This window comes from Oryza brachyantha, chromosome 1 (assembly GCF_000231095.2).
Source record: "Oryza brachyantha chromosome 1, ObraRS2, whole genome shotgun sequence".
Taxonomy (NCBI): Eukaryota; Viridiplantae; Streptophyta; class Magnoliopsida; order Poales; family Poaceae; genus Oryza; species Oryza brachyantha.
This window is the reverse complement of record NC_023163.2, coordinates 29,794,421-29,929,089: the sequence shown is the minus strand read 5'-3', so window position 1 is coordinate 29,929,089 and position 134,669 is coordinate 29,794,421. Positions and strand designations below refer to the sequence as shown.

Genomic DNA, 134,669 nt, shown 5'->3' with positions numbered 1-134,669 from the left:
CAGGCGTCGAGGCAGGTGAGGTTGGAGGTGTCGAACGGTATCAGCTTGCCCACTCCGGCGAGGCTCCCGGAGCACGAGTCGCTCGACTGAGACCTCGCCACCGAGCTCAGGCAGCACCACACCACCGCCAGGATCACTGCCACCGCCGGCGCCCCATGATTCACGGAGCAGCTCGATCTCGGCTTCATCGCCCTTAATCTCTCGCCTTAAAATTTTCTTCTCGTTCTTGGTTACCGTGGGCGAGCTAGTCTGCAGGGAAGAAGAAAACTAGGGATGGCGCATGTTGCGGCTTGCAACGTGAAGGTATTTATCGAATGCTTTCGAAGACTTCTGAAAAAAATTTCTCTCTGAATAATCAAACCCCGTAGTACGTAGCAGATGGCCGGTGCCAATTGACCAAAACAATTTAATCTCGCATTGAGTTATTGATCTAAAAAAGAGGTTAATTTAATCTCGCATTGAGTTATTGATCTAAAAAAGAGGTTAATTTTGTGCATTGGATTAATCATCTGGTACTTTATTCAGGCTTAGGTTGCTTATTATTACTAGCACGTAGAGGATTGTCAGTTTGTCACATGTCAGAACACCAGTTGATGGTATTTTTATTGCAAACAGCACTTGGCTGGTGAACGAGGCAGGCTGACAGTGAACGCGTAATGCAACCAGCTCGTGATCCTTGATGATGGTATGAGCACTCTAGAGACATTCTGAATTCGTGGATCGTAAACTGCCTCTGTCGTCATGGCCTCACGGACAAAGTAGCAACAAAAAAATGCAGTAATTTGCACTTAAATTATCTGCATTATGGCCTTGAATTTACTACCAGAGTCTATCCCCCACTTGGCAAGTTTTTTGGGCAGAGAGCACGGCAGGAAACTTGCAAGCCTTTTCTTCTCTCTACTAAACACCAAGTGGCACGCATAAACGCAGCGTTTGCTGCTACAAATCTACAATGATCGCAGCAGCGAGGTGCAAGTTGAGTAGCAGAATATTACTAACACCGTCCTGATGACCGTGCGATGTTCATGGTCAGAAACCGGGAAGACGAGATGGACGTGTTCGTTTCAGATTTAATCAACTCGCACTTGATTAGTCGTGATCATCGGTAGCTCGTACGCTGTCCGCGTAGGCCCGGTGTACAACCACTGCAGTCAGCATCTGAGCATCCTCTCAGGCTGCTTTGAGGTGGCTTGGTTGGTTCCTTTCCGGTTTTTAGATTAAAAAAATAATGGTTATTTGTTTTTCTATAGCTATTTAGTATTGTAACTTTTAGAAAATATTTTAGAAAGTTAAGATGCTGAACTTTTATATAAAAACATTTTGCAAAAAAATATACCACTTATTACTTTGAAAAATGTGTATGCAAATTCCGAGAAAAAATCTGAACAAAATAGAGCAAATAACGCAGCCTATAGACTATACATTATGATTTGTTGTTGGTACCTTTTTCTCAAATTTCTAAATGATATATTTCGTGTAAAATATTTCTATATAAAATACCGTCATCAGATCTTCCAAAACAATATAAATATTTTGCTGGTTATTCAGTTGTTTATATCCTCAATTAACTGTTATAAAAACAAGATAATATAAAAATTCAGAATCAAAATGACCCTTTCAGTTCTGCCCCTTCATATGCTTGAGTTTTTTTTTGTGACAACTCATGTGCTTGAGTTCTTCAGGATTCAGACAAACATGCGCACTTTTACAGAGAGAGGTAGGGTAGTTCATTCTACTACCAAATCAAAATGTCCAATTCTGAAAGACAATGTAACAGGTAATAGTACTCCACTGGTCATAACAAGATGCTTTGGAAATAATTCGACTCACACTCACACTGCTCTAAAACTGAATCTTTTTTGTTTCAGAGCTCGAGACCAATTCCATGATCCCTACTCCAACCAATCCATCCATCCATTCAGAATTCCTGTGACAACCTCGCAATTCGTACAGTGCTGCTTAGTACTACATACAGCTAGGTAGCAGCATTAGGATCATCATCAATGGAGGAGGCAGAAGCAAAACAACCTCGCAAACCTTTCTCCTGAATTGAAAAACCCTAACCCTGGAAGGTTCCAGGCCATGCAATATTAAAAACCCCAGGTTGATTATTTCTATATTGTCATCTGCAGCTGCCCGTTGAGGAAGCTGCTGCGGCATTGGCGGTGCGTGTACGCGAGGTGCTATCCGGGACGGACAACGACGACCACGAACCTGACCGCGATTCACGCCTAGTGTTCTCGCTTTTCCCTATATTTATAAACTAAAACTTGTTTTTTAACCAATAAATTTAAAGTTAATTTTGACTTTTTCTATTAAAATATATTTTTCAGCGTCACTTTTAGATAAAAAAAAGTATATAAAATTTTATTTATAAATTGTTTTTCGTTTGCAACCAAGATATCGCGAAAAGGCAACTTCCACGCGCTTGAACGCGAAGAACCGGATTCGGAGGGTGGTAAGGTAAACGCAAGTGGGCAGCACGCTCTCGCTCGCCGGTGCGCTTTTGTCGGCGGCGCGTGTGGTGGCCACGCGCCTCTGCGCGGCCGCTCGCTGCGGCCAATGGCGGATCGCCGGGTGGTGGTTCGTCGAAGCTAGCTGTGCTCTGCTGACGACGACTCGGCTGGTCTGAAACGTTCCCGGCGAAAAAGATCGATCGCCATGGTGCATGTATGGTGATGGCGATGATCTGTGTGATGACTCATGGAGTCATGGTTGTCAAAAACCATGTGAAGAGAACAAGAAAAGGTACTAGAAGCATAGTGTTCACAGCTGTTTGTAAGCATGTAATTGGACTGACCCGTGAGTCCACATATGTAGATTATTTTAAACGGGCTAACAATGAAATATATGCGGGTTAATTTGCACGTAAGCACCCTTGAATTCTTAGCTGTTTGGTTCGGTTTGGTGAGTTTGTTGTAAATTTTTGTGTAGTCGTAAAATGTGGTACTTCTGTACTAGTGCTTATGCAACTCCTCATGCAAGTTCGTGGATGCAATCTTGGAAGTTATTTTGGACTCTGGTCGGCAACACGATTGGACTATCAAAATACCCAGCGCATCTTATTGCACTCCAAATACCCAGATTAAATCTAGAAAAAGAGGGTTTCCAGGCCGTGCAATATTAAAATCCTCATGTATAACATATTTATCAATCAAGATAGCTCTTCTTCCTCATCCTGGGCGAAGTTTCTCACCACCTTTGAAAGATGCCCGGTGACCATCCGAACTGTTGCACGGTCAAGAAATCTCTGAAGCCCTGAAGTCTCTGAACCTGATCGTGCATGAGTCATCTGCTACTAACAGACAAACTGACCGTGAGTAGGCCATGTTTAGTTCCTAAATTTTTTTTCCAAAAACATCACATCGAATTTTTGGACACCTAAATAAAGCATTAAACATAGATGAATCAAAAAACTAATTGCGCAGTTATGAAAGAAATCTTGAGACGAATCTTTTGAGCCTAATTAGCCTATGATTAGCCATAAGTGCTACCGTAACCAATATATACAAATGATAAATTAATTAGGCTCAAAAGATTCGTCTCGCGGTTTCTAGGCTAGCCGTGAAATTCGTTTTTTCATTCGTTCCGAAAACCCCTTTCGACATCCGGTCAAACATTTAACGTGACACTTCTCCTAAAATTTTTCTCAATCTAAACACCACCTGAGTTCAAGTTGGCGATGGAACTTTTTTCTTAAAAAAAAACAGAGAAAGCTTGGGCGATGAATCTTTCTTCTTCTTCTCCACAAGGAACCAAAAGCCAAGCAATGTAGCTGCCAAGTGGTGGCTCCCACGGCCACGCGCTCTTCCTTCTCCGTCTCCATTCCATCTCCTCTGATCGCGACATGAACACACTTGAATACTGACGTCGGCGGGCGTGTGGAGGCCACGCGCCTTTCACCTCAGGCTAGCTAATTGACCGGCCAACAATGGCGACCTCTGCAATCTCTTCCTGCTGCATTCGGATAGATCCTGCGTTTGACGTGCAAGACATGCCTGACCAAACCGATCGATCTACTCAACTTAACATCCCGGAAAAGGATCGCCATGTTCGTCGTCAGTAAACCATGCATGCATGTGATCAAGAATTCAAGACTATCACTCAGTACTCCAGGTTTTACTCTGCACTGCCATCGTCACAAATACGACCTTGCAATCAAGGTTTCCTCGACGTGATTATCTGAAATTATTCGCTTGATTCGCGGCCGTGGCCGGCCGTGGATGCATGACCGGCAAGCAGGCTAGCTACTTCGTACAATCGTACGCAATGACATCACAAAAGGAGGCTTGATTAATTCTGAAGTCTTACACAGTGACGACGCGGCCAGTTCAGAGCTTCAGACACGCATATCTATCAGTTGCTGCCAATTCAACAGCGACATCAGAGACGACTCCCATGCCGGTCATTCCTGGCAAAAAATGCTTGCTGTTCACCGAAAGGTAAGCATCAAGCACAAGCAGCAGCGAACCAAACCCAGTGACCTGTTGCAATTTATAGCTAGCTGTAGGCCACCAATGCCCACAGATAAAATACATCTCACTAGTGCTTTATGAACACATACAAAGATCCAGAATCTCTGAATTCGCTGGAAAAAGAAGCAATCGAGGGGCAGTTCGACGATCATAGTGCTCTGTATACTTATCTTCAGCTTTCAGGCAGCTTCAGACTTTCAGAGACCTTCAGGCAATCTGCCCCGGCGCCGTTGTTTTGCGCCCGCGGTTTTGATCAACTTGTAATTTTTTTGCTCGGCTTGATACCGGCCGACTACCGAACGGGCGCCATGTGACGCTATGAACTTAGTTTATCCTGCTCATGGCACAGGTATCTTTGTGTGATTTGGTGGTTTGACATGAACGACTGAACGGGGCTAAAGACATGCTTCTCCCGTTTTCCTTCTTCAGATTACCGACTCTTTCAGACCAGTAACATGTTTTCAGTTAACTAATTAGGCAAGGAACAGTTCTTGTTATCGGATTTTTCGTACAAAGTGGTACTTTATCCGTTTCATAATAAGGTTATTTTTTCTATTTCTTATTTAGAACGGAGAAGGCAAGTAGTATGGTTGATAGTACGAGGGGTGTTTGGTTAGTTGCTTCACTTTGCTACGCCACCCTTTAGTCATGGCACAGTTTTTTTAGACGTGTGTTTGTTTCAATCCCACAGTTGTGTTATGTCACACTTTCCTATTTTTAGGTTCCACATGTCATACCTAAATAACTAGAGCTAACATTGTCACACTTATAGCTAACTATTTTTTGGTCATATTTTTGTCACATGTCATAGCTTATCTAAGCTTAGTTATGACAACCTCTAAATAAAATTTGTTGACGAAAGCCTAAAAATATGGCGGTTAAAGGTTTACGAAGGTTGAGGTAGACGCGTTCTTGAATTTTGGCATGAAAAATGACCGGTTGGTGTTGTCATTTCTGCAATCAGATCGATGGCTGAAAAGTGGTCAAAGGCTCGAAGCTGAAAGCGCCCAGCTAGTTGTAATTAACACGACAGTTAACCTGAGCCTTTTGTATAAATTTCACCCGTACGGTTGAATCAACCACTCTCCATTTGGCCACCTGTCCATTTGATTCATTCACTCACCGAAAATGGTTGACCAAATTACAGTTCGTTCTCCGTACGGAGACATTTCATGGTGGGGTGGTGTCATGCATGTACTTAAGATTAATTAATGCTCTTTTTTTTTTGTTGCGTGAGGAGGCCACGCGCATGCATGTTACTCACCAGCGAGAGTAAACCACCTAATGCATTTTCTTTTGTGGCAGCACATGCAGTACTGTGCAGCACACTTGTCCACACCTGATCGAAAATTTAATTAGCTAGCTCATGCTTTCCAGTTAGTTTAATCATCTTAATTAGAGGCTAATGTTGTAAAATAAACCTATTGGTTGGGTCTCGTAGAGTAGTTTGGAGAGACTTTTACAACTTAAATAGCATGTCGTTTCATGTTTCATGTGCTTTATTCAAATATATGTGAAAAGCTTTGGAAGAATTATATATACCCCCTCAGTATCAAATATCAAAATATGAGATGTATTTTATTTTGTTAGGATAAGAATTTGATCAATAATTGCAATACTGATATATCATTTACTTGATATCAAAGTATAATCATGAGAAAATATGTTAGTTGTGATATGAATATAATGTTATCAATTTTGCGTCATAAATTTACATTTCAATAGAGTGATGGTTGTTCAAAACCTTATCCTAATGTAATAAATTACTCATATACCTTATATTTTTATATGAAGGGAGTACTGTAGATAATGATATCATATTTGGCATTGTGCAGATGTACAAGGCCAAGTACGTTTAATGTACACGTAAAGAGGAAAATAAATATCAGTGTGTGCACTATCTTACGGTAATCGTATTTGGGTTTTGTTTCACTCCATATAAAGCCCATATTTAACTTTATGTTCTGGAGTGATAGATGTACGCTAATCTATGTTATCCAGCTGTTTCAGAAGTTTTTTAAAATAACTACCGGCAGATTTCATTTAAAAAGAATATAACAAAGACATTTCTTTGATACGTGTAATTCTTTTCCTATGCAAAAGGTGTAAGATAAGTTTGGCTTGATCCAACTTATTCTGAACAGCATGTGTGTGCCTCTAAATTTTAGCCGACAACATCGACAACCATAACATTTGAATCTTCACATAACTGCAGAACTACACATCCGGCCATTCCGATCAAACTTCTTTTCTAGGGTTATATGATCATGGGCATATGAGTTATATGTTCCTTCCTTAGTTACCTTCGAAGAATACTATATGTTATATGTTAATGCACGGTCTTGCTTGTTTGACTAATTCATGTTGCTTTATCACAAGTAATAGGCACAGATTAAAATTATGATACGACTAACTTACATGATAGAATGTGTCCATTTGGTTGGTTAATGGACATAAGCCGCGTTTTTACGTAGGTTTAGTAACCGATGCGTAAAATATGCTAGTGGATTAGCATATGGTTAATTAATTATTAGCTACAAAAATTTTAAAAAATGGACTAATATGATTTTTTAAATAAACTGTCATATATAAAAGTTTTCACAAAAAACATACCGGTTAGTGGTCTGAAAAACATGACAGCGAAAAACGAGAAAATCTAAGTTAGTTACCTTCGGCCTTTGATATTTCAACTGTCAACTCTTAGGATTCTTATCTCGAGACGAGAAGATCTATCTACCAATGTCTGGCGAAATTGTGTGGGTGGTGTTCAGTTTATAACCGGTTGGAACGCAATAACCTCGTTGTTTAATGTGACATTATATATATGTTGTTCAATAAAGTTTTAAAATATACCTAAAACAGAAAGCATATATAGATCGTGCACGCACACAATCCGACGAATACTAAAAAAATGCGAGTGCAAAAATAAGGCAAGACATGTATAGTAATATGATAATAATATACATAACTACACAAATAGAATGAATACATCGTAAACAATACGCTCGTCGTCGTATACCTAAAATCGAACAAATGGTGTAGAAATGGTACACGTCAGCTGGCGCTAATCACAACGAAAGCAAAGCAAAACTGCACTGCACATCGCGTGCCGGCCGGTCACGCCGCCGTCGCCGGCGGCGGCAGCGGCGACGGAAGCGGCGGCTCAATGCCTGCGCCTCCACTCCTCGAGGACGAGGTACGCGACGGCGCAAACGCCGACGAAGATGCCGTAGACGTAGCTCCACTCCTGCCCTTCCTTGGCCAGCGACAGGCCGTAGAAGATGTTGCCGACGCCGAGGACGACGGCGGCGCGGCCGACGTAGTGGTGGTACCAGTTCCAGTACTTGCGCACCTTGGACTCCTTGATCGGCCTCGCCAGCACCGCCATCACCTGCAGGCAGGCGCAGACGAGGACGGCGATGCCGATCGCCTTGTGGGCAGCGACCTCGTCTTCGTCGTCGAGCCTGAACCCGGCGACGATGGCCACCGCGCCGACCACGAACCCGAGACCCTGGACGATGGCGTGCGCGTAGAACCAGAGCGGGTCGAACCGCTTCAGGAAGCGCGCCATCGCCACGCCGGCGGGGATCATCGCGCCCCAGCTGATCACCGCGAGCACGCCGTGCCGCCGCTTCGAGTTGAGGCCGCCGCCGCCGCCGCTCGCTGCTGAGCTGGACGCCGAGGACCTTGTTCCGCCTTTCCCTTCGTCGCCGTCGCCGTCTCCTGAGTGCTTGCTGTTACTCTTGCCCTTCCCTTCGCCGCCCTCCTTGCCATCGTCGCCTGCAGATGATGACGACGGTTAGCACCACCCAAGAACGAAGCAGGCACAGATCCTGAGAGTGTAACTGGCGTACGTACCGCCGCCGCCGCCGCCGCTAGATGTGCTCCCGCCGCCACCGCCGCCGCTGGTGCCGGCGGGGAGGGTGATGGTGCCGCTCGTCATGTCCTGGTGCTGCGGGAGCAGCCCGTTGGAGCCCGGCAGGCTGCCGCTGGGGCCGACGGCGTAGACGAGGTCGGTGAGCGGCTGGCCGGAGAACTGGAACGCGAGGTAGAGCCTCGAGCCCTGCGACACGATGGTCGGTCCCGCGGCGCGCGACAGCGCCAGCTTCCCCTGGCCCGACGGGCACGACCGGGAGCTCGTCCCGCCGAGGTAGTACTGCGCCGCCGTGCCCGCGCCGGAGGACGTCATCCAGCCGGCCACCGCGCTGCTCCCCACCATCCGCCCGTTCGGCGAGAACCCGACGGAGATGTACCCGCCGCTGTCCGGCGCCGACAGCACGAAGTTCCACACGCTGCTCCCCGACGCGTCCTTCCCGAACTGCAACCACCACCACCCGTCACCTCCACCGCCATTGACGACGTCGAGCGAATGCAGCCAACAAAGAACACGCGATCGATCACCGATCTCGAACCCAGCTTACCCTGAGGACGAAGTCCTGCGTCGTCCATGCCTGGAAGCAGTCGAGGCCGGTGGTGTTGAAGGGGAGGCCGCCGACGCTGAGCGCGGCAGCGCACGAGTCCGTCGACGTCTGCGACCTCACCAGCAGCGAGCTCGAGCTGACGAAGCAGAGCACCACCAGCAACACGGACGGCGCCATGATTCTGTCCATGGTGGTCGTCGAATTCGAAACCGTGGGTGCAACGACGAGAGAAAAAATGGCGCGCACTTAAATAGGGCGCAAGTGGCTCGCGCGCCCCGCTCTGGATAGGAGGGTTTGTTTATGCGCGCCGCGTGGGGTTGGTGATTTGGTACGTGCAGAGGCAATACAATATGGTGGCTTCTAGTTCTCCTGGAAATTTGTTGCCTTTCCTGTCGATTTCATCAAATCGAAACCAAACACATTTTTGTGCGTGAGAAAGTCTGTACAAATGACACCGAATTTGTACTGCTTCCAGATGGTTGAGATTCAGATGGAGTACTAATTACATATATTTTTTTATAAGAGTAGGTTTCATGAAATTGTAACCACTGTGTAGAAACTATCCGTTTGCTATGGTTGTAGTTGTGTATTTTCATCAGACTGCAACGAGAGCTGACGATTTTATCAAATAACGGTAAATGTTGTTTGTTTGGTAAGTTAGGCCCACTTTGTTATACACATAGAAGGGATAAAGTTGTTTCTATTCTAACAAATCAATTCATTATTGTTGTAGTAGTTTTGTGAAATATACCGTTAAACTTATAGCAATGTGACAATTTCAATATGACAGTTGGGATTTACACAATCTGAAACTACATCACCGTGCTTTGGTCACAAGTTAGAGCATCAGTAACATTCACTTAATTTGGATTATTCAAATAGCCATATAGCTACCACAGTGGGTGCTCACTCCAACAACCTTCTTATTAGCCTCTCCAAAATGATAGTGTGCTAATATGTTAGCCTCTACTCTTACTTCTCTTTCCTTTCTTCACTATCCAACGGAGGCATAGGGAGGAGAGTTCGAGGCAATAACATGCAAGAGATAGTTGGCAGAGATGACGACAAAGCTCAGGCAGGATAACAGTGTTGATGCCAATAGGGAGATGGACATGGAAAAGGCCTATGGTAACTAGGGATAGAATAGTCATGCCAGCGCGACTAGTTTTGAGGAGAAGGGGTGACGACATCTATAGAGATGACGACTGGGGAGGAAAGAGTGGTAGGGAGGACGTTGTAGCAGTAGGCGACAAAAACAATATAGTTGGAGGGAGATGTTGCTTAGGCTGGGTCAGAACAATAAAATGTTGCTGCCACAGTTGGATGTGTCGCCCATCGTACCTTGCCGCCGTTGATGGTAGAACGAGGTAGCGGCAACGAATAAACGACGGTATCGGCGAGTGGATGTGCGTGGGCGATAGGTGGACAGTACAAGGAGGAGGCGACGACAACGACGTCTCATTACTAGGGAGGGGGTGGTGATGGCAATGAATGCAATGGAGGTTTGATGATGAAGTAATGATCTCCCCTTGATTCACATAGTTCGGGGGAGAGAGAGGACAAAGGACGAGGATTCCTTATGGGATCTACTTTTGGCCAACGCCTTGCCAACTTTGGCTAATAAGGGAAGGATTTTGGTAACCCAATTGATTTAGTAGCTAAGATGAAGAAATTCTTGTAGTGTGATTTTATGGACCAAAATTTACCTTGAAGAGGATGTGATAGATGCTCTTAGCTAGGGGGCGGTCTAATGCCCGCGCGCGAAATAGCCTTTCCTCTTAGCTAGTCCTCTCGCATGCAAGTTAAATTCAGCTAAATTTGGGCCGATTTACTTTTGCCTAGGGAAGTATGGCCCAAGTTGGGTTCATCTAGTTTCTGGTGAAGAGCAAAACGGGCCTAATTGGGCCCATACGCTTCCGCCGTTCCGTCTCCGCCCGCACCAATCTCAAAGCCTGGGCCCGACCCGAGATCGCTTTCTATGCTCATCTCTTCTCTTCTCTTCTCCACACGAAGAGATAGAGCGAAAATTAACCAAGAGAGGAAAGAAAAAGGGAGAATTATTTCCCACTTTTCTCTCCTCCGTGCCGGAGCCGCGCGCCGCCCCGCCCCGCCCGCACGAATCGATGGAGATTAGGGCGCCGCCGACGAGCCTGAGGCTCGCGCCGCCGCCGGCGGCGGCCTCGGCCAGCTTCCGCCGGGTCGCGCTCAGGACCTCCTTCCTCAACGGCAGCGGTGCGTTTCTCTCGTTTCGTTTCCTAGGTATGGTGGTTTTAGTGGTGTATTGGTGGTCGCGGATGCTCGGTGGCGAAATTGGTGGTTTGGCGTGGGCATAGCTGGATTGTGGAGATTACGGGCATGGTTTGATTATGGAGATTACTGCCTCTGTTAGCATTTAGTGGATAATATGCCGATTTAGTTACTTACGACACCTACCGATGCGAACCCTACACTATTTCGTTGCACACATGTTAGCAAAAATGAGACTGCAGCAGTTATTTTTGTTCAGCTCACTGCTTATAAGAATATTTTCACTGTTTAATGAGAAACATAGCAAATTGCTTGATGTTCATACAGTACTAAATGATTCCTAGCAATTTCCCAGCTAAAAAACATCTTCCTACCAACTCATTGCACCTTGGGTAGCCATAGAAATCAGTTTTTGTTATTATTTTTTGGGTGAGTTGGTCAAAGTAACTAGAGAATGCTTGTTCCATTATCAACAATACTATTATATAGAGCACGATTGATGGTTAATGCTCCTTTTCACATTGCCTTTTTCTGAAACATCCTGTACTGTAAACCGAGCAATCGGGATTGGCATCTGAAAACACATACGTCATGTTCATAGTTGCCTCTTGAAATCATGGTTTCAATAGGGATCTAATGTTATGCTACTGATTTGATTTTCCAACATGAAACCAACTTTATAGTGTTACAGAACTTTCTGTTTACTTTTGATTCATGTCATGTTCATTAATGTGCATGCTCTTGCATTCTGTCAGATGTGAATGGACATGCAGTTTCATTGATGTTGCCATGCTGGTAATATCAATTATTATCAGCAGAGTGCATTGTAAAGTGCAAAATATAGTAATTTTATCATGAACCAACAGCCATATTAGTGACCTAACCTCTAATATATTTCACCCGTGCAGTTTCACTTAAAATCATTCAAGTACGCCAATCAAATGTCAACAGGTTTAAGTGCAATGGCATAAGAAGTAACCTCATTGATAGACTATCTAGGGTTGTCAAGGTGAGTATCGTTGTTTCATCATTGTTCCATTCACAGTTTTTTATTTTATTTTTTGTTTATGATAACTAAAATATTTGGCCTTCTGGTTGTCTAGTCCTATGCAAATGCAGTTTTAAGTTCATTTGAAGACCCTGAAAAGATCTTAGATCAGGCTGTTTTGGAAATGAATGATGATTTGACAAAGATGCGGCAAGCCACTGCACAGGTATGTTGTAATTTTAGTCAAAATTTAATAAATTCACACCGCATGTTCTTTTCATTATTGCCAACAAGGCTTCATTTGGGAAAAATGTTTTTCCGTTGTCTTAAGCTCCCCTGAATACTTTCTGGTATTCTTATTAGTTTGGCCACTTGATTCTATATTTCCATATCGTTGCATATTTTTTAGAACTCTCTGAATACATTTGTAAAATGGAAGTGCACATCTATTTTACACTTCTATTAAGTTCTACCTGCTAACATGTTATTTTTTTCTCAAAGGTTTTGGCTTCTCAAAAGCGGCTTGAGAACAAGTACAAAGCTGCCGAACAAGCATCTGATGATTGGTAATGCTATGGTAACTGCAAGCTCACTTTGTGCTCTGTCATCTGTTTATTTTACAGAGGATGTCCATTTTTCTTAAAATTATAGGTATCGGAGGGCTCAACTTGCTCTTCAGAAGGGCGATGAGGATCTTGCTCGTGAAGCCCTTAAGCGGCGTAAATCATATGCTGTAGGTATCATGTAAATCTACAGTTCTGGATCAAGGATCTGCCCATACCATGCTGAATAACTACAAAATTTGTTTTAAAATTGCTTACTCTTCCGTCTGCTGTGTAATACATTATTCAATTGGTGGCCTTTTTACACTTCGACTTAAATGATTATGTATGTAGTGTAGAAGTCTTATATGTAACATATACTAGTTTGATATGTTAAACTGTTGTAATAGTTTTGTTATTTTTCTGTTTGTGTTCATAGGACAATGCAAGCTCCTTAAGGGAGCAACTTGATCAGCAGAAGGGCGTTGTTGAGAACCTGATATCAAATACTCGGGTGAGTTTATTAGCTTCAAGTACCTGTTGAGAACCTGATATCAAATCTATATTTAGTTGGGCTCATACGTGTCATATAGTGCAAAGTACCTGTTTAGTGTTCAACTAATTGCTCCTGTGTGGAATATGCCATCCTGTAGATTCTTGAGAGCAAGATAGCAGAGGCAAAGCAGAAAAAGGATACCTTAAAAGCCCGTGCTCAATCAGCCAAGTATGCATCTTTTAATTGATTATTCTTCAGCTACCTTTTACTTTGGATGCTTTGAGCCTCTGACACTTCACACTTGGACATTCTTTTCCTTTAAGGACTTCAACAAAAGTGAGCGAAATGTTGGGGAATGTAAATACAAGTAGTGCCCTTTCAGCATTTGAGAAAATGGAGGAAAAAGGTGCTCATTTTATTTCATCAATTTTCTCTTTCTGGTGTTACTTATTGTGTTAGTTAAAGTACATTTGTTACTGTATCACTTGTTCGCACAGTGGTTTCTATGTCCGCCACTTAATATAAGTCAACGACTCAACGTGGGATCCACATGATGAAACTTTTGCAAATAATTATGTAAATATAGAGATTAAGACCTTGAAATAACAGTAGATATGTCTTAATTTTTTAAAATATCTGACTGTAGTATATTAGATATAAGGTGACGAACGATTTATGTTAGTTTCTTAAAAAAGACTTAAATTTAAAACCCTGAAAAGTAAAACAATGACCCATATTTATTGATGAATTATAATATAGTGATTAGCTTATACCTGGGACATGCTCTACGTTTAACATAGATATCTTAAACCTTCAGAGTCGATTCAATATGCAGCTAAAGCTTGTGTAATTATTGTTTGTTGGGCACAAAGCTTCCAGAATGTAAACTTTCAAAGTACATCAAGTAGTCAAATTGTTACAATAGTGAGCTAGCTGTTGACCACTAGGCCCATGTATGAAAATATTGTTGAACTGTCAGGAACTTGATACTTGAAATGCACCTGGGTCAGTATATTGTGAAAAGTTTAGATGATTGGTATATTGTGGTTACTTTTACCTTTGCATTTGAGTTGTTGTGAGGTATGACTTATGAGTGATCTTGCCAAAGTATCTCCTTGTCTTCTTAGCATCCAGTGATGCTTCAAGTTATGCTAAATCGTCTGAACGTTTAATATTTATAATACTTACTGTTGATTGTTGCTGTCAGTTATGGCAATGGAATCACAAGCAGAGGCACTCGGTCAGTTGGCAACTGATGATCTTGAAGGAAAGGTAAGTTTGACATTGTGGGCTAAATATTAATGAATGCCATTGTGGTAATTAGATCTGATCATCGTTATTTCTTTTTTGTGCACAGTTTGCATTGCTCGAGACATCATCTGTTGATGACGATCTCGCACAGATGAAAAAAGAACTGTCTGGAAGTGCTTCGGTATGTATTGATGCTCAAACTATGAGAAAATAATAAGCTCCATTTAACATTAAAGACACTACAACTGATATTTGTGTGAACAAAACCAGACACACTTAGCAGCACAACCCTTTCCGCTTAAAGTCATATGCATGGATTTGCCGTTCACTAAATGCTAATTAGACTTGCAATTTCCTATCACCTACAGAAAGGGGTTCTTCCTCCAGGTAGAACAGCAGTCAGCAATTCAGGCGCAGCACGCCCTTTCCGAGACATCGAGATTGAGAATGAGCTAAATGAGCTGCGGAATAAGGCCAATGAGTATTAGATCATGCAGTCCCTTTGCTCATGACAGGTGAATCCTTTTTGACTGAAGAACGCCGGGAAGATACGATGGCAGGATGGCCTTCAGGTTTCTCCAGTGTGCCTTTGAAATCTCTAGCGCAACCTTCTTTTCTCCAAAGAGTGAAAAATCTCTGCATTTTGCCCTGTGATTGGCATTGACTGTACAGTTAGGTACAAAGTAATGTAAATCATTACATATTTTAGCTGAAAGCCTAAGATTTCCATCCTCGTGATTCATTCTGTTGCCCTCTCGTTTTTGTCATAACATGTGCTAAAGACTTCAAGACCTGAATGTCTGACCTAGAAAAAAATTCCACGGTGGCGGTCGATACAACCAAAGTCATTGCACGACGCATATTGGTTTTTACGTTCGCAATGATTGGTTCTGAGTGCTCATACACTGCACGCATGCAACTATTCAAGTCAAGGTTCAAACCGGACCTCGGTTGTAACGGTATTTCAAGCTCATCGTTATAAGTTCACGAAAATTTTTGGGCTGGGTGTCATATCCTATGTTTGACTGGATGTTGAAAGACTATTTCGGTGACTAATTAAAAAACTAACTACATAGGGTGTTAGAAAACCACGGGATAAAATTTTAAGCTTAATTAATCTGTTATTAGCACTATAGTAGTTATGACTAATCATGGAGTTTGTCTCTTAAATTCCTTTCGAAACGTAAAATTAGTTATTTTTTAACCATATTTCATGCTCTATATATGTGTCTAAAATTCTATGTGACAGGTGAACGTGAATTTTTTTATGAACTAAACAGGGCCCATTACACCTCTGAATTCGTAGCATGCCAATGCCAAGTATTGACTTCCGACACTTGAACAATGCATTTTTTTTCTTTTTTCATGTCGCTTGCCAAGGAAACAAACAATGCTCTCTTCCTGCGTATTTCCTCTGTTCAAAAATATATCATCTCTATGGTTTAAATTTGAAATAGAAAAGTTGAACTTATTTTACGTTCTATTTCATTTCTACCACGAACAAAGTCAAATTTGAGGCTTTTTCCTAGAAACGCATGATTATATTAAACGTGTGCTAATATTATTCTGATAGGTCCAGTGTGTGCATGCTACGCCTTCATGTAATCGCAAAAAAAGTGGGTTACATTGGAGAAATCTATACAATATCCTTTTCTCTTAAACCTTTTTACTCTATCCCTTTTTTAATAATTTAGAAATTTGATTTTTAATTGCTCTGAAATTATTAGACCAAAGTGAACAACATTTTGATGCTTATATATTAATTCTAGTGCTGTATTCCCTCCATCAAAAAAACCAATTTCTAAGTTGATTCAAACATAAAATTGCGAACGGGCCTGTAGCTAATTACATAAGGTCTTAGTAGCACCTGAGGTTCTGGGTTTGACTCTATGTTCTCATTAAAAAAAGATTCAAACATAAAATTCCATTTTTTTAGATTCAAACATAAAATTCCATTTTTTTTTCTCTACAACAGATAGTAAACATGTAGAAAAAGGACGAGTGGTCAAAGTTCAATAATAGTGAGTAATATCCTGTGTCAATTATTAAGAAACAGCTGTATCACTTAATTGCATCATAATGACGTGAATAGCCAACCCATTCACATGCAAGAAAGAAAACCCTAAAAGAAGTAGATCAGCATGACCGGCAAGTCCATCACCAGCACCACTGTCGTGTCGACTCATCCGATCAGTCGCGGCCTACCTGCGACCTGCGAGCGAATCCATTCGTTTTGACGCTGATGCCGTGGACACGGTGAAACTTAATTTTTTTAATTTTTAATTTAGAGTTAATTTGAGTTTTTCATCATAATTTGTCTCTTAGCAATGACTTTTAAGTCACTAAAAATACATATATAAAAATTTTATTTATAAATTCTTTTTTATTTATAAACATATCGTTTAATTTTTTTCCTGAAAAAGCCAAAAAAATCACCCCCTTTTCATCAGGGATGCCGGCGGCCGGCCAACCGGTCTGAAGCTTAGGGCCTGTTTGGGGGAGCTTCTTCCGGCTGCAGCTTTTCCCAAAAGCTGCTTCCGCCAGAAGCTGCTACAAACGGTCCACAGCTTTTGAGTTACAGATTTTGGACAATAAACTAAGAATACAGTTTAGAAGCTAGGTTTATGAGCTTTTTTAGATTTTCAGTAGCTATGTACCAAACAGCTACTTCTCAGAATTTAAAACTCCCTAAACAGAACATCAGCGACCTCTGCACCAACCTCTTCATCACATTTTCAAACAACCCAAAAGGCCGGTGCACCAACCTCTCCCCTCTGCACCACTGCACCTGAAAGGGAACACGAGAAAGATCACCTGAAACTGGACTGAAAATGTCTATGCCCGTGTGAGACCCAGACCTCGGCGTGCTTGGCTCAGATTGCGCTGGTTGGTCGCCGCCGTGATCTCGTCAAAAGAGTGTGCAGGTCAAGCTACAGCTTGGCCGCCACCTCGTTCAGTTTGTTCACTTGTTTGCGCCAAGATTGTCAATCTCTTGACCATTTCCTGCTGCCCAGCAAGCAAACGCTAATTACAGGGACAGGGTCAGCAGTGTTCAGTTAATGCTTGTTGCATGGTCATATCTCGCGTTTCTTGACCATTTCGAGTGCGATTTTTTCCATCCTGTTTGGCTGCGAAGAGTAGGCTAAGGCTTCGTCTCTCTCTATGTGTATATATATATATATATGCGTGCCAGGTAGCTAGCCTAGCCATTCCATTGGCATGTACATAGTACACACGGTTGCACTGAGACAACTACACTAGCTGCTTCGCGTTTCAGAGTTTCAGTCTTTCAGAGAAAAGAGACCATGGCATCTCACCTGCGCCAAGTCTTGGCCGTCGTCGTCGTCGTCGCTCTCGTGGCCGTGGCGATCACCGCCGGGTGCGCCGAAGCGGCGAGGCCCGCGCCGGCGAGCCCGGCACTGTCATCGCCGGCGGCGTTGGAGGCGGCCAGGGCGGCGGTGTCGACGCTGATGGAGATGCTGCCGTCGGGGCCGAGTGCCGGAGGCGCAGGACACTGACCAACTCGTCGCCGGCAAGCCCGTGCTTCGTAACTGGCAAGCAGGCGCAGGCGAGATGAGGCTACGCGATTTTTGTAGCTATTTTTTCTTCTTAATTATTCCCGGTACCATTCTTTACTTAGATTTCTGCTAATCGATCCGTATCTCTGAAGATTTGTGTACATAAAGATGAACACAACGTGAGAAAGCTACTGCTGATCAGTGCATCTGTTCTGAAGTGAATAATCTAAAAAAATATCCATAGTTAAATTTATGAAATATTAATCTCAATATTGTTTAATAGAAGAGATATTATGGAACCCTCCAAGAGTAGAAACCTTATAAAAATCAACGGATGAAGCAACCAGCACGATTTAATGAGAGTCGTGAAGAGCGCGTAGGAAGAAGAAGGGCTTCGCCTACGGCCCATAGAAATCTCAGCTCAACTAAAAAGCCCACCAATATTTACCATGATAATACACGGCCCATTTAAGCGGCCCAAACAAGATCGCGCGAACGAGGCTTCGCCTTCGTCTTCGTCTTCGCGTAGATAGTTTTGGATTTGCGTTTTATGGCTCCTGTTCTCCCGAGCTGAGAGCGCAGGGCGAGCCGCATCCATGGCGTCAGCTGCGACACTCCCGAAGCTTCGGTTGGTGCCAAGATGCCGCAGCCACTTCCAGGTCCCATCCCCCATTCCTGAACCTGCAACCTTCATGGAATCATGGAAAGATGCAAGATTTAGTAACTTTGTGTTAGCCAGTAATCTCTCTGATCTGCCCTAATTACTTCACTCTCCATGTGTCTCCTGTTCTGTCCCCAGGCGATCGATCCGGTCCATGCCCATGTCAAGAACTGCAATGCTTGCAAGTGTCAGATACCTACCCATGGGTTGTAAATAATTAACCTGAACTTAGCGGTTTCTTGTTTCTTCCGGCCTTCAGTTTGCCGTCAGGTGGACATGGCTAATTATCTTTTTTTTTTTTCGATCTCTCTCACCTCAGGTTGCTTGTTTCCAGCGCGAGAAGAAGTCGTCCTGTCCTGCCGGTGTCGGCAGTTGGATCAGGTTCGTTGCAACTTGCAAAATTCTGTCTTGAATGTTAAACCAAAGTACAGGTCCATCCTGAGTTCTTGGCAAGGATGGGATTTGGGATATGATGCCAAGCCTTCAGAGTTGCAGAGTTCAGAATGCAAAGCGTGCTAAAGGTTTTCAGGAAATGCAGGCCGGGACTCATCGGTTGCTGAAGGCGAGAGAAAGAGTGACCTGTCTCTGCAGAACGTCAAGACATCGGTTGTGTCACGCGACGATGAAGAGATCAATGTGAGCTTGTGAAACCCAGACTGAAGGCATGTTAAAAAAGTTTGTCCAATTAAGTTCTTTGATTTTGTCCGGTCACATCAATTTATGGAGCATAAAAGCCTCTACTCTCCATGATTCTTTAGGCCATACTTCTCTTCAACTTCAGTGACAGGACACACACTGGAATAGTGAAATGAAACATTTTTGAGTTCTTAATTGGTTACTAATCAAGTAACCGGTAAGTCCTTTTTTGATCATTTGACTGTTAATGCACATCTGCAGGTAAGAGTGGATTTGCCTGGAAAGGTGACACAAAAGGTGTTTGATGAAGCCTTGACAAGCTTGGCTCGTGATGCACCGCCAGTTCCAGGTTTTAGGAAGTCCAAAGGAGGTATTAAACTACTAAATTATCCTCATATCGATGCAATCACCTCAGTTTTCTGCTCCATTTTCTTGCAAGAATCATGCTACTTATTGCTTTGCCATAAATTAGTTCAACTTTCTTACAATTTTTCTTCCTTTTTCTTCATGGAAATCTGTTGGATGTTTGAAGGGAGAACATCAAATGTAAGTGCCCACGAGACTTCCAATTTTTTTTCTGCTGTACTTGCCAGTTTTAATTGCACGGAATCCTTTTCTTTCACGCATCCTCTGCTTGGAAGTTCTTTTTCATTTCCAAATCAAATTATTCTTCAACTCTTCCATGTTCATATGTACTAGCATAAAAGCATGCACAAATTTGTTTGGAAGGAACATGAGTACGGATAACTGTTAGCAGTTGAATTTTCAACCACTAGTGTTGGCTACTAATTGGCAAGCTACATTAATTAAGTTTGAGCTGCAGAAATAATTGCTTTCCTAATCCTCAATTAACAATTGAGAACTAACCACTGCTTCTGATGCTGTTATTTAGATACCAAGCAGCATTCTCCTGCAAATGCTTGGCAAAAGCCGGGTTACCAAGTTCGTTCTTCAGGAAATACTCAGCATAACTGTTGGTGATTTTGTGAAGAAGGTTAATGCAATTTCACCTTAACATCAGGCTACATATGCCATTTTATACGGGTACTGACTAGCTGTTGATCCAGGAAAACCTGAAGGTGAACCCTGAAATCAAGACAACTCAGTCAGAAGAAGAGCTCGAGTCATCGTTTATACCGGGTTCAGCATTCAGTTTCAATGTCACTCTGCAGCTTGAGAAGCCTGAGTCTGGTGAAGCTTCTGAGAAGTCTGAATCTGATGAGGCTTCTGAGAAGTCTGAATCTGACGAGGCTTCTGAGGAGTCTTCTTAGTAGTTCAGACTTCAGAGAAGAATGCATTTGTAATTTTGTATCATTCCTATTCTCTGGAGAATGTACATCAAAAGAAGAGCAAGAGAACAATTTCAGATGAGACATTACAGTTGATATGCAGGTTTCAAGTGACACATACATGAAGATTTGTGTACTTTGTGCTGATGACCACTTAACAAAACAGTCATACATAACCACATAAGTTTCAGAACTTGATGCAAGATTTGGCAAACTATGCATGAGGAAACCTGAACCACAGTCATGCCACTGCAGCCCCTGAATGTCACTATAATGAAATCTTATCCACTTTGTCTGGAGTATTATCCATTGACAACTTGGCTTCCAACTACCAATCAATCATACATTCATATGGGGTCCTCACTTCCCAAGGTTCACACTCCCAAGTCCCAAACACAACCAGTGACCTACCACCTACAAATATTCCATGCAAGAAAATTAATATACACCAGGAAATAAAAGCTTAATTTTTAAAGATTTTTCATTCTATTCTCTATAAGAGTTTCCTGAATATGAAAGTGTTTGAAGTTAAAGTTTTTTTTTACCATCCTTAAAAAAAAATACTTTGACGTACCAAAATATTTAGTGCAAAAGTCTGGTACCTCAAGTCTCAAGATACTAAATTTTTATATAAAAAATATAAATAGCTTGAATTACTTTTTTAAGGAGGTTAAAAAAGCCCTCGAAGCTATCATTGCAGTCCTGAACCGTGAACGATCACGACGAAAGCAAATTAGTTTGTGCATGATAGCAGCACATCGTTACACCTGAAACGAACCATTTCACTCATAGACTCGATTAAACTAAGGATTTGGGATGATTTTGACCTCCACTTTACTCCCTATTTTAGTGACACCATCAGTGGTAGCTTCTTAGAAGCGCTCTTCAATACTGAATTAACAACAGAAGTTACAGAACCAAAGAATTTTTTTTATGTGTTCACCTCTTCATAGGATAAACCAAGCATGTATCCCCTTTCCATTTTAGTCTAAGCAATGTTCAGAGGCAAACCAACCAGATGTTAGCAATCAATAGAGCACTCTTGGGAGAATTTGATTGCATAAAATTCTGCTTATTCTGAAGTGATTCTGACAAACTAGATTCTCATTCTCCTAATATATGCTCACTACCGTTTACTTTATCATGTTTCTTGCTAGCATTGAGAAGATTCCAGATGAATAATTAGATAATTCAAAACTTTCAGAAAACAAAGTAATTAGATAATTTAACAGACAAACCAGCCGAAAGTCGGATTAGGTGCCATCTATTATCTATCATCATGGGTCTCAGACGATTGAATACCCAAGTGGCTACATCATTGTGAACCGAAATATCTGCACAAAATGTGACATGCAAGCTGGCTTAAAATTAATGATAATAATGTTTAGTTGCAGAGGGTGACCAGTCGCACTCCAAAAAGGTACTGAAATCTCTCGTTGAAATCGAACGCATTCGGTAGTTTAACCACTCCAATAAATAAAAAATGACAATATTTAGCTACTGTTTGATTTTCTGGAGGCAATTATTTCAATAGTTAAATATGTCTCCAAGGGTGATTGATGGCACATTTAGGACGATTGGACTACATTTTGGACAACAACAAAAAAAAGACAGTAAGCAACAACTGCACTTTATTCGTTGTTTGTACTGTATGTGCAACTCAAATGTCTTAAGCAGTTAGCACAATATTGATGGTTAACAGCAAGTACAATTTATTGTATCATGTAACTTGCTACCGTGTTTCACAAGCATTTGAACTGGGCATATAATTACAATTTAATCCAACCTTTTCAGCAAAGCCTCATGATTAATATAACAAACCTTTTGCTTTCTGTAATTAATTTAACAGATTATTATAAACAAAGCAACATTGAACCCTCCCTAGTCTACCACCTAACCACAAAGATCCAACCATAAAATCAGCACGAAAAGTAAACAGCAGAGCAGAAAAGGTGGAACAAACAGGACAACCTTGACATCATCAAAAACATAACTAATGCATTTTAATTACACCCCCTAATTCTGTCAAAATCCACACAAATATCCTGTCACCTAGTTAAAAAAATACTTCTATTGTTAGACAACAGGAGAAGAAGAGTTTGCAAGGAAAAAAAAAGCTAAAAAAATAATGATGCTAAATTAACACACACATTTAGATATAAAGTAATTAGAAAGATGCATGTTGTGTCATTGTCATCATCCACAGTGCCCACTAGCTGAAGTGGAAGTTACCCATTGTCCACTAAACCCCACAAACCCAATCACTCACTCATCATTGGTGGAGGCCATAAATAAGCAAACTGCAAACAACTTTGGAGTAAAAACTGCAGTTGCATGCCTCTCAAAAAGAAAAAAAAAAGAGAAGGGAACAAAAAAAAACAAGTGCAGCTGCAGCTACAGAAGATGATACTCCCAAAATTCTTTCTTTAGAGAAGGAAGGAGGAGAGAAATTCTACTATCAAAGAACAGAATAAAAAACAAGAGGGAGAGGAGAGGAGAGGAGAGGAGAGGAGAGGAGGGTGCTGCCGCTGTGCTTAAGCATTCTTCTCCTCTCTCCCCCGGCCTCGTTCTTGGAGTAGGTGTCCTGGACGCTAAAAAAGGCCGCGCCTTTTGGCTCGTTCTTGAGACCGGAGAGAGAGAGGGAGCGAGAGAGATGGCGCGCACCGAGAAGGTTGCCGGCGATGGCTGCTCCGGTGGTGGTGGTGGTGGTGAAGGGCAGGTGGAGGTGGAGGTCGGGTTGGGGGTGGGGGTGGACGGGAAGGGGATGACGGAGTGCCGGATATGCCAGGAGGAGGGGGAGGAGGACGCCATGGACTCCCCCTGCGCCTGCACGGGCACACTCAAGGTGAACTCTCTCTCTCTCTCTCTCCCTTTCTCTCTCTCTACCTCTCTCCGATTTTTCTTGTTTCCTTTCTTGGATGTTGAGGACTGAGGAACAAAGGTGAGTGTTATTGTAAAATCAGAGTGGTAATCCGAAGTTCTTTTGGTTGTTTTCTTCAGAGAGATGAGCAAATGTCAAGATTTTCTTTCTCAGTTCCACCGGTTTTCTTCTTGTTATTTCTGCTGCAATTTCTGATTTTTACTCCTCTCTTTTCTCCTATCTTTGTAGCGTTATCTGTTAGGTACCTTACATCTCGTTTCCTTCTTCTTTTTGGTGAAATTCATGTAGATTCTGGGTACTGTTAGTATTAATCGTGCGACCAGTCATTCATCTGTATTAGGCTCTAGCTTGGTAGTTAAACTGGACAGAGAATGTTCTATTAAGTGATTGCAAGTATTCAGTTTCAGGGGGAAAAAAGTGACTTCAAGTGACCCTTTTTAATTCTGAACTCAATTGACGAATCAACGAGTTGAATTTGATCTGCTCTTTCTACCCTCTTCTTGTGAGTTGGCTGGAAGTCTGAAACTACCAAATGAGTGCCCTCAGGATCAAATGGATTCTCTAAAGAATGTGTTTGGTGATGTAGTGGTACATTGTTGTTTCGCAGAAATGAACAGTCATGGCTTTTTTTGTAAATGAACAGTCCACGTTTATCCAATTATCCCTTCCTCATTCAGTCATAAAATAATTGTTTTTTCACGCTGTTTTACACCTGTCCTTGGCTTAAGAAAATGCTAATGGCATGTTAGTCAACTGATGTTGGTTGGATGCAGTTCGCCCACAGGAAATGCATACAAAGATGGTGTGACAAGAAGGGGAACATCACATGTGAAATCTGCAACCAGGTGGGCGTTTGTTTTATCATAGGGTAACTACATTTTCATTTCAAGGTGCTTGATGTAGGTAGATGTAGTTTGTCTATGCGCAATACATTTTCAGGCCAAATGCATTCCATTTACAATGGGGAAGAACGGGAAGTATTTTTTAATGGAGCCAATCAGATTTAATTTTTAATTCTTTAATGCTTACAGGTTTACTCTCCAAATTATGTCCTTCCTCCAACCAAGTGTTGTTCCGATGAAATGGACATGGACCTCAGGTACTACACATACGATTCTTTATGCTTTAACGAAATTGTGGAAATAAGCTATATTCGGGAGTATTTCAGTAGCAGCTCCACTGTTGTCTCAATTTTTCTATAGCAATACAATTGTTGATACTCCAGTTTCTGTATATCCTGTAGTGACGACTTTCTGTTTATAACCAGGCAAAGTTGGGTTGGACGAATTGATCCCCATGATTCCCATTTTCTTGCCATTGCCATTGCAGAGCAGCAGCTGCTGCAAGCTGAATTTGATGATTGTGTATCCTCAAATTCAAGTGGTGCCACATGCTGCCGAACTATTATTTTAATTGTAAGTTTAAGAATCTTTTCTATTTGAAACCTATTTTTACTAGTGCTGACTGCTGAAGGGGGTGCCCAGTACACTAACAATGTTTTTTAAATTTTTTTAATGCAGTTGATGTTACTTTTGCTTGTGCGCCATGTAGTCGTGTTTGTGAGAGATGTTAGCATGCTGCAGGATGCAACGGTGTTGTTCAGCGTGAGTTCAACAGATCTAGTTTTGCATCTCATTTATGCTTTACTTGCCCTGCTGAAATGGGATGATCTGCTCTGTGTTGGGGTGTCCCAATGCCTAAAACAAATAATTGCTGAAAAAAAAGCCAAATGCACCATTGGTTGCAAAAGGCACACCAAAAACTTGAATGTATTTTCATTGTTCAGAATGTAGAACCAAAGAACAAAACCCTGGTTCAAATTTGTTTTTTTTTTTATTGGAAGTTTGAATTGATGAAGCTCAATTTGACCCAACGAGTTTTTCTAATTTCTTTGTTTATTTGCTCAATCTGTTTAGGATGTGAAGAACTGAAACATATTATTTTATTTCATCTTGCACTTCATGAGGACGCAAATCTTTCTTTCATTTCAGGCAACTCTTCAGTTCGCAGGATTCTTTCTTCCTTGTTATGTTATAGCCCGTTCTTGCTATGCCTTTCAACACCGGAGGCGAAGACAGGTATATTTCCTTTTTATTATATCACTGTTTTGTGATTCTGCGTTTATATGTCTTATGAATGAATTGTTGGGTGGGGGTAGGAGATTTCCTAGTCCTAAATTTGAACCACATTACTTTGTATGGCATGCGACACCTTATATTTGTAAATGAAATAGTCTAGTAGGCAGTAGCAAGAACAAGCCACCAAGAACAGTAACATTGTATATAATGAAACACATGGTTAAGCTGTTCCTTACATTGACATTGGCATAATGCTGCATTTACCTGTTTGGTTTGGTACCCATGAGAGCCAAACTTTGCCCTTACCAGCATTTTCCTTCGTTCTTTCGAAACCAATTTGGCCACCTTGACTTGGTAGGGCCATCTGGCGTTCTGGACACTGCTGAAATGCTCACTTGCTAAGTGTAGCCACATCATTTTGAGTCTTTTTTATCCACTACTACTCTTCAGTCATCTTTCTGCTGTGTGCATTTGCACATGTGAAATTTACTTATCCAGAAGAAAAATGGCTTAACTGTCAGGATGGTTCTTCTCTGCAGGTTTAGGGGCTCCACCTGAACCTGGCTGGACCTGGAAGCATACTCAACACAACTGAAACAACCTCACTGCAGAGAGAGGAGACGAAGATGAAGCTTGTGAAGTTAACTCCACCCTTTGCTTGGAGCATCTGCGAAAGATTTGGCCAAGATGTAGTAGCCGATTTAGATGATGGGCCCTCGTGAAGCTCAACTGTACATAGGAGAGCGACCCCTTTCGGCAAACATTTATGTCCTCAAAATTGAATTTTAGAGAAAAGAACAAGTGGATTTAAAAATTTCAGTGTCTTTCCAGCTGTTAAATTTTTTTTTCTGAAGAAATGTGATCGATAGCAAAATATCGAGCATGATGATTGCATATGGTTCCAGTCATTATTGAGGTAAAAAATATTGCCTCATGGAAGCATATGTAAGAATCCTGAAGTACACTGATTAGGTTTTGGTGACTCTACTGAATACAAAACACACGCCATACAACAGCCTCTCTTGTGGAAACTGGAAAAGGTCGATGTGTTCAGTGTTTCTACACATGCTATTCAGAATTTGGAGCAGATCAGCATGGGCATTGGACAGCCGAGTTTTCGCTAGCAGATAACTAAACACCATTGGAAATACCTTCTTGGGCTCAGGGCATTTGCTCAGCTGTCTGACTTCGCTGGCTTCACCTTCTCTTTGAGAAATTGCCGAATGTGCTCCCTTTTCCAGTTGTCGATCCTGCAAGTTCGATCGGCTTTTAGTTTGTCGATCGATGAATGAATGGAAACACTGGTTCCCTTTTACCATAACAGATCACATCCAGCGCAAAGGAAAGAAAAATCGAATTATAAGAGTGAAACCAATGAATACATCGTGTATGCGTTGGAAACTTTAGTAATGAACTAGTGCTCAGTGTGCTACTGCAGCTTCAACATAGTACTCCTAACAGTGCACTAGCCTGTTTTATGTCCATATAACTACCTTCAAATCCCAACCAAGCTGTATGCATGCACAGATAAACCAAACTTATAAGGCTTTGCCTAGTGCATCAGTAATTAGGTAAACTATGCCACAATAGTGAAGACGACAGTCTGCCAGTAATTAGGTTCGGATAGAAATATGTATTCTTCTCTTAGATAACAGGAAATTTATTTCTGTCAGCTCTATAAGTTACCTTATAGTCTCCTTCTGGTCGCCCTTGTCATCAAGCATAATGAGCTTTGGTGGAGAGCCATAGACATAACGAGTTTCCACATAAGGGAAGTCGTCTTTATCCTCTTCGAGGAAGCCCACGACTTCTGGATAAAACACAAGCTTTCTCATGCACACCTCAATAACTGCACCAGAGAATGTGTGCTGCAATAGAAAATAGAGGCAGATGTTATATGTATATCCAATGGAACAAGCTACTATGCGGTAAGACTGAAGTTCAGCACTTCAGCCTGGAAACACCAGCCTTATAAGTTAGATGCTGGATAAATGACTTGTAGCAAGAAGTCAACAATATGCCATGAACATAAACATGCTAGCATTTGGTACCTCCAACGTACAAGTTCAATGATCCAAATGTTATTCACTTAAATCAAATGTGTCAGTAAGTAGAAACAAATGCTTCCTAAACCCACAAAGAAAAAAGAAGTTCTGATTGCATATTATGAGTTTAGGATCACTTCATCACCCTTAATAAGTTAGTCGTGGAGCTTCATGATTCATACCTTACTGATAGAATCATCTGAATCCTCTGTACAACATTTACGGCAGTCTTCCACCAGCTCTGCAACCAAACAAGCAATGAGGCATAACTAGTTGAAATGTTGAATCTGCATGTAGTTGACTGAGTCCTAAGTCCTAACAGAGCTGCTTAAAACCATGATCCTAACAAAGCAAGCAGATGAACAAACGAATTCATATCAGAGAAACAACTCCCATATCTGATAAAAGTGTAATAACGCAAATCTCGAGCTGAGTCGGAGAAGGAATCAGCTTTCTGATTCAGCTAGCTTCAGAATGCTACTGGACAGACTAATTGAAACAACACTACAACACAGACAAGCAGTACAAAAAAAAGGAAGTTCCACAATTAACACCACCCAACCCTGATATACAGCTGCAGACCAAAGGGCAATCCTAAACTTTTCCAGTCCAACCAGCACGAGATGAGCTCTCCAATCCACAACATCCCAATGACAAAACTAAACAGTTTTCGGAGATTGATCTGAGACTCAATTACAGAGCGGCGATTCGGTGAACCCTTTCCCCCCATCCCCCAAGATTGCCTAAGGAAGTCATTCATCATCGGAGAAGCACAAATCGACCAACATAGTTATGGGTTCTAAAATTATGTTCTTCCACTCTAATTATGCATCTAAGCTTCGTTAGATTAGTGAGGGAGTCGCAGTGAACATTTCTACCAAGATCACACCTAACAGATTCACGAAAATCAATTCAATGCGACGAAGAAAAATCATCGCATCCGAATGGCTCGCCCCCCTACGCCTTCCCGGTTCAGATCGCAAATACTATCAGTAGCTACATGCGAGGAATCCATCCACGGGCCCCGTACCTTGGTCCTTGACGAACTCCGCGAGGGCGTTGCAGTCGGAGCAGAGCGCGAGGCCGGTGAACCCCAGCTCCTCGCACTCCCTCGCCCCGAGCCGCTCCCCGCCGAGGCAGACCCCGGAGCAGCACATGAGCGCCAGGGCGACGGCCGCCGCCACGCAAACAGATCGACCCATCCCTACCTCCTATACCCCTCCACCTCCCCGCGACCAGCGTGCGGTTCCGAGCTCGGCGGCGGCGACGGCGACCAGCGGCAGTCACCTTCCCGGCGTCGTCCCCCCGCGACCTTTCCAATCTTCCAAATAGGCCCCTGAACGACCGAAATATTGCACTCTTTGGGCCGCTTCATGGGCCCAAAATGCAGAATTGGGCCGTAAGGGAAATACTCGCAGCCCATGCCAATCGGCCCAACTACGAATCATATTTGGTGTTTTTTATTTTGTTTTTTGTTTTTATTTTTGCAAACATGGGATGTTCATTTTTGCACCGCATCTTTTCACTCATGCTTGTAAGACAAAATTTAAATTTTTAACCTTAAAATTAAAAATAATTTTGAGGCTTTTTACCAATTTTTTCTAGTGTTAGCTTTTAGATCACTAAGAATCATGTATAAAAATTTTATTTATAAATTATTTTCGTTTACAAATATGTCGTTTGGTTTTTTCATAAAAAAACAAAACAATCACCCCCTTACGATTTAAAATTGGAAAATTTACAAACGTGTTATTATAATTTTGCAAAGTTAGAAATATGTCATTGGTATCCAATAACATGTGGGCCCGCACGAGTCAATGGCGTAGGTCAGGATGACATATCTCTAATTTTATAAAATTATAATGACATCTTTGCAATTTTACCAATAAAATTTGCGTATGCTGCTCTTTGTAGTCAGATTTTTTTGCTCCGTTGGATAAAAATTTGGTCTCATATTTGAAGGCACGTTATGTTACTGACAATTTTAAATTTGTTAAGTGAATTGTTCTAGAAAAATCTGAGATAAAAACTAGCAGCAACAAGTCCCTGAAAACGGCTGCCGATGCATGCGGATTCAGAATTCAGACCCCCTGAAAATTGCAGACTTCGCCGGTTCTACGAAACCAGTGGAAGAATCTGTCGGTGGTTTTCGCATGATTTAGTGGTCACCCACCCAGGTAGATCTGTGCATGCATGTCGGCTAAACAATAGATTAATACCAGCTTTTGCATCTGATTGTGCTCTGAATTGATGAGGCCACTCAAGAACAGCTGAGATTGAGCTCGCAGCTGGTTATGTTTAATGTTTCTCGGACTTTCTTCCTCTCTCTTTCTGCACTTCTTTAATTTTTTTTTCTCTGAAACCTTTGCAAGTGAAGTGAAGTCAGAATTGGCGTCTCAACTGAAAACTGCGGCCACTTCACATAACGAGATTATGTTTGGATCGTGCTGTATAATTTGATGCTATTTTCTGAACTGTCGCAGGCTCATGCCGTGGCCCGTGAGGTCAAACTGAAAACAACATCACTTCCCTGTTCCCTTAGCTGAAATCACATACAGGGAATTCAGAAATGGATCGTGAAAAGTATAGTAGAAGCAAGTCAGAGCACGCTTTGGTGCCTTGATTATTACAGGACGAACTGTCCATGATCCAGAAGAAGATAAGAGCATTCTGAGACTAGCTAGACTCTTGTGCCCCAACGGTGTTGCAATCGGGGCATTGGTTGGTTTAAGTTGTCGCTGTCTCAAACACAGTAACGAAGCAGATAATAGCTTCTGAAAACTGAACATATTAAGGCATCGTTTGAAGGTTGAAACAATAGAATTTTCGCGAGAATCTCACCGAGCTCAAGAATTCCAAACAGGATAAGACCTTCATGTTTGGCTAAAGCTTAAATCAGAGGGGATAAAATGGAACTGATGGCTGGCCGGCTTCCTTCGTGGAAAAAGCAAAAGCTGAAAAATAATATGATGAAAAAACTTCAAATTATAAGGTTGAAAATTTAATTTTTGGCTCATAAGCAGAAAAATGAAAAGATAAGGCTACGAAAAGCATCAGTGATAGGGTTCAAACTCTTGACTCTGAAGTCCAGATGGGATAAGCTCCTGCAGAATCCATCCCATCCCATCCCGGTATCTTTTCGATGCACCGGCGACGACGAACCGATGACACCAAGAAAGCCAAGATAGCAAGCAACTCTAATCACCAATGATCAGCTTATCCAGCTGCTGCTGAACTGCGTACGAATCGAACATTTCGGTTCGATATGCTTTCCAAACTAGCATGCCAGTTCCATGCTGCCTGCCATCCCTGATCAGATAGGAATGCGATGAAAGATCGGCCAAGAACAATGGATCCATCCGGTCAAAGTTGCATCCCTCTTTGCCAGGGCAGGGAATACGCACGAGCTGCTGCATTATCTGTGCCTGAAATTATTCTTTCAGAACATTATAATTCAGGTAATAATAACGGGCAGTTGCATTTCTCTGTAGTTCAGCCTTGTCAGCATCAGCATCAGCATGATTACAAATTGCCACCAAAATTAAATCACAGAATTCGCTGAAATAATAATGGTGTCAAGAACAAAGACAGTTTTCTTTCCCTTTCTCTCAGAATCTCATATTTAATGCAAGGTGCCCGAATCAATGGCTAATAAAACATTTGTATATACCGGGGCAATCTTCTCCTGATGCTCCAGAAGGAAAAAGTGGTCCAAATCAAAGGACGAACAAACCAAGAACATTACAAGAACAAAGTACATAAATATTCAGGAAAACATCAAATCAAACGCGAATCCGATGTAAAAAAAGGGGCAACTGGCATAAACAAATTAACAAACACATGAGGAAGAACATTCCAAAGACCCACTTGCCTTTTCAGTTCGTTGGCGCGATCATCCATACACAGTTCAGGGTCGTCGGTTGTTTTTCTAATAGAAAAAATAAAAAATAATTCGTAAATAATACTTATATATATATATATATATTCTTAGCGATAAAAAAATCTAAATACTAACTCTAAATTAAGAATTAAAAATTTAAAATTTTAACCTATAAACATAATCACATGGAAATGAAAAGGGGCAAAAACGATGACACAAAGCAATGGCAAAAAAACAATGTGTACTTTTTTCCGTGGGTGCGGGAGGCCGTGTGCGCGTAGCCCGGCCTGGAATCTCCGGTGCGCCCATGACACGTGGGCCCAAGGGAATTGACGTGACGAGGCCATACTGCGTCGCCGTCGGTGGGCCGCGATGCTTTTCTACCTGGGGCCCACTCGTCGGTGACATGCTGGGCCCAGCTGGGTGACGGCTGTTTGCTGTGGTTTGCTTTCGGCCTGCTGGTGCTCAGCCGTCGATCTTGAACCATGCAGAGGTCACCGTAGACTGAAATGCTATCACACCTATCACGGATCTGTTTGGAGCAGCTGTATTTTTCTTTTTCTAAAAACTATTTTTGTCACCGGAACAACTTTTGAGAATATATGATTTCTGAAAATGAACTAAAAAATCAGAAACTGAACAAGTTAGGTTTCAAAGCTTTTTCAGATTTTTAGAAGCCGACTACCAAACAGCTGTTTCAACTTCTCCAAATATGGTGTGGCTTGTGATTGATTCATGTTTATATTCCTTGCTGGTGGCATAGCAGAATTTATGTCAATATATTTGAGATAATATATTGATTTTCGATTGATAAAAAAACTAATTCGTGCACGCTAACACAAGTGTACCTTATATGTGTAACAGATGGAGGGTCAATCGAAGTCTTCAACTTTGACGACATATTACTTTTTTGACACACTTGTTACTTTTTCGTCACCCAACAAAAGAAGCTAAAAAAGTCGAAAGAAAACCAGATTGCTTATTAGCAACAACCAACAATGCTTGAAAGCTAATCCATTGGACATGAAAACACAAAATTTGACCAATGATAAAGAGACAAAAATGATTATGAATTAGTCTAGCCTAAACAATAAAGCAGATCTGATATAAGAATCAGCCAAGATTGTTTAATCTTTATGTCACAAATTGTCAAACTAATATATTGTACATAAAGATACTAACACTTTCAGTTTATGGAAAATAGGCTGGTATTATTCAACTAATGTGACCTACCGTCATAGCACACAAACTAAATTTACCGTCCATTTCAGAAGAAGAATGTGACTTATTGCAGCCGAATAAAATGCCACAGTTGGCCTCTCTTCCAACCATTTGACTCATACAACAAACCCAACAAAAAAATATATTTTTAATTAAAAAGTAATATGAAAAATCATTATCGTTCATTTTTAGGGTGAGTTTAACCGTGAATGAAGTAGAACAAGAAGAAAATCAGCAGAACGAGATATCTCATTAGTACTAAAAGATAACTTAATTTTTGCTATTGCAAACTTAAAAATGATTAATATATTTTTTAAAATTAACTTTTATATAGAACTTTCTTAATAGAGTATACACAATTTAGCATATTACAAAGCGCTCTCGTATAAAAGGGGTATTCTTTATTATCCCCTAATAACGAACGCAGTCTTAATTAGAACTTTATATTCATTTTTGCTTATACTTACAAGCTATTTGAAATTTTAACCTTAAATTTAAAGTAGATTTTGGGTTTTTTCATATTAGTTTATTTTTCAGCCTTAACTTTTAAATTAGTAAGAACATATATAAAATTTTTATTTACAAGTTTTTTTTATAAATATGTCATTTGATTTTTTTAAAATATGATAAACAATCACCCTAAAAGTATATATGAGATTTAGCGCACACACCCAAATGGTTAAAGGATTCCCACAACATGCAATCTACATAGTAGTATTTCCTAAGAGCATCCCTAATAGCTCATCCATCATATCCTCCATCTTAGAAATAGAGAATGCAAAGTAAAACTTGAGCTCCAGCAGAACATCTATCTTATCATCTATTTTTGAATATTATCCATATTAGAAAAGAGAAACTCTATATTTAGATGTTCTCTCTGATCCTTCAAATATATATAGAGGATGCCATAAAGGATGCCATAAATAGATGATCTACTGAAGTACAAAGGGATATAAAGGATAAAAGTGTTTTAGATGATCATGCAAATGAAGATATGAATAACTAAATTTAGATGAGCGGTTGGAAATGCTCTAAAAGCTAAAAAAATGGAAATTCAGATTACCCTTCCATGGTTGCATTCCATGTCAAGAAATGATTTCGGGGTGGTTGTTTGCAATGAAATATAATTCTTAACGATTAAAAGCTAACGTCGAAAAATAAAGTTTAATCAGAATTAATTTTATAATTTTAAATTTAAATTTTAACATATCAGTATATTATAAGCGAAAAGATGCATCATCGCCCATCGCGCCCGAGGAAGAAGCCGACTGCAGCCTCTCTCTCCTATATAATAGCCCCGGCCTCGCCAGCCGCCACCTCACCCCAAGAAAATTCCCCACCACGCGGACGCACCGCTCTCTTTCTCTCTCCCTCTCTCTCTGCCCGTCTCGTGTTCGCGCGCGCGCGTGTGGGGGTGGCAATGGCGGGGCGGAGCGAGCTGGTGGTGAGCTTCGGGGAGATGCTGATAGACTTCGTGCCGACGGTGGCCGGGGTGTCGCTGGCGGAGGCGCCGGCGTTCGTCAAGGCGCCCGGGGGCGCGCCCGCCAACGTCGCCATCGCGGTGGCGCGGCTCGGCGGCGGGGCCGCGTTCGTGGGGAAGCTGGGCGACGACGAGTTCGGCCGGATGCTCGCGGCCATCCTCCGCGACAACGGCGTCGACGACGGCGGCGTCGTGTTCGACGCCGGGGCGCGCACGGCGCTCGCCTTCGTCACGCTCCGCGCCGACGGGGAGCGCGAGTTCATGTTCTACCGCAACCCCAGCGCCGACATGCTCCTCACCCACGCCGAGCTCAACGCCGAGCTCATCAAGAGGGTAAAAAAAAAAAATCCTCCCTCCCCATCCTCTCTCCCGGGTTCTTCTCGTCTCCGTGATCCGCGGAGGCAGTTCAATCCGATCCCCCATCGTGCGCGATAGAACCAAACCCTTTCCGTTTCTCGATCTCATTCCTTGGATCTGGGCGCTTTCGTGCTAGGTTTCTTGCGTCGATTTCGTGCGCTTTAGGTTGCGGCGGCCGTCCCAAATTAGTTTTTCTTGTTTATTAAGCCTAAAGGCGTCCTTTTCCTTTCGCGTAATTAGGGCGCTTTGCTGTTGAATCTTCCAGAGGAATCCAAAGATTCCTTGGCAAAAGAGGCGCCTTTCGTGCTGGTTTTGGTCGGATCTTGTTGTGCGTTCTAGTTGGCTACTTGTTCTTTTCCCGGATCTGGTCATGTGGCTTCTGTGATTCATCCCAAACATGCACAATTTTTGGGGAAACAAATATGTAATCCAAAGCAGAGCCGTTGTGGAACATCTCAAACATGCACTTTTCTTGGATCCATCGGCATGAGCTGGCCACTGTAGAGATCTTTAGTGCATAGTAGTAGTTTGTTTCTTTGTGGAGCACAATAATTGAGCATGCCAACTGATGTCACATAGTTCAGCTCCTGGCTGCCATGATTAATGGAGATGTTGGGAAACGTTTGCAACGTGAGGTTAAATCGTGTTATTAGGGAATGGGTCTGGTAGAAAACTTATTCCATTTGTACCTCTCTATGTGGAATTAAATCGTGATACATAGTTACTGCATATCAAAATGCTGCTGGATGGTTCAATTCTTCACGCCTTTCAGTAAAAATGGTTAAACATGTGCCTTTATGTGTAGAGTCTATTAGAAATTGCATGTGGTTCTTATGATATGCTACATTGTAACCAGGCTGCCGTATTCCATTATGGATCAATAAGCTTGATTGCTGAGCCCTGCCGGTCAGCACATTTGCGTGCCATGGAGATTGCCAAAGAAGCTGGTGCGCTGCTGTCTTATGACCCGAATCTTAGGGAGGCATTGTGGCCGTCCCGTGAGGAGGCTCGCACCCAGATCTTAAGCATCTGGGACCAGGCAGACATTGTCAAGGTCAGTGAGGTCGAGCTTGAGTTCTTGACTGGCATCGACTCGGTGGAGGATGATGTTGTCATGAAGCTGTGGCGGCCTACCATGAAGCTCCTCCTTGTTACTCTTGGAGATCAAGGGTGCAAGTACTATGCCAGGGTAAGCTGTTTCCTAATAAAGTTGCTGTTTTACAGTTGACTGCCTTTTCTTTTTGTTCAAAGAGGAACTTCACTAGGTTCTGGCTTCTACAAATATGCATTACTCTTAAGCTCGCATAGTTACCACTTACCAGCCAGTCTTTTTAAGGATTATGCTTTACTAGAGACCTGAAGTTACTGTGATTATAGGATTTCCGTGGAGCTGTCCCATCCTACAAGGTACAGCAAGTTGATACAACAGGTGCAGGTGATGCGTTTGTTGGTGCTCTGCTCCGAAAAATTGTCCAAGATCCATCATCATTGCAAGTAAGTTACTGACAAGTACTTTCATTGGTATGACTGCTACAGAAAATAGCGGTGAGTTCACTAATCTGATGTTTTGATGCTGTGCAGGATCAGAAGAGGCTTGAGGCAGCAATTAAATTTGCCAATGCATGTGGAGCAATCACCACCACAAAGAAAGGGGCAATCCCATCACTGCCCTCTGAAGTTGAGGTCTTGCAGCTGATGGAGAGTGCTTAGATCAATCAGTAGCATTATGGTTCACTACCTTCCAACTTCTGCAGATTGTATTGTATGCTGATCTGGATCCAGGAGCAGGGGTTACTCCAAGATACCTACCTTTTTGTTGCCCAGCTTCCCTTTCTGAAAGGGGGTTTTGATTTGGAACTCTAATTTGAATAAGCAGAGCCGTTCTATGCCACAGTGTCTACTATATGATTAAATAATCGGTCCTTAACTGTAGTGCATCATTCTTTTTATAACTGAATCCTTGTTCCTTGCTGTATGATCTTCTTTGGGTTTCATATGTATGGTGATCTTGCCCTGAAGAGTAGTGTTTGCTCCAAAATTTTGGCAGTCGAAACACGATATTTATCTGGTCACACCGAATGCTGGAAGTATTATGATGCTCCTGTAGGGGATATTCTTTTCATTCATGGCTATTCAATTGTCTTGGTAGAATGGTAGATGAGATATGAAATTCACTGCTATAGCTATTTCTGAAATACTACTGGCTCATGGATTGTACTGGATGGCTGTCAGACTATATCAGTGTATACATGTGGGGCTTCATTTATTGGCTTGTCTGTATGATGCAAAACTTTCGTACACCCTTGTTTCTTTTGCTTCTGCTTATATTTATCAAATAGAAATTTTCACCTTAAATTTAGAGTTAATTTTAAGGTTTTTCTATTATAGTTTATTTTTCAGTCTTTGTTTTTAGATTGCTAAGAACACCTATATAAAAGTTTTATTTATAAATATGTCATTTGATTTTTCTTTGAAAAAGACAAATAATGAGCCCCTAGTGTTTGGTGTAGCCTTGTTGAAATTGTTGTTGGCATGGATCACATGGTGACGAGGATACACAATGATCTGCAATGCTGTTTCATATGGGTTATTGTTGGAGGAGACAGAACTCTCCCATGTTCTATTTTTGGTGCCTTATCATACATAACTGTTATTAGTTCTTTATGACTGAATTCCTAAACTAGCTGCTGAAAGACTGTTACGAACTAGGCTGCTGCTGCTGCTGCTGTTTTCAGGTATTGATTTCGACCAATACTTTAGCTACTATAATCATTTGACTTGCTATTTCTCCTTGCTCTCTTTATTCCAAAGTATATACACAACTATACTAAATAATACTAATTTACAAAAGTGTGATATGAAGGTTCAAATCAAACTTGACATTCTCCAGCTCCTCCATTCGCTCGCATATCACCTCGGACAGCTACCGTTAATTATTCACAAAGGCAAACCAAAAGTATCCGTAGAGAAACGAACGAACCGAAACTGTCGCTGTCGCTGTCATAAGAATGATTAAACATACTGGATCAATCGAAACAGTAATGAGAAGAGAGAGAAAGTCGTAAAAGAAGTTTGTTCTTGCTCTCACTGTGCTGACACCCCTGCTGCCGTGGCTTGGACCATATTATTTTGGCTTTTGCTTATGGGTTAAAATTTAAATTTTTAACTTTAAATTTAAAATTGATTTTGAGATTTTTTAGTAATATTCTAAACACATATATAAAAATATTTATAAATTATTTTCCTTTTTAGTGTTTTCTTTTCCTTTTAAAGATCGAAAAGATGACCCGTTGGGCCACAATGATTTGACCGATTCGGATCGATCCACCGGCGCCGTGCAAACACACAAACGCGCACATGACCCATTGCAGCATCCGGTTCTCCAGCTCACGGCGTCTTTTTGGGACCGAACCGAGAGAGCTTTGACACGAGTCTCTCGTGCTTGTGCACAACAGTACGATGCTAACTAAAATTTAAATTTTAGAACTTAATTTTAAACTTAATTTTGTGATTTTTTCATCATGGTTTATTTTACACATTTTGTTTTTGAGTGACTATGAACACGTATATAAAATTTTTAGCTACAAATAGTTTTTTATTTAAAAAACATGTTTTTGCTTATTCTTCCAAAAAACGAAACGATGGGAGGCTCACGTTCGTAGGCAGAAATAAACATCTAGGAAGGAAGGTGATCGAGCTCGTGCCACAGATGAGAAATACGCTACTGGTTCGCGAAAATACTCGTCTGATCTTCTCCCGTACGTGCTAATCTCAGGGAAAGGCAGGATTCTCGAGGCTCCTAGTCGTCGATGCCTCGATGGCGATGGTTTCTGAAATTCACCGTGATGTTTGGAGAGATCCGCTGTCAAGGGTCTATTTGGCACGGCTCTAGCTTTAGTTTTTGAAGCTGAGTCCAAATAAACGGTTTTAACTCCATAAAAAATAGGAGTGAAACAAGAGTGATACAGAAAAAAAATGAAATAGAGAGGTGAAGTTAGGTTCGAGCAGCAGCTACATTTCAGACTTTATTCCTAAAGTTAAATTAGAAGATCGAGCTCAACTAAACATGCTGTAATTTTTATATTTATCTTTTTTTTCTACTTACGCTTTTATTTACAATTTAAATTTTTATCTTAAATTTAGAGTTTATTTTTAGAGTATTTTTAATGTAAATTATTTTTTTAGCATTTAGTTTCATATTGCTAACCGTAGTATATAAAAGTTTTATTTATAAATTATTTTTTTAAATACGACAGTCACCCCCATTTGAACGTTTCCGGTCACTGGAAAATAATACGACGGCACACCTGCATGGTGTAGTTTATGTGTGTATGGACGGAACCTGGCATGGCTATTCTGCCATCGTTCTATCGTACCGTCAAAAGAGGACCTTGTTTTCTCCACCATGTCCATGACTCTGCAGGATTGCCACAGGGCTGTCATTATTCCTTGAGACATGTTCCAGAGGAAAACAAACCCTACCATGACTCTGCACAAACTATGTCAATTTCCATTTCTCAGATGGAATTCGAGAAAGATGGAAAATAGTACATCACTACAGTTATTTCATTCTTCAGAAGGGCATGTGTAAAGGAAAGACAAGATCAAAAATGGAGTTTTATTCTTAAAATTAAAAGTACATAGCAGTAGCTTTTTCTCCTCAAGACTACACAATTGCTTGTCCTAACTGTTATTAATCCTGAAGAATAGCCGTGTGCCGTCTTCAATTTTCAATTATGTGCAGCAAGATGTTAACATCATTTTTAAGCGTGTCACACCATCAACCAAATCTGCTCCTACAGCTACCAGATTCACAGGGCACACCTGCGTACTGCCGAATATTGCCAATCTAACATCTTCACTTGAGTTACAGAAGCTTCATTTCCAGCGTCCTTGAAAGTTGGCAGCAATGAGACAATGCTGCCAGAAGCAGGTCTGCAACAGCTAAAGTGACGAAGTTTTGTAGACAGCAAACGCTATGAGCCCTGGAATGAAGAAGAAATGTACTGGCGAGTGGATTACAGGGTTCATTACATAAGCCTTAACAAGAGCTCTGCAATGCTGCACGATGCAAAAATGCATCAGAACTATTTTCAAACTAGACGTACCTGTAAATACAGAAATTAACATGGATTAAAAGTGCATACCTTCCAATGTTTCCAAAGAACTGCCATGCATAAAACAAAAAGAAATTTCCTTATCCAACGACTGTTCCAAAAATTATCATGTTCTTTTTGTCTCCTGCTCTTTTGGTAGTAATCATCTTTCTTCTTTCCTGATCGAGAAAGATAATGTTCTCGATATGCTGTTCTCTCAGCAGCCATGGCAGCTAAAATCAATATTGTGGGTAATATCACAAAACAAAGGTGAGGGAGAACAATGACCAAGACATCTGGAGTACCGGCATGAAAAACTTCATTGCCACTATCGGATTGTCCAAGAACCCAGCCTCTAAATGTCATGGATGTGAGGTTACTATCCTCAGTTATAGGGTGACCAAACAACCAAGGGAAGACCAACAAATAGATCATATACACCAACAGCAAGGACCAAACAATAATCACCCTGGACAGCTCAACAAAAAGCCAGAAGAAACCACCAACCAAATGCTTCAACAATATCCACTTATTACCATTTGGACACAGATATTTGTATGTGAATCGATCTTTAAACAACAAAACTGAAGCTCGTGGTACAAGAAGCAATGAGAAAATCAGAGCAAAAACACACCACAGTGCAGGATGATATACCACAGCCCATTGGATGCCCATCACAATGAACTCCTTCCATGTCCAGCTAACTTTTGAAGCAAAGCCATTAACAGAGAATGGCCTCAACTGGCTGACACTAGTGTCACCTGTTATATCCATTACTTCAATTTGGAGCCAATATCTGTTTGGAGAGGGATCTGCAAATGCTCTCCAGTTCCACGGAATTAAGTACATATCTCCTCTACTTTCACTATTGTTTACCCTTTTCATTTCTGAGTCAAATACTACATCAAGGTGTCCTGGTCTTGAGTCATATATCTTTACAGAAACAGATACTAACTCATGTCGAGAGAATACAAGAGCCCTCACTGTGTCAAAAGTAGAAGCTCCCATGACCTGACATTTGAAGTCATGAGCAGCAGAGGCTCTCTGCATGAATCTTGAGTCAAGAGGAAAGGTGGGTAGTATGATTATACTCTTTGAGCCTAAACTAAAATCAATGTCAGTGTAGGAGACATAACCGTCATCAATTGCTAATACCCTCATACTTCTACTTTTTCTCCAATCACCCATCTCCCACTCCCAAAACTCTTCGTCAGCATGCACAGCCTCTTTAGAACAACTCTCCTTGTCACCATGGATTTCATATCCTTGGTGCATGTTAAATTGGTAGTAATGTTCTGACAGTGGTGATTCCTCAGTTGCTCGATGATAGTAACGCTTCAAATTCTTCCCAAACCTTGTATGAAGATGGCCACACAAGTATGCCGCTAATGAGTGCTTTAGAAACACATCCTTCATACTTTTTCCTGACTCTGTTAATGCTGAGAAAGACATTGGAAAATGCCCAAATGCGATCTTTGTCACCTGAGCCTTGTTGAAGTCAGTGTCCCACTGAGACAGTGACTGATCCAATTCGATAAGCTGCTTATCAGTTGGATGCCCAAATAGATTGGTCGGTCCTCTAAGACCAATCTCCATTGTACTATCAAAGCCAACAAACAGATGCTTCCGGCCACTACTCTGCAGGTACATTTATAAGTATCTCCATATATTACGTCAACATTATTAAAAAATGACCGCAATCAGAATTCAGAGCTAGAAGTTTAACTAGAGGATTATATATAAATAATAAGAACACAACTTTCCTATACATAACAAGTTGAAGACATTCAATCATGCATAACTTAAGCACTGACCTCCAAAGTGATGCTTTGTACACGGCCCTGTCGGCTTAGTTTGGCATTGATACTATACTTCTGATAGAAATCATAAACCCCCCCAGGGGAAGGTACACCAAAGCTATCATGGTTTCCTCTCAGATCATAGAAAATGCTTCTCGGAAGCTTGCTACTTTCAATTACATCTTTTATCGTCCTTCTATATTCTATCCACTCCACCTCATTTTGCTTCATAGTTAGTAGATCTTTGCTTTTCCCATCTGAACAAAAATGAATATATTAACATTTGAATATCTATCAAGTCGTGTTGAATAAAAAAAAATCAGCTTGTTCAAATGTTTGTTTAATATTACATAACTGTCAGTTCTGGAAGCATACTTCAAATAATAGTTCATTAAGAAATAAAGAGTGAAATTGCCAACAGTTTGTGCCTTAAATACCTATGATGTTAAATGTGCATGTCACAGTTTGTGTTTGTTCTATAATCTATCTTGGTGTAGCAGTGGAATTAATCATTTAGTGGTCAAAGTTACTGGTGGGCAAACTGACAGTAATTGGCCTCTTGCCACCAGAATTAGTGGTTGCAACTGGTTCATAATGCATTATACTTGTGAATTAAACACTGAATTTTTCCAGATTGCCATTTCAGCACAATCCATATGGTTTCCGCGAGTCCCATAACATTGAAATTCAACAGCTACATCCCACACAACATTGTCAATTCTTCATCTCACCGCATCAAGCGTACCTACCCACAGAAATTCAGCTCAATTCTAGCACATCTCGCATTGTACCAAGAAATTATTGCTTCTCATCCTCGGGAAAAAAAAAAGCTTCTCAGAACCATGCATCCTCCATTGCAGCGCATCAACGAATCATCCACACACCGCATTTTCTTAAAGTTATAATCTCTAAAACCTCTATCAGCACACATCAATGATATTACTAAACATTTCAGGCATCAGTTCGACTAAGCCAGATCGGATCACCCTCACCCCCACTGAAAAAAAAAGCTGCAAAAGGTAAGGACTAATGAGCCGGAAGAGGAGCACTCCTACCGGTGAGGTCTCCAGTGATGAGGACGAGCGCGGGGTTGACCATGGCGAGCGCCGGGCCGACGTATCGGCGGAAGTCGTAGGCGCGCTCCGGATGGTGGACGCTGAAGTGGAGATCCGACAGCTGGACCGCCCATACCACCCCCTCCGGCGCGCCGGATACCTCCCGTACCGCCCGCTCGTCAGCAGCGGCGGCGTACCACGGCGCTGCCGCCGCGGCGGAGAGGATGGCGAAGAGGAGGGGGAGGAGCCGGCTCCGGTGCACCTCCATGGCAAAGGCGGCAGTCGCCGGCGGCGAGGAGGCAAGCAGAAAGAAATGGGATGGGACCATTTTACGCTTTCGATGGCCGATGGAGATGTGGAATACGCTTTCAGGCTTCGGTAGCGTACTCGAGTCCCTTGTGCCTGTGAGGTGATTGCTACGGGAGAAAAATGATTTTTTGGGTTAATTAGATTCGTGCCACTTGTTAGTTTTGAAATATACCATTATATTTCGTTTAATTGTAAGGATGATATTATGATTTTAGAACTATTTCAAATATGTCATTCTTAGACCATATTGCCCTTTGCACATATTAAGGGTGCAGTGAATAGTATAGGGGCATTATGGTCTAATTTTTTTAGAAAAAAATATATTGAAGGGATATGGAGTAGCATATTTTGAATAGTTCTAAATTATAATGGTATTCTTATAATTAGTTAAATAGTAATGATATATTTTCAAACTAGCAAATTTATAATAATATGTTCTAATTAACCCTTTTTTTTATCAAAATCAAATGGCCAAAATGGAGTTCAGTCATTACGATATTGGTGAAGTTTGAGTGATTTTTGTCGGGCATAACTGTTCTCTAGAAGAAACTGGGAAAGCCATGTATCATAATTGATACTTCGTCCGTTCTAAAATATAGCTCTTTTACTAAAAAATTAGAATTAACTGTATTTCAAAATTGAGGGAGTAGTATTATTTCATCCGAATCCCAATTGTTATTTGGCTTTCTTTAGCTACCGAGTTGGTGTGCCCATTTTTAGCTAACAAGTTGTTGTTCAGCTATTATTTCGTAACGTTGTATGAAGTACATATAAATAGTTCTAGACTGTTTAGCAAAGACTATAATGTGGTAGAAGATCCTTTTTAGTCACTTCAGTGATTAATTTTTATATTTTGAATTGATTAAATCCCTTTCCCACCACTTGGCTGGCTTATTGTGATTGGAATCATGTAATCGGCTCTCTTGCTTCTTAACTTAAATTTATTTAATTCCAATTAAAACCTATGTTTATAGAAAATTCTCGAATATTCCTTACTTCATATAGAAGTTAAATTACATGATCACATTACTATATAAAATTTAAATTCTAAAAATACTTATATTTTAAAACAAAGTGATTTGCCTATGATATTTGGTCAACCTACAAAACTTTGAACCGGCTTTTGAATTCTGAATTGATATACTCACTACCTTTAGGAGGCTTAGGACTCCACCATGGCTACACCTAGTAGGCGACGCGAGTTCGAGAAATTTGACTTATAACAAACTAAGCTGAGTTATATATGAAACATAGAGAATATAATTAATTGAACTAGCTCGTCCTCGAGGACAACCAGCTTGGTGGGTCTCCCTCGCAACCATTGATCTGGTGTATTCCCGTGCCTCGTAGCCATGGGCTGATCGACATCCTTGGTGGGGAGTACTAGCTCTTGTACGCTGAGAGCATATTAGGGGCAAAAATATAATTTATGTTAAAAACTTTTATATGGCTTCTTAGCGACTTAAAGGCTGGCATTAAAAAAAAACAAAATCAATTCTAAAATCAAAGCTTTTTTTACCTTCACTTAAATGGTGCCTTGAGGTACCGTATTTTCTATTATAAAAAACTTAATACCATTGGATATATTAGATTACACTAAAAATTTGGTATATATACGTTTTTTCAAATACTGTAAAGTTTCTCCTAAATTAAGTTTTATAATTTAAATTTTAGCAACCGTATATATGCCATAGAACAATGAGACCCCTACTCGGCTATTCCATCAGATCTTACAAGATTATCCGGAGGACAAAGTTGGCATCATCCGTACGTAGTTTGGTACTCTCTTACACAGAAATGGATCGACTCGCGCAGTGGCAGCTTAATCGGCTCTCACGTTAGTCAACACCAAACAAACCTAGGAGGCTAACATGGCCGGAACCAACTAGAATCCAACGTTTTTATTACTTAATTTTTCGCAAAGAGAACTAGAAGCCACTATATTCTATTTACAAGGTCAGCTGATCACGCGCCAACCAACCTATGCATAAACTCATCTTCCGTACAGCGGAGCACCCGCCAATTTGCCTATTTAAACTCGGCAATCTTTCTCCTCGATCGAATAATAGCATCAACTAGCTCGATCGATCGATCCACCAACCATTTGCGTCGGCGCAATCTTGGATGCGGTTTGGTAGAGTGGCAATGGATGGATCCATGGTGAGGTCACGATGGTGCCCTCTGCTGGTGGTGCTCTGCTTCGTCAGCTCGAGCTCGCTGCTGGTGAGGTCGCAGACGTCGTCGGACTCGTGCGCCGCCGCGCTCAGCGTCGGCAGCCTCCTGCCCTTCAACACCACCGGCCTCAAGTGCCTCCAGGCATGGCCGTCGCAGGACTTCGTCCTCAGGGTAAGCTAGCTGGGTTCGAGATCGGTGTTCGATCGTGTGTTCTTGATTCTTGTTAGCTAGCTGCATGCATTGGTGGTTTCGCTCGACGTCGTCAATGGCGGTGGAGGTGACGGGTGAGTGGGTGGTGGTGGTTGCAGTTCGGGAAGGACGCGTCGGGGAGCAACGTGTGGAACTTCGTGCTGTCGGCGCCGGACACCGGCGGGTACATCGCCGTCGGGTTCTCGCCGAGCGGGAAGATGGTGGGGAGCAGCGCCGTGGCCGGCTGGGTGCCGGCCGGCAAGGCCGGCACGGCGAGGCAGTACTACCTCGGCGGGATGAGCTCCTCGTCGTGCCCGCCGGACCAGGGGAAGCTGACGCTGTCGCGCGGCCCCGCGGCGCCGGCCATCGTGTCCAAGAGCTCCAGGCTCTACCTCGCGTTCCAGTTTTCCGGCCAGCCGCTCACGAAGGTCATCTACGCCGTCGGCCCCAAGGGCACGCTGCCGGACTCCAACGGCCTGCTCGCGGTGCACCTGGCCATGGCGACCGGCTCCATCTCCCTCTCCGGCGGCGCTGCCGGCACCCCCGCTACCGGCAGCAGTGGTAACTTGCAAAATCACACCCACCGTCTCAGCTTCGTTCTTGGTCACGCACGCTCTAGCTGTTGCCACCATTGCTCACGTGTGTGTGACCATCTGCAGGTGAGGGCGACGAGGGCAGCGAGGGGAGCGAGGGCGGAGAAGGGAAGGGCAAGAGCGATCATTCCGGAGCCGCCGGCGAGAGCGGCAGCGACGGGAAAGCGACGACGACGACGACGGCCTCGGCGACCAGCTCAAGCGCGGGAGTTCCCCGCGCCCAATGGACAAAATGCGGCCAATTCGTTCAGATTTTGACGTATTTCGCGTTCTTCTCGGTCAAAATTTTATTTTAAATGTTTTCTTTTGTCATGATTCATTGATTCGCTCCGTTGGTCATTTTGTGATTCCTTCGTATACGTAATACGTTAGTGATGATGATCTCTCACTGTTCATTGCATGTCGTGGATTTAGGATCTGATTTGTCTTGTAATCTCGGAGAATATGGAGTTCTTTTTGACTGAAATAAACTATTTTTAGCAATTGATCGGACAGAGTATGATCTCAACCGAAACAGTAGAGTCAAAACACCATGTATTCCATCTATAAATAAGCCCGATCTCGCTCAGAAGGAACGCCGCCTCGTTCGCGTGGAAATTTTTTCACGTCGTCTCACGAGAGACCTGTACTGCGGCGGAAGCCATGACCCGTGTGACGGAGGACGGCGATGGCAGGGCGGTCGTTGGCAATCCGCTGCTGGTCCAATGCGGCGGCGGGGCGCAGTCGGCCGTCGCCGGCTACCCGCTGCCGAAGGAGCCGCCGCCGCTGCGGTCGTCGACGCGGCGGGGACGAACTTACCGGCGGCGACGCCCCTCCGCCCTCGCGTCCTGCAGGGTGTTTGCAATGGTACAGAAACACTTCCTTACCGATCGATTCTTGGGGGCGATTGTTGGCTTTTTCACCGACCAATATATTTACGATCGAAAAATAATTTACGAATAAAATTTTATACGTATCTTTTTAGCGACTAAAAGTCAACGTTGAAAAATAAACTTCGATTAACCTCCAAAATCACTTTAAATTTAAAGTTAAAAATTTAAATTTTAACTTACAAATATAAGATAAGCGAAAAGATAGAAGTGCAGATATATGTTAAAAAGTCATTGAGATAACCAAAGTATATGAAACATTGTAGCATTTCTTTGGGATTTTTTTAAGGTACCCTTAAGCCGTCCGTTATTTTGGATCCAACGGATTTGATTTTTTTATACTACACAGCTAGTTTAGTAAAAATTTTATGGAGATAAAATTAAAACTAAAATATATAACATTAAAATAAACTTGTGTTACAATTATGTATAATATTTATATTTAATATTAAAATAGATGGATTGCTAAATATATCTTATCAAAGTTAAATAAAATATTTAATATACTTATAAAATATATTGTTAGATTTAAATTTTAATACACTGCTACCCTTCCCACTTCTACTTCTAAGGTACCGTAACAAAGTAGGAGAAAGTCTGACCAAGTCTGGTCGAGAGCGCCACATATATGCGATCAGATAGAGTATAAGCTGCCATTGTTGTACGGAATATCATACCATATTACCATGTGATTTTGCTGTTTGACTCGACTGACTCTTATTGCCGATGCAGGCCTTTCTGGTTGTCATGGCGCTCGCATTGGTGACAGAATTCTTCCTCGTTGTGTTTCACGACACATTTCTAAGTCCCTTCAGCGTGTTGCTATTCTTGCCTATAACTGCCCTGCTGATCGCCGCATGCTACGCCGGCGGGCTCGCGTTGATCGTTTGCTTCGATGACGGACAAAACGAAAGCAACCGCCCGATGCAACATTCCCCTGTCTAGGCCGAGTTCACATCCTACTACTATTACAATTATATTAATATCATTATAGCCACTGATATATGAATACACCGATCGGAAAGATCCATATGTCAATGGTTTTAATTGGCAGTGCCATTATAGTAGAGGATACAGAGCACTAGGGGCTAAGTGGCAGTAATCAGGCAGTAGGTCGGCAGACAGTTTTTCTCGTTTGTTCCTTTTCAGAATGTCATGTTATTGTTGACAGTTTACATCGAGTTTATGTGCTGGTTGCATAATATCGGGGAGGATTAGAACATAGCATTATTTTTCAGGGATAAAATTTTTCTTCTTTCTGAGATTGAGCTGATTGTTCCTTTGCTCTCCAGCACCTTGGACACCAAAAGGTTCCACTTGGCCTCTTCCTTTCTGCTCAGATGCTGCATTTTCTCCTTAAAATGCCTGTATAGTAGGAGTAAATACAGCACTTAAATTCAGATCAGAAATACAGATGCTCTGCACTGCTTCTCCTTAAAATGCCTGTAGGAGTTAAATGCAGCACTTAAAAATTCAGCTCAGAAATGCTGAACAAGTAGAATGGTGCTGACCTGCAGAGGGGAACCTGACAAGTTTCAGGTGCAGAGCACATGCGAGAATGCAGCTCAAGAAGCTGCCATATGCGCTTGCAGCTGGCGCAGCCACCAGGTACCCGCGTCTTGCATGCTGAGAAATGCCGCAGAAGCAGCTCGATGCCCTTGCAGGCAGGAAACCTGCAGATGGCCTGGCTGCCCTTGAGCGTTTGATCTCGAGGGCCAATCGTCCTGCATCCATCTCGACATATATGAACAAGAGCTCCCATGGCTTCATGCAGTTGCAGATAAACCTTCTTTTCTTCCAATCTTCTTGCTCTCTCTTGCCTTTTCTGCATCAGTTCAGATTTCAAAACAAAGAACATATCATATAATTTGCAGATCATGACAGAGTACACAGTACTGAGGGGTTTATTTCTAAACAAAAACACGGTGAAGTTGCCAAGTGATTTAAGCTATATGACCTAGAAAGATAATGCATTGCAGAGAACTACTCACTGTATCTTCTTCAACGAGGGATTCAAGCTGCTCCTGCTCCAGGCTTGGGTTGGCTTGTCTCATTACCTTCCACCCTTCTGTCTGAGTGATCGTCTTGAAATCTCTGATGATCATACGAGTACAAACGAGGGAGAGCCGCGGCGCGTCGCACAGTCTAGCAAGTTGTAGTATGTCCACCACGTTCTCAGGAGAAAGAAAAGATTTCTCCAGTTGGTTGATGCAGACACTCTTCAGAGGTGGTACTGAGAAAACGTGGGAGAGTACAAGCTGATGAAGTATATACCTCTTCATCTGATACTGCTCAAAACTTCAACAGAAAAGCAACACCAGTGACAAGGTTTTCAATCAATGTTAAAAGAAACATCATATTTCACAAGGGAATAAAATCTGAATTAACTTCAGTATCAGTAGCAGAAAAATGGTTCAGACAAGTGATCTTATCTACATTTCTACAGGAATGCAACCAACTCTGAACGTCACAAAAGCTACTAGTCTGAACATTTCAACCTTTTTAACAACAACGACGAAGTTATAAGGAATAAGCTACCATGAAAAAGCAAACTAACAAAGTATATCATACCGTGAAGAGTAAAGAAATCTGATGAAAACATGGACTGCTTCTGATGGCACACCAGGAATCAGGATTTGTCGGATACCATCTTGTACTTTAGCTTCTTCCAACATAGCTCTTAGAACAGGCGATTTAATACCCTTCAAAAAAAAAAACTCAGTGAAGTTCTTGTTGAACAAGATGACTATGTGAGTCCCTGTTACACGAATAACATAAGAAAGCTTTACTTACGACAACGCATGAATGCGACATGATTTCATTCCCATCATCTGTCAAAATACGGAGATCATATTGATAGGCTTCGAAGAACAACTTGTCCCAGAAATCCTGGACCTCTTCAGGGACACACCTGCAAGCCTTTGTATTGCTGGAAGTTCTTGGTGTGCCATGAGAAGTTCCGGGTAATGGAGGTGGATCAGGGGCATTGCTGCACTGTGGAGGACTATATCGGCTATGATCTGCCACAGCTTTGGAGCCTGTCAAGCTGCTGCACTCAAGACGGATATCAAATGAGCCGTCGATCACAGTGCCATCCAATAAGAATTGTGAAGAGTCCAATTCAAGGCATGCCATCAACTACGCTTCTCTTGCTTTGGACTCTGAAAGCAACGAAAATGTTTGCTCAAAAAACCATCTCACCGTACGGAAGCACAAATTAACTAGCCAGATACTATTCCGTCAAAAAATAAGAGCATTTTTTTCTTTGTCAAGCGTATGACGATCCGTTTTATTTAAAAAATAAAAAAAATTAATCGCAACTTAAAATACTATTTATATTTTATCGTAATATAATAATAAAAATATTAATCATAATCTATTTGAAATAAGACGAAGAATTAAACATTCTATCTTAAATCTGAAAAATTGACTTATTTTAGAACTAAGGTTGTACTAATTATTTGCAAGCCAGGCTCACTGAGAAGAAGATAGTAACAATGGAACAAATGAATAACACGGGAAACTAAGTAAAAGTGGTTAGTTCTAAATTAAATTAATTGCTTTGATGTTGGATCCTAGCTGTGCGACGTGCGTTACTTCCAAGAAACAAACGTAAGAGCAAATATGTTTCTTCCCTCTTGATCCAAACAATCTCTGATAGTGTGAATTTTTTCGAGGTCCAAAATAAGAGCGAAAGCATACACAAACGATGAATCGGCGCAGAAAGAAGCCTCTAGCAAAAGAGCAAGCCCAAATTTCTGAACTCTGAGGCTGCTTCTGAAACCTAATACATCACAGAACTTATCTGAGCGACTGACTGAGCTACTTCAGCTCCTCGCACATGAAAGAAGAAAAAAGATTCGACGGGGCAAAAAAGAAAAACTCAAAATCAAAAGCCAAGAACCCCAAAATCACAGCGGTTTGTTTGCTCACCTAAAAATCGGAATCTGCGAGGTCTCTGCAGCAAAAAAAAAAAAGGGAGGAGAGGACGAGAGGATTGAGGAAGAGATGATGAAATTGCACCACCACCACAGCGTCTCCAATCTGGCAATCTCCGTAGCTTTGCTCCAAAAGCTTCCCCTATATAAGGCCCTCCTCGCTGGGGGTAGACACGTGTCCCCACCAGGAGGTGGGGCCCACGCGTCAGTGAGACTGCACGGTCCGGGTGGGAGAGCCCAAGACCATTCGGGAAAAAGGAGCTGAAAAAAGAAAAGAGACGTGCTCACCGCCAAGGAGGAAGTGTCAGCCGACTCCGACGCCCAATCCAATGGGAGATCGCCACGTGTGCAGACGACGGCGCCGACCACCGCACCGCGCCCACAGGACAAAAGAGGCGCGGGACTCTCTCGCTGCTCGGTGGGCCCAGGGCGGCATGGGCGGTCCACGCAGATAAAATCATACTACTGTGGCTGCGTTAGTATGTTCTAAAATATAGTAATTAATTTTATTGTTTATACTATTAAATATCTATTAAAAATAAGATAATTTCCTCACAAGATAACAAATCCAATATGCTCATGAACCCAATAGATGGGCCCACTGGCTAGCCGCTCGTGGGGTGGTGTGAGGTGGGACCCACCATGGGAGCTGAAAGTGGAGGAGTGTGCCCTCCTGCAGCGGCGGATGAACAGGAAACCAGTGAACATAAACTGAAGAGGATTTCCGATTTCCGTCCGTTTTCTTTGATCGCAGCAACAGGAGTCAGTCAAAACGGCACATTATCAACAGAGGAAAACTTGCAAAAAAAAAAAACAATATGTAGAGAATATTTTGTTACATACCGGTACATCGATCGGATTCTCTCCTCTCTCTTTCGTTCTAGATATCTGTTTCTTTCTTTCTTTTTTTTTCTGTTTCTTGCATGGAGGAGGAGGGGACCACTCATCGTCTTGTTCCTACTCTAGCTCGAAACTGCATTTTTTTTAACATAACTTATCCTTAGTTATTTTTGTTTTTATGTATATATTTTTTAACTACTAAATGATATATTTTTTTATTAAAAAGTTTCTATATAGAAATTTATTATCTTGTATTTCTGATTCATCTTTCGACCCGTTCTAAACGGCTAAATAATATTAGCTACTCCCTTGATATTCGTTATCATGTTTCTTCAAACTACTAAATGATATGTTCCGTGCAAATTTTATATAGAAGTTTCTTTAAAAATATATAAAATATTTTTTTTAAATTTTAATATTTAATTAATCATATGTTAATCATATCTCCCATTTCGCGCCGGCTAATTTTGAATATCCGTTGTTTATGTTCTCTTGCGGCGTCTATGTTATCGACTACATACTGATTTGGGATGGAGAGTGTATTACAGAGGAGTTCACTAATGCATCACTCATTTTTTTTTACTATTTCCATATATTCAATTTTAATTTTGTTATTAACTCTTGACTAATCCCATCCATAGGAACAAATGGATATTTTCTAAAAAAAGTTATAGCCGATTATTACTGTTAGAATGTAACCGGGAAAGAAGATCATCATATAAGAATCGTCTCACGGTTAGTACTTTTATCAAAATCTCACATGTATCTTTTAGCCTTTTAATACATCTCTATCTACTATTGTCTTAATCTCGTGCTTACGAGAATAGTTGTATAGATCATTGTCTATAAAACCATATTCTCATAGCCACTATATTGCTTTTCCATAATGTTCATTATATGGCGCTTCTTTACTCCTGCAATCTCCATCTCAAGTATTTTCTCCTTCTGCACATTGCTAATAACCCTATAAGACCGAAGGAAACATGTCTGATCAGGGACCGCTAACGGATGATTGTGTTTATCAACAAAGTCATTGATAAACCATAGAGTAATTTTACCATTCTTAAGAAGATACCAAGATGTACCACTATTTTTTATGTAAAATTTAGTATCTCTTGTTACCTTAGATACTAGAAGATATCAAATTTTACATAGAACATAGCGGTACCTTATGGTACCTTCTTAAGCATGGAAAAAATGCTCTAAACCATAACCCCATGTCTCTGTTAACCTCTATTACCATCTTATCTATACAACCAAATGAGTGATTTTCCTTGGCTTTCTTACCATGTTCTCCCTCTCTAAATGCTTCTATTCCCAAAATCCCTATCGACTACAAACCATAATGTTGGTACAAGGTCATCTTGTCCCTATTTGCCCGAAGCGCAAATAGTTTATTTGGAGTATTCGACTCCCACTATTAGTCATGTAGTGAATGTGAACTTAGTTCTGTTTGTAATATGTATTCGAGTGTGACCTATTAGTTCTGTTTGTAATATGTATTCGAGTGTGACCTATGTGACCGAAGTGTTCAACCTCCCAACATGAATAGGGCAACATGCTTAGTAAGAGACCATAACAACTAGTTTTAAGTTGCCTATTTAGTGTTTTTGCAGGGGCAAAGCAAGCCAAACAAAGTGAAGGTGAAAATGGGTTAGGTGTCCGAGAATGAGAATTGACTAAAGTCAATATGAAGTTATGTTTCTATAGGATATTCTTTTTAAGATGCATGGGAACCAGCACTCAAGTATTATTGACAACTCATAATATGGTCCCGGATAGTTTCTTAGATTACCAAAATACCTCATATGTCATGTGTGGATTAAGGGGCATTCTTGTAACTCCCAAGGTGATCTAGAGGCTATAAAATCTCATCACACTCACGCTAAAAGGAGAGATTATATGAGAGATGCATTATTGTAGTATTTGATCGTTTCTAGGATTGAGTTCACATTTATATTGAATATGCGAGAGAAGTTGCATTCCATCAACTATTCAACTTCTTGTTTGTGATCTAAGGTCACAACATATAACTCACACAGTGTAATCTCTTTTTTAACATTCATTTCTCTCAGCATAACATCTTTTTACTCTAAACCCTTTATAACATGCATACTTATTGTAAAAGTAAAATTCTTCTTCCTCACTATTGAATTTCTTCTCTACAATTTGTCTATACTTTAATAGTCACTAAAATAATATTCCACTATCATACATTGCGACGTATTCGCTACTAATAACAATTTATAAACTGATCCTTAGAGCCGATTTTGTAATTTTTGCTAATATTAATAAAATTATATCGTGCGAGCCTCCCTCACTATCTTTTGATAAAAAATAATAATTTAAACAATTTATAAAACGATTAGCCTTTCATTGTTGACTTAACAAAATTAGGTTCTGTATAATAAAATAAAATCATCCCTACCAATTAGCAGACATCAAACAATTAAACCATAAAATCGTACGCTAATAAATTAATTATCATATGTTGTACACAAATAATATATATTTACTTCTAACAAATATGATTACTACAAAAACAAAAATGAGAACATACATATTACTGAAATACTGAAATTTTTATAATATCCGAAAGAATTTAACTAACTTTATTAAATTTATACTCATCACATTATAATCACAAAACATCGTACAACTCAACTCAGTCAACAAATATCTTAATGTATAATCAACTAATATCACATTATAATTTAAAATACAACATTATAAATAATACCATCCTTTCCAGCACACACTATTATATAAGTTTGTGTACACATATTAACATCAGACCATCCAATATATATATATATACACACTATTCTAAATTGAACAAATATTAACATATAATCAATAATTTCAGGAATGACTTATGGATAAATGGAGTACATTTTTCACGCCCTTTCTATTTGCTACTTTGTCTTTACTACTGAAAAATTATATACTTAAATATCTTTATTTATTGTTCGAGTGTCTATGGTGGATTACTATTTCTCACAGCTGTAGCATGATTTCTGATTATTATAAATACAATCTCTGAATCTAACTAAAGATCACTAGATTTATTGGAAACTTGATTGTTTTGTCTTTATGTCTGTTAGCTCCCGACAAACTATATATAATTGGTTTCTTTTGGTTTGGATTGCTGTAGGACATAGATAAGCTTGGTTCGATATTAGTAATTATATTTTTATTTGTGCTCACCCATTAGTAGTGCAACACATGTTTGGTTAACTAAATAGCTTAATTTATTTGTGTTCTAATACATTACTGTTTTTGTGTAAGTCGTGACCCTGATAACTACACTAATAGAGGTCCGGAGATTGGTTGAACTGTCATTGATACGAAAGGAAAGCCATCATGAGCAGTAGTAAGGAAGTAGAGTGCAAGAATAAGCAACTAGATCTGCAACAAATGAAGTGTCTTTTTAAGAAATAAAAACATGACAATCTTATCGATACATCGATCGATACCATATAGTATGGTTGTGCTAAAAAATATTATTAGTATAATTTTGATCTACCCTTTATATGATTGCTTGTACATAGTTAGCAATCCTGAAATGTGTTCATGAAGTCAGCTACCGGGGAAAACATAGCGTAACAAAAATAAATATCTTTAAGAAGATGCCAAGAAAATCCACATGACGACGAAAGCCATAAACCTGATTTCCAAACCGACAAAAAAAAATCCACAAAGAGCTAAAAACAACAAGTTAGCGATACAACGTATCATCACTGTTACAATAAATTGACGGACTTATATTGAGATGTGTGTGTGGACATTAACCTTGCAAAAAAAATTGAATTGGTTAAGCCTACGTGCGCTGCCCATGTGATGTGGCCTCCTGCCGGGGCACGAGGATTGGGTACCGAATTGATACCCCACTCTCTGTCGGCGTGACTTTCTTTAATATGTCGAAGATTAAGATGTTGAGTTGTTCTCCCCTCCCGCTCCCGCACCTACATTGAAGTACTAGTTGCTGAACAACATAAATTCTAATATGAAAAAGCCATTGTAAGACAGAGGTATATATAGAAGGGTTAGCTTATATTTATTGACATATGAGTCTAGTATTGGTATTAAACACGATTTAATATTTAATGTAAGATAGATATAGAATTATAATATGTTTGGAAACCTAACTCCAAACATCTTAGCAAGTTAGCGTCTACTGGATCCATGCGTCTTAACAGGTTAACCCATATAGCTTATTAAACTCATTAGCACAATGATCGGCTAATCAATTCAAACAGTGAACTAATTACTTCAACTAATAATGCATAATCAATCACCTGAAACGATCACATGCTGGTTTGTTTGTTCCGTTTCTTGTTTTGCTCCGTTCAGAAACACGTCCGTCGCCGGCGCATACAACTGCCGCTATAAATGAAGTATCAAATGCTGCATCCTAATCCTTGGGCTGATACTGCAGTGTTCATGCTGGGTAGCCTGACTCACGTGAATTATATTCAATATGTACCACATGTACGCTGATTGTATTTTCCCATGTATACTGGAGTGTACAACTTCCATCCCAACAATTCGATGCAGCCAAATACTTCCAATCCTTCGTATGGACGACATGCCTTCCATGGGCATATATATACCCTTTTTTAGTTGAGTTATTTTACCATCCTTTAAAACTATCACCATAATCTTTTCGCTTATGCTTATAAGCCAAAATTTAAATTTTTAACCTTAAATTTGGAATTGATTTTGAGCTCTTTTCACCGAAATATATATTTTAAATTTAGCTTTTAGATCGCTAAAAATACATATATAAAAATTTATTTACAAACTATTTTTTGTTTATAAATATTCGCTCGTTTCAGATTATAATTTTTTTTAGCTTTGACCAAATTTATCTATGTATCCATGTATATGTTTTGTATATGTGTCTAGATTCATTAGCAGACAAATGAATATTTTTGTATATGTCTTGTAATATGGAACAGAACGTATATATATATATATATATATATATATATATATATATATATATCATTTGACTTTTTATATAAAAAATCAAACAATCACCATTTGTATATCTGAGATTAGGGGTGTAAGTGGACCAACCCGACAGCTCACTTATAGACCAATTAAACGGGTAGTCTACCAGATTACCCGCTTAATTGACCTATAAATGAGTTGATGGGCTGTCCTACTTACCCTTATCTGAGATACTGGTTTCGCCCCTGCCCGACAGCAGCTCCGGCGAGAACTCGGCGACGAGACTCCGCACCGGCTGCCAATCCGTGTCCGCTTGGAAAAGCGATCCGATCGCATCAATTCGCATGATGCGTGCGTGTATCGATCTTGTGAGACACCGTACGTACGGTGGTATGGTCGACCGGCCTGAACGCCCGATCGATCTGATACGTACACGGACGGAGGACAAATGTGTGTAACCTTTATCGTCGAATCTAAGGTGGTGTTTAATTTCTAAATTTTTTTTATAAAAACATCACATCAAACGTTTAACCGGATATCGAAATGAGTTTTCGGACACGAATAAAAAAACGAATTTCACGGCTAGCCTAGAAACCGCGAGACGAATCTTTTGAGCCTAATTAATTTGTCATTAGCACATGTTGGTTACAGTAGCACTTATGGCTAATCATAGACTACTTAGGCTTAAAAGATTCGTCTCAAGATTCCTTCCATAACTGTGAATTAGTTTTTTTTAGTTCATCTATGTTTAATGCTTTATTTAGGTATCCAAAAATTTAATGTCATGTTTTTTTAAAAAAAAGTTGGGAACTCGTGTTCTTTCTCTATCTCCGTTACTCTCTCGATTTGTTGTTTGATGTGATTGACTTTATAATCTACATGTTTGTCTTAATTAAAAATTTATATAATTATTAGTTATTTTGTTATGATTTAATTTATTGGTAAAGTAACTTTAAGTAGGAATTATAATTTTACATATTTGCATACAAAAGTTGACATCTTTAATTAAAAAGTCCAAAGAAAGTAGTATTACAAAAAATGAGACTTATATGTTGTTTGGTTCATAGTACAATTTGTCTATCATGCAAGACATGACCCATATAATAATAAAATAATCTTGTCATACATATGTCAAGTTGATAGGGAAAATAGTCACGAATAAACCCACGACAGATTAGATACATGCTATATTTTTAAACTCTCAACTTTATTTCAAGGGGAAACCTAGCCTAGCTTTTTAATCTTAAATTAATGTAGACTAAGATGCAAATTGACTGAACTTCTGAGAACTGTTTAGAGCTCATCACTTTTGAACTTTGGAGAGCTAGCTTGTATCTGTCATTTTAGGCACGTATGATCTTTATGGGAAAGGCGGCACTACCAAGGGGCAGAATGAATCTTTTGCGATCAAGACAGACGAAGAATAAAAACACATGACGTTCTGCATAATGGAATTAATTAGGGAAGGGCGTGGTTAATTCATAGTAATATGTGGTCTTATACCAAATAAACTAAGTTTTATTTTTAAAAGTTCAAAAATAAAACTTACATCTGACATGAATTACCCGTGGATCAATGCACTCACATCCCTCGAATTAACATCGATACAGATAAATATAAAAAAAAGTAGTAGATACATCGTATTACTCCAATACAGTCTTTAAAAAATATATTACTATAAAGTTTAAAAGAAGTAGTAGATACACCGTATTACTCCATTACCGTCTAAAAAATTATATTACTATTATAGTTTAGATCCATCCTCCATATAATCATCAAACGTAATTGTACATATCTAGCAATAAAATGTATTCCCGAAGCCAACAACCGGGAAAAACGACAGTACAATAAAAACAAATATCCTTATGAAGATGCCAGGGAAATCCAACATGATGATCATAGTCATGATCCCGATTTCTAGGCCGACTACAAAACCCTGCAAAGAGCCAAAAACAACGGGTCAGCAATAAAACTTTCTAGTTACTTTGTTTTTTTATTTGAGGTTGTCAACTTTTTATTAGATCTATGTTTGAATGTATGTTTTATTTAAAATTTTATATAAATATATAAAATTATAACTTATTTTAGAAGTTTCTTTAATAACAAATCAAATCATAACAAAATAGTTAATAATTTATATTTTATTAAATGAGACTAATAAAAAGAATCTAACAATGGACGGAATATCTGCAAATCAATTGACTTTTCGTTGAGGCAAACAAACATTAGAACATCCCCTACCGCTCATATATCTCATCCTTCGTCCTAAAAATAGAGGATGTAGACTGCAAATTAAGTTCCAACAAAACAATCATTCTATTATCTATTTTTGGATGTCATTCATATTAGGAGAGAAACTTTATATTTGTATAATCTCTCCATCCTTCAAAAAGACATAGAGGATGTTATATATGAATGCTCTAGTGAAGTAAAAAAGATAGGAACGATTAAACTATTTTAAATGATTATCCAAATAAAGATATTAATAACTAAATTTAATTTAAATAAACTGTCGGGAATGATCTTACCCTCATAAAATTCTTCTCGAACGGGGTAAGCCTGCGCAGGTGTGACCTGGCCTCCTGACGAGGCTCCAGGAGTGGGTACCCGATTGCCACCCCGTACCGCCGCCGCGGCGTGATCGCCGGTGCGGCCTTCTTCCAACCTATGGAGCAGCACGGCGTCGTTCTCCCCTCCGGCGGCTCCCGCGCCTGTGCCCGTCTGCACCATTGGCGCGCCTACTGTACCGCTCGCCGGTCGAATGGCTGGCCGCTGTCGACGGCGAGAGATACGTACGGCCCCTACACTAGAACTAATAACAGTACGTGGCTGTATGTACAGAGCTGATCTATTATATTTGCAGGTGTATTAGATTAGGACTGGAATTAGACTGGGACTAGTATTAGAGTTAGAAAGAGGGAGAAAGATAATGTTTGGAAGCCTGTTTTGTACTCGGACACGTCGTACCGAGTTTCTTCTGAATCCGCACGTGCAGGACAGAATACTATGGGCCGTTTAGTTGCCATTTTTTTTTTTACAAAAACATCATTTCGAATCTTTGGATATATAAACAGAGTATTAATCATAGTAAAAAAGCTAATTACACAGTTAGAGAAAAAATCATGAGATGAATCTTTTGAGCTTAGTTAGTCCATGATTAGTCATAAAATGCTACAATAACCTACACATGCTAATAACAAATTAATTAGACTCAAAAGAGTCATCTCGTCATTTTTAATCGAGCTATGAAATTCGTTTGTTTATTCGTATCTAAAAATACCTTCCGATATCCAGTCAAACATCTAATGATAACCAATCCTTTTTTCGCGAACGAAACAGACCTAAATCAACCAATGTGCATGGCTGGCTATTCCATAACAAAATATTTTATTCCATTGTGTACTTTTTCCCGTATGCCATCTAAATAATTATTAATGTTTTTTAAAAAAGTGATTAAATAAATTAAGTTGTTGTACGTCCATATATAGACACGTAAATTTAATTTGACTTCGTCAAGTTGTTAAAAAATGATTAATATGATTATAAATATGCATGTATTCAGAGGTTAATTTGTCGTTTTTGCCTTCACTTACAGAGTATTGATATTTCTTTTCAGAGTTTTTAGCGATTATTTGGATCACATGCAATAAACGAACGAGCAATATCCTCTCGAGATATTAGAATGGATGTCCCTGTTGCAGCCTCTGACATATGTAGGAGAAAACAAACAAGGTAATAATTAATCAAGCTTTGTTCCGTCCATTTTAACTCGTGATCTTTTACAACACGTACTCATCTCTCTCTGTCTCTCTCAGTATCTCGTGTCATCTCCAGACAAGTGAGTACTCAGGCTTCTTCAGAAAGAGAGACATATTTGTTGCAGTGGTATGTACACAAGAAGGCGTGTATGCAGCAAGCCCGTACGTATCATTTCCTGTAAAAAAGAACGTAGTCCAATGCAGAAGAAATGTTTCAGTCGCTAAGTGCAGGTAATAACTAATAGCATGATAATAAACCACCTCAAAGTTATCTTTAGAGTTTTCACGTTGCGATATGGACTCTTTTTTTTTGTGTGTGTTGTGCTCTGAAATTCTTAAATCGCTGAGATACAGACCAAATCTTTAGCGAGTCCTTCCAGTTTCCTTGCTTCATGCAGTGAGCGTATATCTTGTCGAGCCGGATGATTATCTCTGAAAATGTTGGCCTTGCTATGCCCTGAGTTTCCCAGCATTCTTCGATCAGCCTGCAATTTAGTTTGTGCACTCTGATTGATTACCATATTACTGAACAGGAGCTGATGCAGATTCATGTAATAGTTTGCATGATGCACAAGATGTTTGATGGAGTGCCCTTGTTAAAAAAATTTTCCCCAAGAACTCACGCTTTGAAGTCTGGAGGATATCCCTTGAGCTTGTTCTTCAGCGATGGGCGCATCCCGTCGTATCGAATTGTGCTGCCTGACTCCTCTGATGACTTCCCATGAACAGTGTGCGTTCCTTCAACCATCTGGGCACACCACGGAGATTAGATGATGATCATATTAATGGCAGGTCTTCCCAGAGATTAGGAACAATGCACCATGTTTCAGAGATTCAGAGAGTCACTGACCTCGTAGAGGATGAAACCGAATGAGAAGGCATCGACGCTTGCATCGAATATTTCATTTCTGTACAGCTCAGGTGCAGTGTAGTGACCTGAACAAAAAAGAATGTAAGAAGTTCGTCAGTAATTATAGCTTATCTATTGTCAAAGTGGAACCAGAAATTAACAATTTCAAGTTGGGCTTGTGTCATTTTTTTTTCTAGTCAAATTTTACTTACTGAAGCTGTCAAGCATGGACTCATGATCGATCAGTTTTACTTTTCCAGGAGAGATTTTCGACAATCTCGTTAGACCAAATCCTGCGATTTTCAGTTGGCCTCCACTATCCAGGAAGATATTTCTGGCACCTTACCAAGATTCAGATAGTAAAGTACAGAACAACCTTGAAAATAGCATTCAACTGCAGTTTGTATAGTAGCACTAGAATGATACTCAAGATCTGCAGTCCAGTTACTGCTTCATTTCCTCATCTTACTTTGGCTTTAGGTCGCAATGGATGATGGGGTCTGGTTTGCACTGGTGGAGATAAGTCATACCCCTGAACATTTAAAGCAGCAGCATTGTCACAATAGAAGGTATTCAAAGTAGCATCCTAACTAGTATCATGCACATTATGGAATGAAACATTACTATTTTGATGAATGTAAATAATTAAAAATGATATAAAATATAATTAATTCCTCTTTTTTTTAGTAGAATCAGATGGTAGATTTACCTTGCAATCTCAAGACCATATTTTAGCACCTTCTGACCATGTAGTTTTCCTTTCCTCGGAATACAGCTTGATAAATCACCCTGTGTGTAATAAGGTATACAGTGGCTTATTCAGAATGTTATTGGCCATAAAGCTGTTTTTTTAAGAAGTAAAAAGGCAGCATAATCTTGTTACATTTGGCAGATATTCAGAAATAATCATCATAGGTATATTCTGAGTGACGGCTCCGACGAACTGAACAACATTGGGGTGCCGGACCTTCTCCAATACAGTCAGCTCATTCCTGAAAGAGTTTCTGTAACAAAGCAAGTGCTAATTTCTTGTCAAGACAGTTTTCTAAACACTTATGAAATTGGCTTTTGGGATTCACGTCTTACATGGCTTCCTGATCACAGTAGCATTCTCTATCGAGTATCTTAACATGAACCTTGGTTCCATTCCATTTGGCAACTTGGTACACACCCTGTTCAATGCACACACGGCCATTAATTAGCACATTAATTTTCTGCTTATCTATACAGTACCTTGAGCCTTCTCCTCTGAAACAAAGCTGGTACAGATTGTTGTTACCTTGACCACCTCGTCCCCTTTCTTGAATTGGAGTTCACTGGGGTTCAATTCGTACTCCGGTATATCCCCGGGATTTGACACCATCATCGGCGTCCTCCTGTTTCTCTAAAACATGAACAAAGATCACCAAATTAACCACGAATTCTTTGAAACCGACGAACCGAATGAAATGGGCAATTGTTCAGTTAGTTCATGCAGAAATTAAAGCTACCGGGATCTTTGCACCACGAGCTTTGAGAAGATTGTAGACCTCCGTGTGACCATAACACTTGGCATCAGCTACAGCCTGCGATTCGAGGAAGAAATGGAATCAAACCAGTGTCTGAATTTCTGGTATGAACAATGTAAAAATCTTGATGTTGTGATTCGAATGAAGGAGGTCAGACTGACCGTGCTGCCCCACCGGTCGCGCGCGTCGATGTTGGCTTTCCAGCCGAGCAGCACGCGGACGACGTCGGGGTGGCCCTCGCAGGAGGCGATGTGCAGCGCGGTGCGGCCGTCGAGGTTGATGCTGTTGACGTCGACGCCTCCCCGGAGCAGCGCCTCGACGCCGGCGGCGTCGCCGTGGCACGCCAGGAAGAGCAGCTGCATGGTGGCGTCGAGGTTGTCCGGCACGGTGAGCTCCTCGCCCAGCCCGACGGGGCTCTGGCTCCGGCCGCGCCGCCGGTTCGGGTCCATCGACGACTGCCGCCCGAACAGGAACCGCGTCGCGGCCCGCCCCGTCCGGGGGGACTCCAGCGACGTCTGCCGCCGGAGCTCCCCGCTCTCCTTCAGCGACCCCGACGACACCTGCCGGTGCAGCGCCACCCTCATCCCGGTGTCCATCTCGCCCAATTCTCTCAGCAGCTCAGCTCAGCTCGCCGGCCGGAGCTCGCTCGTCGTACACCTATTACTCAGGCACGCGCGGGAACCGGACCAGCTCGGCGGCGGCGGAGGATCGATTGGGGGGATCCCCGAGGCACGAGAGGGTGCGCCGGAGAGCCCCGCGGGAGACGGATCGACCGACGAGAGAGCCTCCGCGGCGGTGGAATGAGGTGGAGGAGAAGAGGCCGGAGCGGAGAGAGGAGAAGGCGTGAGGAGGGGAGGGGAGGAGAGCGGACGGCCTCGCTTCCCGGGAGCTAAAGTTAGCGAGGGAGTCTTATAGCGCGCGAAAGATCAGTCTTTTGGCGCGTTTTTTTTTCCCCTCTTTTCTCCTTTTTTTTTTTTCAAAATACCGTTGGGAGTGGCAGCTGTCGCCGTCAGGAAACGGTAGCCTGAACCGAGTAGGAAAAGCTACTGTCACCATCAGTTCCATGCCTGTTACCAGCTTGGATGAATTTGTGGCAAAATTAGGCGGTGCCCATTTTTTGCAGGTTTGTGAATTGCGATTGTCACTAGGAGTCCTATATTAAAGTGCTCACCCTGTATTTTATTGTTAGTTTTAATATTCATATGTTTGTGCAAATATATGAATATATGTTATACCTAAAATATATTTAGCAATAAATCTAATTACAGCTAAATAAATGATAAATACGTAAATTTTTGAACAAGTGGAATATCAAATATGTATGAAAAGTAAAATGATGTTAGTTATTAAAATATGAGGAGAGTGTTAAAGTAATTAGATAGGCTAATGACGTTAGTATAAAAGTAATTAGATGGTTCTAGAAAAAATGTTTGTTCATCCAACATAATAAAACCAAAAAAGAATTTCCAAGCTTCCTAATCCTTATCAGACTAGTTGGCGAGTACTTATCAGGCTACTTGACAGTGCCCTATTCCCCCATTCCCTTTCCATCGTTCAAAGCTGGGATTTTTATTCTACACTGACACCGAAAGCAACAGTACAATGCAGTACAAACAACTTAGGGTGTGACTGTTCAGTTTATTAAAAAAAATAAACGACATATTTATAAATTAAAAATATTTTATTGATAAAATATGTACCTAGCGATTTAAAAGTCAAGACTTAAACAAATAAATTATCATGAGAAAACTTCAAAATATATTTTAAATTTAAAGTTAAAAAGTAAAATTTTAGCTTATAAATAGAAAAAAAAAGGAAACGGAAAGACAAGCAGACTACTCTCCACCACTGCATGCGTTCGATCCCCGCGCCGGCCACCGGAGGAGGGCAGCGACACCGCGTTCTCTACGCCAATTCCTCTCCTCCTCGCTTCACGCCGGCGTTCCGCTGCCGACGCCGACGGCTTCCTTGAGCCCATTTCACACCGCCGCTGTTGAGCACTAGCGTCGTCACGTCTCCATTACTGCTAATCCGCCATGACCAAGTCAAGGGGCATGGCGATGACGGAGCTGCCCCCCGTCTCAATCTGGGTCGTCCAGTCTCGACGTTGGACGGACAGCCGAATGAAAAATAATTTATTGATAAATTTCTATATACGTGTTTTTAAAAAATTTAAAAATAAATATTAAAAATAAAATTCTAAAATCAATTTTTAATTCAAAGATAAAAATTTTAATTTTAATTTATAAATATAAGCAAAAGCGACGGGCGTGCTCGTTTTTATGGGCACATCAAGTTTAGTGCACCAGAAGTTAAGCTAAAACAGTATTGAATTGTCTGGTGTTCAGCAGGTGCCCAGAAGAAGAAGCAATTGCATGTGCATGATTAGTTTTCTCTCTGTGTTTCAACTGTTTTTGCTTGTCCTTGATTCCAGGGATGTGGACATCGTGTTGCATCGTCGCAAGCTAACTCTTTTCTTTTCTTTAATTTCTGGAAGATGCATGACAAGGCAGCGACCTGAAGGTTCTTTTACAAGAGCGGTTTTCCAGGAAATGTGCAGTAGACTATAGACTACTTCATCAAAAAAACGATTCCTGAGTTTTGTCTACGTTTGACCATCTGTTTTATTTAAAAAATTTTAAAAAAATTAAAAAAAATAGTCACATGCAAAGTACTATTCATGTTTTATCATGTAATAACAATAAAAATATTAATCACAAAAAGTTTTAAATAAGACGAAGAGTCAAAAATTCAATCTAAAAACGCATGAATTGGTTTATTTTGGGACGGAGGGCGTAGATCATTGGAGTGAGTTAAATGTTCAGAGTAGGATGATGGTCGATAGCATCACTAGCTGGCAATATATTGCACCTGAACATTTCATTTCAGTGATTCAGTGCTGGGAGTCAGAAACATCATCCCTGATTGCAAATGCTGTTGGCAAAAAAATGACCACAGTTTGTTTTTTGGACAGAGGTTAAACGAGATTAAAAGATGTTCCTGAACTGATCGTTTGACACCTGGCCAGACATTAAACGAAAAGCTAAGGACAATGACGGACATCAAGCTGGTGCAGAGCTAAGACCTTGATGAAACTTGAACTGATGTCACGTGTTGCTGAGCTGTAAAACCATAACAGGCCATCAGATGTCCGGCGTTCGTCGCCACCAAATCTACATTCAGAAATCCTGTTTCTACTGTCGAAATTCCACCAATCTTAGCGGCATACACCAAAGGATCATTCATGGATTACTGTAAAGTATTCAAGCATTGGATGTCACTTTCAGAACCAAAACAATATGGTAAGCTGCTCCTGCTAAATGACATAGCTCCTTTCATATTATAAAACTTTATGTTTTACTCCTAATTATATTATATGTTTTACTCCTAATAGATTTATCTATGGATGAATGAATATGTTTTACATATGGTCCAGATTTATTAGCATATATAGAATTTTAATGAGACCAAAATATCAATAAATATATTTTACGCATATGTCTAAATTTATTAGCATCTATATAAATCTAATGAGAATCAAAACATCTTAAAATATGAAATATAGGTAACATCTAGGCCGCGTTCGTTTGGGGTGAGAGGGATGGTTAGTTATCTGATACGGAAAACGTTGTAATAGATTAGTACATAATTAGTTAGTTATTAATTATTAAAAATATAAAATAGATTAATATGATTTTTAAAAATAACTTTTTTATAAAAAAATATTAAAAAAATATACCGTTTAGCAGTTTAGAAAACGTGCGAGGGCTTGGCCCCGACCGAACGCGGCCCTAGAGAGCGGTCCAGATCGGCTCTCATGGGCCTGCTATCTACGTCGGCCTGAGAGAAGGAACTGGGCCGCACAATATGCGAACACGGTCATATCTGCAGGCCGAACGGTGGAGGAACGGCCCAAAATAATCGGTAGTCCGAAGAATCGACGGCCCAGATTGGTGGTTCCATTGGTAGCAATCCAACTCTGAGTTGATTCAAACGGAGCATGAGATAATCGAGACGCCTTCTATATATTCAGATCAAAATTTCCCTAAATTTAAACCCAAATAAAATAATTTTTATTTTCAATATATTGGTGAAAAATTCACATGGATTTCATCGCATTCAATTTAATTTGTGTGGAAAATTGAATTGCATGTACTATTAATTAGTCACTTGGCCAAGTGGACAACCAATCTCCAAATCATACAACAACTTGGAACACTTGCCTACCAATTTGTGGTATCAACACATCCCTTCTAGGAAACTCTACCGCCTCATAACCAGTTCAACCCCAAACACCTTTCAAAGTCTCCGGCCCATGGTCTGTACAATTATTGTACTTACAATGTTGATTTCTAGAAACAGCTTATTAATAATTAAAAAAAATACTTCATAGGTAAAATTTTATACATATGCTCCTAGCGATATAAAGTTTGAAAAATAAAGTACGAAGAAAAAAGCCTCAAAATTAACTTTAAATTTAAGTTTTAAAATTCGAATTTGGCTTATAAGCACATGCAAAAACTCTTAGCTTCCGAAACTTTGTTCAGTCTGCCCCTGAGTTCAGAGTTGAGACTTTGGACTTGAGAGATGAGATATGGTTCACGCCCCTCTCTCCCGGCTAACACGAAATCACGGAAGTCATGAGTTCATGAGGGCACATTGACCTGATCTGCACAAACACTGACGCAGCGCCAGCTCTGAATGCACAACAAATTGTTCAGCCCAACAGATCGTCGAACTCACCGACACCCAGCGTGTATTCACGAGACCAGGTTTTCTTTTTTTTTTTCATCCTTAAAAAGTATCTTGATAAGTATCTTGATGTACTAAATAATTATACCTCAAAATAAGAAAACTTTTTACACTAAAAAATATGTTATCTCAAGATACCTTTTTAAAATTTAAAATGATAAAAGAAACTCCACAAGGCCACGGCAACCCATTAGAGCAAGTATAATAGCAGGCTATAAGCCAATTAAATGCTAATGTGGAAGAGAAAAGGGAGGAGAGAGAGAGGAGAATAGCCAGCTCAGGCACAAGAACCAAGACACCATATGAGAGATATGTGAGTCCTGTATTAAAGATAAATGGCTGAACATTATATGAGTAGGCTATAAAAAAACTATAAGAAGTCTTATAGACAGCTTGTTGGCTATATTATTAGCGTTGCTCTCCGAGGTGAAGTACGTCAGCGCCACCGTCGACGAACGAACAACGACTTGGTCAGCATGGACTCGCAAACGACCAAAGTGCTGTTCCACCGAAATTTTCCTGTCGAAAACTCGACGTATATGGCGGGGTTTCCTTTTCTCGTCGCTATAAATACTCGTCGTCGTCGTCGTCTTCTTCTCCCAGCGTGACCACCAGTCCACCACCCATGACCCAACCCCGCGTTCTGCACGAGATGCCAGCCAGCTGCAGCGAGCTCCGGCCGCCGGCCGTCCCGCGCGGTCGGCGGCTGGGACAAGCTGCCGCGGCGGCGGTGGCGCCTTTCCTGCTGATCCTGCTCCTGGCCGCCGTGTCTGGCTCAACGGCGGCGGACGTCGTCAACCTGACACTCCTCACCGGCGCTCAGGAGAGAGGCGCAGGTATATATCTTGCCTGCACCTTGACGGAATGAACTGGTTCTTGATGGCAATGGCATCAACTCCTCCGGAACTCGATCACGAAGCACCCCCATCTTTTAGCTTTTTCTTATATATCAAAGTTTGAATTTTTAAACCTAAATTTGGAGTTAATTTTAGTGTTTTTTTATCGCAGTTATTTTTTAGTTTCGGCTTTTAAATCGCTAAGAACACGTATATAAAAGTTTCATTTATAAATTTATTTATTTTCTACGTTTGCAAATTTATCATTTGTCTTTTTTTCCTTGGACAAGCAAAAAAAAGATCACCTCCGAACTTTGTTTGCGTGCTTGTTTCAGTGTGCTTGGATGGGAGCTCGCCGGGCTACCACCTGCAGAGAGGCTTCGGCTCCGGTGAACACAGCTGGCTCGTCTATCTTGAGGTGTCAAGCTGTGTTAGATGGACTTTTTTTTTTCTTTTTTCTCTGCATATCATGGATTGATGATTCTGTTTGTGCTGATTTGTGTGCTGAAAATGATCAGGGAGGAGGCTGGTGCGACGACATCGAAAGTTGTTCCACGCGCAAAACGACCGCCAATGGTTCATCCAAATTAATGGAAGCAGCAGTATTCGAGGGGATACTGAACAATGACAAACAAGTGAATTCTGGTACATGCAGATGACAGATGGTTCTTTATTGCATAATGAACACTAGAAACTATTAATTAAAACTATGGTGTTTTTTTAAAGTGAAGTTTTGAAGAATTTTGTATGCCCTTTTACTAATTTCAATCATTGCTTTTTAGATTTTTACAACTGGAACAAAGTTTTCGTAAGGTATTGCGATGGAGCATCGTTTTCTGGGAATACGGAGGCTCAAGATCAGGTGATCATTTTTTTTTTCTTCTGAAGTTGATTTTAAGGTTCCAAACATGTCCAAAAAAATTATTTGTCTGACATAATTGGCGATGGTTTAGGATGGGAGCACACTCCATTTCAGAGGATTGCGCATCTGGGAGGCGGTTCTTGATGAGCTCATGGAAAAAGGACTTGCAAGTGCTAAACAGGTTACATGCTGTTGATTATTATTTTTTGAACATGAATATTGCTCTGGTTTCAAACGGTTTGGACAGTAACCATTTGTTCCACTGGTCTAATCAAGAACCATGTCAAATTAATTTCTGTACACGTTTCAGGCCTTGCTTTCAGGATGCTCCGCTGGTGGTCTGGCTACACTACTGCACTGCAATGATTTTCATTCACGATTTCCTAAGGAGGTTTCAGCCAAATGCCTTCCTGATGCTGGATTTTTCCTTGACATGTAAGCCTCTGGATATTAATTAACAGTATAACCTACTTGGTGGTGTATGCGTGTACTGAAGTGTCGGTTTCTGCTTTAGTGAGGATTTATCTGGGGAGAGGCGCATGTGGTCCGTCTTCAATGGAACTGTTCATCTTCAGGTAAGCCGTTCGACATAGTGAAAAATGAAGAAATTTCTTCAATGATTGCTTGGTTATTTGCTGAAGCTTTCATCATCTAAAAAAGGTTATTTGTTGAAATTTTTATCCCAGAATGTTAGTGAAGTTTTGCCAAAGGATTGTCTGGCAAAGAAGGACCGGACAGAGGTATATCCCCGTAGTCAGTAAAAGATATTTCTTTGCTGTGGTTCTAAGTTCATTTACTGACATGTCGTTTTTCCAGTGCTTCTTGCCCACTGAACTTGTTAAGAGCATCCGTGCTCCCATGTTTATTGTGAACTCTGCCTATGATTCTTGGCAGGTAACTTTAATGGATTAATATCTATACTTTTGTTCCTATGACCATGAGTAATATAGTAGCTTTTTTCATACAGAAAAGTAATATTTTCCCAGATGAACTCAACAAGTTAAATATCTCACTGGTTTAGCTATGCTTCTTGTCTGTAGGTAAGAAATAGTCTTGCCCCAGATGGATCATATCCTGGACAGTCATGGTCGAATTGCACAGAGAACATTCAATATTGCAATTCTACACAAATGCAAGTACTCAATGGTTAGTTTAACTCGTTAATATGTTCGATTTTTTTTCTCCACTTTTATTCTGTAACTATCCTTTTTCTTTATAAGATAAAAGTGCATTTTTTTCTACTCCGTGTTGTAGGGTTCAGGAAGAAATTAGTCGATGACGTAAAGGTCTTCAAACACAAAAAGGACTGGGGTCTGTTCGTTGATTCATGCTTCCTGCACTGTCAAACACAATACAACATCACATGGAGCTCGCAGTTATCCCCAGTACTCGGTAATAAGGTGAGGTTAATAAATCACTGAAATGTGCTTAGTTCAGAAAAGAAAACCATTGAAATTTTATAGGACTGTAAAAGGGCACTGATTGTAAATTTTCCTATGTATCTCTAAAATTTCGCTCAATTCCTTTTACACCCTTAAGATTTACTTGATCCTTTATATATTTATTATTATTTTTTGCTCCCATTCCATTAATTAATCAAGAGTTGACCGTTTGTTTTTTTAGAAATAGTGCTATTGCCCTTGGCATTTAAACTAAAATTAGAAATGTTCTATTCAGAAATTATTTGGTTGCGCAAAATAGTAAGTGATACATTTGTAATTTCTATTTTTTTGAAACTTTCATTAAATTTGAAAAATAATTTATGACTAAATATGCAGTTTGAAAAAAATGTATTTTTACCATAACCATGCATTCACCTTCCATTAGAATTGTCAGTTCATGCAAAATTTATGAAAATCCGTTTAAAATTAGTTATTTTAATTTTCAAATTCAGTGCAAAACTTTTGTGCATATGTATTTTAGCCAGTCTAGTATTTTCATATAACATAAAAAGGTTATTTAGTAATGACGCTTATCATTTTGTAGTATAAACTATAGGCAATATGGTCTTAAAAAACCAAGCCCTCCTAAGCGGATGATGTATTATTTGAACCATAAAACCTATTCTGATGGCATTTCTACTTTTAGAAATGGGTGTTTTAACGATAAACTAATAGTCAACTAAAGATTAGACCTATAAGGGATCTATATATAAACTTGCGTGGTATAAAAGGGATTGAGCAAACTTGAAGGGTATAGAAGAAATTAGTTAAGTTCAGGAGCACATGGAGAATTTTCTATTTTTGTTGGTCATGTTATAGCTTGATTGATATGTTTTTTAATTTCACTTGTGTGGAGCAGACTATCGCAGAGGCTGTTGGGGATTGGTATTTCGAGAGAAGCCGGACAACGAAAGAGATTGACTGCGAGTATCCATGTAACCCCACATGTAAACTTGTTGGATAATGTTTCATCCAGAGGTTCACATCGTCTGTCATTATGATAATTATGATAGTGTCTTTTACCCGTAATGTCACGTGGATCTATAGGAGTGTTGAATCCGGTATAACAGCAGTCCCTTTTATACTTTTTTAAATTTACTTTTATGATGTTCAGCTCTACTTCTCAAGATGTTCTGCTCTCGTGTACCTCTGATGTTGCATTGAAATCATAAAGAGAAAGAATCCCTCATTTTTCACCTCCATACTTTCCAAAGTTCTAAACGGCGTTTAAAAGTTATATAAAAATATTTCTAAAAATCATTTTTTATGTTTAGAATAATTAATACATAACTAATCATGTGCTAATGATTCATCTTGTTCTTGTGTTTCATCTCCTGCTTTCTCCTCCCAAACTCAGCCTTGAAATCAACATGCATCAATTGATCACTTAAAAATATTCCAACACCTCACCATTTCCTTTCTCTCCGTTCCTTTGATACGTGGGTTTCATGATATTTTTATCTTTTTGTTTAACTTACCTATAGGCCCTGCATATTTTATTTAATCTTTTAATTTTACTTCTAATACCAAATTAGAGCCACACAAGAGGATCACTGAGTTCAACTAGCCATGTTAGCAAAAATCGGGCTAATATACTTTATTTACACCGGTTTTGAGAGATAAAAGATGGGTTGTATCCGATTTTACATACAAGGAATGAAAATCGAACTCGCCGTATAGCCGAGGATGCAAAATGACATTTACTCATTTCTGTATCTCCGTATGCATTCTCCATCGAAGTCCGACGAAGAAACATACGGCCCCAGTAAACTGTAGGGCTGACTATACTGTAACAAAAAACATAATCCAAGGTCTTATGTGCAAAAGCCTCTTAACTTGCTGCCAACCGTCCGATCTCGATCGTGCGGTTGTCAGCGGGGCGCAAGAAGCCAAGAACGGCCGGTGCCTCATGTCATCCTCGCCGCGCCGCCGCCGTCACGCTCGTCGGATTCCACCGATCCCAGGATGATAATCTGCAACACTCCACGACAAGTTCGACTACACCAGCTCTCACACCGATGGTTTGGTTGATTAATGAGAAAATTTAAGAAATATTATTTGTAAATGTTCAAGTCTAATAATATTATTTGTGGGTTCTACGAAATATAATTGTATAAATAATTTTCTCTAATAAATATCATTGTCGTTAGGTTCCGTTTATTAAACATAATTTATCTCATAGCAACGATAATATTTTTTAGACAAAGTCATTCTTATAATGATATTTATAAAACTCGTACTCATCAGTAGAATTCTTTTTTAAGTGTATAACTCGGGATGCACACGAATACACACCACAACGTACGCGCACACCTATACACGTCCCTATCACACGCTTAGGATTTTAGGTTGCACACACGTGTGAGGAAAATTCTCGGGTGAGACACGACTGCAAGTAATTCGGTGAGAAGAGTGAAGATAGCTCTAGCGGTGGACCGGTCACTCTCTACGAACGATACTTCTTGTAGCTAGGCAATCCATCTTTCGCTTATGATCTAAAATTTAGAATTGTTTTTTATTTTTTAATAAAATCTATTTTTTACATTGACTTTTGGACCATTAGAAATACGCATATAAAAGTTTTATTCATAAATTATTATTCATTCATAAATATATCTTTGCCTCTGAGTGTTTGTCAATGACACGTAAAAACAACACTGGTGCGATGCGAAGGCAGCCACGGCAGTGGACCGGTCACTCTCTCCGAACGACCTGGCAAAAAAAAAAAGAAAGGAAGAAAGAAAGAAATTGCAAGGTTGAAAACTCGGCAAAATGGCGCGTTTTCGTCGCGATAAATACTCCATAGTCCTTGTCTTCCAAAGGAGGCTGCCAGTCCACTCCGCCACCCACCCCCCGTGTTATTGGCCACACGGCCGGCGGCGCGCGAGATGGCGGCGACCGTCACCACCGAGCTCAACGGTGTCGCGCCGGCGTTCTTCCTGCTGCTCCTCGCCGCCGCCGTGGCCAGCGCAACGGCGGCGGACGTCGTCGAGCTGACCCTCCTCGCCGGAGCTCAGGAGAAGGGCGCGGGTACGTACGTAGCTCTCTTGCTGCACCCTCCTGTTCATCTGTGTCGCCTCTGCTGCACCTGGAGCTGGCACTGAACTGGTTCTTGAAGGCATCGAGTCGAGTCTCCTGAACTCAAGAAGCTGTGTGTTGCGTTTCACCTGCAGTGTGCTTGGATGGGAGCCCGCCGGGATACCACCTGCAGAGAGGCTTCGGCTCCGGCGAGCACAGCTGGCTCGTCTATCTTGAGGTGACCGGCCATCAGCTGATTTTCTGTCCTCTCGCAGTCGCAGATTGATTTCTGTTCATGGTTGCTGTCAAACATTGTTGCATGAGCTTTTTTATTATCCTTAAAAGATATTTTGAGGTACCATAATTTTCAGAATATAATTTTAGTACTTTGAGATATAATATACCTTAAGGTATTAGAATTTGACGCTAAAATTTTTAATACCTCAAGGCACTTTAAGAATAGTAAAAACGTTTTTTACCAGACTTAAAATAGTATCATATTTTTTAGTGTAAAAGTTTAATATTATACACTAAATTTTTTGGCACCTCAAGATATTTTTTAAGGATAATGAAAGAAAACCCTGGTTGCATGTACTGTTTTCTTGCATGAGCATTCATGACAAGATGATGCTTGATTAGTAGAAGTAATCAAGTACTCGCAATCAACACGAGGACTGAATTTTTGCACTGAAAATGCTTAGGGAGGAGCATGGTGCAACACCATGGAAAGTTGCTCCATGCGCAAAAGGGGCGTCTATGGTTCATCAAAATTCATGAAAGCAGCAGAGTTCAACGGGATACTCAGCAATGACCAGCAAGTGAATTCTGGTACATGCAGATAACAGATGCTTCCTTCAAGTTCCTAACTCTTTGATATTCTAAAAAAGAATCTTGGTTTTTTTTTCACTAATTCTTTGGATAATTTTGAAGTAATTTTACTGATTTCAATCATTGTCGACTAGATTTTTACAACTGGAACAAAGTCGCCATAAGGTATTGCGATGGAGCATCCTTTTCTGGGGACGCGGAGGCTCAAGATAAGGTAGATATTTCAATTTCTGAAAGCGATTTTCGATGTCAAAATCTTATTTTGTCCAACACCGTATTCCCCCCAAAAGAAAACTTATCCAACAGAATTAGCTGCTGGTGTAGGATGGGAGCACACTCCACTTCAGAGGATTGCGCATCTGGGAAGCAGTCGTTGATGAGCTCATGGAAAAGGGACTTGCAACTGCTAAACAGGTTAAAAGTTGTTCATTTTTTTTTTTGTTCTGTCTGAACAAGAAGATCTTGTTTGTTTCATATGATCTGGACAAGAATTTTATTCGTGTTTCAATCTGTAACAAAGTCCCTCTCTGATCAAGAAACATGTCAAAAGACTTCTATTTTTCTACGTATTTCAGGCCATACTTTCAGGATGTTCTGCTGGTGGCCTGGCTGCACTACTGCATTGCAATGATTTTCATGCACGATTTTCTAAGGAGGTTTCAGCTAAATGCCTTCCTGATGCTGGATTTTTCCTTGATACGTAAGCCTCTTAATTGATATTAATTACTAGTATAATTCTCTTGCATTGTATGCTTGTACTTAAAGTGCCAGTTTCTGCCCCAGTGAGGATCTATCCGGGGAGAGGCATATGTGGTCCGTATTCAATGGAACTGTTCATCTTCAGGTAAGCCGTTCAACATAGTGCCAGCTCCATTTTTTTTTTCTTCTTATACTTATAAACCAAAATTTAAATTTTTAACTCTAAATTTAAAGTAGATTTTAGGGTTTCTTTTTATCATAGTTTATTTTTCAGACTTAGCTTTTAAATCCATCAGAACACGTATATAAAAAATTTTGTTCATAAATTATTTTTTATTACAAATATGTAGTTTGGATTTTTTACTAAATAAGCCAAACAATCATCCCATATAACTTCCTGATGTTTTGGTGAAAGAAAATGTTTTCTTTTATGATTCTTGTGAAGGAACGTCCAAATGTTTTGGTGGTTTGTTCACTTGTGAATATCTCAGTGAATAGAATTAGATCTGGCGATGGTTGTCATTTTGTTTTCACGTGATTCTGTCGTGCCAGATTCCCCGTTTGTCTCATCTGGTTATGCTATATTCAGCTTTAAAATGCTTACTCAGTTATTGTTTGGAATTTTATCCCAGAATGTTAGTGAAGTTTTGCCAAAGGACTGTCTTGCAAAGAAGGATCGGACAGAGGTATTTCCGTGTAGTCTAACTCAACTGCATTCAATACAAGATACTCTAACTTGTTATAGTGTGATAAATTCACGAGGCTAACTCCGGTGCATTTTATTGGTGGTAGAATTTAATCCACACTATTGATCTATTTTTATTGGACGGTTATGATTAAATTATATTCAACAATAGTAGGTGTAGTAGAAATTTAAAGGGTAATATCGTCCTTTTTATTGTGAACTTTATTGAAAAAAACAAAATTACAAAATACTACTAATCAATTAATTAATAAAGTACAAAAATACCCTTTAAAATCAATGGCTAAGATTAATTATACTGGTAGTATAATACTACCAGTAAAATGTACCGGAGAGTTGTCCTAAATTCATTACTGACATATTTCTGTTCCTAGTGTTTCTTTCCTGCTGAGCTTGTTAAGAGCATCACCGCTCCAACTTTTATTCTGAACTCTGCTTATGATTCTTGGCAGGTAATTTTACTTTCTACATGAGTAGTAATATACAGTTCCCTTTTTCCTTGAAAAAAACAATTAGCATTTTTTACTGAGCAATTCAACAAGTTATAAATCCTCTCACTGTTTTAGCTATGCTTCCTGTCTGTAGGTAAGAAATGTTGTTGCCCCAGATGGATCTTTTCCTGGACAGTCGTGGTCCAGTTGCAAAACTGACATCCGAAATTGCAGTTCAGCACAAATCCAAGTACTCAATGGTTGGTTTAGCTTGTCAATAGATTCGATTTTTCTCCACTTTTATTTGGTACTTAATAACTCAAAAGTACAATGTTCTTCTCCGTGTTGTAGGGTTCAGGAATAAATTTGTCGATGATATAGAGGTTGTCAATGTCAACAAGGACTGGGGACTGTTCATCGATTCATGCTTCATCCACTGTCAAACACCATATAACATCTCATGGAGCTCACAGGCGTCCCCAGTGCTTGGTGGCAAGGTGAGGTTACAATCACTGAACTGTCATTAGTTCAGAAAATCAAATCAGTAAACGGTTATACTGTAAAGTGAGCAGCTATTGTTTGGTTTCTTTGATTGGTTGTCTACGTTATAACCGGATTAGGGTTTTTTTTACCATATTTGAAAATTACCTTGACACCCAAAGTTTTAGTGCAAAGTACCTTAAGAGCTCTTTTAACATTCTTAAAATGGTTCTTTAATGTATCATTTTTTTTCAGTGTAAAAATTGGTACATTAAGATACAATGTAGAGAATTTTGCACTAAAATTTTTTATACTGAATTTTGCGCTAAAATTTTTTAGTACTTCAAGATACTTCTAAAAAAACTTATATACTAAACTTTTTCATTAAAAAATATGTACCTCGAGATACTTTTCGAGTATGATAAAAAAAAAGAAGAGATTTGCTCCGGTCTAACAAAAAATACTTCGAGATACCAGTATCTCTCACCATTGGATCTAGCTGAATGCTGAATAGAATGTACACTGTTAGATCCAAAAATCAAAAACAATTTGATACTACGAAGTACTGATATCTCGAAATACTTTTTATTAGACCGAAGCAAACAACATTTTAATATGTTCTGATTTACACTTGTGCGTGGAGCAGACTGTCGCAAAGGCTGTTGGGGATTGGTATTTCGAGAGAAGCTCTGAAGTGAAAGAGATCGACTGCGAGTATCCATGTAACCCCACGTGTAGCAGCCAGCTGCCTACATGATTTTGCATTGAGCTGGACCGAGACTGCTACCGGCGTTCACTGAATATTTATGCAGGCTTATCTGATGAAGCAGCACCTGCAAATCACAGTTCACCATGTGTTCTGTGAACGATTAGCTGTACTTAATTTGCTGATAGCCAGACGCTTGTAATAAGTCGAACCATGGCCATCTTCAATAAAAGGAAACGTGTTATCATGATTATTATCATTCTCATCTTTTCACTTATGTTTATGCTTATACTTATATGCTGAAATTTAAATTCAGCCATAAAACTAAAGTTGATTTTAGGGTTTTTCATCAAAATTTATTTTTCAGGCTTAACTTTTAGATCACTCGTAATACGTATATAAAAAAAATTATTTATAAATTATTTTTCATTTTAAATATATTGTTTAACTTTTCCCATAAAAATCCAAATAATCACCCCCAATTTCAGATTTTTTTTTTCATTGCCATTGCTTGCGTTGCATCTTCTCCTGCATATCATCGTTGCACTGTGTCGGCAAAAGTGCAGATAACTGTGATACAACCGGTTGAAAGGAACGAACACTTAACATAACTGCAAAAACGAGCATTGCAGGCTTGCAGCCCATATCATCTGAAGTCAGAAGATATCAGTAGCTCACATCCAAGCATGGGAAAGTATTCTAATCCCTCGAAGGGATATCAGTAGCTCACAAAAGGAACAAATATGACTGTGAGTATATATATATATTATTCAGAGTTCAATTTAAAGTTAATTTTAATCTTTTTATCTTAGTTTATTTTTTAATATTTTCTTTTAGATCACTACGAACGTATAAATAAAAATTAAATCTACAAATTTTTTAATCGTCAATAAACCATTTCACTTGTATTTATTTTATGCTAAAAGATAATGCTGTAAGTTATTTTTATTGAAAAAAAAACCACGAAGACTATGTCCAGGCTCTTGAGTGCTGAGGCTGACCTATGCCGAAGACTACTCAGGAAAAAGAAAATGAACAGTACCACTTATACTAAGTCGCCGCATCAACCCTTTATGAAAAATAAACAATACTTTTCACTTGATATGGGAAAGTAGGCTGAACATTTTTGCAAGGTAAACGTACAGCGGCACTTGCTAATTAAGCCGCTGGTTGTACATATCGCTGTTAGGGGAACGAATACTAGTGATTAACAGTGCGTAGAGTGCTCATTTGGCCTCAAGAAGGACCAAAAAAAAAAAAACCGAAAGTTTCAGAACAAATACCATTTGATAGTTGCAGCACAAGCTATGGCTCATTTGGGCTCCGGTAGAAGATGATGCAGTGCGAGGTGCACAAGGCTCCAATAAATCCCGCGACGAACCCGACGGCTGCTCCGATTATTCCGACGCTGGAATGAATTGCCGTAGCTCGTGCTGCAACTATCAAATGGTACACCGTAGAGATTACCCTGATCTTTTCTGCACGAGTTTACTTGACCCCGTGAGGTTGACGCCAGATTGCCACACAAGAGTTGCAGACGATCAAATCCGAAAGATATAGGGATGGAGCCTCCTGGAGAAAACGAACCACTGCGGGAAGTAGAAGGCCATCACGAACCCGACCACGAAACCAACGGCCGCTCCGATGATGGACTCGTCGCTGATCCCGTGCAGCCTACAGCTACCCAGCGGCGCACCACAGAGCCTTCGGTTACCAGCAAAGGCTGACGCCGAGAAGTTCTCAAAACATGGTGGAACAAGCCCTGACAGCAAATTGTCTGAAACACTGAACGACACCGGCCGAGCGAGAGAACAGAATTGCCATGGGATCCCACCCTGGAGTTTGTTGTGCTGAAGGCTCAGTGTTTCCAGGTATGCCATGTCTCTGATGTTGGCTGGGATTGGGCCTGAGAAGCTGTTGTACGAGAGATCCATGGAACTCAGACGAGAAAGCTCTGTGATGTTGCTTGGGATTGGGCCTGAGAAGCTGTTGTGCGAGAGATCCAGATAACTCAAATGGGGTAGCCACCGTGAGATGTCGGAAGGGATAGGCCCTGAAAAGCTGTTACCTGACAGATTCAAGCCTTCCATCATTCTACAACCCTCGAGACCTTCAGGAAATCTGCCTTGAAGCCCCAGGCTGACGAGATTGAAAGAACGAACCGTGTTATCGTTGGGGCTCCAACAATTTACGCCGGTGAATTTGCAGATGAAACCATTCGTTCCTTCTCCTGAAAAATTCCATGTGGACTTGAGCTCACCACGGGGATCAACCAGCGATTTGTGCAGAGTTCGTACGCACTCGGTGTCATCAGAAGCGACGAACAACCGTAAGCTGCATAGGAGCAGCAAGCGAACGATGAACTTGATATCATCAGGCATCACAGGCATGTTACAAAACGACCGGCCAAAGAAAGGCAGCTTCTTGCCCCCAACATCACCCGATCGAAAAGTACTTTAAACACACTTCCTGTAAAAAGAATAAAATGTATTTTATCTTTTTTAAAAAAGACTTGTCTTTGTATTAGACTATTACTAATGTATTAGTAAAGTTTGTGCAAAAGTAAAGCCGAGAAAACTCACCAGTCACCACCGATCCAGACAAAAGCAGAAAACACCCTCTGCAGCAGCTGCAAGAGATGAACTGACGGAGCAGCACAGATCTAAATATGTCCCGAATTTCTTACCTAAACCACGATTTTTTTTCCCACGTCTTCGATCTCACCTTAAGGTTGGTGCCTTTTGTATCTTCCTCAAGTCAAACGCGCGAACCCAGACGCACAGCTCATCCATGCACGGTTTCACATTCGCACGTGCCAGTCATGTTCAAAACTTACAAGACCTTGCATTCCGGGGAGGTCCCTAGCTCCTCTGGAGAATACAAGTGGTCGTCCTTCGGCTGTTTTGAGTAAAAAATTGAAACGATATATTTGTAAATAAAAATAATTTATAAATAAAATTTTTATATACGTATTCTTAGCGATATAAGAGCAAAGAGTAAAACTAAACTATGATGAAAAACAATCTTAAAATCAACTAAAATTTAAGGTTGTAAATTTAAATTTTAGCTTATACACAGAAGTGAAAAGATGAGTATATAAATATGTATAAATCACCTTATGTTAAATTCATACTTATGTCATCCTCAAATAAATTATGTCTTAGGATGCAAATAATATATCTACGAATATATCAAATATTTTATTTGTGAAAATGAGAGGAGTATATTTTTTTATTTAAAACACGTCAATACAATTATTTTATCTAATATAATTTTACTTCCTCTCTCACAATCTACCTAACTAGGATAAGATAGATCTGGATATAGCTATGTCGAGCTTCATAGTTATAAGATAGAACAAATCTCAGGCTAGGTGGCTACTATCTCCGTTCCATAAAAAATAAATCCAGTACTACATGTTATATATCGTATTAAATCTAGACATACGAGTGATTAACGGTGTCATTAGAGTGCTCATTTGGCCTCCAGAAATTACAACCATGGCTTAGAAATGAACTGTTCCCCCGACAAAAGTTGCAGCTTCTAATTTCAAGTACCACCTGCTCAAAACACTGTGTAAACATGCTTAACAAAGAGACTTGTGACAAGAGGAAACAATATGCCCAGGGTCTCAGATATGCAGACGCCACAAAAGCTGCCTCCAGAAAGGAAAGAACAAAACTATACTTTTGCTGTTTTCATGTAATACTTATCACAAGATGCTCGGTTATATGTAAACTACTATCTCCGTTTCATAATATAAGTCTTTTTAGCATTGTTCAGATTTATATCGATGCTAATAAATCTAGACACATATATAAATTATATACATTCATCCATGAACAAATTTAAACAAGACTAAAAAGACTTATAATATGAAAGGTAGTAGAAAATATGGTGTTCCAGAGAACTCACCGATCGATTCAGAAAAGCAGAAACTCCCACCTGCAATAGACGACGATCCTTCCCCTGGAGGATACAGCCCCATCCCTTTTGATTTTATAAGCATAAGCAATTAAAAAATATATTATAGGTCAAAATTGCATATATATGTTTTCGGTGATCTAAAAGCAAAGGTTAAAAAATAAATATGAAAAAAAACTCAATATCAACTTTAAATTTAAATTTTAGCATATAAGTATAAATATGAGCGAAAAGTTATAAGATCTTTTCTTCGGTTTAACTCATACAGCAATACTGCCTTGGTTCCGACGACAGAAAGATTGACTATGCTCAAGTCTTCAGTCTAACCAGTCTCCGTGAGAAATTTGACAATTAGCCACTTAATACGTACGTCTTTGCAAACTTGCCATCCAATCTGCATGTTTCTCTAATACACTGTTGGATGTGCTAAATTTTTGATTTCATACCACTTTATGTCTTTCTCAGCATTTTTCTTTTTTCTTTTCTGTTTTTTCTCTTTTTTTGGGACTTTTTACTCCTGGACCCACTTGTTTGGTAAAAAGAGAGAGAGGGAGGGAACGTATATGCATACGTACTGCCGTCGCTGCTGCAGTAATGGGGGAATGTCTAGTCATTGCCGTTAGACATCTTCAATTTATTCGTGAATTTCTAACCATTACAGTTTGGCAGGCAGCTAAGATTCATTGAAGAGTTAATGTGATCCTAGTCCTATGTCATAACTCATTCCTGTGTAGGCAGTCTTGTTTATTTAGAACAAAGTTATGACTTGGTAAGTTGGTATTAATAATGCCACTGATACTGAGTGAATCGAACCTTTTTCCCAGGTTTATTTGAACAAGTTAAGACAGACATCTACTCCCTCCGTTCCGTTTCACATGGTAGAACATTTTAGCTATGCTTAAATTTATCTATTTATCAATATATAATATTTATTAGCATATTACCCATGTGTTGCAACAAGATCTTATTAAAAATATCATTAGCATATTATTAAAGTAGAGTTAATAAAATAGTTTGATATATATGTCTAAGTTTTTTCTTTCACAAAATAGGAGAGAGTTGATGGTAAGTTATGTGACGGATTCACCATCACCACTATTCTCTTTTATAGTAGTAGATATATGTTTGAATTCATTAGTATTCGTATGAATATAAGAAAAGCTACAAAGTCTTATATTATGAAACAAAGATAGTATTACTTGTCACCTCTTGAGGGGTTTCTAATATTCATCAAAAGTTTACACGGTCATCACTCCTGTGAAACACACACAACCTGCTTGCCAACATTTTTTCCACTGAATAGGCCAACAAATGCAGCAGGTGCATTCTCCAAGCCTATGCTCATGTCTTCTACATACACAATCTTGCCATCTCTGTAATGCTTTCCCATGTCATTGAGAAACTTTGGGAACATATGGATGTAGTCACTCTGAAGGAAGCCTTGCATACGTATCCTCTTTGGTACAAGGCAGTAGAGGTTGTGGATCCCTACAGGATCAGTCAGACCATGCTGGGAGACCATCCCACACACTGCAATGCGACCATGGACCCTCATGTTAAGGAGTACAGCATCAAGCATTTGTCCACCTACGTTCTCAAAGTAGATGTCGATACCTTCAGGGAAGTATCTACACGAATAAATCACCAAAAAGGACTAAATCATTACTATGTTGTTATGAATCATTTGGAGAATTCAGCAAGTTGATTTTGAAATAATAACACAAGTGTATGATTCCATTTTTGTCGCTATGAATTTAACTATAACAGGAGCATGCTGTGCATTATTTAGGTAGGTTCATCAAATTGAAGTATTTTTATTATGGTTTTTAGATTATTCTTACAGTCAAGCTAATTCACCGATTGTTCACTAAAACTAAATTAAGCTGGCTAGTGCCTTTTAACTGAAAGAGAAGGCCTGACCTTTTCAAGGCTGCAGTTAAGTCAGGCTCCTCTTTGTAATTGAAAGCTGCATCAAATCCAAACTTTTCCTTCAAGAGCTCAACCTAAAACATTGTTGTAAACCCTGAATGATGCATCTAGATAGGTAAGGAATGCAGGCATTAGTGTCAAGTTAATACTTTCTGATTTGTTCCAGCGCTTCCCACGACATAGCATCCATGAAGCTTTGCCAGTTGACCAACAATTTGGCCAACCGCTCCTGATGCAGCCGACACAAAGACGAACTCTCCCTTCTTCGGTGAGCAGATCTCATAGAAACCAGCATAAGCTGTAAAGCCAGGCATGCCTAGGGGTGATGGAAAGAGTATGGTTAAGCTTGTCGGATCAAAGAATATAGTTCACATATAGCAGTATTCTCTCTGTTACAGAAACCATGAAATAGAACACTCGAAACATTTCTGATTTCCCTATCACAAACTAATTCATCACACAATTGTCGATTTAACTAAAATTACCGAGAGTAGATCACTCAAATGATATTTCTCTTCCTACAACCTTTGCTCATTTTAGGCCCTGTTTTTTTCAGCTTGGGATTATTATAATACAGATTATTGAGAGTAAGTTAAAAGAAACATACAACTTATTGAAGTAGCTTATTATAATGTAGAGCTCAGCTTATTATAATCTAATAAGCTCATTTAGATGAGCTTTTTCTAGCTTATTGGGTGAAAAATTACCCGCCATGCCACTCACTCCCTCTTTAAACTTGTAAACCCAATAATCTAGGCTATAATAATCTACGAAAGAAACAACTCACAGCTTATTCTACTACAGATTATATCAATCCAGCTTATAATAATCTGACTCAATAATCTAGATTATAATAATCTTAAGCTGAAAGAAACATGGCCTTAGTCTGTAAATGCCCTTCCTACTCTTATCACACACCACAATTCGGTGCAACCATGGTAGGCTTTTCTCGTGAAAAAGCTCACGCACCATTCCGTGCAAGTTCATGATCTCTTCTCTTATTTTAAAAAATACACGTCCTACGAATCAGAATTATGATAATAATTAACTCACCAAGAAGCCCCAAATGGTAGGAGAGTGGTATGTCACTCTGCTGGATCGTGCTCAGCCGCTCAGGCTTGTCGATCAGAGTGTATTCCTCCCAACCCGTCATTCCCGAGACAATGTCGCCCGCGCTGAATCCGGGATGAGTGGAGTCCACCACTCTCGCCACTCCAAACCCTTCTATGACCTTCACAGATCAAGCCTACCAGCAATGAATACTCCATTGACAAGCGAAGGCGAAGTGGAGGGCGATGATTCGAGGGGAAGTGGGCGAGAAAACCTACGGATCCAGGCTTGAACGGGGGGACGTAGGACCCCTGGAAGTCCCGCATCCGGCCGCGCATGTAGGGGTCGCAGGAGAGGTAGAGGTTCCTGACCAGCACCGCCGGGGGCGCGCCCCCCGGCACGCGCAGCGCCACCGTGCCGCCGTCGACGAGCACCATGTCGTCCTCCCTCGGCGCCCGGCTGATGTAGCCGCGCAGCACCACCTTCCTGTTGCTCGCCACGGGGGCCGCCGCGGCCGGCCCCTCCTCCTCCATCGCCGGCGCGGCTGGCCGGCCGGTGGTGGTAGGTTGGCGGTTCGTTCGGTTCGGCTTGGTTTTTTTTCCCCCGAGCGGTTTGCTGCGTTTTTTCGGTGGAAAATCGCCGAGTTTGTGCGTGATTTTGAAGGGGTGCGTGTGCTACAACCAGCCAGGCGGGTTAGGTGAGATGCCGGTGCGGCGGTGGCCGCGGCGCCGTGGGATGGGATGGTAGCTAGATCTGACGGCCGTGCAGGGCTCCACGTACGCGTGAAGGAAGAGGTGGACACTCGGTTATTTCTGTTCTATTAGTCCAATTAAATGTGAAATACAGTTATTAGAAAGTCTAATAATATAGTTAGTTTGGTAAAAGCGAGAAACGAGTAATTTAGTTTTGGCTTTAGTCATGACTGAAATTTGGTAGATTGAGATTGTGACAAACGTGATAGAAATTGAAAAAAAAAAGAATTGCAACATCTCTTCTCATTTGTGTCTTTTTGACAGCTCATAACAGAAGATGACGCTAAATCACAAATATATTTTACAATTTGATAGGTTTTATGAGCTAATGGGCTTTGATTTGTATTAATTGGTTATTTAACCGATGACCATGACCGAATTAATTAACCGAGGTTATTTCGGTTAGTTTCAGTGGATGACTAAACTAGTAAAAAATATCAGGTTAATTCAGTTCCGATTCCGATCGGTTCAGTTCGATTTTTCAGTTTCGGTTTTTTGCGCCACGCCTACGGGTGGCTGCTGTCGTATTTTGGGCCACGGAGTGCCGTAAAACCAGGCTTTCCGATGGGCTGGACCGATTTGCCGTTATGGGCCACCTCGGCTCGGAGGAAAGATTATTTGGGACTGGTTTACTTCGAGGCCAAATTAGCATTCTGCTCTTTCGCTTTTGTTTAAACTAAAGTTTAAATTTTTAAAGTTGATTTTATGTTTTTATATAAGTTTATTTTCTATAATTGACTTTCGATCGCTAAGAATACATATATGAAAGTTTTATTTATAAATTATTTTATCTCAATCATAATTTCTGTTAAACAATTTAGAAATGATTATATTTTAGCACAGTGTCGGTATATCATAATCCAATATCCTTTTTTGCAAAACATGTGCACCTTACTAGTTAAAAAAACCAGAAATCTAATAAACTATCAGATCCGATCCAGTGCAAAAGAAACCATGAATTGAATGGCTAAAGATAAAATTATCATATCCATACTTCAGATTAACTCCATTTTTCCACTGCAAGAAACTAACCCGAGATGGCTAGAACCAATTGAATTAGAAGGCTACACGGACGGAGGGAGTGTATTGCTCAAAGCTGCAACAAGACTCTACAATAAACTTTATAACCACCGATTTCCCCTACAAAAAGGAAGGGAAATCGAAGAGGAACAACCGTTCCAGTATACAAATATTTCTCTGTAACACCACCGTATACAACTATCTCTGATTTAGTAGTACATACATAATACATACGTATATGCTATGTCGCCGTATATAACTATGTACATATATACAGGCAATTAATTAGCATCGTGTTAATTACATTAACTCCTTCCAGGTGGTCATGGTGAGGTGATCGGTCAGAGGCAGCTCGGCGGCACGACGAGGCCGGAGGCCGTCCCCTGCGCGTAGCGGCAGGACGACGCGGCGTCGGCGAGCTTGAGGCTCTTCTGCCGGTACGTGAGCTTCACGTCCCGGAGGGTGATGCCGCTGCACGGGTTGGTCCGGCTGCAGTCGAAGCTGACGGCCACGGGCGTCGACGACGAGCCCCGGACGCCGGCGTACTCGACGCCGGTGATCTTGATGCCGGAGCTCTGGCCGGCGGCGCAGCCGCCGTCGGGGCAGTAGTGCTGGTCGATGATGATGGGGTTGGCGACGGCGGACATGGTGGCGTCCGCGAAGGTGACCCCCCGGACGTAGCCCCGCTTGGAGCTCCCCCACGTCTTGATCCGCAGGCCGTTCGTCGTGCCGGTGAACCACGTCGTCTTCACCGTAACGTTCTCCACCGCCTCCACCGCCATCCCCTGCTGCTTCCCCAAGCTCCCGATGCTAATCACCACCAACAAATCAATGTACACTATTTACTTAGTACTCCGTCCGTTTCATAATGCAACATATTTGACTTTTTGGGTGTCATGTTTAATCATTTGTCTTATTTAAAAATTATAAAAATATTATTTATTTTACTTGTGACTTACATTATTATCAAAAGAACTTTAAACATGACTTATCATTTTTTTATATTTGTACTAAATTTTTAAATAAGACGAATGGTCAAACGTTATAACCAAAAGAGTCAAACATCTTATATTATGAAATAGAGGTTTATTAGTTATACTGTTCTTCCTTAACTAAACCAGAAAGTGAATTAGGTACAGATCCAAATCATCGTGTGGTGTGCATGCGACCAGAGAAAGAACGAACCGGACCCCAGTTCAGGTCCATTTCCACTAATGCAGCTGTGCAATGTAACCATTCCGACACGTCGTGTACGTAAAGTCAAAGGATCTGAGGCTATAATTTGTGGTCAAAATCTTTTGGAAATTTTAGATTTTCTTGAACTCGATCACTGGATAGTAAATCAGTCGTAATTGATTTTGTCGCCCTGGATTTCTGGGGGAAAACCGTGCGAGAGCGGACGTACCTGATGCCGTGGCCCGGGCCGCAGGCGACGCGCTCGATCCAGAGGTTGGAGTTGCCGGGGCCGACGGAGACGCAGTCGTCGCCGGTCCGGATGGCGGCGTCGTACACCGCCACGTCCGTCGACTTGTGGACGTGGATCCCGTCGGTGTTCGGGCTGTCCGCCGGCGCGTCCACCGTCACCCGCCGCACCGTCACGCCGCGACTCTGCAGCACCACCACGTGGAACAGCTCGCTGCTCACCGACCTCAGCCCGTCCACCACCACGTCCCTCGAGTTCGAGATCGTCAGAGACTGCACCGCCGCCGGCGAGGAAGAAGATGACAATGTCAGCCGATTAATCTAGCTAGCTAGCGCCGTCGTGAGAGACGAGGTGCGTACGTACCGAGGCGCCGGTCGGGCATTGGCCGCGCGGCCGCTTCTTCTTGCAGGCCCAGAGGGCCTCGCCGCGGCCGTCGAGGGTGCCGCCGCCGGAGACGGTGAGCCCGACGACGGACTCGAACGTGATCCACTGCCCGGAAGCGCTGCCGTCCCAGCCGTACCCGGCCGGCGCGACCACCGTGCCGGCGATGGAGAACGTGACGGCGCGGCTGCTGCACGGCCCGACGAACGTGGCGCGCCCCAGCAGGTACCGCCCGCGCGGCACGTACACGGTGGCCGGCCGCGGCGAGCGGCACGCGTCGGCCCACGCGCGGAGGAACGGCCGCGTCGAGTCCGCCGCGCCGTCGCCGCGGGCGCCGTAGCGCGCCACGTTGTACACCGCGCCGCCGGCCGGCTCCGGCACGAACAGCAGCGCGGCGTGCAGGTGCACCAGCAAGCCAAGCATCGCCTTCGCCATGGCCATTATATTTGCGTGTTTTACGTACACGTGTACGTGACGAGCTGCTGCTTGCTGCTGCTGCTGCTGTGTACGTGTGTTAGGTATGCGTTTGGATGGTGCATTAACGTACACGTGTATTTATAGTGTGTCATGTCTCTCTGGTTTTGGAAGTGAATTAAGGGGTAATCGAGCAAGTAATCTCATAGTTTGTCAGTGCTAAATTCATAAACCTAACATGGGACTGGGAGACCAGGTTAGCTAGCTAGCTCATGAACTTTTACGCCGTAGGGCATTGACCGTTAATTAATTGGAGGCTGGATATATAATGTATCAAATCTTCCGTTTCAAAACGGGAGTTTTGTGGTTTCGTCGAAACAAACGAGCTAGACATGGCGGCCTACGTAATTTCCATGTGTACATCGTTATAAGTTGGATCATCCCTGAGACACTACTCCATTTGTTATGTTATAAGATGTTTTAGCTATATCTTGATTTATCTATAGATAAATGAATATATTTATATATGTGTATAGATTTATGGCTTGAGAAAGCATCAGCCCTGTGCATTTCCCACGGCTGATTTTGGATTTTTTACGGTCACACTTCCTACGCTCCTAATTTGTGTGTTATGTAAAAGTGTTATATATAAAAGGTCCTCGTCTCACAGTTGGAAGATAAGATTTTCACTATTTACTCTTTTATATTATCAAATAATTATAAAAAACAGATAATCTTTTCATTTCAACTATTTTAAACAGCATCTAAATTTTCCTAAGGTTGATGAGTTAGAATGTATTATTTCCTAGGTGGATTTTCTTGCCAAAATTCACTAAGAATGGCTAATTTTCTTTTAGATAATACTAAGAACGGCTATACACTTGCTAATGTAGCTGTGAAGGTATGTGGTTTTAAGTTTTAGCCTTAAGGTCCCATGTTAAATTCTTGACACGCGCACACTTCTTTTTCTTAATTATTCTACACCACGACAACACCAAAATCTTTCTTATTGGCTACTAGTTGTCAATTTTAAAATGGAAATGTCCTTGTGATTTAGAGTAAATTTGCTGTGCGAAAGCTACTAGCTAAACCAATTAAAGCCATCGTCCGTTTCTAGCTCAGCCCATTTGCCATTTACCATTACCAGCTCCTAGCTAGGCCTCCTGGTGCATTTGGAAATCAAGATCGGCAGCTTAGCTTTCATGCACCTCGTTTTCAAATTTCAAATACTATTATGCGGCTAAACGAGTTGCAAACCAGTTAACCTTTTGACTATGAGGAATGACCATGGTCTAACTAATTATTTCAGTATTAACCACCGTTGAAATGCATGTGTAAACTATGGATGTTCCTCGTGCATTCGTTGAACTGGTAATAGTCTAATTAAGGAGCTGTGATTGCTGGGCTGGAAATTAATGTGATTTGTCGTAAGAGTGCAATTTTGTCTCGAGTACTATAGATATTGGGTTGGGCACATCTCAACTCAGCCTAGGAAGACCCCGTGTACATGTTCAATTTCAACAACTACTCCGGTCAGGTCAAGGCCCTCCTTGGTTGCTAGCTGTTTATTGTTAAAACTGTTAATCAATCATGCCATCAACATCAGCTTATACCGTTTGATAATCTCATTTGGTTAGCCTTCTTGGAATTTTTGGGGTCTGTATTTCGCATCAATCCAGCGTCTCTATTTTCTAGAAGCGTTTGGTGCAGCGACCTAAGGAGAGGAGATGCCAAGAAATCCCGTCTAGAAAATTCTAGCTATGATTCAAGAGCAATTTTACAGTTCTTAGTAGGTACCGAGAGGTATCAAAATTTACATCTCCTAGTATCTACGTATCAAAATTTCAGTGACCTCCTGGTACCTTCTCAAGAACTATAAAAGGAAAAATCACGAATTAACCCCCCCCCCGAACTATCATGGTCGGCCGAATTACCCCCGAACCACGAAACCGGACATTTTACACCTTCAAGTATTCATACCAGACAAATTATCTCCCAAGCACTTTCAAAGCGGTTTTAATCCTACGTGGCATGCACCCGCTCCCGCCACACGCATCGCCGTGGCACGCGCCCGCTACGCGCACTCCCTCTCTCTCGCCCGCCGTCCACTCGCCGCCCTCGCCCCATGTGTTCGGAAGAGAGGTTATGAGGGAGAGGGAGAGAGAGAGTTTATGACAGGTGGGCCCTACCATTTAAAAAAAATAAAATGCTGATTGTACGCCACATGCGACGAAACCGTTTTGAATTAGGTCAAGGGGGTAATTTGCCCGGTATTAAAAGTTCAAGGTAAAGGATGTCTGATTTTCGGGTTTAGAAGAATAATTCGGCCGACCACGATAGTTCGAGGGGGTAATTTGTACTTTTTTCACTATAAAATTGCTCTTCAATCTATTATACACCTTCTCAATCTAAATATTGATACCCACGTCAAACTAAATTAGGTTTATAACAGAGTAAATAAAACAAATGACAGACCATGTATTTCGTTCTATTTCCGTACCGGTTTGTACCGTAGCAAAGTAGCTAGGCGTGTACAACACACGCGCCCACATCCATACAGTGCGTTCGTGTCACTGATCACTATCGAGGCTAATCTACAAGCAACTCTTGCACTCAGCAAGCACTGCATCCCACGGGCGCGACATCGTTGCCCGTCCACTCCTGACGGTAGCTGTCTCCGAGATTGCTGCAACAGTGAGCGATCGAGCTCCCGACAAGCAACTCGCTGCATCCTGCGAGGGATACGCAAAGATGAACCCGTTGATTGATTCTAGTTACGCTAATAAGTTAAGCTGATCCGTGTGGCTCTCCACAACGCTAAAAAAACCTGAATATTATTAATAAAAATATTTAAAATTCTGTTTGTCGGGAACTTGAGAACATTATTGAGTTTTACGAAAATTTGCATAGTTGGCTAGCAGTGGCGGAGCTAGGATTTAGGATATGGATGGTCCGACCGATTTTTTTTTTATAAACACATTATGCTAACACACACATATATATATATATATGCAAGTACAAATAATAGAATAGACTATAAGTACACTAGAATATATGAATAAAGGAAAATATAAAATTAGTAGTTAAGTAAAATTTTGATTCAAAGAAACATATATGGCTTCCCCGCAATAAAATAGAAGCTTAAATGACTAGAAAAATTTAAAGAATATTACCGTATTACATTTCTTCTTATCAAGTCTATGCCTTCTAAATTCTAATGGCTATAAAAGTATTCATTATATCTTCTGCATCCATTTTAAAAAACATCCCGTTCAATAAAGATGATCATGTTACGTCATTTGCCAGAATAACAATCGATAAAAATTATCATTTTTTGGGTATCAAGGACTGATTAGCATTTTTTTTTGGGTGGTCTGGGGACCACCCGGACCACCCCATGGCTCCGCCGGTGTTGGCTAGTTCGGTTTATTGATAATCTAGGGGGAATAATGAGAGAAGGCTGAACAGTGGCCCACTGCTTACTGGCCGAGAGTGAGGCAAAAGGCAGCGTGGATGGCCCAACTCCGTAATGGGCTGGACTTCCTCTAAACTATCAGAAGGAGAGTCGCCCCAGGAGCGGCTAAATTCTTGTACAATAAGACTGCACGGCCCAATCTGACCACCGCGCTCATTAGAGATGGCAACAAGGTCTCACGGCCCGATACCCAACAGGGTTTTACTCTATTAAAAGTTATATGGCGTAACTTTTATGTCCGTAGATATACTAACGAATAAAAGCCTTTACCCATTGGGTATATGGATATGAGTTTATTCTTTAGCCACCTGCACCCGCAAATCAATGGGTAAAAAACCTACATGCAAGGCCATATTCTAGTTCAGTTGTAGAAATAATAAGGCAAAATTAAATACAGGGCATCGAAAAAACGAGTAATTAGCCGGTGGATACCGTAAGATCCCGAATTTGCTGCAGGACACCATAAAAATATGATAATTAGCTGGTAAACACTCCGGCCATTATTTTATTTATTTCCAAGTCAAAAATTTTAAAAATGACGAGATTGCCCTCATTGGCCAACCCGTTGTGCCAACTGGGTCCAATCAAATTAGACCCGGTCGGTCTAGGCGCCACACCACATCCGAACCCTAGCCTACAAGGCGAGTGAGCCGGTGGCAGCGGCAGCGACCTAGTTGCGGCAAGAACAGCGGCGACCCGGCCACCGAGGGCAATCTCGTCATTTTTAAAAATTTTTGACTTAGAAATAAATAAAATAATGGTCGAAGTTTCTACCAGCTAATTACCATATTTTTGTAGTGCCCTGCAGCAAATTCCTAATCTTACGGTGTCCATGGCTAATTACGTGTTTTTTCGATGCCCTGTAGCAAATTTTGCCAAATAATTATCTAATTTCTTGATTTTGAATCTCATTGTATGATTTGTTCATGTTCTTTTGAACGTTAATGTTAAAATCATTGTTACCTAATATGATTTTGATAGTTGGTAGTTATAATCTTCTAATTGTCAGGTAAAATTACAAATACTCTTAGTGCTTAGGTACCATCACCTGCATGACTATGGATATGGGAAAAATCTTACGCCTGTTAGCGGGTACGGATATTAGAGCGAAAAATCTTAGTTATATATAAGTATGGGGCAATAAAACCCACTGGGTATTTACCTGTTGTCATCTCTAACAGTCCTCATGTCATGCGCATTGCGCAACCATCCTTGTTTGATCCGGTCCCTGTTTGTATGCTGATATCTCCTGCTTCATAGCTTGTGCAACCTTCATCAGCATCCAAGGGAAACAGACAAAAAAATAAGTTCGAATTTTGGAGAATACTCATGAAAAGTTAGTATTGTTTCAAAACAAAAAAACACAGTTGCATGATGAGCTGACAATAGGGGATGAGATCAATCAGGAGCAGGAGGAAAGCTAACCAGATATGACTCACAAGGACGCGCAACAGCGTGACTGACCTACCACAACCAACCTGCACTCTTGCGCCACCTCCTGACCTCCCGCCAATCCATCGAATCCAAACAAGAATTGACGGAGTCTGCAAAAAAAAAAAAAAACAAGAATCCTCGATATTTCCGACCTGCATTTTTTTGCAAATGAAATATAACCATGGCGTGCGTGCTTGACAAAATACTCTCGTTTACATAAAGAAAACCAGTTGATCATACTTGAAGGTGTGTTGTATATTGCTGATCTGTGAGCCAGGCTCAGTATTATATGGTACTAACACCGCCAAACTTGGACCCGTATGTGCTATATGGAGAAGTGAAGCTACCAAAATTAGCATCAGTGAGCTACTTGCCTGGCCAACCGTCCCTGTTTGTTGGGTCACCGAAGTGCACCCGACCTGTTCATGCCATTTCGTCCCTCCATCTACCCACTCCACGGCGCATCACCATCCCTTCATTACCACCCCTCACCACACGTGCTTCCGGCGCAATGTGTAGTAGTGCTCATTTGCCTCCTCATCACTCATCCTTGTCCTAAGATAGGAACCCAATAAGCTTTCTTGTTAGTCCTCAGTTTTTCATCCAAAAGGCACAGATTAGAAGGTGAAAATGAAGGTGCAAGTAGAGGACTAGAGGTCCTTCAGGTTTTTACTTGCCTTCTGCTTGCAGGTATGCACATTGTTCTTCACGAGCTCTCTTTTCCATCATTGCTCTCGCTCAAGAGAAAAAAAACAGCAACATGTATTTACAAAGGAAAAAAATTGTCAAACCTGCAACGGTTGTCGGATCTTTTCACACCTCATAGATTTCTTTCTTCCACATAAATTGCAGTTTTTGCAGAGAAGGATATCAAGCCAATCGCCTTGCAAGCATGGCGCAGGCTCTGAGTTTGAGTTTGCTCCTTTCAATTCTGGCAATTGGATCCTGCGTTGCCATTGAGGTTACTGACCACATCGACTTGTGGCCTATGCCAACGTCGGTGAGCCATGGAACACAGAGACTTTATGTCAGCAAAGGTATAACAATGACAATGGTGGGAAGCACGTATTCTGATGAGAAAGAGATCTTGAAGGATGCCTTCCAGAGGACAGTTGATTTAATCAAACTGAACCATGTCGTTGATGGTGCAAACCCAAGTTCTTTTGTACTCACCAGTGTGAATGTAGTTGTCCATTCATCTGAAGATGAAGTAATCAGCTGACTTGGCCTATTGAATAGCAAGTTCTCTTAGAGACTGACTTGTTTTTCTGTTAATGCCCTGCACTGTTCATCTTCTGCAGCTCAAGTTCGGAGTAGACGAATCATATAACTTATCTATTCCTACAGCAGGAAACCCATTGCACGCACAGATTGAGGTTAGTATAAAGCTCAATTGCTTGATGTTGAAATAAAAAAATACTTCCAAATAAAAAAACAGTAGATGCTTGCTCCTAGTTCCTGCAACTCCATTTATCATGACAACTAACTGAGCATCCTACAGAAGAAAACAGTAGACATGATCTATTTTATGAACAAAGAACATATTTCCATTCGGAAATTGAGTAACCTGTTTTCCATTAAAAAAAAGTGGGACACATTTTAAACGTTCTTATAGCATGCTGATTTCACAAGTATTGATATTTCTTGCTACACGTTACTTTTGTGAATCGTTGTAACATGCAGATTATCTAATAAGGCTTGAAAATAATCAAATAAAAATCAGCATAGGATACCAGACGGATAGTTAAATGCAAATCACAAGTTATCTGTGTGAAGTATCCTGTAACATCCACTGAACAATAAAATATAATTGGTTGCTAAAGAACAATTGCTAGTATTTTTGCTGGGCCGACCCCAAGCCGGGGTGGACAATTGCTAGTATTGCAGTGAGCTCTTTCATATTTGTCTTGCATAGGAAAGACTGCACAAGTGAAATGTGTGACGTTTCAAATTTATGCATGACCCAAGTTGCTGCAAATAGTTTGATACAGTTCATGTAATAATGTACGGTACCTTGCAATATTTGTAGGCTCGAACAGTATTTGGAGCACTTCATGCTTTACAGGTAACCTAATATAATTTGTATACTCTAAATCTCAGAGGAAATCTGACAGTAATTTTTCCATTACTGCAGACATTTAGCCAATTATGTTACTTCGATTTCACATCAAGGCTTATAGAAATCATCTCGGCTCCTTGGACAATTTCTGACACACCCAGATTTCCTTACCGAGGACTTCTTATTGGTTAGATACAATATGATCTCTGACTTCATTTAGTTTTTTTCAGCCCCAACAAACAATTATCACATAGGAATATTCCTACCAACTACAAGCATACCTTTGAAAATGAGAACATGTTTTGTAAGAAACATTTTAGAGTAAACAACCATATAAATAACATAGGCATAACTTGTACCATATAAACAATCAAACATCACTCAAATAGACATGCTACTCCTAATCACTTGCTAATAAGGATCAGGATTAATTGTGAGTGCATGCAGATACCTCAAGGCACTACCTTCCTGTTACGGTAATTAAAAAGGTGATCAATACAATGACCTACAGTAAATTGGTACGTTTGCTGAGCAGTCAATACAAATTGCTTCGAACAGTTGTTGTGTTTATGTAATTATGTTCCTCACAATGGTTTTCATTACATCATGCTATTTTGCTCTTTCATCATGCAGAACGTTCTCCATTGGCATATTGTGGATGCACAGTCATTTCCCATTGAAATACCTTCATACCCTAAACTGTGGAATGGTTCATATTCTTTTTCAGAGAGATATACAACGTCTGATGCTATAGACATTGTGCGGTGCGTTTTCTTTTCATTGACATGCTGCCCTTCTTTTGCCATCACATTAATAATCAAGAGCATGCTTAGAATGAAATATGGGAGCTACTTCCATCAAACAAAATATACTAAACATCACAAATAGTTGCATTAAAATATTGTTTTTTGTACACGGTTGTATAAGTACCGTAGTTGTTTCTGTTTGATTTGCACGAGGTGTGACTTATTTATGTGTTTGCCTTTGTTCTTCTGTTATACTGACTACTATATGCCCACCTTTCATAGTCATACTATATATTGGACAGAAAATGTAGAGTTTAGTGTAATTAGCAAAATGCATGTATATTCTATAGAGAACAACAGAACTACCAAACAAACATAAATATATCCTATAGACAGCATACACAACTACACATAACTGGGAGGAGCCATAAACATGTTTTGAATCTTCTGGATGAGGAAGTAACTAAGACAATGCATAAAAGGTAACTAAAACAAGTTTGGCAGGTCAATCAAATGGATTGACATCGATGCTATCTGAAGAATTGCCTATGCACTATGCAGTGCACACACACATTTAATCAAGTTAGTTTATCAATCAAAAGATGAGCACCGTATAGCATCCCAAATTTGCTGTTTTTTCGCTCACTATTATCAAGGCTATGCCCTACAGTTTCGGAAGTTAATATCACCAAATATATGTTTGCAGATATGCTGAAAATCGAGGTGTAAATGTTATGGCTGAGATTGATGTTCCTGGTCATGCTCTGTCATGGTAAGACACGTTGTCAATACTTCTAGAAGTACACACCAAGCATATACCAGAATCACAGAAATATTTTGTGGTGCAAAACTTAGTTTATCGTGTGAAGAAACTCAAGTAAACAGTAAATACATGTCAGTGGAGTTCAAAGAACACTTCTTTTGCGAGCATAACACAATTTATTTATATAGTACAGTTGGCACATAGCAATAAGCATGGATAATGTGAAAGTGCACCTTTTCAGGGGCGTTGGCTACCCATCATTGTGGCCATCAGATACCTGCAAAGAACCACTTGATGTCAGTAACAACTTTTCATTTGGAGTTATTGATGGCATTCTTTCAGGTGATTCATAATATACCTTTTGCTGACAAAAATGAAATTTACAAATTTAGCTATATAATTGTTATGTCAGAAGGCTATTTGATCTTTGGGGTTTAGGCCTGTTTTGAAAAGATAGCAGTGGTTCATAAAATAGCAGCACATATAAACACATAATGTTTAGATTTATCTGAATCAATAAATATTGGCAGAAAATTGTTATCATCTTATTCAACTGTCTAACATAGTTGCTCTGTTATCTTTCAGATTTCAGCAAAGTTTTTAAGTTCAAATTTGTGCATTTGGGAGGTGATGAAGTCAACACAAGTAAGAAATCTTGTATATACATTTTTTGGTGGTATACACACAATGAATGTATATATTATTCCATTTAATATTACTGTCCAATTTCAGGCTGCTGGACTGCAACACCCCACATTAAGAAATGGTATAAACAGGGGAACTCAGGAATTGATAACTTACGTGATGTGATTTATAACCTTCTTTGTAGTCATACAAAATAAACCAGTCATCGTCTGTTAATGTCGATTTATGTAATGATATCTTATTTCACGGGGCAGGTTGGATGATAACCATATGAATGTGACAGATGCATACAGATATTTTGTGTTGAGATCCCAAAAGATAGCAATATCACATGGCTATGATGTCATCAACTGGTATGTCTTTTGGTTACAGCCCTTACAGATTTCACAGATTTTAAAGAGTTCTGAACTATTAACAAACAACATGCCATGCTTGCAGGGAGGAAACATTTAACAACTTTGGAGACAAGTTGGACCGTAGAACCGTGGTTCATAACTGGTATTTCCCCATTTCCTGTGTGATTTATGGCGTTAATGAGTAGGGCATTGCTGGGAATCTGCATAATAATTATCCAAGTTAAAAAAACAATGTATTCCAGTGTTAAATATGTTGTATTAATTGTCTTTGGAATTTATGCTCACAGAAAGACAGTCCATTGCTGGTCCATCTCAGTTCTTACTGTTATTAACAAACAACTGGTACCTTACAAATTAACAGGCTTGACGAGGACGTAGCACCAAAAGTGGTTGCTGCAGGGCTGAGATGCATAGTAAGCAACCAGGATAAGTGGTACCTAGATCACTTAGATGCCACATGGGAGGGGTTTTACACGAATGAACCTCTGAAAGATATTGACAACCCAGACCAGCAACGTTTAGTCATTGGTGGTGAGGTCTGTATGTGGGGTGAACAAATTGATGCATCAGATATTGAACAAACCATTTGGCCACGTGCTGCAGCTGCTGCAGGTAACTGACTAATATACGCTATCCTAATTTATGTGGTGAAATATTTTCAACTTAGTACATGCACATTACCATGTTGTCTGATATAGCATTCAAGTTGGCTATCTTGATACAGGAGTATAATTAGAATGTAGCTTTCATCCCATCCCACGTATAGAACAGCCATGAAAATTTTGAGAACGTTGAGAAGCCAGCAACTACTGAAATTCCCGCTAGTAAAATCAAGACATCAACTAGAGTCTGAATGATCATTACTCAGATTTGTCATACGCTATAAAAGAAACATGAAAGCATAGTATCAACAATTAAAGACACAAAAGCTAATCGCTGAACAAAGGTTAAAAACTCCAACCACATGACTCCTTATAAATAGTTAAATACCCAGTAGCCCACAAAAAGAATGCCACAGTGGTCCACCTGCTATATATCAATTTACAATTTAAAAGACATGATTTACAGTACAGAAGCAGAATCGCTGTGCAACATTGTCGGTTATATTATTACCGTTGAATGTTTTACTTCATTGTCACCTTATATACTATTAAATACATTGATAAGTTAACATATATATGAGCATGAACTAACTCACCATTTCACTTGTGCTGCATTGAAGAGAGATTATGGACTCCTATTGAGAAGATTGCATTAGACCCAAGATTGGTCACACCAAGATTGGCACGCTTCAGGTGTTTGCTGAACCAAAGAGGGGTAGCTGCTGCGCCTCTGGCTGGTTATGGCCGTACAGCACCATATGAACCTGGTCCCTGTGTAAGGCAGTAGGATATTTATAACAAAATGGAGTAGGAACAGAGGATAACCATTGTTCAGGATTCACTTTTACCATGTGTAACATCAGCAGCTCAATATTCAGATAGTTCTGTGGTTATAAACTATTGAGTGTTCCTATTAGTCCTTATTATTTTAGTTTCTTCCTTTTTATTCTGCACCTCTTCCAATTTTCAGCAAGAATAAATTAGAGATTAACTGACTTGGACAGAATCACAAGAACTGACCATAGAGCCATAGAGGTCATGTCAGCAAATAAGTTTTGACTCCCAAATTTAACTTTGTTACATACATTGCCATCTCCCCTGCCCAAGATCATGCACAAAATTCAAGGGCATGGTTACAGTCAACAAAGAATCCGCATAGCTATGAGAAAGCACCTGACAGCAGACCATGTTCTATATGTTCTTTGCAACATTGAAATGAAAGAAACTTGATTGTGCATCATAACTCAATGATCTGTTTATCTCCAGTTGTGAACTACCACCTCACAAATTTCTAAACTAGGACAGGTTGAGACATGCCAGCCATATTGGTTTTTGGTGCCTTATCTTCCTGACTACATTCATCAGGTTCACCACCAGACATCCTCTCAAATGCCTCAAAGGTCGTCTGCATGGATGTTATATGCTCCTTCATGCCCTCAAGATGCCGAGCAAGATCTAAACCCATTTTCATCCATTTTCTAGCCACTTTAGCTTGGTGAAGCCTTACAGGCAAACATGACATGTTCCAGGCGGTTGCTACAAGCCACTGGCCTTCCTCAAGTGGGTACTCACCATCTTTCAGTCCAACCACAATCTGGTAGGCTTGTTGAAATACATCATAGGCTGTATCACTCTTGCTACCATTTAAGTCTTGCAAGCCAGCGAGACAGGCTAGCTTCCTGAGAGCACAGCTGATTACACTGTAGTTTGGTGATTGAGAAGCAAGGCCGGTGGTGATGCAGGCCTTCAGGGAAAATTCAGCAGCCAGCATGTTAGGTAGGGCCCCTTTAGAGGCTGTTACACCAAGTGCGAGAAGATGAGCAGGCGTGCATGCTTTAGAGGAAGCAAAATTCTTGACCAGTTGTAGCTGCTGAGGATGTGCAGTGGTTCCCATCCTGCCCAAGAGTTGGTAGGAGTTGAAGGTATGAAGGTAGAAGAAGTTGTTGGCCTCCAACTGATCAGAAGCCACTGGAACCGAGGGTGAAATCAAGGGCAATAGCTGCACAGTAATAGAACCTAATCAGATCATTCTAGACAAAATCAATTACTCTCAAACACAGAATACACCAGTAACTTTTGGTATTTGTCAGGCTGCATCTTTACCTTTCCTGCTCTGCTTAGCATCTCAACGCCTTTTTTAATGTCAGAATTTGACAGTGGAGAATTGTTCAGCTCCTCAGCATTGAGCATGGTAGTGACAGCCATGACCAATGCTTTGCAAACCTTGGACCGATTTTCATCACACTCAGCATTACTTGAACCAAAAAACTCTGCTGCAAGCTCAAAGAACTCGGCGCTAAAATTGTACTTCTTATCCTTTGACGCCCTTAAACCCATATTCCAGCAAATGTCAGCAAACCAATTCAGTTCACGCCCACCAACAATTCCACTGCCAAAAAAACTTTCCACACCAATGTCAGACATACGTTGCTTGGCACGTCTTGAGTACTTCAGGATCTCGGCTTCAGTCCCTGGCTCACGAGAGAGGAGCTCAATAAGGTTGCGGACGACAGCAACCTCAGGCATTGGCATCGGCTTCTCAGCAGAGTAGAGGCCAAGAAGAAAGGTCAACGAAGCAACTGCCACACGACCAGACTTGCAGGCCATAGCTTCATGAGCAGTGAGCGTTAGGAACTCAGGGTTGAAGTCAACACAGCCCACCATCGTCTTCATCTGCTTGAATGCCTCGTCCTCCTCCCTCTTCTGTAGATGGATCTTAACCTAATGAAATCGTTCAGGTTAGTAAAGTTATCAAATAAAATGGGATCATTTCAAAGCTAACACATATAGACTTATTATTACCTTCAGAAAAGCACACTTGATATTGGGTTCAACCTACAGGTACACATTTTGGGTCAGATACATGAAACAATACCCAGGATCATCTGACAAAGGATAAGGAGAAAACATGCAGTACCACCTTGTAGGCTTCATTGATGAACTCCAGGGCTCGGTCAAGATGCTGCAGGGCAATGTGGCAGATGCCAAGGACTCGGAAGCAATCTGCACGGCGGGATCTGCTTTCTTCATCGCGAGACACGTAAAGCATCGATCTCTCAATCAAGTCCGCACTGGTATCATAATTCTTCGCGTGGAAATGCTCGGTGCCACTGGTCCCAAATTCCAAATGACAGCTTCAGCATCAGCAGGCACGCGCATTAATAAACAGAAGATCAATTGGGTAAGAGATTGCGAACCAATTCCACAGCAATGCATGCATTGTACCACGCTCATGGGTGTTCCCGGGGCCATCGAACAGGGCGACCACCCTCTCATCCGACACGAGCTCGGCGATGGCTCTTGCACGCCCAGTGCCCCCACCACCACCGTCGATCACCTGCTTCACCACCCTCACGGCGGCGGCAGCACCTCCGGCGCGGCAACGCGCGGCAAGCGCAATGAGCACCTTGCGTGCGGCCTCAGGACCCGCGGCGGCAAGGTACGCCTCTGCGGCCGACACGCACAGGTTCTCCGTTGCCAAGGCGTTGGCCATCAGCTTCTCGAGCTCCTTGTCGGCCTCCGCCACGTTCCCGCTTCCGATCCACGCGCGCATCGCCATGACCCCGATGCTCGGGTGCTCCTCCTCCAGCCCCAGTGAAGCCCTCGAGACCCTGATACAACGAAGCACGCCTTCGTAGTCCTGGGCTTCGAGCCGCTCGAGAGCGAGGAAGCGGAGGCATCGCCTCTTGAGCCCCTCTAGATTTGGGGTTTTAGGAATGGCGCCGCCGTAAGGGGGAGTCCTAGGGCTGGCGCCGGAAGGGGAGGCCACCTTCTCGCAGAGATCCAGTGCTTCGGTGAAGAGACTGGACGCTTCGACGGCGGGATTCGAGTGCTTCGCGGAGAGCGTGGCCTCGCCGATGGAGAGGTACCCCTGGGCAAGGGATTTGGCCCCCTCCGGAGATGCGGCGGCGAGGGGCTTGGACCGGCTCAGCAGCGCGACCGCGAGGGCCTGATCGCCCGCGTCCGACGCCGCGCGGGCCCTCGCGAGGTTGATGTCGAGCAGGACGCCCCGATCCTCCTCCGTTGCGGCGGCAGAGACTAGCGGCGTAGCCTTCTCGAAGCAGGCCGAGGCGAGGTCGACGCGGCCGAGGTCAAGCCAGGCCAAGCCGGAGCGATGGAAGAAGGAGGCGACCTTCACGGCCGCGGATGGGATACTATCGGGGATTCCGGCGAGGCGTAGTAGCTCCGGCGCCGCCTGCCGGATCTCCGCCTCCACGGCGAGCGCGTCGGGGCTCCCGGCAAGGGCCGTGGAGTTGGCGCGATCGACCACCGCATTCCAGAGGCGGGTGCCAAGCCGCCATATCTGGACCGTGAACGCCTCGGTGAAGGACGAGGTGGACGCGGCGGAGGCGAGGTTGGTGAGGACGCGGCGGAGGTCAGCGGCGAGCTTCTCCGGGGACGTCGCGGAGGCGGCGGACGACTCGACGTCGGTGACGGCCTTGCTGAGGTCGGCGATGAGCCCGGCGTGCGGCGGCGGCGGCTGCCGGTACTCGGGGGAGAGCTCGGAGATCTTCATGGCCGTCGGGATTAGGGTTCGGGAAGCTTCGAGTCGGGCGGCGATGAGGGCGGAGGCGGCGAGGCGTGGGAGCGGGAGTGCAGTGCGGAGGAAGAATCACGGCAACGGGGAGAGCTCGAAATTTGAATTGCCACAAGGCCGCGTCCTCCCCTTATATATATACCTGGGGCATTTGGGAAGAACTCGAAACAATAAACTGCTTGCATCAGCAATTCGACCAAAATACGCCAAAATTTAGTGGAAAGATCACCTTTCCTTGGGCACGAAATTCGATGAGAAAATTGCAATTATGCCCTTCTTAAAGCATGGTTTCGTCGAAATATCACTCTTAGTTTTTGCTTCAGTAGAATATTATTCACAAATTGACTCAACACACGCAAATGTCATTTCTTCTTGAATAAACAATGTGATGCTGATTTAAGTGGTGACATGGCTTCAGTGTAATTATGTTTGTGATAAGTTGTCTTATTCAAAACTTTAGTACAAATATAAAAAATGACAAGTCATGCTTAAACTTATTTTGATAATAAAGTAAGTCATAAACAAAATAAATTATATTTTCATAATTTTTTGAATAAGACAAATGATCAAACATTGCAAGCAAAAAAGTCAAGCATCCTACATCATGAAACGGAGAAAATAAAGAGCAAGAAAAAATATATCAAATGAATGAAAATGGTATTTCAGAGTGTTGCACCAGTTTAAGAATATCATTTTAGTATAGATAAAACTATGAGTAGTATTCTTGCAAAACCATATTTTTTTTAGGATGCAAAATAACAGTTTTCTGAAACTAGGGGGTATCTGTAACAACATGATGAAGTGTGCCAAGTAGAAACACAAAAATTTTAACAATTCTTTTAGAAAAACTAATGCATTTTAAATATGGAAAATGATCCACTCACAAAAAAGGATTCTTACAACTTAGAAAAAAGCTGATGCATAACTTTCAATAACTAGAAGTAGACCCATGGCTAAGATCTTTGTTTTTAAGGTTTGGTAATAGCATTAGTTGTTAAATATGGGTATCAAGGATTGTTAATTCAAATATCCAACATCACACATGAAAGGAGAAAAGCATTTATATATATGAAATATCTTGAGTAATGGCTTGTTTGAGTCAGAGGAAAGATGATTCAAATCTATATTATCTATAGGATTTTGTCTTGTACATGTTGTTTGGAACAATGAAGTGGAGCGTAAAAAAAACATTTGGCTCGCATGTCTGTACTTCAATACCTTAAGAAAATAACACCTTAGCTTAAACCTCTTTTTTTCCTTTGAGATCTTCCAAATTCATGTGATATTTTTACACATTTAATCACAGTACTATCTCCGTTTTAAAATAACATTATTTTTCATCCATCATATGCATACCATATAATGGACTTGCAATATTTGAAAAAACAATAATATAAAAATAAAGCCACAATGCAAGCGACTAGTAAAATGGACTTGTGAGTTGCGACAATGCAAGCGACCGGTAAAATCGACTTGAAATATTCGAGCGACAATCTGATGTGAAAATAAATGAAACAATGTGACGATGTAAGTGACAAAAATAAAAATAAAGTGGACTTGCAATGTGACGATGTAAGTGAATAAAAATAAAGTGGACTTGCAATAGATGAAAAAATTGTTCGAGCGACAATCTGATGTGAAAATAAATGAAACAATGTGACGATGTAAGTGACAAAAATAAAAATAAAATGAACTTGCAATGTGACGATGTAAGTGAATAAAATTAAAGTAGACTTGCAATAGATTGCGTCTGAGCCCAAGTTCAAACTGGGGACCTGTAAGGGGACCGTCTGAGCCCAGGTTTCACCCAGACGGTTGTGTTTATAGTGTACTCGCTAACTATTATGAACATAAATAACAGAACTGCATAAAACAAGAAAAAACACGATGGACTGAAATAATAGGTCCTGTTGCCTGATATGGATGGCTCACAATACACATCGAAAAAAATCTTAAATATGAGAATCCATAGCCGATACTTCTTATCTCAAATGTCAAATCTACAAATGTCTGCTCAAAGTACAAAACAAACGCATCCGACTGACCAACAGGAAACTTTTTATTACACTACATAGATTACCGTCACATACAAACATCAAACAATTAGCACGGCCAAAATAGGAACAGCGGATCAAACATCGTGCTTACAACGTATAAATATTTTCTTGGAGCATAGGCCTAGTCGCCAGATCGACTCATCTGGGAAGAAATTTCACATGGGTTCTCGCCCTGAGCAAGAACCTGAAGATACCTCGGAACCGGTGGCGTCTCAACATCCACCAGTTCTTCCAGGATCTGGACGATCTCCCCCATCGTTGGCCTGGAGCTCTCACTGTCCTGGACGCACCAGCAAGCGATCTTGCAGGCCCGTTCGAGCTCCCCCAGGTTCAGATCGCCATCGAACTCTGAACCAAACAATCTTTGCAGCTCTCCTTGACCATCACCACCGAGCTGCCTCGCAAACCAGCACCGGGAAGAACGAGTCCCCGTGCATGCCGTTCCTCCTTCCCAACATGATCTCGATTCTCGAAGAGCATCATCCTGTAGCTGAAAACACCCGTCTTCGTCGTGATGGCCTCGCCGCTTAGAGCAAGGTTAATAATATAACCAACAAGCTGTCTATAAGATTTCTTATAGTATTCTTATAGCCCACTCGTATAGTGGTTAGCTTTTCATCTTTAATGCAGGACCCTCATGTCTCTCACATAGTGTTTTGGTTCTTGTGCCTGAGCTGGCTACAAGTTTATAGCCAGCTTCTCCTCTCTCTCCTTCCCTCTCTCTTTTACATCAGCATTTAGCTGATTTATAGCCTGCTATTATACTTGCTCTTATATCCACTCCGGCGCAAGGTAACCCATGGTGCCTCTCATCGACGTGAGAACCCTACTGAAATCCCGGCCAGGAGCTTTGCCATCCCAAAGTCCGCCACCTTTGGGATAAACGATGCGTCCAGCGGTATGTTCTGTGGCTTGAATGTTTGATGTCACAGTGTATGATGCAATCCCTGCACTTCTCGTGCAGATAGGCTAATCCCTTGGCGATTCCAATGGCGATCTGGTACCTTGTGCTCCAGCCTAATGACACGCCGCTGCTCCCGAATACTCCATTGAGCATGTACTCGTAGATGGTGGTCCAGTGAACCATTGAGCCTGTACTCGTAGACCAGCAATCTCTTTGCCCCTACAGAGCAAAAACCAAGAAGTCGAATCAAGTTGATGTGATGAATAGTTCCGATGGTGCTCACCTCGGCCCGGAATTGCTTCTCTCCCTGACGAACACCCTCGATTTTCTTCACTGCCATTGCGGTTGTATCAGGTAGAGCCCCTCTGAACACGGAGCTAAAAGACCCAACACCCAGCCTCTCGGAAAAGTTTTTGGTTAGGAATTGAAGATCGCTGTTGTCGATGATTTGAATGTCGGCAATATATATGAGGTGACTGGCGAGACGTAAAAATCGATAGTTAGGATAAAGACATAGGGTTACCCAGGTTCAGACTCTCGGTATACGAGATAATACCCTACTCTTGCTTGGCGATTGTATTCGATTGTTTTTATTCCCTCCGTTACATACCGCAAGTTGTTCTAATTTTGTTCTAAGTCATCATTTAACCGAGTTTATAAAAAATACACCAATATCTATAATAACAAATAAATACACTATTAAGACATTTCATGATAAATTTAATGAAATTAATTTAATGATGTAGATGTAATATGTTTTTAAACTCGATTAAAGTTATAGAAGGTTGACTTATAATATGGATCGGGGGTAAATAAATAGCTATCAGCTGGCAATACAGAAATGCATGTTTGTCTAGCTACACAATGGCTGAATCCGTTGTGCTGACAGAAACTATATAAATAAGCTTCTGCTATCTGGGGCAGAATATGTAGAACTAGTCCTACTCGTCCCAATCATTTGCTTTAGTAAACAGTTGCTATCCGGTATTATGGCAAATATTCTTTACCTTACCTTTCGTTGTTAGTGGAAGAAGTCTCTTTTTTTCTGGTTGACTTACTGATCGAATGCTGACTCCACCTGGGTGGGAACATCTTTTGGCCGGGATGGCCGCCCGAATTTTATTAAGAAGAAACAACAATGCAACGTGACAACGCTGTCAAATAGGTGAAGGAAAAACACCAACATCTCTTACATCACCGAAGACTAACTACAGTGTCTTGGTGACTGGGTGAGAATATCTCAATTGCCGTCAAAGGGTAATTGTATGGCTTTTTTAGGTAAAAAGAACAACAATACGTTTATAAACGAAAAATAATTTATGATTAAAACTTATATATATATATAATTATATATACATGTGTGTTTTCTCTGGGATATAAAATCTAAGTCAGAAAAATAAACTATGTTTAAAAACCTTCAAATTAACTTTAAATTGAATGCTAAAAATTTAAATTTTAGCTTATAATAAGCAAATGCGATAAGACATGGGTGATAGTTTCTGTCTACATGCACGCTGACATGTAGTTTATCTTCATTCTCGAAATTTGACTGAACGGGAATGGTGAAATTACTGTTTGTATGGTAAGAAAATTAGATTGTCATTTTTTTTCTCTGAAAAAAGTGGCATTGGCAAGATCTTTATTTCTCTTCTTTTACTTTTTTTTGGGAGGATCTTCTTTTCCTTGATAGGACAATTTGTTTCTTGCTTTCGAGTTGCTATTGGGCTTTTTTCTGCAGGCTATTTCCGTGAGCTATATGGTCTGGTAGTCTGGTCTGGTCTTCTCTTGGGCTTCTAATAGTTGATCGCCTGAAAATATAACGAAAATGATAAGAGAGTTTTTTTTCTACTTGCTTCGTTCCATATTATTATAAGACTTTCTATGTTTACTTAAATCTATCTATATATCAATATCAATGTATATATGTCTAGATTCATTAGCACATATATGAATCTAGTTAAGACCAGAAAGTAGCGGAGGGAATACCATTCTAACTGCATATTGTTTCTATCTGCATTTTTTGAAGAAATTGCCTTATGATACCACGATCCATCAGAATTAAAAAAAACCATAACCTTCATGTTTTGTTAATTATTTACTGATATAGACCTCCAGTAATAGCTATGTATGATGTTAATTTATCATGTTTGACTGGCTTGCCTGTTTTTTTTCCTCTCTTTGATATGCTGTTTTTTGCGCTCGAAATCTACAATTCCGTTTCGGACTAAAAATATGGTTAACACAAATGGTTTGAGCATTTTTCCAACTGTTTTCATCCCTAACCCCAGGCATTTTCCATGTAGCTCTCTCAGGGCCCCATGGCGTCACCGTCGCTCATGATGATGACATAGACTAAGCTGAAAAATGCGGCACAAAATGTTAAAACCAGCATGGGCCATGACCCTGAGTAACACGATTCTTTGCCACTGGGTCACTGCACACGACGATTTTTGTTGTCATTTCTTTTAGAAAGGTGGTTTTGTTGTTTCCTTTGACCCCAACGAGACCAACTATTCTGACTGCTCCCTTCTCCAGTAATATAAAAAGACTTGGGTTATTTATAAAATAAGTATGGTTGGCCAAATTAAGTGGAAACAAGTAAATAACGGTGCTTTTAATTGATTGAGATGATGAGACAGACACATATGTAATTAAGTAAACATTTGCTGTCAAAAACTTTAAAAGCAGATTTATTCTTTTTTTTAAAAAAAGATACAAATTTCTCTCATAAAGTCTTTGTAAACAAAATACTCCAACATGCTTTAGTATGTTAGGCCTTGTTTAGTTCCCAAATTTTTTTCCAAAAACATCACATCGAATTTTTGGACATCTAAATAAAGCATTAAACATATATGAAGCAAAAAACTAATTGCAATTGTACAGTTATGGAATAAATCTTGAGACGAATCTTTTGAGCCTAATTAACCCATGATTAACCATAAGTGCTACAGTGCTAATGACGTATTAATTAGGCTCAAAAGATTCGTCTCGCGGTTTACAGGCATTTCTCCTAAAAATTTTCCATCTCAATACCACCTTAGGAAGGCTTATGTTTGGCCAGATAGGGTGCGTCCGCGTCGGTGTCGCGGTCGTCGTATTGATGATCCTCATGAGGCACAGGAAACCGACGGGACCGAATCGAGCGGCACGCGGTGATCGACGAGACGACGCAGCCGATGCCGATCCAAACCCCAACCCAGCCCAACCCCATCGATCCCACTGCTCCGGCTTTATTGCCCGGAACGCGCACGCCATCGGCGCCAACCTTGCCCGCGGGGCCATCAATGCGACGCACGGCTACACTTTTTTTTTTCCCCCAAATTACTCCTCAAACTAAATGAAAACAGAGTTGTACAGAGTTTATCATTTCACGTTTATAGAGTTGATTTTCAATTATATATAAATCAATTTTCTAAGGGTTCACCTAGAGATCAAATGTTTAAAAATTTTAATTCCATCGATCAAATCCGGTCACTGTTGTTGAATGATGATCTAAAGACATACACGCAAGTCAAAAATCTCATACACATTCTCTCATTACAAACTCTATGCATTACGCGTGTTTGACAAAAGAACATAAAAAAATCAAACGTTTAATCAATAGCAAAAATGATTTTCTAATCTATACTATTTAAACCGCTATAGAAAAAACAGACAATCTTTCGTCATTTAAACGTGAAAAGAGTTTAACCAACCGATCTCCCTTCCCGGGAAACCGGTGGTGTGGGGTTCGGTGGCGCATCGCCATTTTTTTCCCACGTTAAATGCTGCAGATCGATCGATCGATCCGCTAATCGTGGCCACGCTACTTGCGATCCAGCCACACAATCCTCGCTCTCGTTCACGCCTCCACGGGCCCCGGATTTGAGATCTAGTAATTGTTATTAGCAGTACTAACATAATTACGTACTCATTGAGACGTTGAGGCGGAACGGAACGGGAGGGACGATGGATGCCGACGTCGAACGGCTCTGGCCTAGTGGCCGCCGCTGTCCGTGCTGGCTGGGCGCCTCGGTACATGCACTGCTGTTGTTGCCAGGGTATTGCTACCACGTAATAGTCACATTTTTGGAGTGTATTTACATGGTTGAAGATTAGCGTTAATCGGTTAAAAATAAATATAGATGGTTTTGATTGGTGGGAGAGTGAGTTGTTGTATGTTGGTATGAACTTTGTTCTTGACCGCCTGACCGGGAGAGATTCAGATAGCTATCCTAGACCGTGTATATTTTGAGATTTTGACCAATTGATTTTTGCTCCCTCCATCCCTAACAGAAGTAATAATAAGACGTATATGGAAGCATGTATTGACTAACATATATATTTTCTTTAAATTTGATTTATTTTAAATGTTTCATCATCAAAACATTTAAACACGTTACATACATGTATACATGCACATAGGTAATATAAAAGAGAAGATAGTTATAACTATTTTTTAGTCTTATATCGGTGATAGTTGTGTCTTATATTATAAATGAAAGGGTACAATCTTATAGCTTAGCTGATAAGACCATGGCTCATAAATTAACCTTGGGATCAAAGTTTGAAATGGAGTTTCACAAACCCAACTCTAATTATTCCATTCATCCACCTCTTCGACAGGTGAAACTATAGAGCTAATCTAAACCTTTTCTTTTATCACCAGAGGCTGCTAGTATAATTACGGATTTAATGTCCAGCAATTTTACTGTAGCTAGTACACATAGTCACAGTTTCACCCGGCCGGTCACTGTCCTATATCTTAGAGTACTCCCTTAGTCCCGATTATCACTATTTACTTGTAATTTTTAATCATTCGTCTTATTTAAAAATTTAGTGCAAATATAAAAAATTATAAGTAATACTTAAACTACTTTTAATAGTAAACAAAATAAATCATATTTTTTTAATTTTTTAAAATAATACAAGTGATTAAATATTAGAAACAGAAAGAAAAAATCTCATATAACAGAGAACATAGGGAGTACTTGTAAGCCAGGAGCAGTGGACCAGACTTTGCCATCAGTCCTGGTTCGTACAACGCCTTCACTGGCACATTTAAGCCCAGCTGATCATTCATAGCTAGCGAGACTGATGCAAATCGCCATGTGACAATCTGCAAAGACCGGCAACGTATCGGATCAGATCAGACGACGGCTGCCTTTGGCTAGCTAGTGCTACCGGCTGCTGCGTTCTTTTACGGTTACGAAGATAAAAAGATTATCAGGTTTTTTAGTTATTAAAGGGTATAAATGATGGAATTAGATACTATAAAGTTAAAAATCTATTTTAAAACGTAAAATGATAAATTTTTATATATAAATCTTTCTTAAAAATTATATCGTTTAGTAGTTTGTAAAACGCTGGTGTAAAAATCGAGAAAGAAAAATTAAGAATAATCTAACTTAGCAAACGCAGGTTATCATAGTTTATATTGCTAAAGAAGCTCCAAACCGTTGTCGACGGACCACGATTATCGTGATTTTTATGCAGTTTTGCACTGCGATAATCGCGACGGACAGACCATCGGTTCTAGCTGCTACTCAGTACTGTAGCTCGGCTGGTTGGCTCGATCGCTCTTTTTATATCGCTCCGTGTCGATCGCTTACGCCCCCCTCCCTCTCGTTAATTTCAGTTCCTCGTTGCTAGCTAGTGGGGGGGTGGGGGGGGGGGGGGGTGTTTGGTGAGCAATGGCGGCGGCTCGCGGTGGGCGACCGTGGTGGTGGTCGTCCTCGTCCTCCTCGTCCTCCTGCGCTCCGCTTCTGCTGGTGCTGCTCAGCTGCCTGGCGCCGCCGTCGCGCGCCGCCGATACCGTCGCCGTCGGCCGGCCGCTGTCCGGCGGGCAGGTGCTCGTGTCCAAGGCTGGCAAGTTCGCGCTCGGCTTCTTCCAGCCAGGTAACTAATCTCTTCCTCTCTCTCTCTCTCTCTCTCGATCATGTTCTGCTCGTTCCTTTTTTCGATTGTGTAATTTGTTCTTCCACGGTGACAAATACTCCCTCCGTCTCAAAATATACTAAATTTTCACTTTTTACCTTTAATTTTGACTCTTCGTCTTATTCAAATTTTTTTTACGATTGATATCTTTGTTTTTATTAGATGATAAATCATGAATAGTACTTTACGTGTGACTAATTTTTTTCTAATTTTCTGAAAATTTTTCAAATAAGACGAATGATCAAATCGTTGGACACGGAAACCGTAGAATTTATTTTTTTGAGACAGAGGGAGTAGGCAATAGTAGGGTGTGTTTTTTTTGTGAAAATTTGGCGTTTTTTGGTTGTTTTTGTTGTTTTTTTGCGGATGATACAAGTTTATCAGGGAGAAGCTGCATCAAATAATTGGACTGTTTGGATCAAATGTTGTTACATATGTACAGTGCACTGCGTATTGTTGGTCAGTGACTTTTCATCAATGCTACAGTTCCTAGGTTTTCTCACAGAACATACTCCAATAAAGTAGTTTAAATTGTATTTTTTAAATATAAAATATGAACATGATGGTTTAGTATTTGTATACTTCCTTTAAAAAGGGACCTGGGTGTGATCTTGTATGTGCATATATTGTGTGGAACTGTGGATTTGTTCCAAGAACATTGGAACTTTTTGCACATTTGTTCATGAGGGGGGCTACCGGTCTGTTCTGATTATTGCAATATTTTAGGGTTAATTGTGAGTTTGCAATGTTTTAGGGTTAATTGAGAGTTTTCTGGATCACAGAATGCTCTGCCCAGACTGCAAACCCCCCGATTATTCCATCGTTTATTTTTAGTTTTATAGTGTTTCCTTTGCACATACTCCCGGCGTCGAAAACAAATCAACTTTTGGGATGAACATGGATAATTAGGTGTCTGAATTTATCCTTAAAAGTTGTTTTTTGGGTGGGTCAGAGAAAGTATGCTGTAATTCACTAACGCCCAGGTGTTATTATACTAGCACCAAGAAAAAAAATAATCTTATGTCCGTTTACACATCTTCCTTTTTCCCGGAGAAGAGCTACAAAGGGAATACGTTAAACTCTCCGTTCAAGCACTTCATAGTGTACCTTTAATATTATAAAAATATATATGTGAATTTAAATTTTAGAGCTTAATTTTAAAAGTCAATATTGCTTTTATCACAGTTTATATTTTAGTAGCATTTATTTTTAAATCATTAAAGATACATGTATTAAAATTTTACCTATAATTTATTTTTTAATTATTTAATTGACCATTCCGATAAGTGAATTGGTGAGACGGCAAAAGTTCAAACTTCAAACGCATGATTACAGTTTGGCCGCTCACTGCTTAAGTTTTGAACACACTGTTTCACCTAGAAAGGTTTAGGGACACGTAATTAAAGAAGAAAGAATGACCAACAGCTAGCATTAGGTGAAGACTTGCAATTGAAAGCAAATTATTCCTTTTTGGATCATGATGCTCTAAATCTCCAATGATGTGGATTCAGTAATTGACTTCCGTTGTTTCGGGCAGAGTATTACCCACTTTAACCTTCTCCGTTTCTTGTTTTACTCAAGTTTGTAACACACTTTCTCATGTGGATTTCGGTATGGAAACACTAGGATATGGTCCAAAAATCATGACATTTTTTTTTTCAAAATTATGGTCCAGCCATAAAAATTGAAGATTGTGAGTTTGATTTGTGGGAAATTTGTGACCCAAACATCATCATGGGTTTGAGGATTACCCCTATAAAACAATTTGTTATAGATTTTTAAACCCTAAAATTACTTCGGTTTGATTTGGTCACGAAGCTCACACCAGCCAAACATGATGACATATTTGAGGCTTCTTCTCTTGTGGCACTCAGCACATGTCGTCCGGTAATTGCGGCCATGAGCCTTAACTAGATCTTCATGCTCATATCAACCCAGACTTAGCTAATGTCAAAGATTTCCAGATCACATCGATCAACAGATATGCCAGGTCATCTAGCATGTGTGGAAAGAGAGAAAAATCAAATCAAAGTGAAATAGGAGTTAGAGAAAATTATAATAAACTATTTTATAGGAGAAAATCTCGAACTCTGATCAATAGATGAGGCTTATAATTTTCCTTTATGACAAGTTTATGGCCTAATAACCATTTTCTCTGTTAGGTGTTCCACGATGCTTTCTACTAGCAATATAACTAATCTAGACTGTTTATTTTTTAAGTTTAATAGATCAGATTTATTTATACTATCACAATAATATGAGAATATTTTTCCATTGATTGTAAAACTTTAAATCAGTTATCAACATTCTCATATCAATGATAATCCTGATAGTAAAATGCTGTGTAGCAAAGAGTAATATAGGCAAAGCTCTAACTCTTTTGTGTGTGCAACAGATAACTCCTCGCAGCAGTGGTACGTGGGAATCTGGTACAACAAAATCCCAGACCACACCAAGGTGTGGGTCGCTAACAGGCGGGCCCCACTCTCTGACCCGGACACGTCACAGCTCTCCATCGCGAGCGACGGCAACATGGTCCTCCTCGACCGTGCCAGGTCACCGGTCTGGTCCACCAACGTCACCGGCATCGCCGCCAACTCCACCGTCGCCGTCATCCTCGACACCGGCAACCTCGTCCTCGCCGACGCCTCCAACACCTCCGCCGTGCTGTGGCAGAGCTTCGACCACTTCGGCGACACGTGGCTCCCCGGCGGCAAGCTCGGACGGAACAAGCGCACCGGCGAGGTCACGCGCCTGGTCGCGTGGAGGAGCTACACCGATCCGGCGCCGGGCATGTTCTCCCTCGAGCTCGACCCCGGCGGCGCGAGCCAGTACGTGATGAGCTGGAACGGCAGCCGGCAGTACTGGAGCAGCGGCAACTGGACCGGCGACATGTTCAGCTCCGTGCCGGAGATGATGGCCAGCAGCGCCGACCCCCTGTCGCTGTACACCTTCAACTACGTCGACGCCGAGAACGAGAGCTACTTCTTCTACGACGTCAAGGGCGAGGTGGTGCTGACGCGGTTCGTCGTCGACGTGACCGGCCAGATCAAGTTCATGACGTGGGTGGACTCCGCCGCGCAGTGGGTGCTCTTCTGGTCGGAGCCCAAGGCGCAGTGCGACGTCCACTCGCTCTGCGGGCCCTTCGGCGTCTGCGCCGACAGCGGGCAGCCGGCGTGCAGCTGCCTCCGCGGGTTCCACGTCCGGCGGCCGCAGCAGTGGCTGCAGGGCGACCACACCGCCGGCTGCGCCAGGAGCACCGCCCTGCAGTGCGGCGGCGGCGCCCAGCCGGCGGAGCGGAAGACGAAGAGCGACAGGTTCTTCACGATGCCCGACGTGAACCTGCCCGCCGGCGGCGTGAGCGCCGCCGGGGCGGCCGCCTCGAGCGCTCATGACTGCGAGCTCGCGTGCCTCGCCAACTGCTCCTGCTCCGCGTACTCCTACAACGGTAGCTGCTCGCTCTGGCACGGCGACCTCATCAGCCTCCGCGACATGACCGGCGCCGGTAACGGCGGCTACAGAATTTCGATCCGCCTGGCCGCGTCCGAGTTCTCCGGCAGCGGGAGCACCAAGAAACTGATCATCGGGGTCGTCGTCGCCGGAGTAGTTGCCGCGGTGACGCTCGCCGTCGTGGTCACGGTCCTCGTTCGGAGAAGAAGAAGGACGAAGGCGTTGCGGAGAGTGGAGGGCTCCCTGATGGCGTTCACGTACCGTGACCTGCAGCTCGTGACCAAGAACTTCTCCGAGAAGCTCGGCGGCGGCGCCTTCGGGTCGGTGTTCAAGGGCTCGCTGCCGGCGGACGGGACGCCGGTGGCGGTGAAGAAGCTGGAGGGTGTTCGACAGGGGGAGAAGCAGTTCCGCGCGGAGGTGAGCACCATCGGCACCATCCAGCACGTCAACCTGATCAGGCTGCTCGGCTTCTGCACCGAGGGGACGCGGCGGCTGCTCATGTACGAGCACATGCCGAACGGCTCGCTGGACAGGCACCTCTTCGGCTCCAGCTCGGGCCATGGCGGCGTCCTGAGCTGGGAGACGAGGTATCAGATCGCACTGGGCGTCGCGAGGGGGCTCGACTACCTGCACGAGAAATGCAGGGACTGCATCATCCACTGCGACATCAAGCCGGAGAACATCCTCCTCAACGACGCGTTCGCCGCCAAGGTCGCCGACTTCGGGCTCGCCAAGCTGATGGGCCGCGACTTCAGCCGCGTGCTGACGACAATGCGCGGGACGGTCGGCTACCTGGCGCCGGAGTGGATCTCCGGCACGGCGATCACGACCAAGGCCGACGTGTTCAGCTACGGGATGATGCTGTTCGAGGTCATCTCCGGAAGGCGGAACGTGGGGCAGGGGCAGGACAGCGCGGTGGATTTCTTCCCGTCGACGGCGGCGCGCCTCCTGCTCGCCGGCGACCTCAAGCGCGCCGTGGACGCCCGCCTCGGCGGCCGCGCCGACATGGCCGAGGTGGAGAGGGCGTGCAAGGTGGCGTGCTGGTGCGCGCAGGACGCCGAGGGCGCGAGGCCGACCATGGGGATGGTGGTGCAGGCGCTCGAGGGCCTCGTCGACGTCAACGCGCCGCCCATCCCGCGCTCCTTCAACGTGCTCGGCGATGCCTCCAACTACGTCAAGTTCTTCTCGGCGTTGCCGTCGGTCTGACGACCATGACATCTGCACCCCATCCGTATATACGTAGTTACATATACACGTATACTAGCAAAAACTAGCACGGTGGCCCGTGCATATTGCCACCGTGCATATTGTATGGCTAGTGTTATTATAAATTTTAACTATATAGAGTTACTTATCTTGATAATAGTTATTTTTAGCTGTTAATTTGAATATTATTTTTTTAAATTATATTTTTACATAGAACTTCATTTACATGTATTCTAAATTGTACTGGTACCTCAACTCTTTTATGCATAATATTTAATTTGTAATTCAAATTTTAGATAATTCTAAATGTATGTGCATGTTGACTCTTTCTTAATTTTTTTCATATTTTTAACCAAAATTTTAAATCTTTCTAAATTGTATTTATATATAGACTTTCCCCTCAATATCAATTATTTTAATATTTTGAATTCAAGATTTGGATTTTTATAAACTTTATTACACATGGACTCTTTATTATTTTTTCTTATTTTTAATCGATCTATCTGGTTAAAAAATATCTTTTATTTTTTTCTCTCTTATTTTCCTTTGATTTTCCTTGTCCAATTAAAAAACCCGTTATTTCCTCCTTCTTCAGTCCGATTAAAATCGCAGGCTGCGACTGCAAGTGGGCTCCACCTGCGGAATGTGAATCTCTGCGACTGCATGGATCGCATCGCATGCACCTAACGATCTTTTGATTCTTTTCCAATTTTTTTTTGTCCGTATCCAACTCCTACCGTATTTCCGTTTCTCTATTTTTCTTATTTACTCTCGATTAATATACGATTTTCTAGCATGTAAGAGCGAACGTGGATGCAAACATTATTAATTTTTATAATAGTAGAAATTTGGATGATAAAACATATATGAATAAATTAAATATTTACATGTGCTTTGCACCGGGTTAAGTTAATTTTACTTAAATACTTATTTCATCTAGAGTAGATAAATATAATAATGACTTGATTTAAGAATTTATTTAGGTGTCAAAATTATAGTGTTAAATTTGCAATATATTGTCTAATATATTTGATAATAGAAACAACATTTTAAATTAAGAATCAAATCTAAATTTTAATTCAGTAATCAGCCGCTAATCATGCTAGCTATCTGCAGCTAATCTCGCTGCAACAAAAATATAGATACAGGAGTCGAACTCCAAAACGTCGGTTTGCAGATGGAGGCTGTCAACTAATCGTGTATTATCAGGACTAACGGATGGCAAAATCCACGTTTTTTTATCTAAAAAATCTCCTTGTCCGATCAAAAAATGCTTTTATTTTTTCTCTTATTTTACTTTGATTAACGTGGGATTTTCTAGCCCGTGAGAGCAAACATGGTGGCTTCTTTTTCTGTTACTTTATATATATAATATATAATATATAATAGATAGATGTACGTATACAACTTTTTAAATTAGCTACGTATTATATCTTTTTTTTTCTACGAAATATTGGCAGGAGCCAAGCTGAGAATATATTGTTTTGTTTTTGCAAGAAATATATTGGGCCGTCAGAAGCCCATTTTTAAGTATGTGGATGGGTATTTGAGGCCCAAGGCCCATATGTTTTTATTTATTTATTTATTGAGAAAGAAAGAAAGAAATGGAAATAAGCGGATAGCTTCGTCTTGCTTGGTTTGGTTGATGGGAGGTGTTATCTTGCAGGGAGCGCTCATGCCGCTCGCTGGCATGGCTCTCCCCTTGCTCCGAATCTCCAATTCCCTCCTCCCGAATCCCCTCAGACCCTCGAGAAATCCGTGCAGGAAGCATCCTTCCCGGCCGAACGCGGCCAAGATTCCTGTGGTCGTGGAGCAAAGGGAGGTGTCCGACGCGGCGGTGGCCGGTCGGCGGGGCGCTCTCTTTCTCCCCGTGGCCTTCGCCGCGTCTTCGTGGCCGCTCGCTTCGCTCGCGGCGGAGGCCGACGGGAAGGTCAGCCTCGAGTCCGTCGTGGTGGCCATCGACGACTTCAACAACCGCAACCCCTTCTTCGTGGCCGGGGTGGTGTTCGTCTGGCTCGTGGTGATCCCGCTGGTGCAGGAGTACTTCAAGAAGTACAAGGCGGTGAGCGCCATCGACGCGTTCCGCAGGCTCCGCGACGAGCCGGGGGCGCAGCTGCTGGACATCCGGCGGGGGAAGAGCGTGCGGTTCATGGCGTCGCCAAACCTTAGGCTCGTCGAGAAAAGCGCCGTGCAGGTGGAGTTCGACGAGGACGATGAGGGCGGGTTCATCAAAGAGGTGCTGCCAAGGTTCCCTGACCCCGCGAACACCGTCGTCTGCATCCTTGATAAGTGAGTGCTCCATAGCAATCTCTGATGCGATCTGGATGCTATACCTGAATTTTCTCAATGCAGTGTCTGGTGACTAGAATCCATATGAATAATGCTAGTAGATGTTCAGTATGCGTTGTGCATTACTTAGGAATTTCGAAGTCCAAAGCAATTGTGGTAAACAACTTCTAGGTGTTAGGTGTCAATTTGTTTTGTCCTGCAACTCCAAAGGTCCTGTGTGTTTGTGTTTATGACTGTAAGTGGTATATGTAGAATCTTTTATAAAGCATAGGAATTGTGTGTGTAGTTGACATGGTGATTGCAGCCAAATTTGCGTATGTGCTAAATTTGTTCTTTTGTGAAAACCATTATCTTCCTGGCTGTTACATCAATGTTACTGATAAATCGAACTAAAGGGATAAGCCCTTAATTATTCTATTTTCTGCCCTATGAATTTCAGTTATACTTAAATTTCTTGAATCAATGACAATGAATAGAGGAAAGGGACAGCTTATATCAAATCTTAGCTATTTTTTTAGTGGCCCAAAAATGCATTACATGTGAATTTCACCTCTCGAGATTTCTAAAACTTGGATAGTCAAAACTTAGCTCTGTTTTTGCTCTGTTATACAAAATCTTTCTGGCTATTACATCACTGTTTCTCATACACTGAACTAAACAGATAAGCCCTAATTGTTTCTCTTCTTTGCCCTTTGAATTTAAGTTACATAATTTCTTGAATTAATAAATAAAGGAAAATGCAAAGTTTATATCACATCGTAGCTAATTTTTCAGCCTCAAAAAAATGTATGCCATGTGAATTCTACCTCTTAATTTTTATGACTAGGACAATCAAAGCTTTGCTCTGTCTGTGCTGTATATTATTCATGTTGGATTAATTGTTTTTAAATTCCTGTGGAACTCTTTGATGTCATGTCTCGATCAACATTGTTACCGACTTAATTTTATGTTGTGTAAGGTAGCTTTGATGGTAATTCTATGAAAGTGGCCGAGCTGCTGTTCAAAAATGGTTTTAAGGAAGCCTATGCAATCAAAGGTGGGCTGAGAGGCCCAGATGGGTGGCAGGTTAGTTATGACAGTGCTGGTTTGAAGTAATATATTTGTTTAAATAAAATGCATAATACCTTGCCCTTTCTAATTCTTGCTATATTCTCAGGCAATTCAAGAAAACTATCTTCCCCCATCTGTTCATGTTTTTCCAAGGAAGAAGAGCAAACAATCAGGGGACTCTGATATTAGCACTGATGCAACAGATGACAAGCTGGACATGAATGGAAAACTGTTAGCTACCGCTAACAGTTCTGTAGTCAATACAAGCAATGCAGCTGAAGATGGTAATGAAAAGCCGAATGGAAGTACTTCAGCCATGAAACATGCAAGCAGATCATTATCGCCATATCCAAATGTATGATCCTGTTCCTTGCCTTCCAATGTTCATAAGATTTTGTGGTTGATTTAGCCTTCAGTATGGCAACATCAATTGAACATGCCTGCCTGCCTTTTATACCAAAAATTAACTCCATTGCAAAATTACATTTTCCTATTTCTTGCACAAAGGCATGTGATACTGGATCTAATAAACCGAATTTACCTTCTGTCCATTTGAAATGGAAAAATAGGGACTAACATAGTTAGCTGTCAACTTGTCATCCATGTCTTTCTGTTATATGCCTCTAGACTAAGGTTTGATTTCTCAACATGGTATGCTTAGAAAATTGTCCGACTGGTTTGGAACTTATGTACTGAAAACAACATGATTTGAGCCCATGGGAAATGCCACCAGCATACAAGAATTGCATTGAAGTTCATCATCTAAACGCTCTCTGTTCAAAAGTTTGTTCTCTGTTCCTACTATATAAAAGATGCATTATATCATGCAGTACCCTGACTTGAAGCCGCCATCGTCTCCGACACCATCAAAGCCAAAGAGCTAGAGACACTGGAAGGCAATAAGATTCTCATGACTTAACCATGTCAGTCAGTCGATTTTGCTAGACTTATAATCCATGAATATAGAGGTGATTAATGAGGATGAAGATGCTGAAGGCCATTGATGTTACTAAGAGCATGGTGGATCTTATGTTTGTAAGATGCTGTATTCCCCCCACCCCCCCCCCTCCCCACCACCACCACAAAATAGTTTTTGTAATGGCTGTAGGTTGCAGCTGATTAAAAAGTTACAGTGTAAATCTCAAAATATCTGAAATGCATTAGTGTTACGGCTCATGAGTATAAGAATTTCAGTTCCATATTGTAACCACTGTTGCAATCATATCTAAGAGGAGGTCACAGCTCACAACCTGCTTAGCTGATTTGCTCGTGTGCAACTTGTTTTTGCCCTTTTGAAGAACTAACAAAATGTATAGTCCCAAGTTCGGGAAGTGCTCTTGATAACAATGTATCATCAGCATAACTGATGGAGGTTGTGTGATCTTATTCATATCCTGATAGGCTATCTAAAAGATATTATCTGAACCGCAGAATACATGAATCAGAAATTCAGAGCTAAAAAAACGGAGACACAGCAATCGTCAGTTTGTCTCTAAAATATCTCTGTTTCCACTGTGGTTGATACTGTTCCAGCATGCATTGACCCTCACGTCCTGACTGTTCATCTCCCAGCCAGCCAGCCACCGGCGATGTACATAGCACCATTAACTCCTCTTGCCGAATGCCGATGACATACTACAGTGGCAACGCTGCACAATGGTCTCTACTCCAGGCTTAAATCGCCACTGTTCAGACCGTCTTGTTCTCTCAAATCACTATACATGTATGCAGCAGTGACATTCGATCTTCTCTCGCTCTGCAACTATCATAGTGTCGTAGACACATAATAAAGGCGACATGGAGAAGGCAAGGGCAGTTTGTTAAGGAAATGTTCTTTGCGTTTTGTTGGACCAATTTTATCATCCGTTATAGCGAGATATTATATTTTATAGCGTTTAAAATTTTATTCTAAAAATTTAATATTACCTTTTCAAGTGCTATAAGTTTTTTCTATTAGAGAAAATCAATTCCTCATTTACCCTAAGAACTCTCTCCAAACAGTTTAACGGACCGTTTTTCATTAGAAAATATATATAATTTTTAAAATAAATAAATAAATTCATCTTTCTAATCTCTAATAGCAAATACTACATCTGTTCAAAAAACTAATTATTTCTAGTTTATTTAGCATAGATCGAAGAGATATCAAAATGTACTCTTTTAATCACTTCAGTGATCAATTTTTGAATTTTAAATCGATTAAATTTCTGTTCAAAGTATCTGATCGCATTTGGAATTATGTCGGTGATTGAAATCATGTGAATAAGTGCAGAAATATTTATTATTCTGGCATAAAATTTAAATCTTATTTATAATCATATTTTGAAACATATAGAGCACCTAATTAATCATTATATACTTATCATTTGCCACATTTTTTCCTCCCGCCGAGTAGCTTCCACCGTTTTAAGGAGCCGTAACCCTGTAGCTTCTGCATAGCCTCCGAGCTGCCCAAATACCCGTTCGGCCACTCCGACCGGGCAATGGACCACTGGAATCATCCTGCAGGTCTCCAAGGCCAGATAATGGCGATCACTGGTGAGAAGTCACTCACTGCCCCGTCCCCGTCCTGCTCCTGCATTCCCCCTCCCCCAGCATCGCTAGGGAAGGAAGATCGAACGGCCGTTCATCACGTCTCCGTTTTTCTCTCACGCTTTTTACGGTTTCACCGTGGGGTTATTTCTGGTTGCCGCGAGTTGTTCGCGAGGTTTTCGTTGGGTCACGGCTTCCGAGGCGGCGGAGGATTGCATTGTACCACCACGTGCAGGGTGCAATCCGCCCATTAAATTCGTGGCAGAATCATCATACACCACCCCCGCCCCGGCCCGTCGATCGATATCGTTCGGTCACACAACGAGCACCAACCAGGACGGGAACTTTTTTTTTTCATGTTTTAAACTTCTCTGATAAATAATGTGATCTTGTCACTCAAAAATTTTCACCGTCCAAAATATTTTGGCTGGCCATGCCACCCCTCCCTCCGTGATAACTTCACGCCATCTCTTACGGGCTCATACTCTTACTTAAAACGGATACCATGTTTAGTCACAGATTAATGGTCACTGATAACATTAGGCACCTGTGACGGGTAAAGACCCGTCAAAGGTGACTTTTACCTTTGACGGAGGACAACTAAAATCCGCCACCTTTACATATGACAAGTAAATATATTAACTCATTGATGACGATCCTTATCTGTGAGGGGTCTCAATCGAGGGGTCTCAATTGAGACCCGTCACTGACCTAAAAAATGTGGCAAAAAAATTATAAGCATAGCTAGTCATAGACTTTTATTAGGCATTAACAAATCACAAAAATAATCACATTCACAATCATTTTGACACAAAATAGAATCACAAGAAACATCACAATCACGTTCATCTGGCCAAAGAACAAAATCACTTCACATTCACAATCATTTGGGCACAAAACAAAATCAAAAAAATCATCACCACGGCCAGATCTGGCGGTTGGGACCTGGATCCGCCCAGGAGCTCCAGATCCGGCCGACGCCTGCAAGCTTGGGCCGGTGGAGGTATAGGCAGAGGCGCGGGCGGTAGTAGAGGCGGCAGAGCCCGCGGTCGGAGGTGGAGTCAGCGGAGCCCGCGAGTGGTAGCTTAGGCGGCGGCTGGAACTCGAGCTGGCGAAGGTGGAGGGCGCTGCCATCAGGCCGCCACCGCCTCCCCTTCCGCCATTGACTGCCACCGCGCCACGGTTCTAGATCCGTCCGGTGCCACCGCGCCTCCCCTCCCGCCCCTGCTAGATCTAGCGGAGGGGAGGGCGTCACTGCCCTTGCCGGACCAGCACGCCACCCCTCCCGCCCCTGCATGGCCGCCGCTCACACAGAGAGAGGGGGAGATAGAGAAATGGGGAATGGAAGAAAGAACCAATAAATGGGGGAGAGAACCGAGAGATCGGTCGGCCTTATCTCCTCCCGTTGTGGGCCTCGTTGGGAGAAAATAATATCTCCTCCCTCACCTCAAATGGGTGAGAGCTTAAACCCGTTTGAGGTGAGTAAACCTCACCTCTGACGGGTCCTGCTGGGAGAAAATAAAATCTCCTCCCTCACTGCTTATGACCTCATCTGTGACGGACCGGAAAACAAATCCGTCACAGGTGATGGCCCATCACATGTGACGGCTTATAAAGCCACGACCCGTCACAGGTGAGGGGATACCAGTGACGGGTTGGTCGAGAAATTCATCACTAAGTCATCTCTGACGAGTTTTTCTTTAGGACCGTCACAAGTGAGGGGATACCTGTGACGGGCCGCGACCGGATGGCTCACCGATGACGCCAAACCGAATGACCCGTCTAAGGTGATGGGCAGCTCTGACCAATCTGTAGGCCCGTCACTGTTATCCCGTCACAGATGTAGGGTTCTGGCGTAGTGTAAAAATGTATGTTATCAAGATGACATGCGTGACCTTACCATATCAACTGCTCAGCAGGATAATTTTATTATTAAATAAATCTTTTTAAGTAACTTTATTACTAAACTACTTGGTAAAATTTTTCTAAAACTGAACATTTTCTGTGTTGGTGGCGTGGCAAGACAACGCTGTTACACAGTCTGGTCGGCGTGGCAAGCCGTTTCGTCATGCCAATGTTGGTGGTATGGCGAAAAGGTTCGTACGGTGAAAAATATTTTTCCCGAAGGTTTAGTAATAAAATTATTTATTAAAAAAGTTTTAAAAATGTTACCGGTGTGGATCAATGACATAGATAAAGAGGTTGAGACGAAGATCTCAGCAGAAGCCGTGCTGTTTTCGCGCGCGAGTGACCCTGACGAGACGCAACGTGGGTAGGGCCAGAGAGAAACGCTAGTAAGGCCGGCCGGAGCAAAAACCAACCCCATTGCACGAACGAGAATGCCAACGTACGTACGTACCACGCCACCCGCCCCGACCCGACCCGACGCGGGCGGCGCGATGATGCCAACGTTGCTGCTGCCTATGCCTATCCATTCGTCCGTGGAAGCGTGGAACGCTGCGATCAGCCGATCACGCGCGCGCGGGGGGAGGGAGAGACTATCCGCGCGTCCGTTTCGGCGAAATGTGTTGCTCCTCTCTCGGTCCTCTCCGCGAGGTGAGATCGATCGCCCCGCGCGCGCGGATCGCCCGCCCGCCCGCCCGCCCGGGCTGCATGCGCTAGCTGCGGGCGACGCACGCACGTACCGGTGCGCCCGGGGGAGCGTCGGTCGTCATCATTTGCCGTCCGTCTCGGCCGTTCTCCGATCCCGGGGCCGGCTGCGCCCGCCGTCCCTCGTTTCTGCGTTCGATCGACGCACTGATGGAGATGGGGTAGCGAGCCGCTCGGCTCGGCTCGGTTCAGCTCGTTAAGATAACGAGCTGACTTGGCTCGCGCTTGATATCGTAACGAGCTAAAAACTCAGCTCGGCTCGGCTCGTTATAAAGCTCGAGCTGGTTCGTTAGGCTCGTGAGCCATGCATAAAAAGTTAACTTAAATAATTTTTTAATAGGTTATACAAGCAAATTTTCATTTCAAACATGTAAATCATATGAAATTGTATTTAAATATTAAAGTTTGAACCAACAAATTATATGGTGAACCTATAAAGTACTAAACATATGCATTCCAAGGTAAAATCAATGAACACCGGTGAATCTTGTGTCTTTGGTCTAACTCGTTAGGCTCGCGAGCAGCTCACGAACCAGCTCGAGCTGGTTCGTTATCTCTAACGACTAAAATGCTAGCTCGGCTTGTTAAAATAATAAAACAAATCAAGTCGAGTCGAGCCGAATTTTTCACGAGTCAAACGAGCTAACGGAACACGAGCTTTCTATCCACCCGATGGCTCGCTCGCCCCACGTTCCTTATTATTTTAATGGAAGGAATGCTCACTGCTGCTGTCTGTCACTCTGTCCGAGAAGCTGTCTCGTACGCGCCGCGTCGATCGATCGTCGAAACAGTTGAGGGATTCTATCTTGCTCTCTGCATGCTGAAGCCCGAAAGGATTACGGTTCTGTTACGGGGAATTCTACTTATTCTTTTTGAATAAAAATAAAGCACTGAAATTATAAGGATCGAATTCCTTCGGTTTGTCGAATCAAGTATAGAAAAAATGTAAGATATTTTTTCTTTCTATACAAAAGTTATATAGAGAAAATATAGAAAACTTTTATCCACTCTGACCTATTGAAAAAAAAAATCCTATAAATTATTTGGGAACGTATTTCTATTTCTGCACCTTTTCTATTTCTAAATAGCTTAAAATTCATCTAACCCAAATAGACCCTAAACCAAATAATAAAGCTATGTGGTTGCTTTATTATTTCTATGGTGGTTTTTCACACTTTTTCTAGCATCTTCATCCACGTATTGTAGACGCAAAATGTTACCTTACTTTGTCATATTTTTGACCAACAATTTGTTGGTCATAAAAATTGTGGCAAGCCACACTTATATTAAGTTGAGTTCTGGCTATGTTAGGACATTACTAAATTACTCTCTCAGCGTTCCTTCAAAACACATCAATCTACAGCACCGATTAGGCCCTTCTTAGGTGTGTTCGGCAGAGATGTTAGCAGGAGATTTTAGCCACCATGTACATGATTAATCAGATATTAACTATTTATAAATTTAAAAAACTTATTTATTTGATTTAAGAAAACTTCTGTACAAGAATTGTTTACTTATATCGTATTGTTTAATAGTTTGGAGAATATGCTAACAGAAAAAAAAACCAGCTCTAGCCAACATACTATTGCTGAAATAGTTATTTTAAATTTCCAAGGGCATTCTGGGTCTTTTTTTTTAATAATTTGATCTGACGGCATATTATATTATAGAACAATTGATAAAATTATCGGTATATTTTAGAATGAGACAATGCCAGTGGTAATGTTTGAATCGGGTTAAACTGAGTGACACGTATACTCCCTCCGTCTCAAAATAAACCAATTTTTCACTTTTTACCTAAAATCTTTGACTCTTCGTCTTTTTTAATTTTTTTTTGTGATTGATATTTTTATTTTTATTAGAGTACTTTACGTGTGATTAATTTTTTTTTAATTTTTTGAAAATTTTTCAAATAAGACGGAGGCACAAAAACCAAAGAATTGGTTTTTTTTTTGGAACAGAGGGAGTATTAGTTAATATCCTATTTCCTTCATAGAAATTTTTATTACCTACAAACTTTTCTTCTGTTTTCCCAACAAATAAAAGGGTTCTCGCAGCAGTTTCATTTCGGTCAAAGGAAGTATTGAGGATCGATATAGCTAATAACCGTATGTACGAATTAGATGACCTAGCCCAGTAGACAAAACTCACCGCCAATCAACCATTGCGATTGTCCACATCAGAGATCACGGCAACGCCATAATGCACAAGTACTCTCTACTGTTGACATCCACATTATCACAGTACTCTGTTTATTTTTTTTCAAACATAGGTTTCGAGTGGCTATATATACTCCTCCTTGGATTGAATAATTGCAAATGATTGTCTTTAACTTGTCGACACATATCTGGATTCAAACAATTGCAAGTCAAACTGAAACGAGCCATGCATGCATGGACAAAGCGTGCACTGTGAGTGCGTAGTGTGCGAGAGACAAGCTAGGTCGATTGATAGCCATGGTCAGTATAGTGCACTGGTATTTGCCGCCATGAATGCAGGGGCGTGCATTCAATATCTCCTGCATGGAGGACGACATTTTTGGGAGCCCTGCCCTCCTGCCTTCTCTCATTGATGACATGACTCTCTCTCTCTCTCTCTCTCTCTCTCTCTCTCTCTCTCTCTTCTCTCTTCTCTCTCTCCTGCTACTCGCTGCAACATGCCTTCTGCCTCCTCAAACAGAAGACCCAAATTTTAGAGAGAGAGACGCAAGCTAGCTGTATAGTGCAGAGAGGGATCAAAACCGAATGACACACTCCAAGTGTGATCTTTGGTCAACCGCTAAGCAGTGCTCCTGGTACCAGTACTAGTAGCCTTTATGCCAAGAGTTCAGAAAAATTCAGAGCTAGTAGCCATGAGCCATCGATCCATCGATCGATCATCGCAAGTGCTGTGTGGCAGCGAGCCATAGCTTGCTAGCTCGCTCTCGCTGCCACAGACGCATCATGCGTATGCACTCAGGCATGCATGCGCCATTGCCTATGAGATGAAGCACGGCAAACACACACCCCAAGCTCCAGCGGGTATTTTCCTGCAAGAGGACACACAAATGATCTGTCCATTTTGCAGGGCAGGCAGCATTCACGCCGTTGACTGTCCATACAAATGGAGGGGGTGATTGTTAAAAAAAAAATATATCAAACAACATGTTCGTAGATAAAAAATAATTTATAAATAAAATTTATATATATATACTTAGCGACATAAAAGATAAAATAAAAATAAACTGCAATAAAAACCAAAATTAACTTACAAGAATGAGCAGAAATGAAAAGATAGTGCCAGAGATTATCGCAGGTGATCGATGATCAAAAGGCTCACACACATTTGCATCGCAGTCTACCGGTTGTAGCTCGATGCGTGATCCTTTTCGGTTTCACCGTTGAAAGATTGCAATCTTAGGCTGACAAGTAGCTCATCAGGATGTGACATTTTGAAAGACCTCTCCAGGTTTCATTTAACAAACATTGGATCGATCAGAGATGCTGCATGCAAACGCAAGTACTGCTCCCCTACAAAGGGGCGGGCTGAGATATCGATCAGAGCAGCTAGCCTTTACCACCTTTACTCGATCTTCTCCTGCCATTGTGCCCCTGCTGCAAGCAAACTCACTGCGAGAAAAGAGAGCGAGAGCAGCACTATACATAAATGCAGTTGCCATACATCCTTGATCTACTACTGATCTACCTGACAGGTGGAGCTCCATGTAATGACACATCATATTTAAATCGATGGCTGACATGTGGAGCTAGCTAGGCTATCAGCAATTCAGCATGCCATGTTCGTTCGTGAGCCAGATTAGATCTTACGTGACTCAATTGATAAATCAATACGGGGCGGATCCAGGTATAGGGCTCAAGCCCTGGACCTGTGATCCAAACTCTAAATTATCTATAAATTTTAGAAAATAAATTAATTTGCAAAGAGTTTTAGAAAAAATGAATTTGTAAAGAGTTAGGACAAGATTATATATATATGTGTGTGTGTGTGGGGCTTCTGTCTGGGTCCGCCCTCGGTGTCTATTTTTAATAGAAATTCATCATCTTATATTTATAGAGTAAATTATTAATTTTATAGTAGTAGTTAATTTCATTGTTTATACTATTAAATAGCTATAAATATTAATTAGATGATATTTCGTCTTTCATCAACCAAAATAGCACAAATACACAACCAGGCCTAAAGCGACGATATGATACAAAACCAGGTTTATCAAACAGATTCATCATTAATCTGAAGGCTAACTGCAGCATCGACTTTAGTTAGCCTCTAGGAGCAGGATCAATATACTCCACTATATATTAAATAAGGTAGCCGTCCGAGTGCTAAAATCAGGGACAAGCATGCACACATGCACAGCAGCACAGTAACAGGCACAGCAACAGAAGGCACACATAAAATGTTTGATAATTGTGGATGATTAATTGAAAGAAAAAGGACAAAGCATTGACAACACAAATTAACAGAGTGAACAAGCACGATCTTCATGTGAGCAATCCTCCTAAGTATGAGCCCTTAATTTACGTTCCTTCGCCGCTTTAATCTTCAGTACTTAGGGAATTTTAAATTCCTACTCAGTAGCCTGCAAAACAGTGTTAAGATGATCAATTAATTAACATGAATCAGTATGTTGATTGATAAATACAAGAGGAAAAGAAATCAGAAGATTATCTAACTTGTGGACTAGACCAAGAAAACAATAACACAAATATGGAATATTTTCTTGTTTCATGAATAGACAGATTACATAGACGATTTTATCAGTACTAAGAACTGATATGATTATATTATCAAGTTCAAAAGGATACTCGCTTTCTTTAATTTTGCTAGCAAAGTTGCAAGCATACATACATAGGACATGAAATATAGTAGAGCAAAGTTCAACTGCGTGACCGCAGCTTTGCTAGCTTTGCCGGTGGTGTACTTGACAAAAAATACTCATATTGATTTCAGCAACTTTTGGCAGGAGCTATAAACCCCACAGTAAAATACTTTCTGCAAAACTAGCTCTATCTATCCTCTGAACAAAAAAGTGATATCTTTTCGTCATTTCACAAGTGAAGTGGCAGTACATTTACAGTACACCCGGGCGCCATGACATGCTATCATTGCAAGCTCTGCATCCATGAAATGCTGTGCATGACAGTATAAACTGGAATGGTACAGCACAAAGGTCAAACAATACAATATCCTTCGAATAATAATTCTTTCGGGGAAAAACATTAATTATGCAGTCTCACCCCAAGTCACCATGATATGCATAATAATGGTAACGTAGGTTTGTTCACCGATCTTTTTAACGATCGGAAGAAAGTATACAGAGATTTCAAACTTTATACTAATATGTGGTGATATAACTGGAGGTGCCTTTTAAGAATATAAAATCGCCATTGTTCACCATGCAGTAATATGAAGTGCATGGATACACTAACAAGTACTACCAGATAAAATAGATAAATTAACGGTGATGCTAAAATAGAAGAGCCAGATTCATTAATGGATCCAAGTGTAGATGAATGAATTAAGTTTGGATTGCAATCAAAGGTTTCAGACAATTAACTATAGAATGGATGACAAGTGACAACACATTAAGCTCGAAATCTGTAGAACGTAATGTGCTATATTTGGCCAAATGGCCATTATAATCCATGCATCATTGCACACACGCTAATCTCAAGAACAGTAGGTAAAGAAGACGAGAGCACGAGTGCAAGAATGCAAATCCACACCTGACATGCGGAGACGAATGACCGCACAATCAAGTGCCCGATCGGCTACTGGCCGGCGCCAGGCCGCTCGTCGCTGCCGGCGATGCCGGACTTCAAGAATGGCCCGCCGCCGAGCGTGCCGAGCCCGGACGACATGTGCCCGGCGCCGGCCATCGACGTCGAGTAACCGAACTCGTAGCCGCCGTTACCGCCGCCGAACCTCGCCATGGGCTCCCCCTCGTAGCTCCTGGACAGCATCTGCACGGCGGAGAACGACTGATCCGGGCCGAAGCATGCCGCGGCGCCTCCTCCGACGGAGGCGAGCGCCGCCGAGTGCCCGATGTTGATGAAGCTCTGCCCGCCGGCGTTCGGCACCGCGTTGCTGATGAACTCAGCCATCGACTGCGGCCCGTTCGTCCCCGCCGGCGCAGAAGACGCCGCCGCCGCTGCCGCCGCCGCCGCCGCCTGAATCGAGAAACATACGTACGTACATGCGTGACGTGTGCCATGATCGATCAAACGGTGGCTGCACAGAGGTGCGCGCGCGCGCGCGTGATCTCGCTCACCTGATATTTGGAGAGCTCGTACTTGGCGCGGGCGAGGTCTTGCTGGAGCTGGCGGAGGTTGCGCTGGAGGATGGAGATGATGGCGACGCAGCCGTAGACGGGGTCGCGGAGCCGCATGTCGGCCTCGTAGGCGAGCGAGTTCACGGCGTCCTCGCGCTGGTAGGGGTGGAGCTCGTTCAGCAGCTTGGTCACGTTGCTCGCGCCGAAGACGCGGTGCACGTGCACGAACTTCTGCGGGTTGTCCGGCGGGAAGTAGGGCGCGAACACGCAGTCGGGCTGGCACTTGCGGCGCAGGAACTTGCACGCCGCGCACGGCGAGCCCGTGCCGCACGTCGCCGCGTTCGCCGCCGCCGCCGCCGCCGCCGACGCCGAGGCTATGGTGATCACCGACCCCGACGGCGCCGGCACGGACGACGCTGACGATGAAGCCATCGTTTACGCCTGGGAAAGAGGTAGCGCCAAAGGTAAGAAAGCTCTCCTGATCTTTAAAATTGCTGTCTATTACCATATATCAGATACTCTATTTTTCAGCAAGCTATGAAAGTTGCCATAAAACCATGGCATAAACAGAAAGAACCATCGATATTATTGCCTTGCTAAACATGGCGAACACTGCCTAAATAGCACAAGAAAATAAGCTACCAAAAATGAACATACATTAGTGCTCCTTCCATACAAGACATGAAAACAAACAAGGGGACCAAAATCAACACACAATTTCTTTCCATTCAAAACAAAGAGAGAGTTATTTCTTTTCCCAAACATAAACACCAGAGCGTCCGAAGCTTTGGTTTCCTGGTGAAATGAAATGGAAAGAGTTTGTTTCGTCTGAGAGATGTCTGCATATCTCCATCATCCAACTAACCGAAGAAACGTCAAGGCATGTGCTTTTCTTGGATCAATAGCCCCAGCTCGTAGTTAATCGGAACCAGCAAGAAAAAGAGTGTGACTGATCTATAATAGTAGCAGTAGGACAACCAAGGAAGAAAAAAAAAACAGCAGAGAGAGAGAGAGGAGAATAAAAGAAAGCAAATATGTTATCGGATCCGACGCCGGCGGTGGATGGCGGCGCACGTACCCTTTTTAGGCGCGATCTTTTTCCGCCGCGCCGCCGCCGGTCTCCTCTCCTGATCCCTCACCGTGTTCTCCTCCTCTCGCCTTCCACCACTTCTCCCGGCCGGCCGGTCTCTGCCCGTTCGCCTCCTTTTAAACCGAAAGCTTCTGCCTTTTGCTCCTACCTCCGTTTTGTCTGGGCTTCTGTTCTAGAGAGAGAGAGGGAAGGAGAGGGGAGTGTAGAGAGAGCGAGAGGCCACCAAAAGATGGTGAGTTGTGCGGTACTATATGTTGCGAGCTTGGGGGTAGAAAAATGGTGGAATTTGATATCTGTGTTCTTTATTGGATGAGTAGCATTAAGGAAGAGAGAGAGAGGAATGAAAGAATGGAATGAAGGGATATACGGTTTGGGGACCGAACCTCCCAGCCAATTTGATCCTCTGCATCTCTGCATGGAAGCTCAATTAGGTCTGTCAAGTAGCAAAATCGGATAACATAATAATGCAACTTTACACTACTGTGATATGGGCATTACTGGGGACCTCATCAATTTCAGGGGTGGGGACATTTCGAAATAATCAGCTCGAATGTGAAAGAAAACATTATAGAAAGTGTAAATTTACCATATTTGAGAAGGTATCATTGTTTTACATAAAAACAGTGATAGCTCATGATACCTTCTAAGGATGAGAAAAATGTTCTTATAAAAAAGCACGCCATGCATTGTGTTCTCTTACCACGACTCCAATTCTTATGGGATTTGAATAAAGAGAATATAACACAACAATAACCTAAAACCAAATAACTTATGGAAAATTTGTTTTGTAAAACATATTTTTATTCCCCTGTCCAACCCAATCATTATCTCCGTATCATATAATTAAGTTACTTTAGGTTTGTTTCAGGTCAATCCTCTTTGAGATGACAAAGTTTATAGAAACTAACGTCCATGATATCATATTAGATTCATTAAATCCACTAATGAATATATCTTTTAAGTATATTTATATTGGGTTGGAAATGCTTCTATACCTTTTTTAGAAATTTGGTCAAATTTGAATAGCTTTCATTTGTTATAATAAACGTAAGGTGTCTTATAATATAAAACTGATGAAACAACTTTTAGGGGACATTAAGTCAAAACCCATTCATAAAATATATTTAAAACCATTTTTTATTTCCCTTGTCCAAATAACAGTTCGTATGAAGCACGCCACCTCTGATCTATATCATCTCCAAAGTCTCAACTCCCATCTAGGAGTAACTTGATAGGATAGAAAAAGATTGCATGTTCTACTAACACAATGATCATTAGGGTGTAATTAACCAGATTTACACTTGTATTAAAATTATAATGATACATTTAGGGTTGTGTGTGACTTGTAATTAAACAGCTGGATCTTGCATTAAATGAGATAAATAGTGTAGTATAGACTTCTTCACTCTCATCTTTACGCTTACGCTAGCTCATAAGCCAAAATTTAAATTTTTAACTTTAAATTTGGATTTAATTATGGGAGTTTTCTGATTGAAGTTTATCTTTCAGCATTGACTTTTAGATTGCTAACAGTACATATATAAAAATTTTATGTATAAATTATTTTTTATTTACAACTAAGACGTTTGACATTTTTCATGGAACACCCAAACAATTACGCTCTGTGTTTCTTGACCTTAATTAGCTTTATATATATACAAAGGCGTAACCTAGCAATGAAGATAGCTTGATCTGGGGTTCGAAAAACATCCCCTGCAAGATCATCATATATAAGCCCGTACGTCCATAACCATGTTCTTGAGTGATAAAATATCAACTACTATCATGGTACGAATAGACACTTACCACCCCGGGCCCGAGCAGGAGTCAGGATCGATCTTGGTTTATCCGTAATACCAGTGCTGCGATAATTTGCAGTGCTACAGTGCATATTTATTAGTTTTATGCACACGTTTTTTTTATCTGCTAAACGATAAGTTTTTTAGAAGAAGTTTATATATAAAGTTCATTGTCTCATAATTCTTGAGTAGATTTTCAACATTATATTAGTTAATTCCATCATTTTCAATAGTAAATATATAATACTACCTCTGTTTTATAACGTAAGATGTTTGTTTTTTTGCAACGTTTGACCATTCGTCTTATTCAAAAATTTAGTATAAATATAAAAATGACAAGTCATGATTAAAATTCTTTTAATAATAAAGCAAGTCATAAGCAAAATAAATAATATTTTCATAAATTTTTAAATAAAACAAATGGTCAAACATACGAATGGAGTATCTAATAAGCAATAAGATTATTTTTCATCCAAGTGCCTTCTCAACCGTTCTCCAGATGAAAACAATTTTTTTTTTATCTTGCATATACTATGTCCTTGACAGAGACACAAAAAAAACCTAAAACAAGGTAGCAAACCCTGGCCCGGCCGCTCTATTCCCAGTAGAGATCGACGTCGGCGGACCATCCGCTCGCGTCCTCCCTGCCAAAGCCAAGACCAATAAAAAAGAAGAAAAAAAAACACAGCTAGGCCAGGGCAGCGATCGAGCGCTAAACACGATATTGGAGGAACCAATGCATGTTGTACTAGCTAGCGAGAGCAAATTGAATGCGTGTAGCAGCAGCAGCAGCGGCTAGGAAGCCGATGAATTGCAACATGGTGGAA

The 134,669-nt window shown here is 41.3% G+C and overlaps 23 protein-coding genes and 1 long non-coding RNA gene across 28 annotated transcripts in view; 11 read left to right on the top strand and 13 right to left on the bottom strand.

Annotated features, from left to right (window-relative positions):
* The window catches only part of LOC102717212 (cytochrome b561 and DOMON domain-containing protein At3g07570-like), a 2,133-nt gene extending 1,390 nt beyond the window's left edge, over positions 1–743 (bottom strand). The window contains exons 1-2 of the mRNA XM_006646496.3: positions 614–743; positions 1–205 (exon numbers count right to left, since the gene is read on the bottom strand). The exon at positions 1–205 is cut by the window's left edge and continues 25 nt beyond it. Of these exons, the coding sequence (XP_006646559.3) occupies positions 1–205; positions 614–743 (335 nt within the window). The remainder of the gene's footprint in view (positions 206–613) is intronic.
* A 6,873-nt stretch (positions 744–7,616) lies between these two features.
* On the bottom strand, positions 7,617–9,085 carry LOC102706240 (cytochrome b561 and DOMON domain-containing protein At3g07570-like). Its single transcript, XM_006645096.2, has 3 exons — positions 8,897–9,085; positions 8,322–8,793; positions 7,617–8,255 (listed from the first exon to the last, which is right to left on the bottom strand). Exons 1-3 carry the CDS (start codon positions 9,083–9,085, stop codon positions 7,639–7,641), a joined length of 1,278 nt encoding a protein of 425 aa, XP_006645159.2. The 3' UTR covers positions 7,617–7,638.
* Positions 9,086–10,897: 1,812 nt separating this feature from the next.
* LOC102716928 (probable membrane-associated 30 kDa protein, chloroplastic) lies at positions 10,898–15,162 on the top strand. The gene is made up of 11 exons (XM_015836483.2): positions 10,898–11,128; positions 12,052–12,152; positions 12,247–12,357; positions 12,633–12,697; positions 12,783–12,864; positions 13,113–13,187; positions 13,327–13,397; positions 13,493–13,575; positions 14,377–14,441; positions 14,527–14,601; positions 14,789–15,162. Exons 1-11 carry the CDS (start codon positions 11,020–11,022, stop codon positions 14,906–14,908), a joined length of 957 nt encoding a protein of 318 aa, XP_015691969.2. The 5' UTR covers positions 10,898–11,019; the 3' UTR covers positions 14,909–15,162.
* A 3,298-nt stretch (positions 15,163–18,460) lies between these two features.
* LOC102705963 lies at positions 18,461–20,640 on the top strand. Of its 4 annotated transcripts, none has more exons than XM_006645095.3 (8): positions 18,461–18,597; positions 18,738–18,805; positions 18,919–18,980; positions 19,138–19,235; positions 19,497–19,605; positions 19,768–19,781; positions 20,128–20,229; positions 20,303–20,640. In XM_006645095.3, exons 1-8 carry the CDS (start codon positions 18,535–18,537, stop codon positions 20,504–20,506), a joined length of 720 nt encoding a protein of 239 aa, XP_006645158.2. In that variant the 5' UTR covers positions 18,461–18,534; the 3' UTR covers positions 20,507–20,640. The 4 variants fall into 4 exon arrangements, with proteins under 4 accessions (XP_006645158.2, XP_040376115.1, XP_040376114.1 ...); XM_040520181.1 differs by having other exon boundaries at positions 18,479–18,597; positions 18,934–18,980; XM_040520180.1 differs by having other exon boundaries at positions 18,479–18,597; positions 18,934–18,980; positions 19,129–19,235.
* A 2,189-nt stretch (positions 20,641–22,829) lies between these two features.
* LOC102705677 lies at positions 22,830–26,368 on the top strand. Its single transcript, XM_006645094.3, has 7 exons — positions 22,830–23,369; positions 24,179–24,250; positions 24,437–24,504; positions 24,673–24,820; positions 24,926–25,009; positions 25,397–25,483; positions 26,023–26,368. Exons 1-7 carry the CDS (start codon positions 23,178–23,180, stop codon positions 26,026–26,028), a joined length of 657 nt encoding a protein of 218 aa, XP_006645157.1. The 5' UTR covers positions 22,830–23,177; the 3' UTR covers positions 26,029–26,368.
* Positions 26,369–26,373: 5 nt separating this feature from the next.
* LOC102705391 (selenoprotein F) lies at positions 26,374–28,840 on the bottom strand. Its single transcript, XM_006645093.2, has 4 exons — positions 28,559–28,840; positions 27,711–27,769; positions 27,170–27,351; positions 26,374–26,733 (listed from the first exon to the last, which is right to left on the bottom strand). Exons 1-4 carry the CDS (start codon positions 28,728–28,730, stop codon positions 26,658–26,660), a joined length of 489 nt encoding a protein of 162 aa, XP_006645156.1. The 5' UTR covers positions 28,731–28,840; the 3' UTR covers positions 26,374–26,657.
* A 5,029-nt stretch (positions 28,841–33,869) lies between these two features.
* Positions 33,870–36,504, top strand: LOC102716651 (fructokinase-1). The gene is made up of 4 exons (XM_040523363.1): positions 33,870–34,442; positions 35,323–35,655; positions 35,844–35,960; positions 36,048–36,504. Exons 1-4 carry the CDS (start codon positions 34,050–34,052, stop codon positions 36,174–36,176), a joined length of 972 nt encoding a protein of 323 aa, XP_040379297.1. The 5' UTR covers positions 33,870–34,049; the 3' UTR covers positions 36,177–36,504.
* A 2,445-nt stretch (positions 36,505–38,949) lies between these two features.
* Positions 38,950–42,730, bottom strand: LOC102705119 (putative metallophosphoesterase At3g03305). 2 transcript variants are annotated; one of them, XM_015832848.2, is made up of 4 exons: positions 42,417–42,730; positions 41,377–41,618; positions 39,614–41,200; positions 38,950–39,451 (listed from the first exon to the last, which is right to left on the bottom strand). In XM_015832848.2, the coding sequence occupies exons 1-4, from the start codon at positions 42,682–42,684 to the stop codon at positions 39,443–39,445; spliced, it is 2,106 nt and encodes a 701-aa protein (XP_015688334.1). In that variant the 5' UTR covers positions 42,685–42,730; the 3' UTR covers positions 38,950–39,442. The 2 variants fall into 2 exon arrangements, with proteins under 2 accessions (XP_015688334.1, XP_006645155.1); XM_006645092.3 differs by having other exon boundaries at positions 38,952–39,527.
* Positions 42,731–44,849: 2,119 nt separating this feature from the next.
* LOC102716374 (cytochrome b561 and DOMON domain-containing protein At3g07570-like) lies at positions 44,850–45,978 on the top strand. The gene is made up of 3 exons (XM_006646493.2): positions 44,850–45,071; positions 45,209–45,650; positions 45,749–45,978. The coding sequence occupies exons 1-3, from the start codon at positions 44,850–44,852 to the stop codon at positions 45,976–45,978; spliced, it is 894 nt and encodes a 297-aa protein (XP_006646556.2).
* A 270-nt stretch (positions 45,979–46,248) lies between these two features.
* Positions 46,249–47,839, top strand: LOC107303474. The gene is made up of 2 exons (XM_015832778.2): positions 46,249–46,528; positions 47,284–47,839. Exons 1-2 carry the CDS (start codon positions 46,325–46,327, stop codon positions 47,494–47,496), a joined length of 417 nt encoding a protein of 138 aa, XP_015688264.1. The 5' UTR covers positions 46,249–46,324; the 3' UTR covers positions 47,497–47,839.
* Positions 47,582–50,594, bottom strand: LOC102704850 (BTB/POZ and TAZ domain-containing protein 3). Its single transcript, XM_006645091.3, has 6 exons — positions 50,485–50,594; positions 49,345–49,712; positions 49,123–49,253; positions 48,543–48,849; positions 48,063–48,376; positions 47,582–47,916 (listed from the first exon to the last, which is right to left on the bottom strand). The coding sequence occupies exons 2-6, from the start codon at positions 49,684–49,686 to the stop codon at positions 47,766–47,768; spliced, it is 1,245 nt and encodes a 414-aa protein (XP_006645154.1). The 5' UTR covers positions 49,687–49,712; positions 50,485–50,594; the 3' UTR covers positions 47,582–47,765.
* A 9,342-nt stretch (positions 50,595–59,936) lies between these two features.
* On the bottom strand, positions 59,937–63,210 carry LOC102704571 (integrin-linked protein kinase 1-like). Its single transcript, XM_006645090.3, has 12 exons — positions 62,563–63,210; positions 62,384–62,458; positions 62,173–62,277; positions 61,980–62,065; positions 61,777–61,897; positions 61,603–61,682; positions 61,363–61,425; positions 61,106–61,227; positions 60,894–60,979; positions 60,667–60,791; positions 60,400–60,528; positions 59,937–60,219 (listed from the first exon to the last, which is right to left on the bottom strand). The coding sequence occupies exons 1-12, from the start codon at positions 62,995–62,997 to the stop codon at positions 60,213–60,215; spliced, it is 1,434 nt and encodes a 477-aa protein (XP_006645153.1). The 5' UTR covers positions 62,998–63,210; the 3' UTR covers positions 59,937–60,212.
* Positions 63,211–67,770: 4,560 nt separating this feature from the next.
* Positions 67,771–71,489, top strand: LOC102716093 (pectin acetylesterase 5-like). Its single transcript, XM_006646492.3, has 12 exons — positions 67,771–67,989; positions 68,325–68,407; positions 68,508–68,634; positions 68,772–68,851; positions 68,943–69,032; positions 69,162–69,286; positions 69,366–69,426; positions 69,538–69,591; positions 69,668–69,745; positions 69,892–69,997; positions 70,106–70,251; positions 71,153–71,489. The coding sequence occupies exons 1-12, from the start codon at positions 67,779–67,781 to the stop codon at positions 71,255–71,257; spliced, it is 1,266 nt and encodes a 421-aa protein (XP_006646555.3). The 5' UTR covers positions 67,771–67,778; the 3' UTR covers positions 71,258–71,489.
* Positions 71,490–73,123: 1,634 nt separating this feature from the next.
* On the top strand, positions 73,124–77,411 carry LOC102715818 (pectin acetylesterase 5-like). The gene is made up of 12 exons (XM_015835141.2): positions 73,124–73,323; positions 73,467–73,549; positions 74,013–74,139; positions 74,274–74,353; positions 74,464–74,553; positions 74,715–74,839; positions 74,923–74,983; positions 75,471–75,524; positions 75,916–75,993; positions 76,127–76,232; positions 76,324–76,469; positions 77,099–77,411. Exons 1-12 carry the CDS (start codon positions 73,182–73,184, stop codon positions 77,207–77,209), a joined length of 1,203 nt encoding a protein of 400 aa, XP_015690627.2. The 5' UTR covers positions 73,124–73,181; the 3' UTR covers positions 77,210–77,411.
* Positions 77,412–78,699: 1,288 nt separating this feature from the next.
* On the bottom strand, positions 78,700–79,539 carry LOC102704295 (probably inactive leucine-rich repeat receptor-like protein kinase At5g48380). Its single transcript, XM_006645089.3, has one exon. The coding sequence runs from the start codon at positions 79,537–79,539 to the stop codon at positions 78,700–78,702; it is 840 nt and encodes a 279-aa protein (XP_006645152.1).
* A 2,738-nt stretch (positions 79,540–82,277) lies between these two features.
* On the bottom strand, positions 82,278–84,705 carry LOC102704017 (2-alkenal reductase (NADP(+)-dependent)). The gene is made up of 5 exons (XM_006645088.3): positions 84,340–84,705; positions 84,065–84,242; positions 83,161–83,327; positions 83,003–83,085; positions 82,278–82,710 (listed from the first exon to the last, which is right to left on the bottom strand). Exons 1-5 carry the CDS (start codon positions 84,592–84,594, stop codon positions 82,332–82,334), a joined length of 1,062 nt encoding a protein of 353 aa, XP_006645151.1. The 5' UTR covers positions 84,595–84,705; the 3' UTR covers positions 82,278–82,331.
* A 1,469-nt stretch (positions 84,706–86,174) lies between these two features.
* LOC102715538 (polygalacturonase-like) lies at positions 86,175–88,072 on the bottom strand. The gene is made up of 3 exons (XM_040529997.1): positions 87,620–88,072; positions 87,239–87,528; positions 86,175–86,643 (listed from the first exon to the last, which is right to left on the bottom strand). The coding sequence occupies exons 1-3, from the start codon at positions 88,070–88,072 to the stop codon at positions 86,175–86,177; spliced, it is 1,212 nt and encodes a 403-aa protein (XP_040385931.1).
* Positions 88,073–90,405: 2,333 nt separating this feature from the next.
* Positions 90,406–93,253, bottom strand: LOC107304920. The gene is made up of 4 exons (XR_001550964.1): positions 93,201–93,253; positions 92,952–93,070; positions 92,689–92,796; positions 90,406–90,783 (listed from the first exon to the last, which is right to left on the bottom strand). It is a non-coding gene; the product is annotated as an uncharacterized LOC107304920 (long non-coding RNA).
* Positions 93,254–93,459: 206 nt separating this feature from the next.
* LOC102703737 (beta-hexosaminidase 3-like) lies at positions 93,460–99,052 on the top strand. The gene is made up of 15 exons (XM_006645087.3): positions 93,460–93,650; positions 93,813–94,170; positions 94,262–94,336; positions 94,990–95,025; positions 95,095–95,206; positions 95,467–95,537; positions 95,653–95,783; positions 96,472–96,537; positions 96,770–96,870; positions 97,114–97,173; positions 97,261–97,294; positions 97,428–97,526; positions 97,612–97,671; positions 97,891–98,141; positions 98,752–99,052. Exons 2-15 carry the CDS (start codon positions 93,853–93,855, stop codon positions 98,916–98,918), a joined length of 1,581 nt encoding a protein of 526 aa, XP_006645150.1. The 5' UTR covers positions 93,460–93,650; positions 93,813–93,852; the 3' UTR covers positions 98,919–99,052.
* Positions 99,053–99,172: 120 nt separating this feature from the next.
* Positions 99,173–104,981, bottom strand: LOC102715264 (TPR repeat-containing protein ZIP4). Its single transcript, XM_006645086.3, is given in 7 exon segments — positions 99,173–100,130; positions 100,235–100,852; positions 100,934–100,966; positions 101,052–101,241; positions 101,329–102,732; positions 102,734–102,797; positions 104,885–104,981. Coding segments are annotated over 7 exon segments (3,114 nt in total). The 3' UTR covers positions 99,173–99,422.
* A 515-nt stretch (positions 104,982–105,496) lies between these two features.
* Positions 105,497–105,969, bottom strand: LOC121053546 (G-type lectin S-receptor-like serine/threonine-protein kinase At2g19130). Its single transcript, XM_040520891.1, is given in 4 exon segments — positions 105,497–105,570; positions 105,573–105,645; positions 105,648–105,788; positions 105,790–105,969. Coding segments are annotated over 4 exon segments (468 nt in total).
* A 5,317-nt stretch (positions 105,970–111,286) lies between these two features.
* On the top strand, positions 111,287–116,423 carry LOC102714979 (G-type lectin S-receptor-like serine/threonine-protein kinase At2g19130). Its single transcript, XM_040520134.1, has 2 exons — positions 111,287–111,506; positions 113,941–116,423. Exons 1-2 carry the CDS (start codon positions 111,302–111,304, stop codon positions 116,199–116,201), a joined length of 2,466 nt encoding a protein of 821 aa, XP_040376068.1. The 5' UTR covers positions 111,287–111,301; the 3' UTR covers positions 116,202–116,423.
* Positions 116,424–117,827: 1,404 nt separating this feature from the next.
* LOC102703171 (rhodanese-like domain-containing protein 4A, chloroplastic) lies at positions 117,828–120,802 on the top strand. The gene is made up of 4 exons (XM_006645085.3): positions 117,828–118,490; positions 119,453–119,555; positions 119,647–119,895; positions 120,371–120,802. The coding sequence occupies exons 1-4, from the start codon at positions 117,847–117,849 to the stop codon at positions 120,422–120,424; spliced, it is 1,050 nt and encodes a 349-aa protein (XP_006645148.3). The 5' UTR covers positions 117,828–117,846; the 3' UTR covers positions 120,425–120,802.
* An 8,055-nt stretch (positions 120,803–128,857) lies between these two features.
* Positions 128,858–132,415, bottom strand: LOC102714702 (LOB domain-containing protein 6). Its single transcript, XM_040525954.1, has 4 exons — positions 132,032–132,415; positions 130,954–131,394; positions 130,409–130,852; positions 128,858–129,261 (listed from the first exon to the last, which is right to left on the bottom strand). The coding sequence occupies exons 2-3, from the start codon at positions 131,383–131,385 to the stop codon at positions 130,454–130,456; spliced, it is 831 nt and encodes a 276-aa protein (XP_040381888.1). The 5' UTR covers positions 131,386–131,394; positions 132,032–132,415; the 3' UTR covers positions 128,858–129,261; positions 130,409–130,453.
* Positions 132,416–134,669: the final 2,254 nt, after the last annotated feature.

What these genes read in the sequence shown, in the direction of transcription:
- LOC102705963 (XM_015836641.2), top strand. Translation starts at nt 18,535, where the DNA reads ATGGCGTCAGCTGCGACACTCCCGAAGCTTCGGTTGGTGCCAAGATGC. An exon ending in GATGCCGCAGCCACTTCCAG is followed by an intron (nt 18,598 to 18,737) that starts GTCCCATCCCCC and finishes TTCTGTCCCCAG; the next exon opens with GCGATCGATCCGGTCCATGC. An exon ending in GCGACGATGAAGAGATCAAT is followed by an intron (nt 19,236 to 19,496) that starts GTGAGCTTGTGA and finishes GCACATCTGCAG; the next exon opens with GTAAGAGTGGATTTGCCTGG.
- LOC102716928 (XM_015836483.2), top strand. Translation starts at nt 11,020, where the DNA reads ATGGAGATTAGGGCGCCGCCGACGAGCCTGAGGCTCGCGCCGCCGCCG. An exon ending in CTGATGATCTTGAAGGAAAG is followed by an intron (nt 14,442 to 14,526) that starts GTAAGTTTGACA and finishes TTTTGTGCACAG; the next exon opens with TTTGCATTGCTCGAGACATC. An exon ending in AACTGTCTGGAAGTGCTTCG is followed by an intron (nt 14,602 to 14,788) that starts GTATGTATTGAT and finishes TATCACCTACAG; the next exon opens with AAAGGGGTTCTTCCTCCAGG.
- LOC102716651 (XM_040523363.1), top strand. Translation starts at nt 34,050, where the DNA reads ATGGCGGGGCGGAGCGAGCTGGTGGTGAGCTTCGGGGAGATGCTGATA. An exon ending in ACGCCGAGCTCATCAAGAGG is followed by an intron (nt 34,443 to 35,322) that starts GTAAAAAAAAAA and finishes CATTGTAACCAG; the next exon opens with GCTGCCGTATTCCATTATGG. An exon ending in AAGATCCATCATCATTGCAA is followed by an intron (nt 35,961 to 36,047) that starts GTAAGTTACTGA and finishes GATGCTGTGCAG; the next exon opens with GATCAGAAGAGGCTTGAGGC.
- LOC102704295 (XM_006645089.3), bottom strand. Translation starts at nt 79,539, where the DNA reads ATGCCTGATGATATCAAGTTCATCGTTCGCTTGCTGCTCCTATGCAGC.
- LOC102705119 (XM_006645092.3), bottom strand. Translation starts at nt 42,684, where the DNA reads ATGGAGGTGCACCGGAGCCGGCTCCTCCCCCTCCTCTTCGCCATCCTC. An exon ending in CATCACTGGAGACCTCACCG is followed by an intron (nt 41,619 to 42,416) that starts GTAGGAGTGCTC and finishes ATTTTTGTTCAG; the next exon opens with ATGGGAAAAGCAAAGATCTA. An exon ending in TTCTTTGGAAACATTGGAAG is followed by an intron (nt 39,528 to 39,613) that starts GTATGCACTTTT and finishes TGCATCGTGCAG; the next exon opens with CATTGCAGAGCTCTTGTTAA.
- LOC102714702 (XM_040525954.1), bottom strand. Translation starts at nt 131,385, where the DNA reads ATGGCTTCATCGTCAGCGTCGTCCGTGCCGGCGCCGTCGGGGTCGGTG. An exon ending in ACGAGCTCTCCAAATATCAG is followed by an intron (nt 130,853 to 130,953) that starts GTGAGCGAGATC and finishes TTCTCGATTCAG; the next exon opens with GCGGCGGCGGCGGCGGCAGC.
- LOC102703171 (XM_006645085.3), top strand. Translation starts at nt 117,847, where the DNA reads ATGGGAGGTGTTATCTTGCAGGGAGCGCTCATGCCGCTCGCTGGCATG. An exon ending in GTCGTCTGCATCCTTGATAA is followed by an intron (nt 118,491 to 119,452) that starts GTGAGTGCTCCA and finishes TGTGTAAGGTAG; the next exon opens with CTTTGATGGTAATTCTATGA. An exon ending in CATTATCGCCATATCCAAAT is followed by an intron (nt 119,896 to 120,370) that starts GTATGATCCTGT and finishes TATATCATGCAG; the next exon opens with TACCCTGACTTGAAGCCGCC.
- LOC102704017 (XM_006645088.3), bottom strand. Translation starts at nt 84,594, where the DNA reads ATGGAGGAGGAGGGGCCGGCCGCGGCGGCCCCCGTGGCGAGCAACAGG. An exon ending in CCCCGTTCAAGCCTGGATCC is followed by an intron (nt 84,243 to 84,339) that starts GTAGGTTTTCTC and finishes TGATCTGTGAAG; the next exon opens with GTCATAGAAGGGTTTGGAGT. An exon ending in TTAACTGCAGCCTTGAAAAG is followed by an intron (nt 82,711 to 83,002) that starts GTCAGGCCTTCT and finishes TTATTCGTGTAG; the next exon opens with ATACTTCCCTGAAGGTATCG.
- LOC102705391 (XM_006645093.2), bottom strand. Translation starts at nt 28,730, where the DNA reads ATGGGTCGATCTGTTTGCGTGGCGGCGGCCGTCGCCCTGGCGCTCATG. An exon ending in GGAGTTCGTCAAGGACCAAG is followed by an intron (nt 27,770 to 28,558) that starts GTACGGGGCCCG and finishes GTTTGGTTGCAG; the next exon opens with AGCTGGTGGAAGACTGCCGT. An exon ending in GACCAGAAGGAGACTATAAG is followed by an intron (nt 26,734 to 27,169) that starts GTAACTTATAGA and finishes TCGAACTTGCAG; the next exon opens with GATCGACAACTGGAAAAGGG.
- LOC102704850 (XM_006645091.3), bottom strand. Translation starts at nt 49,686, where the DNA reads ATGGCATGCCTTGAATTGGACTCTTCACAATTCTTATTGGATGGCACT. An exon ending in TGTCGCATTCATGCGTTGTC is followed by an intron (nt 49,254 to 49,344) that starts GTAAGTAAAGCT and finishes TTTTTTTTGAAG; the next exon opens with GGTATTAAATCGCCTGTTCT. An exon ending in CCCTCGTTGAAGAAGATACA is followed by an intron (nt 48,377 to 48,542) that starts GTGAGTAGTTCT and finishes GAACTGATGCAG; the next exon opens with AAAAGGCAAGAGAGAGCAAG.
- LOC102715538 (XM_040529997.1), bottom strand. Translation starts at nt 88,072, where the DNA reads ATGGCGAAGGCGATGCTTGGCTTGCTGGTGCACCTGCACGCCGCGCTG. An exon ending in AATGCCCGACCGGCGCCTCG is followed by an intron (nt 87,529 to 87,619) that starts GTACGTACGCAC and finishes GCGGCGGTGCAG; the next exon opens with TCTCTGACGATCTCGAACTC. An exon ending in GGCCCGGGCCACGGCATCAG is followed by an intron (nt 86,644 to 87,238) that starts GTACGTCCGCTC and finishes GGTGGTGATTAG; the next exon opens with CATCGGGAGCTTGGGGAAGC.
- LOC102714979 (XM_040520134.1), top strand. Translation starts at nt 111,302, where the DNA reads ATGGCGGCGGCTCGCGGTGGGCGACCGTGGTGGTGGTCGTCCTCGTCC. An exon ending in GCTCGGCTTCTTCCAGCCAG is followed by an intron (nt 111,507 to 113,940) that starts GTAACTAATCTC and finishes TGTGTGCAACAG; the next exon opens with ATAACTCCTCGCAGCAGTGG.
- LOC102715818 (XM_015835141.2), top strand. Translation starts at nt 73,182, where the DNA reads ATGGCGGCGACCGTCACCACCGAGCTCAACGGTGTCGCGCCGGCGTTC. An exon ending in AGCTCAGGAGAAGGGCGCGG is followed by an intron (nt 73,324 to 73,466) that starts GTACGTACGTAG and finishes TTTCACCTGCAG; the next exon opens with TGTGCTTGGATGGGAGCCCG. An exon ending in CAAAGAAGGATCGGACAGAG is followed by an intron (nt 75,525 to 75,915) that starts GTATTTCCGTGT and finishes TTCTGTTCCTAG; the next exon opens with TGTTTCTTTCCTGCTGAGCT.
- LOC102703737 (XM_006645087.3), top strand. Translation starts at nt 93,853, where the DNA reads ATGGCGCAGGCTCTGAGTTTGAGTTTGCTCCTTTCAATTCTGGCAATT. An exon ending in TCCATTCATCTGAAGATGAA is followed by an intron (nt 94,171 to 94,261) that starts GTAATCAGCTGA and finishes CATCTTCTGCAG; the next exon opens with CTCAAGTTCGGAGTAGACGA. An exon ending in TATTGATGGCATTCTTTCAG is followed by an intron (nt 96,871 to 97,113) that starts GTGATTCATAAT and finishes GTTATCTTTCAG; the next exon opens with ATTTCAGCAAAGTTTTTAAG.
- LOC102706240 (XM_006645096.2), bottom strand. Translation starts at nt 9,085, where the DNA reads ATGGACAGAATCATGGCGCCGTCCGTGTTGCTGGTGGTGCTCTGCTTC. An exon ending in CGCAGGACTTCGTCCTCAGG is followed by an intron (nt 8,794 to 8,896) that starts GTAAGCTGGGTT and finishes TGGTGGTTGCAG; the next exon opens with TTCGGGAAGGACGCGTCGGG. An exon ending in CGGCGGCGGTACGTACGCCA is followed by an intron (nt 8,256 to 8,321) that starts GTTACACTCTCA and finishes CATCATCTGCAG; the next exon opens with GCGACGATGGCAAGGAGGGC.
- LOC107303474 (XM_015832778.2), top strand. Translation starts at nt 46,325, where the DNA reads ATGACCCGTGTGACGGAGGACGGCGATGGCAGGGCGGTCGTTGGCAAT. An exon ending in CCTGCAGGGTGTTTGCAATG is followed by an intron (nt 46,529 to 47,283) that starts GTACAGAAACAC and finishes TTGCCGATGCAG; the next exon opens with GCCTTTCTGGTTGTCATGGC.
- LOC102705677 (XM_006645094.3), top strand. Translation starts at nt 23,178, where the DNA reads ATGGCGCGCACCGAGAAGGTTGCCGGCGATGGCTGCTCCGGTGGTGGT. An exon ending in CCTGCACGGGCACACTCAAG is followed by an intron (nt 23,370 to 24,178) that starts GTGAACTCTCTC and finishes GGTTGGATGCAG; the next exon opens with TTCGCCCACAGGAAATGCAT. An exon ending in GCCGAACTATTATTTTAATT is followed by an intron (nt 24,821 to 24,925) that starts GTAAGTTTAAGA and finishes TTTTTAATGCAG; the next exon opens with TTGATGTTACTTTTGCTTGT.
- LOC102716374 (XM_006646493.2), top strand. Translation starts at nt 44,850, where the DNA reads ATGCGGTTTGGTAGAGTGGCAATGGATGGATCCATGGTGAGGTCACGA. An exon ending in CGCAGGACTTCGTCCTCAGG is followed by an intron (nt 45,072 to 45,208) that starts GTAAGCTAGCTG and finishes TGGTGGTTGCAG; the next exon opens with TTCGGGAAGGACGCGTCGGG. An exon ending in CCCCGCTACCGGCAGCAGTG is followed by an intron (nt 45,651 to 45,748) that starts GTAACTTGCAAA and finishes GACCATCTGCAG; the next exon opens with GTGAGGGCGACGAGGGCAGC.
- LOC102704571 (XM_006645090.3), bottom strand. Translation starts at nt 62,997, where the DNA reads ATGGACACCGGGATGAGGGTGGCGCTGCACCGGCAGGTGTCGTCGGGG. An exon ending in CTCGTGGTGCAAAGATCCCG is followed by an intron (nt 62,278 to 62,383) that starts GTAGCTTTAATT and finishes TTCATGTTTTAG; the next exon opens with AGAAACAGGAGGACGCCGAT. An exon ending in TTTCTGAATATCTGCCAAAT is followed by an intron (nt 61,683 to 61,776) that starts GTAACAAGATTA and finishes TATTACACACAG; the next exon opens with GGTGATTTATCAAGCTGTAT.
- LOC102716093 (XM_006646492.3), top strand. Translation starts at nt 67,779, where the DNA reads ATGACCCAACCCCGCGTTCTGCACGAGATGCCAGCCAGCTGCAGCGAG. An exon ending in GACTTGCAAGTGCTAAACAG is followed by an intron (nt 69,033 to 69,161) that starts GTTACATGCTGT and finishes TACACGTTTCAG; the next exon opens with GCCTTGCTTTCAGGATGCTC. An exon ending in CCCCAGTACTCGGTAATAAG is followed by an intron (nt 70,252 to 71,152) that starts GTGAGGTTAATA and finishes TGTGTGGAGCAG; the next exon opens with ACTATCGCAGAGGCTGTTGG.